The 144,179-nt window shown below is 40.7% G+C and overlaps 2 protein-coding genes across 11 annotated transcripts; one reads left to right on the top strand and one right to left on the bottom strand.

Annotated features, from left to right (window-relative positions):
* Positions 1–35,821: 35,821 nt before the first annotated feature.
* GALC (galactosylceramidase) lies at positions 35,822–101,906 on the bottom strand. 3 transcript variants are annotated; one of them, XM_059182605.1, is made up of 17 exons: positions 101,684–101,905; positions 94,806–94,874; positions 94,507–94,570; positions 92,427–92,540; positions 90,330–90,469; positions 88,107–88,145; positions 85,496–85,626; positions 67,271–67,426; positions 63,763–63,887; positions 61,764–61,891; positions 51,419–51,508; positions 50,595–50,681; positions 47,833–47,983; positions 45,654–45,834; positions 43,256–43,419; positions 41,820–41,896; positions 35,822–37,771 (listed from the first exon to the last, which is right to left on the bottom strand). In XM_059182605.1, exons 1-17 carry the CDS (start codon positions 101,876–101,878, stop codon positions 37,625–37,627), a joined length of 2,058 nt encoding a protein of 685 aa, XP_059038588.1. In that variant the 5' UTR covers positions 101,879–101,905; the 3' UTR covers positions 35,822–37,624. The 3 variants fall into 3 exon arrangements, with proteins under 3 accessions (XP_059038588.1, XP_059038589.1, XP_059038590.1); XM_059182606.1 differs by lacking the exon at positions 101,684–101,905 and adding an exon at positions 101,458–101,662; XM_059182607.1 differs by lacking the exons at positions 35,822–37,771; positions 41,820–41,896 and having other exon boundaries at positions 43,265–43,384; positions 101,684–101,906.
* Positions 101,907–117,832: 15,926 nt separating this feature from the next.
* GPR65 (G protein-coupled receptor 65) lies at positions 117,833–129,768 on the top strand. 8 transcript variants are annotated; one of them, XM_059182611.1, is made up of 5 exons: positions 117,833–117,977; positions 120,019–120,094; positions 120,372–120,461; positions 126,339–126,481; positions 128,086–129,768. In XM_059182611.1, exon 5 carries the CDS (start codon positions 128,541–128,543, stop codon positions 129,561–129,563), a length of 1,023 nt encoding a protein of 340 aa, XP_059038594.1. In that variant the 5' UTR covers positions 117,833–117,977; positions 120,019–120,094; positions 120,372–120,461; positions 126,339–126,481; positions 128,086–128,540; the 3' UTR covers positions 129,564–129,768. The 8 variants fall into 8 exon arrangements, with proteins under 8 accessions (XP_059038594.1, XP_059038592.1, XP_059038591.1 ...); XM_059182609.1 differs by having other exon boundaries at positions 120,372–120,541; XM_059182608.1 differs by lacking the exon at positions 120,372–120,461.
* Positions 129,769–144,179: the final 14,411 nt, after the last annotated feature.

Genomic DNA, 144,179 nt, shown 5'->3' with positions numbered 1-144,179 from the left:
TACTGATAACATAAACACTCGATTAACATATATTTTGTATGCTATATATAGTACATATCCTGTATTTTTACAATAAAGTAAGCTAAAGAAAAAATGTGATTAAGAAAATCATAAGGCAAATGTACTTACTATACTGTAAAAAATTCCTGTATAAGTGGACTCACAGGTTCAAACCTGTGTCATTGAAGGGTCAACTGTAATCAAAGCAGTCTTGGTTGGGTAATTCATACCTTTGGGTCCAAAGGAATAAATAAAACTTTCCACTTTTATGTTTGCACTCACAACCTTTCTGTGTTCACAGCTGGCTGAGCCGGCTGGCCACCTGCCTGGGAAAAGAGGATGTTTGACTTCTCCTTCCCCATGTTGTGCATTCATTCATCCCTTCTCCTCAAATGTGTCATGGTTTCTGACCCTTTCTGGATCCGAGTGTAAGGGAAGGAGAGAAGAAAAGGTGTCTCATCTTGGGATGACCTAGCATGAGGCCCTCAGCTTCTCTCCAGGGGCTCTATCCTGAGTCTCACCCCATAGGTGAGCATTTCTCTCCTGTAACTCTATTGACTTGGGCAAATGTTTCCCTTCCAGCAACACTTAGAGATTCAGACCTCTGCTTCCTCGTGGCGGGGGTTGGGGGGTGGGGGGGTGGATATGGACTGCACCTTGGTCTGGACTGGATATGGACTGGCAGCCATCTTGGTCATATCTAAGAGAGCCCCACTGCTCACAAGTAAGCCCTCACCTGCTCCATAAGACACCCTTCCTTTGCCTAGAAAAATGCACAGAGTGCAGTGGGCTCCAGGGAAGCACAATTGCTTCTTCACTCCTTTCTGTCAGCAACTAGCCAGTCAGTCTCTCACAGTCTGAGTTCTAGAGTCACACACCAGTCATTGATGTCCAACAAACTGCCTGAGACATATTACAGTCTCTGAGTGAATTCCTCGCAGCTCCTTTCTCTGGACTTGAGGAGAATCACCCCACCCTTCTCTCTCTGGCAGTGACTCACCGCACCAACAACTCTGTGCACCATGCCCCTTCTCATCTCCTCACCCGTACATCCAGCCTCTTCCAGGCTGGTGGTCAAGAGGGAGTCAGAACCTAGGTCTTGTTCCCCTCCATGCCTAAGTCTTGCTTGTGGTTTTGTGTCTCACTTTGGACCATAGCCTCTATTAACTGGAATGCCCACCTACAATTGGGACTGGTAGAGCTTGGTGTTAATACCTTATTACAACAAGAGTTACAATGGCAGGCAATGCTGATCGTCACTGAAATGCACCGAGCGTTTCACAGGCATGTTCCTGTTGACTCCTCACCGTCCCCTATGAGGGAACTGCGGTGTTTGTTTGACAATAGCTGAGGTCCAGAGAGGGTCTGTGACTTGCCCAGGATTGCAGAGGGGTGATGGTGAGAATGAAAAGCGGGTCGGTCTGATGCTGACGCCGGGGCTCCAACCTCTGTTCTCGCACTGGAACGCCAGTGGAGCCATCAAATCAGTCATTTATTTGATAGTCTACGAGAAAGCCTTTTGTAAAACCATAAAGTATTCCTCAATTATTTATATTGTTATTGTAGTTATAAAAAAACAATAATTTTTATTATTCCATTCTATTGGTATGGCTTTAGGCTGCTTATATAAGATACATTAAACACTCCAGGATGATTTAAATGGGGACTGGGGATTGGGAGGTGATGGAATAAGTGTTGCAGTAGCCATTAAAATGTCTTAGACACTAAGGTGCCTAAAAATGGAATATTTAACTGCATTAAGATCACCAAATTAAATTGGCTGTCTTCCAAAGCATGATCTATACCAATTGCCACTTGACTGAAAAGTGAACCAACAGAATGAAATGTAGGCAACACCAATGACGTTCAAGCCACCCTCTGTGCGACACACGTAGCTTTACTGATTGCTCAGAACACAGAATATATATGCTTTGCAATCACACAAACTTCAGAAATATTTGCACAAGTTTCCCAAATCAAGAGGATTTAAGAAGATAGTTTTCCATTAAAACGTGATGTGCAGGGGCACCTGGGTGACTCCGTCGTTGGGCGTCTGCCTTTGGCTCAAGTCATCATCTCAGGGTCCTGGGATTGAGCCCCGCATCAGACTCCCCACTCAGCAGAGGGCCCGCTTCTCCTTCTACCCCACCTCTGCTTGCACACACTCTCTCACTCTAATAGATAAATAAAATCTTTAAAAAATTAAAATAAAAAATAAAATGTGACGTGCATACTATATCTGCAGTTAGCAGGTAATGAGTTGCTGTTGTTGGCGGGGGCAGGGAGTGGACACTGGCCTGAGCTATTCCTGAGAATGACTGCCTTCAACCTTCTCAACAACCTATGTAAAACCATGAGGATTCATTCTCAAATTATGGAGGGAGCTTAGGACAAGCACCATGGGAGGCATAATGATCCCTGAGAACAATTCTTGCTCTGGGGAGAGGATACTAGATGATGCAGGTGGTAATCACAAGGCTCCTTAGAATCACAGTAGGATGGAAGGACAGAAGAGAGAGGCAGAGGGTCAAGGTCAAATTCAAAGACAGATTTGAAGATAGCATGCTCCGGCCATCGAAGGTAGAAAAAGGTGCCCTGAGCTAAGGCGTATGAGCAGCATCTAGAGGCTGGAAAAGGTAGAAAAAGGGTTCTCCCCTGGCACCTCCACTAGGCTCACAGGACGGCTAACACCTCGATTTCAGCTCAGAACACCACTCATTTGGACATCAGACCTCTAGACCTCGAAGAGAGTAAATACATATCGTTCTAGGCCATTAAATGTAGTTTGTCTCAGCCACAAGAGAAGACTAGCACAGTCACCTGCATTAATCAACCAATTCTTCAAGCCTGGATTTGGACTCTGGTGTGCCTATCTCCAAATTCCATCCCTGGGCTTTCTCACTGTTATGGAATAAAAAGCGTCCCCACCACCACTCTCAAAAGATAATAATAATAATAGTAATAACAACAACAACAACAACAACAAAAATAATATGAAAGCCCTAATCCCCAGTATCTGTAAATGTGACCTGAATTGGAAATAAGGTCTTTACCCATGATCAAGATCAGATCATTGGGGGGCCCTCATCAGTACGACTTGTGTCCTTATAAAGGGTGAAATTTGGTCACAGACAAGCACAGTGAGAAGACAGTGATGTGAAGACACAGGGAGAAGACGGTCGCCTACAAGCCAAGGAATGTCTGAGGCTTCCAGAAGCTGGGAGTGGAAAATCCTCAGGCCTTGGGAGGGAGCATGGCCCTGCCAAAACCTTGATTTTGAACCCCTGGCCCCCAGAACTACAGGACAATAAAAGTAGATTGCTCCAAGCCACCTGGTATCTGGAACTGCGTCTTGGAAGCCCTAGGAAATCAGTGAGCCCAGGGCGGGAAGCAGCCTCGAGGTACCTGAGTGTGGTCTCACTCACACACATGCTCCCACCATCTAACGCTGGGGAGCCTACTGATCACAAAGTGAAAACAGTGCCACCTGACACTGGTATGAGTTTTTATCTTCTAGAACACTTAGGCCGAGTACTGACTTACCGAAACTCAACTCAATCCTGTAAGAGAAGCCAGGACTTCTCCAGGGCAGCTCCATGGGGGCCGCACCTTCCAGACACTGACCTTCAAGAGTCTGGATGCAAATCTGGCCTCTGTCACAGACTCAGGAAATGTCCCACTGCCCAGGTGCCTCTGTTTTCTTCTCTGTGTATTAGAATCAACATCGTTCCAGGCTCGGAGGCTTTTGCGAGAGTTAAATTACGTAACACACGTGATGTTCTTCACCAAGCCCCTAATAAGCGCCCCCCAAAACCCCACCTCACAGACAGGAAAACTGAAGCTCAGAGAATTTAAGTAATTCACTCAAGGACATACGGCTTCTAAGTCACAAAACCAGGACGAAAATCCAAGTCTCCTACATACCAGGGCAGAACTATTTGTACTATAATATGCTGCCTCTTACTTTTTATTTTCATTATTCTTCGGGTTTAAATCAATCTGAACTTTTTTGTCCTTTGAGCAATTCTAATTTTAATTCTGCTTTCCATGCCCACCCCAGTCAGTCAATAAAGATTATAGTTTCCCCCAACCACTAATTCTTCTTGTCCAAATGCTTTTATGAGACCCTTTATCCCAAGGAGAAAGTCACCTTATTGCCCCGCAGCAAAGCCGTTTCTCAAGATAACGCTTTCACTGGATAAGAGACCAAAGACATAGAAAGGTGGAAGTCACAGCACCCCCCACCACCTCCCACCAAGCCACTCAACCCCCCAAATCCACTGTGTTCTCTTCCTGGGTCCGCTTTGCTAAGTGAGGTGGCCCCTGATAATTTATGAGCTCTTTCGGTGTTTGTAAATAAATTCAGTGTCCCACGAATTCAAAACCTGCCTTGGGACCTCCCTTCCACCTTATTATATTTTCTGCATTTATCCAGCCATTTCAGAAACTGGTTCTCCTTAAAATTATGGGATGCAGAATGAAAAACCCATCAGGATTTAACGACCACATTTCAGCATCTTACCGCTTAAAGGAACTTGGCTTTTTCAGCATTTTTGCAATCTTGCAGCCTGGAAGCAGATCAAAAAGGTAGAGCGAGAGTTTGATTTTTTTTTTTTTTTTAACTGTCACAAACCATCCATCAAAGTGAAACTATTGATAGGGAGCAGGGAGAAGGCATGAAAAGTCATGAGTGAGGACGATGGGCCAATATTAAAAAAGACAATCTCTCAGTCTAATAAAATACAATTAACTGAATTTCATCAAGGCTCCTATAAAAAATACACAAAGAATCAATATTAGGCATAAAACCCAAAAGTGGGTTGTTATCTCTAAACCAGAGAAAACATTTCATTAGGCTGAAGGATTTTATACTCCCATTGGGAAAATTGCTTTTCCCTGGTACCTCTCCTTCGCTTACTTACAGAAACCCAATTGAAAAGTCAATCATCAAAATCACTTAGCAAATGTCAAAAGGTGCTGCCACTTTCTAAATATATTTGTTCCTTTATGGGAAATGCAGGCCCCAGAAACCCTGGCACCTTGCCCCACCCCGACCCACACTTTTCCAGCATTTTGCTGTTCTGCCATTTTCACAGTTTTCTTTTTCTGTTTGTCTGCTTGTTTTTGTTGTTGTTGGAAACAGAAAGCCCGTTTTATAAGGTTATGGGCAACAGCTTTTCCTTTTAACAGGTCAGTGTTCTTTCGTGGCCACGCACTGTGAGACCTCCTGTTGCCTGGGTTATAAATGAGCGTCACTCCCAGGCCCGGCTCACTGAAAGCCTTTTCCAAGCTCATTGGACGACGTACGGTCATTTCACATCTCCTCTTAGGAAGAGCCATTTGGTTACTTTACAGTCCGCCCAGTAACAAAGCTGGTTCTGCATAGGGTCCCGAGACCACAGACCAGATCTCCCACCATTTACTAAAACACAGGTGGAGCAGATACACGAAGACCCCAGGAGCAGAATTCGAAGATCAGGTGCACGGACACGCATACACAGTCAAACTTGGAACTTAGAAAATCATCCAAAGATCTCAAGTCATAAATTACCGAACCAGAAACAGCATGATCTAAGACCGCCAGGCTTGGGTACCAAGGGCCAGGCTTCTAGTAAACAGTAGCCATAGTATATTAACCTTCTGGGTATCCCCAACGTGCACCCAACACGCTTTACCATTCTGCTTCCGAATTCTCTCTTCACTGGCTTGCTGCGGCAGCTGGGGCAGATGGCTGCATTCTGCAGGCCCAGAGTTGTTAAACTCCTATGTGATATATCTATCTGAACGCTCTCTGTCAACCATCGAGTGCTTTAAAAAGCCGCCCACAGTGACTAGTTCTGTTTGTGGACCAGTCTCTGTGTGTACTCACTTATTTAGCTAACGAAATGAACCAGACCGTCTGCATATTTCTAACCTATTTTGTCTAGGCCGTGTGGATGTGTCCTAAAGATGACAGATGGTGACAATAGGAGGACAGCTGCAGCCCGGCCCTGGTCCCTAACGAGCACGCCTGGCATCGGTCTCCTAATAATCCTTAAATTTGTAAAGCTGCCTCTGATATTCTCAGATCCAAATCCTCTTCCGGATCACCCAGCTATTTCCGAAAGAACTTTCCACGATCCACAGAATAAGGGCCTCAATCTTAAAAGGACTTGTAAAAGAAAGAAAGAAAGAAAGTTAGTTTACTAACTAATACTAAAGTAGGTACCTTAGATACGTGTCGTGGTATCCTCCCGCAGCACATAACCTCCATGAAAGCCTCACTTGACATCACCAACAGCTCACACATGGCCTGGCTCTCAGTAAAAACATAAGGCCTTAACATATTGCATCCACAAAATATCAGAGATCAAGCTGCAGTTGATATGAAATCATGGGAGAAAAAGAAGAATCGGGCTCTATCATACGACTGAGGGAAACTCATGACAGAGCCATAAAAAGTAGGATCACAGCTGTGTGGCTCACGCTACAGACTAAAGCCATTTCGTAAATAAACATTTGTTGCCCTTTGAAGAATGTAGTTTTACCAAGCCAAAGTTGGGATTCAATGAGCAAAGGTGGTGATAGCCAAAGGACGATTAGCCATAACATGAAAACTGCTTGAACAACACATGAAATAATTCATGATCATAAGAATTATACCAAGAACGCCAATATACTTTGCACAATAATAGGAAGAATTATATATTAAATATAGTATGATTTAGAATACTTTAATAACATATTCCTATCCATAAAACCATCAGAGTTCCAGCCTCTGTGTAGTATAAAAAGATCCTTTTTTTAATGTCAAAGTAAGCCCGTGTGATCGTTTACCATGGTCCTGCTGCCATCTAGTGGACAGACCTTAGAATGGAGATTCTTCTGTTGCCTGGATATGTCAAGGGAAGGATACCCAGGTCTTGAGGTTCGTGTCAGACATGCATTTTTCTTTAGGGGACCAATTTTTGGAATTCCTCCATAGATTTTCCTGTGTATTCATCTGTGTCATCTTACATTATCCCTTTCCCGTATCTTCATAGAAAGATATTTTCAAATGTGTCAGTCATATTCAGCGGGCTGGAATAGAACTTGTTTATCTGCTTTGGTTTACAAATGAGAAGCTTCCCACAAGAGGAAGCGTGTTCCCTGGAAAGAAGCACCATCAGTCTGACAACAGCCTCCCATGGTGTGTCCTTGAGAAACTAGACTCAAACTAGTGACAACTTCCCTGTTTTGTTTTTCTTTTTTTATATATAAATTTTAAATTTTTTTATTTTTTTATTTTTGTTATTGTCTCCGGACATTTATGAACACTGTTGTGTGCCCACCAAGGAGGGCAGAGGAAGTGGAAGGGAAAGCAGAGACAGGACTCCTTTCTCAGCCTCGGGGCTTGAATGAGTCATTCCACATGCCTGAGTCTGTTTCTCCCCCTGGCAAATGAGCAATGGCATTAGAGGATGAGAAAAAGTACCTCTTCCCTCAGGGGTCCTGGGTGGCTCAGTCCAGTAGGTGTCTGCCTTTGACTCCAGTCGTGGTCCCTGGGGCCCTAAGATGGAGCCCAGCATTGGGCTGTCAGCTCAGATGGAGTCTGCTTTTCCCTCTCTGCCCCTCCATCCTCCACCTCCATGGCCCCTTCAACCCCACCCCAAGCTCTCTCTCTCTCGTTCACTCTCTCTGTCTCAAATAAATAAAATTTTAAAAAAGAATAAAATAAAGTACTTCTTCCCTCAAAGGCTTGTTCAGGTTGTTGGGTCCATGGTCAAAGGAACAAGACTGATAAAAAGCAAAGGTCAAGCAAAGCTTTATTTCGTGCCAAGGATCAAGAATCAAACCGACTGCTGGGAAAACTGGACAGCTATATGTAGAAGAATGAAACTCGACCATTCTCTTACACCATACACAAAGATAAACTCAAAATGGATAAAAGACCTCAACGTGACACAGGAATCCATCAGAATCCTAGAGGAGAACATAGGCAGTAATCTCTTCGATATCAGCCACAGCAACTTCTTTCAAGATATGTCTCCAAAGGCAAAGGAAACAAAAGCGAAAATAAACTTTTGGGACTTCATCAAAATCAAAAGCTTCTGCACAGCAAAGGAAACAGTCAAAAAAACAAAGAGGCAACCCACGGAATAGGAGAAGATATTTGCAAATGACAGTACAGACAAAAGGTTGATATCCAGGATCTATAATGAACATCTCAAACTCAACACACACAAAACAGGCAATCATATCAAAAAATGGGCAGAAGATATGAACAGACACTTCTCCAATCAAGACATACAAATGGCTATCAGACACATGAAAAAATGTTCATCATCACTAGCCCTCAGGGAGATTCAAATTAAAACCACATTGAGATATCACCTTACACCAGTTAGAATGGCCAAAATTGACAAGACAGGAAACAACATGTGTTGGAGGGGACGTGGAGAAAGAGGAACCCTCTTACACTGTTGGTGGGAATGCAAATTAGTGCAGCCTCTGTGGAGAACAGTGTGGAGATTCCTCAAGAAATTAAAAATAGAACTTCCCTATGACCCTGCAATTGCACTCCTGAGCATTTACCCCAAAGATACAGATGTAGTGAAAAGAAGGGCCATCTGTACCCCAATGTTTATAGCAGTAATGGCCATAGTCGCCAAACTATGGAAAGAACCAAGATGCCCTTCAACGGATGAATGGATAAGGAAGATGTGGTCCATATACACTATGGAGTATTATGCCTCCATTAGAAAGGATGAATACTCAACTTTTGTAGCAACATGGACGGGACTGGAAGAGATTATGCTGAGTGAAATAAGTCAAGCAGAGAGAGTCAATTATCATATGGTTTCACTTATTTGTGGAGCATAACAAATAGCATGGAGGACATGGGGAGTTAGAGAGAAGAAGGGAGTTGGGGGAAATTGGAAGGGGAGGTGAATCATGAAAGACTATGGACTCTGAAAAACAATCTGAGGGGTTTGAAGTGACAGGGGGGTGGGAGGCTGGGGTACCAGGTGATGGGTATTATAGAGGGCACGGATTGCATGGAGCACTGGGTGTAGAGAAAAAATAATGAATACTGTTATGCTGAAAATAAATAAATTTAATTTAAAAAAAAAAAAGGATCAAACCGACTGGTCGGGGCCATCTCTTGCAAAGAGGCGACCCCCCCCCCCCACCTCACAGACTAACTTTAATAGAGCAAAGGCCATGTGGTTGGGCCTGGCCACACGCAGGTGGCCGATGAGATTGTAACACACAGAGAAAGCTACACAGTCATGCTAGGTCACACACGGGTGGCCAATTGAATTACAATTCACCCCATAGTAGCTATTTGAACTAGCCTATCACCTTGGTCAGAATTGGCACCCAAAAGGCAGGGCCCACACTCCTTGGTAGCTAGGGAGACAGTATGTGTGCCCCACTGATCGGATGTCTCCACCTGGCCTGTATTTGGGCTTTGTTACCTGGGACTGGTTTCCCGAGCTTGCTTTTAAGTAAGTCCCCTGTGGGCAGAGGACAGGGTCAGTTTACTGCATAAACAACAAAATGACTGTTTAATCCAAGATGGAATCGCTTTGGCTAAATAGGCCCTTAAAAGATCTATCTTTATATGTGAGTTTACCCACCCTAGGAGCAGGGCCAAGACTTTGCCTAGACTGCAGACATAGAAGAAAATGGCAGGATCTCTCTAGATTCCCCCTCCTGAGTGGCTGTCAGGCCCTCACTGGCATCGAGAAAGTCTTGGAGAGAAGCGTTGCTTTTATCCACTCAGTGGATAGAATTGACATATGCGATTCACACTTGTTTCTGGGCGCTCCATTCACTAGGCTCATGGGTCTTCATTTTGGGTGCCCATTGGAACCATCTGGGGAGATTTTGCGATACTGATGCCTGGGTTCTCTCCAGATTTAATTGGTGTGAGGGGCTCCTGGGGCCACAAGATGACCTTACAGCTCTCCAGGTGACTGTCATGTGCAATAAAGCTTGGGAACCACTGCTCCAGAGAAAACAAAACACAGAGCCCTTTGATATGCATCTTTGCGAGAAAGGGCAGGAGACTTATATCTGTACCCGTCACCCCATCCCTTGTCATCCATTACCTTAAAAAAACTATAGCCCACTCTGGCTTCCTTGAAACCCCCCTCTCACACTGCCGAATTCCATACCCTGCTGGTTGGCTCCTTGATGTATATGCACGCATTGCCGTAACTCTCTTCACCAAAGGAGGATAAAATAAAAGTTAAGGGAATATTCAATTCTCTTTGCCTAAGGCTTTTTAAGCACCATAGACATTTTAAAGAGAAAGGGTAATTTAGAGATGATCTATTCTAATTCCTTGATGTGGCAGGCAAAGGTGCAGACCAGGGGAGATCATGAGCCAGGCATCGCTTATATGCCCTTGGAACAGGTAGACTCCTCGCTCCTGCTGCTATGTAGGCTTTACCATTAATGCTTCACTACAGATCAATACGGTGGTCATGTTACAATTATGTTGAGATTTCATGAGATTAAGTCACATAGGTAACTTTGGACATGGACTTGAACCTGGACCCCCCCAGCTCCCATACCAGGCAAAATCCTGGTCCCAGAGCTCCAAGTAGCCAGGTCAGACCTGAAGCCTCAGGGCCATCCCACCACCACACCTCGACTGCTCTCCATTTGTCCACCTGCTGGACCTGAATTCTTAATTCTATACACCAGCTCATCCTCCCAGTCTTGTTAGAAACCTAAGTTACAAAAACCTTGACTTTTCTCGTCCCCAAATCCCTACAGCATCTTATTTCCCAGACAGAGTGAAATTTCATAATCTGACAACAGGGCAAAATTTGGAAATTGTGATAAACTGGGAAAACATGGTGTTGTTTATCTCCAGTGGCTTCATACACACAAATGTCTTGTGTGTGTGTTTGTTATGTTCATTGAAGAGACTGTGTAAACTTTACAACAAAATACAAAAAAAGAAAATAAGAGCCCCCCTATTTGGACCTCTGAGAAATAATCACCATTTTCACTTTGATATTTTTATGCATTTATTTATAGCTGGTTTTTTATAAATTTTTTATTGTCTTTGCAAAACTGGAAATATAATGTGTAAATTATACTTCATATACTGTCTCCAAAAACTTAATGTTATATCATAAGCAGTGTCCCCTGTCACTAAACATCTTTCTGCAAGCGTGTTTTTTTTAAGGCTTTGACCCCATTGTACAAGTATACCTAACTTCTTTACCCATGCTTCTATCACTAGACATTTAAGTCAATTCTCATGGACTTAAAGAATGCTGTAACAAATACCCTTACACACACATTTTTGTACCTAAAGCTATATTTTAAACATATATAAACATACAATAATATTTATAAATACATAAGACACAATATGTTGTTTTACACATTACCTATTATATATAAAACAGCATTTATAATAAATATTTAGATATGTATTTGCCAATATAAGAGGTTAAAAAAAGACTGTTTTATTTAATTAAACTACCCATTTTCATAAAACCTCCTATGAACTACAGTGATGCAAGTCCCACATAGTCATCATCAAAACAATTGATTTGGTCATTGAAAATGGCGGCTAAGATGGGTTCCTGATCATAAACCACCACAAAGTGCAGGGTCCAGAATCCTCCCCAGGTAGAAATGTTTCACAGGCACTCACAGCATTGTTATGTTCTTAGAATTTCCACACTCGGGGCACCTGGGCAGCTCAGTGGGTTAAAGCCTTTGCCTTCAGGTCAGGTCATGATCCTAGGACCCTGGGATGGAGCCCTGCTTCGGGCTCTCTGCTCAGCAAGGAGCCTGCTTCCCCTTCTCTCTCTGTCTGCCTCTCTGCCTACTTGTGATCTCTCTCTGTCAAAAATAAATAAATAAAATCTTTTAAAAAAAAATTAAAAAAAAAAAAAGATGCTCCACACTCAAGGGAAACACTCCTGAGAATACCATCAGCCCCCATGGAGCCGGTGGCAGCCATTTTCTCTCTGTTTGCTCTGTAGTACCCCAATTTACCCAGCAGGAAAGACAAGCTTTTTGTTTTAGCTGTAGAGCAGAACTGGTCCTTCACTGGTCTAACAGGAGTCCCAGAGAAACACCAGGGAGGGTTCAGCTGCTCTCAGCTCAAGGAAGTCCTGCTGAGCAGGGCATGCCAATGAGCAGCCAGCTGTGGCCTTGGGCGACTTACACCCCACCTCCCTAGGCCTCAGTTTCCCCATCTGTTGAACTGGGATATTAAGTGATCTTATAGGGTCCATAGTGCTTTATAAGATTAAATGAGCTCATGGAAAACAGCAAAAGCAGAGTACAATTCTGGTGCCAATATCAATGTGGTGGGGGAGGGGTGTTCCCTCTACCCCCAGGCAATTCTCAGACCCCAGCCGGGTGTCCTACAAATCAGTTCTGACACTCGCTACCTGAGATGGCGTCAGATCCCATAAGGGCTCAGTCCATAAGGCTGTTCTCCACTTTAGATGCCAACTGGAAGGTTTTCACCTGTGCTGACCACCTGACTGTAGATCAGCGTTCCCATGACCCCTTCCTTGGGTTCAATTAACTTGCTAAAGCAGCTCACAGAACTCAGGAAACCAGTTCACTCACAAGATTATCCGCTATTGCAGAAGCTTTACAGGATGTGCATCAGCAGCCAGATGTAAAGATGGGCACAGGGGAAAGGACTCGGAGTTTCCATGCTCTCCTGGGGCACATCTTCCCCCTATTTCTATGTGTCCATCAACCCAGAAGCTCTCCCAATCCTACCCTGTTGGGATTCTAGGGAGGCTTTATTATATATGCATGATAGATTAGATCTTTGGCCATTGACAATCTGTCCAGTCTCCAGCCTCTCTCCCATTCCTGGAGGCCAGGGGTGTGGGACTGAAAGTTCCAATCCTTGGTTCTTCTGGTAACCAACCACTTTCTTGGGTGACTGAGGGGCTTTCCAAAAGTTGTCTCATTAACATAGCAAAAGAGACCCTGATCACTCTCATTCCTTCAAAAATTCCAAGGCTTTAGGAGCTCTGTGCCAGAAACGGACCAGACACCAAATACGTATTTCTTATTATAAATCACATCAACGCAGACATAGCCTTCAACACACTGACCCCCTCTTCTGCCTGCTCGAAGGAACTCCTGATCTTGCCTCATCCTTCCCTTGGCTGCCGAACTGAGCCGACCAATCCCTCTGGATTAGCCTCAAGGTCCCCTCTACCTCTCTCCATACAGACCCAGCCAGCCTTCGACTGCAGCCAGCTGGGCCATGTTTTGTCCTGAGAACCCCACCCACTTGACCCCCACCACTGCTGGTTCTCTGGTTCTCCAGAACCATGGGAACCAATCATCCGTCCCAACGCACCTCAGCTATGAAACACCTCCCCAAGCAAAAGGGCTCACCTCTTCTCAGTCTCCACCTCTAGAATCCGTTGGCTCCTTTTACAAAGCATACTGATCTACCAAAGTGATTTTAAAAAGGGACTATGAAATTAGGGTCCACAAACCCAACCGAATGCTATCTGGCCACCAAAAATTACAATTATAGAGAACATAAAAAAATGATGCAGCACCTTTTATGAAAATGCAAACTGTGGAATAGGGCTATGAACACTGATTATAATAACGTTAAAATGTGCCTATACACAGCCAAGGAGATCCAAAAAATAGGAAAAGCCATGTTTTGTTAAAATATGACGTCAATGAATAAATTACTTCATGTTTTAAGTTTTCATTGTTGTAATGTATTCTTTTCCATTGTTATAATGTGTTCTTACAACAATAAAAACCAGTCTAACAGGCAGGAAGCTCAAAATTTAATTAAAATCTCTATCTTAAATGGTTAAAATTAATAGAACTTTGGACTCCAAAAATAACAGCACTGAGTTAAATACTATAAATTTATAATAAAAATAACAATCATTTATGAAGTACTGGGTATATGCATTCTGGAGCTAAGTTCTTTGTTTGTATTATCTTATTTAACCAGAACAACAATACTCAGAGGATTAATTAACCTACTTTGTTTACACCCAAGGAACCTACAGCCCAGAATAGGGAAATGGTTGCCCAGGAACAGAGAACTAACAGGAGACAGAGGTAAGGGAGGTCTGTTTGGCCTCCAAACTCTGTGGGAGGATTTCCACTTACGCTGTGTGATTCATTCCTGACAGAGCGGAACACGTAAGAGGTCTTAATAACATCAAGTTTGGTAAAGTCTTCAGCCTCGTTTAGCAGGGCAAGCACGCCCAGATCCTTTATTTGGTTAATTTATATTAGTGAAAAATGCTTAAAAGCAGATTACACTTTTTACTTTGCCTGCCTCTGAAATACACTTAAACTGTGATACTTATTAAAATGGACTTTCACAGCATCTTAAACAGCTGTGACAGCTTCGTGGTGAATTTAAAATTTGCACTGTCTTTTTTTCTTTTCCTACTCTGAAAATATGATTTCTATGATTCCTCACTAATACATTTCTTATCTGATTAGTGTTTGATGACTCCAGCTTAGCGGCTGACACGTAGTAAGGATGCTGTCCACCAGGGAACACGAGGGAAGGGCTTAGGGCCAACCCACACCAAAGACAGTACTTTGTGATCCGACCGATCAATTCACATCTGCAAAGCCATTTAAGGCTTCCGGAAAACACTTAGCCATTCAGAAACGTGCATGAAAATATCATTCGTCTTATGCAGCCAGTGTCCTAGAAATGCTAGGCAAACCACGTAGCCTTTACTGAATTATTCCTTTAACCCCCTGAATAAAAATCCTGTTGGAAGGGCCCTCTATCCCAAACCACTGAAAAAAATTATACCTTCACCTTTGCAATTTTGTCTGCTGAAAAAGCGACAGAAGCGCCTTGGATGAAGGAGATAGAAAGCTATCAATAGACTGTCACCAGCTAGACCCCAGGACCTGATCTTTATTGCTCACCTGCTTATACCCACTGACCTATTGTCCCACATTTTTTCCTAAGCTCTTCTTTTCCACTTATCTCTTAACTCAGGCAAAAGACCCATGGGGCATATCACCCCAGGCTGGAAACCCGAAATACCTTTCAAACAATAATGACTGTCCTACCCAGATAGAGAGTTCTCATTGGCCTAGACCACCCAGCCCAGCTTGAACATAACTGCCAACACACGCCTACGCTGGTGGACCCTGGAGTGACCAACGGTGACCCTTTTCTCATTATAATACCAAAATCCTGCCTAAGCAGGAGCACAAACCTCATTTACATAACATTCAATGTATGTATACGCATGTGTCCGTAAGGCTCATGTGTACCCTTATGCCCGCCTCTACACACCATGACAATGTTTCCCTACCTAAATATTCATCCTAACCCTAAACAAAAGGAACCCACTCATGGAATATTCCTCATCATCTCTTTTTGCTGCAAATAAAGTTTCTTTTGTGGGACAGCTCACCTGGTGTGGTTTCTACCTGTGACTCACGGAGAAGCAAACTCACCTTGATTCTCTTACAGGATGACCAGTAAAGGGAAGAATTAGGTAGAAGCACAATCCAGATTTTCTGCTCTGTTGAGAGTAGAGGGTGGCGACGGTGAGACTTTGAATCTCTTGGCCTCAGGCTTTGCTCTTTTAGCAAGAGTTCATGGAACCCCCAGAACATATCCGGAGCATACCCCTCGACGCCACCATGCTCCCTATGATCTAGACTAGGGTGGCCCTGGCTCCCATTTCATTTCAATCATCCAGAAGTTTCCTGGCTGTTCATGCCTTTCTACTGTCTCTGACTTAAGGTCCTGCTTCTGCTGAATTCACTAATCTCTGGATTCTCTTCTCACCCAACCCTGCTCTGCACAGCAGCCACTGTCCCTGGAGCTTCAGGTCCTTCTACCTACACAAATGCCCTGTCTCTGTCTCCCCCTCTCACATATGCACACACAAGCTCTCATACATATTACACACACAAGCACCCCACTAAGAAAAGACATGCACTCGTGTGCACAACACACTTGAGTAAGGATTTCAGCAAACCGGGAGGTCAGCATGACCAAAGTGCAGCCCCTTCCAAGTGAGTGTTTGCCATCCCTGTGCAGAAAATTCCTTGAGCTTCTTCCCAACAGGGGGACTGGGATGATCAGTGTTATCTGTCCACCTGATTGGGCCAGGAGATGTTCAGATTTCTAGTTACACATTACTCTTGGCTGTGTCTGTGAGGGGGCTTTGAATCGGTGAACTGAGTGCAGGGATTGGCCTCCCCATCGGGAGGGCCTCAGTCCAACAAAGAGTGGAAGAAGGTTGAATTCATTCAGCTTGACTGTTTGAGCTGAGATTTTGGTCTTCCCCTGCATTTGGTGCTCCTGGTTTTTAACTTTCAGACTTGGAATCTGTACCATCAGCTCTCTGGCTCTCAGACCTTTGAACTCTATCAATATCTGCTTTTTTGGGTCTCCAGCCAGCAGACAGCAGATGATGGGGCTGCTCACCTCCATAATTAGAAGAGCCTGTTCCTTGTAATAAATCTCTTCGTGGAGGTACATAGGTAAGTAAGTCAATAGATAGGTAGATAGATAAATAAGGAGAGAGAGATGCATACACATACATTTATGTATATGTCCATATCCTCTTGGTTCTGAGTCTCTGGAGAACCCTGATGATACAAGAAAGGCGTTCACACTCCACAGGCCTCTGGCCCCCTCTCCCACTGCTTCCTCTCCTCTCCTTCTCCCCACATCTTAATATCATGTGCAAAGCACTTTCAAAATTCCTTTGGTTGTCTGGACTCCTCAAAGCCCTCAGGGTTCCCTTTCCACCCACAAATGACTTGTCAAGATCCTTCCTTAAAGGAACTCCCTTCCTGGGAGTGTTTCTGGTAGCAGATGTTAAAATAGTGCACTCTTCTACCACCTACATATGTACTTCTGTCTCCTCTGCCTGCTTTTTTCGTGACTTGCTGCCTGGTAGCAAGGACAATATTCAAACGTGGTGTTCTGGATTTGATAAAGTCTGCTTAGAAAAAGAACCATTAAATAACTTAAAAATACCCTCATTGTTACAGACATCCCACTAATCGGAAGGACCTTCCTGGCCAGAGAGCAGACCTGTATATTTCTTGACTTGGGATCCTAACCAGGCAGAGGCCCCATCAGTTCCGTGGCTCTCAGCTCTATTCAGGGACAGCTGGTCATCCGTCAACCACAAGAGTTGAAGCCTAGAAGACAGATGTTCAATAATCCAACAAGATGGTTGGGGGGAGGCGCCAAGTGCATGATTCCATGTCAAAACAGAGGCTTGCCCAAGACTCTGCTTAACGGGAACTAAAGAAAGCTGTGCCAAGCAGAAGGGATTTCAAGATAATTCAGTAGGAGTGGGCATGGAGAGGACAGCTGGAGTGTTGCTTTCAAACCTCCGACCATCATGCCAAACGCCCAAATTGAACAGAGTAGGAAAAAATAGAACAAAGGCATGAGCAGATGCGAACCCAGAGTGTCAGGTGTCATCTTGGCCATGACAAAAAAAAAAAAAAAAAAAATGGAGAGAGGAAGGAAGGGACCAATTTCTTGGATCCATGACTTTACACGTGGGGCCAGTTCTCGGTCAAAGACCCTCAAGAAGCCCACCCCTCCTTTCCCACCAGTTCTGCACTGGACGTGCCCCTTCCACCAGCCTTTTCAGACCCGCAGAAGAGTCTTTAACCTCCCTGCCCATCCTCTTTCTCCCCTGTATTTGCCCTGAAACCCACGCCCTGGCCCACACATGAAAGAGGATTCCTGGGGCTTTTGCCTTCATGGGAAAAGCAGAACATTGTCCATACCCCTCTGGGGCAGCTGCATTTTCACCTTGTTGAAAGGATAACGCTATCTTGGCATGAAGGTTCCATCCTACCCCAGGACAGGAGGACAGGAGGTGGGGGGGGGGGCAGTATGATGTGCTTATATTTTGGTCAAAATTTTTTTCCTCTTCATTCCCGAAATCACTCTCTGCCTCCACTGGCTTCTTTTTTCAGTACAAAGAGAGCAGCTTAGCCAAGGATTATGGGCAATTTGGGAGGTGCAATTTGCCTGCCAAGTTGCCAAGTCACTAAGAAAATGCAACTTGTCTGGCAATAAAGGGACCAGGAAAGAGTGATGGTCTAGGAGTTCTCCCCCAGCTGCAGCAGGGATCCACCGAGGGAGATGCAAGGCATGGTAGGGATCAGCTCTCCTGCGGAGCCCCAGCATCTAATCAAGGGCAGCTCTCAGCCCATACCCCTGTGGCCCCAGCAGTAGCATCCCGCTGGCCCATCACACTCTCCACCTGAGCCCATTCTCGCTGCCTCTCTCCAGCCACGCTGCCCACTCCTGCTGTCTCCTGGGCTGCTCTCTCCTCCTCCTGACCTCCAAGCATGAACAAGCTAGGGCTCAATCTGTGGACCTGTCTTTTACATCAATTCTCATGCTCTCACTGACCCTGTAAAGACCACTCACATGCTGCTGACTCTCAAATTTGTAATCCCAGGTCCTTCCCCTCGCCTCAGATATGGATATCCAACAACCTACCCAAGTTCACTTGGGTGTTAGACAGGTACCTCAAATAAAACACGTCCCAAACAGGATTCTCTGTCTTCTGCCCTAAATCTGTCCCTCCTTCTCTCTTATTCAGCTCAGTCAATCAATGGAAAGGCCATTCTTCCAACTACTCGGACTAAAGTCTTAGCCTTGTCCTTGACATTCTTTTTTCTCAGACCTTCTACATCTATCTAGAATGCAACCAACTCTGACCCCCTCGTCACTCCCATCCTGGTACCAACCGCCATCTCTTTGAGTCTGGACCGTTGCAGTAACCTCCAGCCAGTCCTTATGTTTCTATCCTTTCCTCAATGTGCTCCCCCAGAGCTGGGAGTCAGATCAGACCATTTCTCTGCTCAAATCTTCCAAGGATTCCCAATCTTACTCAGCATAAATTCCTACATGATCTGTCCCCTGCTATTCACCAAATGTCTTATTTTTGGCACTTAGTCATACTTGCCATGGTATGTATCTGTTTTATTGCTTAGAATAGGAGTCAGCAAACTATGGTACCCAGGCCAGCCACCTGTTTTGTAAATAAACTTCTATCAGCGAAAGCCATGTCTATTCACTTATTATCTTGTCTACAGCACCTTAGTGCTAAAAGGGCTCACATGCCCTACAAAATTTGCTATCTGACCATCTACAGAAAAAATATGCTGATCCCTGCTCTAAGAACATACAACCCACAGGAGCAGGGATTTTGTAAATGTTCCATCAATATTTGGTAGATAAATAATAAACCAATAGAAGGGCATGGTAGTGCCCAGAGTTCCAACAAAGGATCAGAATGTGATATCCAAATGAGTGTCATCTTGCAAAAATAATAATAATAATAATAATAATTGTAATAATAAGGTCATGGGTGTAGAACTCACTGAAAATAAATAAAAAATTTTTGGATGCTGCAAATGGAGTTTTGAATTTACTTTCAAGAAAGATGATGTTTGATTTAGAAAAATACAGATTAGCGGGTTCCCGCCTGTTGCCCCTGAGAGAGATGTTTGTACATTGGGGTAAAGCAAACAATGTTCAGGATCGCTGTATTTAATAACGCAAATAAGGTGTGTCTTTCAGCAGGGGTATTAGATGAGAGGAAGGCAAATAACCAAATGATTCCTTTTCTCTCTAGATGCCAAGGAAGCTTGTCCTTAACCCTGAGGAGGGGAGATGCCTGCGGCCTTCCCAGTGCAGCGCTGGGTGCCGCCCCTGCTGTGCAGAGACTGGTGGGGAGGGAGGCAGGAAAGTCTCCCTGAGAGGAACAATCTGAGGGCAGGTCTGGGCCAGACTGTGCGCACCAACACCAGTGGTGGCTTTAAGTTGGTCTCTGCGGTTGCTGGGTCTCTCATGTGCTCCTGGGAATTACAAGAAGAGCTTGGCCCAAACATGGAAAAGCAAAGGGGAGAGGGCAGTCCATGCTCTCCTGAAGCCAGAATGGGGATGCTGCAGAGGGACACCAACCCAGGGCGCTGTGCCCACTGGAAAGGGTCACCAGGAACTGGGACAGTCATCACAGGGGAGAATGCTGGGGCCAGTTGTCCTGAGCACCGGTGATAGACAGTCCCTCTGAAAATTCCCAAAATTCCACTGAGGAGGGGACTCCCGTGGTCAAGACAGTGCAGAACATGACAACGTGGATACTTCCAAAGGAATCGTGATCTTACTCTGGATCGCAGCCTAGGAAGACCGGGACATTTAGCTTACAATAAAATCAGCAATTTAAAGAACATTATTTTAATGACCACCAATGAGTGTTCATATACTCCTTCATTTGGTAAATATTGATTGAGTGCCTGCCATGTGCCCGTCATTGGGCTGGTAATGGAGACAGAATGCTGAGCATAACCGATGTAGCTGCATTCTCAGAATCCCAGGGACAAGTGGAAGAGGCAGACAATAACCAGAAAAGAAACAAGCATGCACTTGTTATCAACCCCACAAAGGAGAAGCACGGGGAGGGAAACAGAGAGAGAGGAAGAGAGAAAGAAAATAAAAGGAGGGAGCGAGGAAGAACGGGTTTTCCAACTTCCCACCCTCCCCAAATCATCCGATCCGTTGTGATTTGCTGGCCTAAGAGACACGTGTCATTCCCAGCGGGCTGGTGGGGTGACTCGAGCTGACATTCCTAAGAATATCCTTCCTTGGGTCAGGAAATGGACCCCACTCGTTGCAAGCCCTCAGGCCTGTCCCACACACTCGCTGTACCACACGCCCCCAGCACGGAGACACCTGTCTCTTCCCGCCCTCATGCCCCAGGCCAGGGGACTTCTGGGTGACTTTCTGAAAATGGAAAGGTGACCCAACCCCCCCCCCCAGCAGCCTCATGGTGGTATAGTAAACACCAGCTGTCTATAAGGACACCCGAAGGAGCCGAGCCATTCCCTGGCGGTGTCACTCAGGGAGGTATAAACGCAGGATATACTCCTTCTGGCCGGTAACTGCCCTGCCCAAAGGATCCACTCTGTGGCCTCCTTCCGCTGAAGAGAAGAGGATTTTAGTAATATCTCAGCCCAGTTCTCTCCCTTTCTGATCACTAGCAATGATTAGAACAGCAGAGTTCCAGTGCTTGAAGACACGACACGTCCAACTCCGACAGGCTCCCTCCAGCCTCTTGCCGTCCGCCCCCTTCAGCCGTGGGGTCAGGGCAGGAAGCTGGCCAGGAGCCCCAGGTGACCACCAGCCACCTGGGACCCTGCACCAGCTCCTTTCTCTTGGTGGCCTCTGCTCCTCCGTGTGACCTTGTTGGACATCTGTCCCCTTCACCGGATGAGGCTTCAGAATGGACTCTCAGGAGCACGTTCATGGAGTCTCATGAGGGACAGCGGTCCTTACGGTCCCTGTCCATGAAGAGGTCCTGCTGGGCGTATCCTGCACCCACCTCCTTAAGCACCCCCAGAGGAGACTGCAGGGGCCCCTCTCCCAGAAGGCAACTCTTCCAGAAGGAAGACGCAGGAGGCAGCCAGCCACCTGTCCTGGGCAGGCTCTAGATCCACGGTGTATGCGTCTGTTCCTCCCACGCCCACAAGGGATGTATGGGCAGCATCACTGGGCTGTGCAGGGTCCCTGCCTCTACACTCCAACAGCCCTGGGGCTTGGACAGACCAGACCCAGGGACCACCAGCTCCTACACTGGAGGGAAGAGGGATGGTGCAGACTCTCCATGGCTGTGGGAGTCTCCCATCCCTTATTTTGAAGAGGAGAGGTAAAGGAAACCTCTCTTTATCAACAGTCTCTCTCTCTAAACACACACACACACACACACACACACACAAACACGCACAGACACACGAACACACCAAGAGGCTAATAATACCTGTGGCCCTCGCCCCAGCCCTCCTCCAGCAGGATCAGGCCCGTTCTCCGGCTGGTATCTTTCAGGAAGCCCTGCAGAGTGGAGCTGGGCTGCATCTGCTGGCAGTTCTCTGAGCTCAGGACATGGGGTCTTAGCATCTCTGGGTCTCAGCTGTGGGGCTTTGCAGGCAATTCTAGGGAAAGATGATCTGGGGCACACCTGACCGCAACCTGTTACTTCAGTTTAACTGCTCAAGACCAAACTGGGTGAGAGCCATGAGAATTCAACACTGTCTCACTGAGAGGATGGGTGAGGCCCAAGGGAGGGCTCTCGTCTCGCCCAGCTGGAGCTCTCAGGACTCCAGGACACCTCGATGGTGGAAGAGGACAAATCGTCTGCCAGCCACTGAACCACACGCTCACTAACCACGAGCAGAGCGGGAGCCGAGTGCCGTCTTCGGCTGCACGGGCAGGAGCACCCGGTGCGCGGGGCTTGGTCTCCGTGTCCTCAGCACCAGCCACACCGTGAGTTCATTCCAGACAAGGACGAGTACTTGGGAACCAGAGATGGTCTCTGGGGCTGTCAGTCTAACGGAGGAGACAGATCTGAATGCCAACCTGCTCCCTGTGGGGCAAGGAGCAGCAGCAGAGAGAGGCAACTCCCCCAGAGAATGGGGAAAGGTCTAACAAAGGTCTAACATGGGTCCTGGGTTTTGAAGCAAAGCTTGATAAAAAGGAACATGTTAGGGGCGACAAGGAGAAACCACATCAGCTTTTCAAATACAATGGTGAAGGGATGTGTGGCTGCTTTATCGTCACACCCCTAAAACCGACAAACTTCTGAAGTACCCTACCCGAGAAAATAAACACCAGTTTCCAGAGCAGTACATGACAGTGACCTCTATCTACCTGAAGAGTTTTGAAGTGGGACAAGTAGTGGGCTTTCGGGGAGTTCATTCTGACCTAGAATTAGAATCAATAGGCAGAAGTTCAAAAGAGGCATGCCTGGGGCTCAAAACAACTCATTTCTGGTGATTATAACTCTCCTGCAATAAAGACATCTCTCTAGACACGTAGGGACACCTGCCAGCAGAGGGGCCATCATGGGTCAGAGTTGCAGAAGCAGGGGTGCCCTCCCCGCCAGACTCCAAAGCACCTTCCAAATGTCGCGAACATTTGCTAATTCTATCTTAAAGAGAGTCCCATCCATTCAGATCCTCATTTCCAACATGTTTATTAAACAATAATCTCCAGAGTTCACAGGTCATCAGAACAGGCAAAGTCTGCCAAAGAAGACCGCTAGTGAGAAGAGCTCACGGGCCGGATCATTCACCAGTTGTCTGAGCCTACGTCAGAGGACTAGACTTTTTGTTCTGGGCCTTTATTGATGGAGGAAAGAAGGTTTCTGCTAAAAAATATAAAAATTATAAGCTTCTTATTTTTATGACCCTAATAATAAAGAAAGGTGCTTTCTTCCCTCCAAAGTACTGTTTCAACTTTCCATTGTGGTTGCCATGGTGATGGGAGCCTCCTGCTAGGAGCCCCCAGCTCCCTGCTGTGGTCCAATATGTCTCCAAGCATGTGATACCCCCATCTTCTCTTGGGGACCCTGGCACCCTGTCTGCCAGGAATGGGCTTGTTGTGTCTTATTTTAGGCAAGATAATAAAAGGAGGGAATTTAGACCCTGGCCTTCTAGGTTTTTTAAATAAGTTTCGGAAAACTGCTCTGTGGTACATTAGAAACATGCATACACACACACACACAGACACACACACACACACACAAATAAGACCGTGCACATAAAGTCAAATCACTGAGATCTCATTCAAAGAGGACTTCTGTTAGTATCTTCAACACGCTGGAAAATTCTGTGGTTGCTTCTCTCCTTTATGTGTGTGTGCTCACACGTAGGCTGCTTTTTATATAAAATGGATCGTAATACTTGATCTTTCCAAACCTTAATTTATCACTTAAAATGCCATGCCATGGTCATTGATCTTGAGCAACAAATATAACATCGAACATTCACTGAGAGCGGAAAAGAAGCCGTCATATTAACTCATTTAATTCTCATAAAACCGCAGCCACCAAGGTTATTATGTGCTATGTCTGCTTGACTGTTATTAGCTGTTTCACAAATGGCAAACTGCGCTCCAGGATCACACAGCCTGCTAAGCGTCAGGGTTCGGACCCACGCACTCTAGCTTCAAAGCCTGTGGACTTACTCGGCACATGACGCTGTCCCTGAGCAAGGCTCCTCTTCCTCAGAGGTGGTGTGTATTTCATGGTGAAACTGTACCATCACTTACATCCTTACTCCCCGTCTGCTGGGCACTGAGATTTGCAATGTTTTGCAATTAGGAGCCACACCTTGAAAGCAACACTCTGATGCTTGGAAATGTCTCTTGCTAACTTCATGAGATCATCGTCTCTTTCCTTGGCTGACATATCTATTTTTTAAGATTTTAATTATTTATCTGACAGAGAAAGAGAGAGAGTACAACCAGGGGGAGTTGCAGGCAGAGAGAAGGAGAAGCAGACTCCCGCTGAGCAGGGAGCCCCTTGCGGGACTCCATCCCAGGACCCCGGGATGAGCTGAAGGGAGATGCTTAACCGACTGAGCCACCCAGGCACTCCCTGGCTGATACGTCTTGAAGTGAGATTGCTGAGACAGGGGGCTGAGTCAGGGGGCTGAGTCAGGGGGCTGACCCCGCCCTTTATAAAGGTTGTCTGACTTTCTGGTGGCATGAGGCCTCTTCCCACTTCAAGAAAAGAAAAAGGATCTTTTCTTTCATTCATCCAATTACTACTTCGTCCTTACAATGTGTATGGGGGGAGGGAGAGATACTAGAAATAAGACAATGGCCATAATCAAACAGTCCCATAGATTTTTAAAAGCCTTTCATAAACACTTGAATGTGCACTTTATTCCATGCCAATGGGTGGAAAGCTTTCTCTGGAAAGGACAGACAGTAAGTATTTGGGGCTCCCCTGGCCCTAAGGTCTCTGTGCCAACTGGTCAGCTCTGCCCTTGAACCATGAAAGCAACTGTAGATAAGATGTACGGGCATGGGCATGGCATAGCCTCGGTGCCCCGGCCTCCTGTCCCATATCCTCCATTCATCCGTTCCCGGGCCATTACTGTGCTCACTGTCTTAGTACAATTTAAACTCCTTTCTCATTATACTTCTTTACAGACTGGCTTTTTTTCTGGCTATGCTGGAGTACCTATGCCTCCAGAGTGTTCTAGAGCAAAGAAAACAGAAGTAAAGCTTCTGAATTATCTTTAGGAAGCAAGAACAACATTGGTATAAAAGAATGGGCTGGGGGATGGTACTCCACTTTAGAATTGCTTCCTCAAGTTAAGAAAAGCATATTGGAATTATAATTGGAGTATAGCTTTATTCACTAATGAATGTAAAGGGAATGCCGTCTTTACAAAACTATCTTCCAATCTCCATGTAGGCAAGTCTCCTGTTGTCAAGAACTTTGGCACAGATTTGAATCTCAGCTCTGTCACCTCCAGGCACGGTGACTTTGGGCAAGTTACTTCTCTGCACTTCTATATTCTCATCAGGAAAATGGGAAGAACAGGATCTTTCCTGCAGGGTTTGGGGAGGACGGGATGACTTCCCTGGAACACAGAGGAAACGCTGCTCACTCGGTGCTCTAAACTTCCTGCTACATCTGTTAAATCAGACCGGTTGTTGCTGCGGGCATCCCGTGCACTGCTAACTTCAGAAACTGGTTCTGAACTATTTTACCACTAAGCGTCATGGAAATAACTCATGGAAATTTCCCTAATATGATCTATTACCACTTTACTGTTTTGTGTATCTGGAACATTATGAACTTACATCAAATGTCCTCACCACGTCTACTGAAATCAACATCCTTTTCCTGTCCTTTACCCATCAAAAGAGACATTAGCAGATTTCCACTACTGATCCATCTTTGATTTTTGAGGTTTAAGTGAACCTCACTCGGCCATGGGCCTCTCCTTTTCCGCCTTGCTGGATTCTATGTGCTTAAACTTTAGCTGGAATTTTCTTATCAATGTTCTTGGGGAATGTTAGATTCTTGGCTGTTTTTAAGTACCATCCTGTCCCATTCTTTTATACCAATGTTGTTCTTGCTTCCTAAAGATAATTCAGAAGATTTACTTCTGTTTTCTTTGCTCTAGAACACTCTTTTTTTTTTTTTAAGATTTTTTATTTATTTATTTGAGAGAGAGAGCATGAGAGGGGAGAAGGTCAAAGGGAGAAGCAGACTCCCCATGGAGCTGGGAGTCCAATGTGGGACTCGATCCCGGGACTCCGAGATCATGACCTGAGCCGGAGGCAGTCGCTTAACCAAATGAGCCACCCAGGTGCCCCGCTCTAGAACACTCTTAAATGAGCCTAAGAACCTTCAGATCCTCAAGAATTTAAAATTATCAACTGGAAACTGTTTGTACCTGACATTTCATGGCAAATAGCTCAATTTCCATCACGATCATTGGTCATTCTCCTGTTTTCAGTTCCTCTTGAGTCCGCTTTATGAAAGTCTTTTCTTAGAAAAGCATTCATTGGGCCTAATTTTTCCATTTGTTAGGAGATAAACTGCCCTCAGATTTACTGGTTAGAGAAAAACTATAAAACCCTCCTAGTTCACACTTGTTTGAGTTTTGTTTTGTTTTGTTTTGTTTTCCTCCCTGAGATTCATTCATTCATTTCTAATTAAAAAGAAAAACAGTCTCTTATAACATACACCTCACTCCGGGCTTTTTGTAGAAGGCGCCCTGCCCGCCCTCCCTCAACCCCAATCAAACACACTCTTTTGACCGTCTTGGAAACGCCACCCAGTATAACCAGCAGCCCGCATGCTAGAAGAGTCAGAACACAGGAAGGGGGACAAGGCAAAGAAGACAATGGTTGCCAGGGCAGGAGCCTCAGGAGGCCACAGGAAGGACTCAGCCTGGACCACGCACGGCGAGTGCACACTTCTAAAGTAAGTACCAGTGTCGGACTCTTCCCCCAAAACTTTGGGGTGGAACCTTGGCATCAGTAGCTTCCGTCTCTTCAGACGATTCCACCATGTCCCCACGGATGAGAACTAGGCTCCAGAAAATGGGAGGGAGAGAGACACAAAACCTTTGAAGGTGTTCAGCCACTTGGCCTCTAACCCACACCCACCCCTCGAAGACCCGACCCCTAGACCACGTCAGTCCCATGGGTCTCCATCAAGGATTCTCTGTTCCAAACACAACAGCTTAAGTCTTTCCGGACGGGTCTGAGAAACAGGATGCTGTATTCACCCAACACAGGTTTCTGGCATTAAAATGCCTCAAGCCAAACAGAAAGGAAAACAAACAAACAAACAACAACAAAAAAAAAACCTCATACACAAAAACAGAAAAATTCTTTCCCCATGAGGTGGAGAAGCAAGGCCTAAGACATAGATACGTCGGAGAGATGGCTCCTAGAGCTCCTGGCTCTCCTCCCCACAGACGTCCCACGGCCTTTGAAAGAGTGTCCCGGAAATGAATCCTGGGAGTAAGATCTCTGAGCCTTTCATCTCTGCTCTAGATGTGATTACACCACAGGGTGGCATTTTCAAACAGAATGTATGGCTCAGGAGAAAGTCTCTTGACATCTCTTGACATCTCCGACACGACAGAAGCTTAGTCGATAACCATCCTCCACTCCACCTCACTGTTCCCCAGAAATATGCCCAATTATCTTTCGCTGTCCCATTGGTTGGCCTTTTCCTATTTTATTCTGCTATTTTTTAAATAAGGTTAAAATAACTTCTCTTTAGTACTGGATAACATGTCAACTAAGCGGGCTTTCAAATTCCTCGTAGTTAATCTGACAGTTTGATACATCTCTGTGATAATCAGTGGCAACCCCAAAATCTCCAACTTCCCTAGCAATTCTGCATGGAGTCAGACGGACCAGCCAGGACCCTGCCGCGTTCTATGTTTGTATCCTAAGGCACATTTTCAAGTTTTAGTTTCAAGTATTGCCTACCTCATGGGATTGCAACAGGGATGCAAGGAGATACCCGGTGCAAAGCGCTTAACGCAGTGTCTGCTGCTGCGTAAACACGACCTCTACCCACGCGGCTGCTGTTGATTTCTTGTATTATATTCCGCATCGAGGTCCTCGCGAGGCACTGTGGATACAGCAGTGCATGAAATCAAAACTGATCCCCGCTTCCATGGGGCTTACAAACTAATTCTCAGTAGATGCCAGCTGTTATTTCAAGATGCTGAGAATGGGAATGATCCTTGCACTGCTGAAAAATGAATAGTGTGAGTGGTAGAACACAGGCCTGCAGCCTTTTCCCGGGGCGATTCCCAAAGGGCGGGTATGTGCAGTTAGGTTCGCTGCAATCCAGGCAGCACCGAAGAAGGGCCAGAAGACTTTCTGACTTCAATTAAACTTGCAACGACGGGGATCGAGGTGCAGAGACACAGCCTGAGATGGCCCACTGCCTCCTCCAGGAAGCCTTCCCAGGGCGGTGTTGCTTCAGGCAGGTCAAACTCACCTCCCTGGGCTCTGCTGTCTTCCTCTGCAAAAGGACAAAGCTGTGGCAGGTGATGTCTCTGCCGGCCAGTGCTTTTTCCCGTAGAAACAAATGTGGGAGTTGGGGGAGGTCCCTCCTAAAATGATGAATCTGGTCCACCGGCTTTAAGATAGTAGCCTTGAAAATAACTAGGCAAAATGTTCTTCCACAGATTGAGCTTTTAAACTCTCTCTTTTTTTTTTTTTTTTTTTTTTTTTTTTTTTTTTTTTTTTGAAAGAGAGAGAAAGAGCAGGCGTAGGGGCAGGGGAAGAGGGAGAGAGAATCCCAAGCAGACTCCCCACTGAGCCCGGAGCCCACCTTGAGCCCAAGGCCAGCCCAACTCGGAGCCCACCTCAAGTCCAACTCAACCCAACATGGGACTCCATCTCACAACCCTGAGATCACGACCTGAGCAGAACCAAGAGTCTGGAGCTTAACAGGCTGAGCTACCCAGGCTCCACCAGATAACATTAATAAAACTAGGCCCCTGTGGCAAAGGCTGTTTTTTACCTGCCTGGACATTCATGTTCCCTTTTATTCTTAGTAACTAAACCCCAATTTCATTTGAAGTCTCAAGGTGCCCAGCAAGAAGACCTGCTTCCTAGCCTGTCTTGTGACTCCAGATAGAATTTTACTGAATTCCGGTCAATAGCATGTAAACTGGTCTTTCCAGCACATCTTCTGGAAAGGAAAGTGTCAGGTGCTTTTTTTCCTCTCCTGAACAGCAATAAGCAAAAGGAATAGGTGGGAGTAAAATGCTACTGAAACATGCAAAAGAGGAATTTTCAAAAGTCAATGTTTCAACAAACTTTTTACTTAAATATCACCATAATCCAGCAAGCAAGCCATATGCCTTCTTTTTAGAGGATTCAGTTAATGGCTCTTACATCCTTTACACCTGCCAGAAGGAAAAATGTCATCACAGTTAGACTAATTGTAAGTTTTCAATTCAACATTCATTCACAAATGTTCGTGATTATTGAAGGTTTCTCATATTCTCTTCAATCCCCTATGAAAAACAGACCAAAATCCTCGTGTTCTAGGTGACATTTTTATTAGAAAATGTAATGCAGTATCCCGAATAGAAAATTTTATCTACTTTCAGTTAAGATTTCCAAGATGAACTTCCAAAATAAGACCATCTGTATTAGTCAGGGCTCTCCAGAGATGCAGAACCAGTAGGCGATATACATATAGAGAGATTTATTTTAAGGAATTGGCTCACAGCATGATAGAGGTTTGGCAAGTCCAAAATCTGCTGAGTAGGCTGGCAGGACAGAGACCCAGGAAAGAGTTGCATTTTGAGTCCAAAGGCAGTCTGCTAGCAGAATTCCCTCTTCCAGTGAGGTTGGTCATTTTTTAAATGGAAGCCTTCAACTGATTGGATACGGCCCACCCACATTATGGAGGGTGATCCTCTTTGCTCCATTTACTGACATAAATGTCTATCTCATTTACAAAAATAGTTTCATGAAAACATTTAGAATAGTGTTTGACCAAATATCTGAGTACACGGCCCATCCAAGTTGACACATAAAATTAAGTTTCATAGCATCTTAAGTAGTTTTATTTGCAAAAATAATAAGTCTACATAAATCTATCACAGTGCGTATGTGGAAAGAGACCTCTGGAGGTTCTGTGACCTGGACAGACAGGAGGAGTCCATACCGAAGGAACTGGCCTTCTACTCATCTAGTTCTGCAGTAGTAAATTCTCAGATTGTTCTGAGATTGTTACCAGTTATACCTGGGGAGTAGCCTCGCACATATCTAGCAAACAATTGGGAGGAGACAGGTGCGTAGAGACATCCTGAATCTTCCCATTTGCAAACAACCTGACCAAGTCCCACCCCTGTCAGAAGCCAGTGAGAAATCTTGTGAGCCTTCAGGACAGAAATTATACACCCCACCTGGCAGGATGGCCCCATGTGCCCCACGCTGAGTTACCCGTACACAGCTAAGATTTAGTGCCATTTGCCTCATTGAAGGAACTTGTATCCTCTGCCTGTGTCTAGTGGGGTCTTCCAATTGTGAGGCTGACAGCCTGTTTGTTATCAAACAGATCAGTAAATCCACGGCAGCAACACCACAGCTCCCAAAGTCCATGATGATTCCCAAAGCACACGGTGCCACCTTGCACATAAAATCTTTAATGCGGGCTTAAAAACACTTCCCACGTTGTGTTAAATACATACCACACAATTCAAAAACATTAATCAGTGCAATCTGTTAAACAGATGCAGAGAGCAATAAACTGCCTTTTCAGTATAATCTTCCAACCACTTATTTCTATAATGTTTTCCACCCCCAGGAATGTGAAAGCTATAAATATCTTGTCGGAGCAAAATCATTTCAAATTCCTTGTCCAACAACCCCCTACAATCCCTCAAAGTGTTTGCATTTTTTCCTGGTTCAGTAACAATTATCGGTTCTCCGGAGCATCCAGTTCTCCTTTATTGGTGAAGGAGGGGGGAGTGGAGGAGAGAAGATGGGGGAGGAGGGGCTGGGGAGGAGGGAAGAAAGAGGGAGGAAGAATAAGGGAGGGGAGAAGGAGAACACATTTTAGAACTGTTTCAAATCAGTCACAGGCTTGAATAAAGCCAAAAGGCTATTTTTAGAATAATATGATCAAATTGTAATACTTCTGACATACAAAGAAAAGCAAGCTTTCTTTCAAGTAAAATTAAATATTAACAAGAGAAAAATCAAGTGTTAGGAAAAATCTACGTATAAGCAAAAACCAGGACACTGTGGTTTCTAAATCACGCCTCTTGATTATCTCTTGTTTGGACACTGTGACGGCTTAAGTATATTATGAACAGTTCTGTGAGAGTGATAAAGATGGTCCTTTTTATGCAGATCACATACCTTTGGAATGGAACCTGCAATATGGTTTATCTGTATTAGTTTAAAATGAGGTAAAATGCCGTTTGCACCATGATTTCACTTGATGAAGCCATTTTGCCAGAATGAAAATGTACAGGGCATTGTATGATCATCTTCAAGTCTGGGAAACAATGAGTGGCAAACATTACGGATTTAGAGGGGGAAAAGTTACCTCTTCAGGTAAACAAGATTAGACGGAAATGAAGAAATGCAGCTTTACAAGTTAAAGAATTGGAGAGTAAGGACTGGAAGGGGTCTCAGTGACCAGCCTGGGGTCTTTGCTTTGCACACAGCAGCTTCCAACTGGAGGGCTTAAGTGATGAAGCCCAAGTTAAATTAATGGCAGAGTTGGCATTGAACTCAAACCTTAGGACTCAAATTCCATACTCTCACCATGGCACTCCCCACACTTTGTGGTGTGTGCTGTGTTCTGAATGTTTGTGTCCAGATTCTGGGTTGAAATCCTAATGCTCGTTGGGATGGGAAGGGGATGGATATGGGGCCTTTGGAGGGGCTTCGGCTATGAGGGTTGAGTCTGCATGACTAGGACAAGTGCTCTTGGAGGAGTCAGACATCTCCCTAGCCCCCTCCACTGTGTGAGGACACATTGAGAAGTTTCTGTTGTTGATGAGTTACGCGGTCTGTGGTAGTTCATTACAACAGCCTAAAAGGACCAAGACAGTGTTCAGAGTCGTCAAGACAAATTGCCGAGACAGTCTGGCAATTTACAAAGCGCTTTCACCTAGAGGCTCTGCTGGATCCGCTTCGGTAGGTACAATTCATGGTTATCTGTCACCACATATAAATCCAGTGTTTCAAATCAACCTGAGCAGAAGTCAGGTCCCCACTGAGCCCCGAAACACGGTATGTAGAGGCATGAGATACATTCTTTATACCCAAAGAGCTACACGCTACTTCAGAAGAGTAAGATTCCACATGAAACATCATCAAAGTCATAATGGCATAGGGCTCAATGTGTTAGCATTAAAGGATTTTGGAAAAGGTCCACGAAGACTAAATATTAAACTGGATGGGTTGAGAGCTCCACCTCAAGCGATGATAGAATAACAATGGGAACTGTTTCAGGTTGTTAGACAGCAGGCACCCCAGGGCTGTGAGGCCTCAAAGAAGGGAAACAAAAGAGGTGATCCCTGAGACCCCCAATTTCTGTCTGGAGGCATTTACTAGATTCCAGTACACACGGGTAAACACAGAGCTGTGAAGATAAAATCCGCGTTCGAGGAGGCTGACACATGCAATGCAGAGCACCGGAGAGAATGGAGCTCTGCAGGAAAGGAGGTCCGGACATGTGCCGAGGGCTCCCTTCGTGTCTGGCTCTAGACTAAGCTATGTATTCACAGCGTGAAACTCTGTGAGCTAGGCAAAGGATCCACAAAGAAAAGAACGGTTACCAGGGTCCCGTTAGCTGTACAATGATCAGGATTCTCACAGGGCTTGGGGATGGTCAAGATCAGAACAGCTCCAGTGCAGAATGCTCGTTCCACCCCGAGAGAATTCCTCGCCTTGGGAATAAGGCCATACATTCCCTGGAGGAAAGGCTACAAGGCTACTGCTCCTGCCCTAGCAAAGCTCTAAAGTATTTTTATTTCTTTTTTTGAGAAAGAGAGAAAACAAGTGGCGGGGGGTGTGGGTAGGGGGTGGGGTGTGCAGAGAGAAAAGCAGGCTTCCCACTGAGCAGGGGAGCCCGATCTGGGACCCCGGGATCATGGCCTGAGCTAAAGGCAGACACCCAACCGACTGAGCCACCCAGGCAGCCTCTAGCAAAGCTCGCAAAGCCCCGGAAGAGTCCAGCTGTCAAAACTGAAGAAGAAAGAGAAAACATAAAATTTTATCTGGAAACTTCAATACTTCTCTCTTGGTAATTGATAGAACAAGTAGACGGAAAATCAGTAAACACATAGAACTCTTACACAACATAATCAGCCAACATGACTTAATTAGTATTTGTAAAACATTATAGCCAATCAGTGCAGAATGTGTACTCTTTTGAAGGGTACACTGACTAAGATAGATTGGGTCATAAAACAAGCCTAGATACATTTAAAATAATCCTAGAAAGCATACTCTCTGACCACAACGGAAGTATTGATTAAAAAAAAAAAAAAAAACTGGGAAATCCTTAAGTATTTGGAAATTAAACACTTCTAATTAGCACAAAAGTCAAAAAATAAAAATAAAAAGGATATTAAAGAACATTTTCAAATGAATAAAAATGAGACAAGTAACATATCAAAATATGTGAGATGCTGCTTGGTGTTCTACACATTTTACAGTGTTAAATGTCTATATTAAAAAAAAAAATCACAACCTAATCATCTAAGATTACATCTTAAGCTAGAAAATGAGCAAATTAAACCCAAAGTCAGTACAAGAAAATAAAGGTACAAGCAGCAATGGATGAAACCAAAAAAATGAAGAAACAATAGGGGAAAAAATATAAGAAACCAAAAGCAGATTCTCTGAAAGATAAATAAAACTGACAAAACTCTTACTAATAAAGATCAAAAGAAACAAAGAAAGCACAAGTTGGCCATATTAGGAACATCTTACAGATAATAACAAAGAAATATTACAAACAAGCTTATGCCCATAAATTAGACAATTTATGTGAAGTGGACAAATTCCTTGTAAGACACAAATGGCCAGAACTAACACAAGAAATGTAGAAATTGGAATAGTGCTGCTTCTATTAGGGTTCCCCAGGCCCTAAGCCCATTTTGATCTGCTCTGTGATAGTGGAGCTGGGATCCGCAGACCTCTTTCTTTTGCCAGGCAGCACAGAGATACTGCAAGGGCGTTGCAGGGCAGAGGCGCTTACCGTCCTCGGGCCAGGGTGCTCTTCCTGCCTGCTCCAGTGGTGGGTGGCCACTGGAGGCATTTGGTACACTCCATGTTGCACCCCTACCAGGAAGGCTGGGACAAGCAGTGGTATTTACAGGTCAAACAAGAAAAGCAACTGTATTTCAAGGTATGTGCAACAAATAATTGAAAAAGGAAATTAAAAAAATCATTTACAACAGCATCGAAAAACCATAAAATATTTAATGATAAATTTAAAATACATACAAAACTTGGTCTCTACAGAAAACTACAGAAATGGCTAAAAGTATGGAAAGCCTAAACATGTGGAAGGTGAAACATGTTCATGGATTGAAGGGTCGATAGAAGTAAGAAATCCATTCTCTCCAAATTGAACTGTAATTTTATTGTAACCCTAAATAATAACTCCCCAAGCTCTTTGCAGAAATATATAAGGTGAGTCTATAATTTATATAGAAACTTTACATTTACCTCTAGTAGCAAAAAATATTCTGAAGAACAAGTTGAGAGGACTTAAACTGAGTTTGACATTGACTATAAAGCTACAGAAATAAAGACAGTGTGGTATTTGCCTAAGGACAGACATACAAGTCAACAGAACAGAATACAGTGATTACTTCTGGATGTATACATAGATAGTCAATTGATTTTTCACAAAGGATGGTCTCTTCAACAAATGATACTCAAAAAAAACTTGACTATCCATAAAGGAAAAAAAATGAACCTCAAATCTCACCTCCCAGCATATACAAAAAGTAATGCAAAATAGTTCACAGACCTGAATTTAAAAGCTAAAAATATAACACTTCTGGAAGAAAACAAAGAAAAAGATCTTTGTGAATTTAGGATAGACAAAGATTTCTTAGGACACCAAAAAAACACCTACCCTAAAAGGAAAAAAAAAATTATAAAACTGTACTTCCAAGTCAAAATTTTGTATTCTTAAAAAGATATGGGTTAGGAGAAAACTATTTATAAAATATCTGATTTAAAATTCCATCTGGGTAAACCCAGGGGTCTCAGTCATTTAAGCCTCCAACTCCTGGTTTCAGTTCAGGTCATGGTCTCAGGGTCATGACACTGAACCCCGCATCAGGCTCCATGCTTAGCAGGGAGTATGCTTGGGAGTCCCTACCTCTTCCTCTCTGCGGCCCCCACTCATGCATTTTTTTTCAAATAAATAAAACCTTTTAAAAAATTGCATCTGAAATTATATAAAGAACTCTTACAACTCAATAAGAGAGAAAACCCTATTTTTTAGCAAAAGATCTGAACAGACATTTCACAAAAGAAAATATATGAATAATGACTAAGTCCACGAAAAGATGCTCAACATGTCATGTACCTACTACACACCCACGCACCTGAAATTAGAAAGACTAACAACATGAAGCATTGCGGAGAATGTGGAGCAACCAGAACTCTCCAACACTGCTGATGGGAGTGTAAAATCATACAAGCATTTTGGAGAACAGTTTGGCAGTTTCTTATAAAGCTATACATACATTTCCCTAAAGATACAGCAGTTTCACTCTGGTATTGATTAAGAAAAGAAAATAGGGGCACTTGGGTGGTGCAGTTGCTTAAGTGTCCGACTCAGGTCGTATCTGGAGGTCAGGAGATTGAGCCCCGAGGCAGGGTCTGTGCTCAGTGGGGAGTCTGCTTCATACTCTTTCTCTCTCTCTCCCTCTGCTCCTCTGCCTGCTCTCTCTAAAATAAATACTTAAAAAAAAGAAATGGTAACAGATGTCCACACAAAGACTTGTAAGCGAATGTTTAGAACAGGTTTATTTGTAATTCCAAAAAGTGAGGGAGGAGAAATTGACAAACTGCGGTTTAACCATACAATGGAATCTTCTTCGAAATAAGGAGCAAACCATTGATATACATAGCAGCATGAACAAACCTCAGCAGCATTATGCTGAATGAAAGAAACCCTTCGCAAAAAGGTACATAGTGTCTATCACTTCTATAACGTTTTGGAACAAGGAAAACTTATCAGTATCAACAGAAATCTGATCGACAGTTGCCTGAGATGGGGGCAGGTGAGAAGGTATTACTGTATAGGTGCGCACGAGAACTTTCTAGGGTAATGGGTCATGGGTAATGGGTAATGGTAATATTCCTTATTGGCTGGGGTGTTAGCTTTGTGGGTGTATCCACTTGTCTAGGCTCACTGAGCAGTATACTTAAAACGGGGACACTTTATTGTATGTAAATTATACCACAATAAAGTTAACTTAAAAAAATATGTAGTCGTGAAGTGGAAATCACTTAGAGTTCGTTTTAATTAAAACTTTTTCTCTATAAGAGAATATATCTCTATTAGATATATTCTAATATTTAGCTTCTTGTCTTTAACAGAAATATGAAACTTCATGTCAGTTTAGCCTATGTTAATCCGTTACAAATTCCAAAATCATAGAATTAGTCCAGTGAAGTTTTGAACTTTCACTTTAGAGAATTCTAGAATTTACTTTATTGACACGAACAACGGACATATTTCTAGGAGGTTCATTAATGCTTACATATAAATCATACTGCATGAGAAATTTGCTCCCCACACTTCAATACGAACACGTTTGTACTTTCGTGAAATGAATGCATCTAATCACACAACTATTAGAGGATGATCCAATTCTATGAACTGGCAGAAGCTCAGTGTTCCCCTTCTTCCACACACGGGGAGAAGTCATGAGCTGTGCTAGTCCTTCACCCGTGGCACACAAGACGACAGGCCGCGAAAGGCCCCATGAAATGACACAGCAGAGAACTGCTACAGCTTCGCCCGTGGACTCGCGGACAGCACGGCCCACGTGTCCGCGTGGGCTTTCTGTCCTCCTCCCGGCCGCCTGGGAAAATGTTCACGGAGAGCTTTACGGGTTACAAGACTAAAGGCTGGATTTAAAAGAATTAAAAACTGCGGACAGCCCAGTTAATCTGCTCACATTGATTACTGCAGGACTAGCTTTAGAGGTAGTTTATTAGTGAGGCGTTTTTCAAATGATCCACTCATCATATCTATGATTCAAAAGCATCATCGTAAAAAGGAAAAGAAAAAAAAAAAATACTCTTTAGAGTGTTAAGATTAATGGGTTGAAGTAGTTTCCAAAAAGCAGCACTTGCAGTGTTCTTCAGTTCCCTGCGGTGGGGTGTGACCTCTGGACGAAGCCATCCGCTCACTCAGACACATGGTCCGTTTCTGTGATGATCGAGTTACCGCCATCCACGTCATCCCTTGCTCATTCAGTGAAGACGGCCACCTCAGCGTCAATGCCAAGGCTTTGAGGTGTGAACCACCCAAACCACTCCTCACAACAGGACCGCTGCACAGCTTGGATTTTAGGGGACGTATCAGGTCATGTTCAAGATTCATCGGTTTCCCCTGGGCACTGGTTCTAAAAATATCTTCCAGAAGATCAAGTAAACATGTATTTCTCTCCCCGTTTACTCTTCACTATTGTTAGCCTCCAAGAGGCTCAATATTGATCCATCAAAAGAATTGGCTCTCGACCAAAACCAAAAACAAAAGAAAGAAAATCCAAAGAGTGGTTCTATGGTGCTCCATGAATATCAGCTTGAGGCTTCCACATGAAAGTTGTCAAACTGTGCAAATTCAAAGGAGTAAGTTCCAATGGCAGCCCAGCCGTTCTTCGGGAAACTCACAGGGATGCCCGTCCAGACATACTGGCCGTTCAGCATGCCAGAGGAGAACCGGCCCTGGAGGAAAAACAAATGCACCCCTTGAAGACATATGCAAACGATTCTCTGAGGTCTGTTTCATAATGTGTACAGCCAATCTAGTCAGTGGAGCTAACATCCTTCTCACTTCAGACCATGGCAAAACCCAATTCCACAGTCTGAGCAAAAGTTGGAAACACAGGAAAAACTCTCTCAGAGGAAATTCTTATCTACGTATGTAAAGAGTTTCCAAGGCACGAGGAGGATTTCCTTGTACCCCACCAAGATGCTGTAAAACCTACAGAAATGTACCACTTTCCATAGCATCATAAAATTTTGGACAAAAGCCCACTAAAATAAACAAATATTTGTAATGTACCAGTACTTGCACACACACACATTGTCCAACAGGCACCAGCTCTTTCGACACGGCTACTGGAGCCAAACCATCCATCCAGTTAAGTCCTTTTGACCCCATGTACAGAATACCACTTCAAAGTCACATGAAGAGCCCACCCTTAGGTTAGAAAAACAGTAACCATCAGTTAAACTGATGACTGCAGTCGGGGAGATCAGAGGGTAAGAAGGGACATATCCATAGAAATGACTCACTGGTCACTGACGGAGAAAGATAAAATAATTTCCTCAGACAGCTGCCATTCCTACAGAGCCAAGTGCCCGGCAGACAGCGGATAGTAAACACTAGCGCTCATTATCATTATTACAGCACATTTAGGAGCATATAGTCCCAGAATATCAATTGCAGCTAAACATGTAAAAGTGGCTAATTTCAAAGGGCGAAGAGCTAAATAAAGATCCAAAGCACGAGACTGAGGACCAAAATAGTCAGTGGAGATCTGTTTTTATGTCAGAGAATTACAATGCGCTGGGCCTTCATTTTCTTCTTTCATCTTATGGCGAAAGATAGGGAGACATGAGACTCTAAGTCAAAAAATCACAGCTCACCAGCAGAGCTGCAACCCGAATCTCAGTTGTCCAACTCTACGCTCAGGGAACCCACACTCCTGCTGTCACACACGTGCACAGCTCTCCGCAGCCCTCAAAGTGGCCACCAGGGACTACTAACCCAGAGCCAACACACAGTCATATGGCCCAGGTGCCCTGCACCCCCTCCCCATGCCCGCCGCTGGCCTCCAGGCTGCTCCTCACACCAGCCCAGTCACAAGCAGCATCCTCTGCCCAGAACACTCTTCCCACCAGGCATGCCTCAGCTCAAAGAGCACCAACTCTCAGAGTCCTTCCCTGGTCTCTGGACCTGGAGAATCCTGACAGGGGAGCTACCTTATCTCATTGTCCCGTTTCATTTTTGTTTTTTTTTTTTCTTCACAAATTAACTGACTGATTGATTCGTTTGATTTTCTTACTGTTTTAGAGCAAGACAGCCATTCTGGCCCACAGGCCAGCCACCTATTTTTATCAATAAAACGTTATTGGAATCACAGTCACATGCATTCCTTTACCTACTGTCCGTGGCTGCTTTCTCACGATACAAGCAAAGTTGAGCAAAGCTGCACAAACCAGATGGCTCACAAAGCCTAAAATATTTACTGTGTGGCCCTTTACAGAAAGACTTTGCCAACGCGTGTCCTAGAAGAATACAGGCTCTCGAGAGCAGGAACCTTGTGTGTCTTATTCAATACTGCTGCATCCCTAGCATCTAGGAAAGTACATATAAAAGGTGCCTAACAGGCATGTATTAAAGGAAAGAAGAAAACACGATCTAACCCTAAGACAACCTACAGAAGCTATCCTCCTTCTACAGATAAGGAAACAGAAGCTCAAAGAGGTGAAGAACTTGCAGGGAGTCAGCAGGTGTCAGCAAGGCAGTCGGCACATGGATCTGCCTGGTCCAAACATGCCTACGGCTACCAACACTCACTTAAGGGCCACCCGGGTGGCTCCATGGGTTAAGCATCTGCCTTCGGCTCAGGTCATGATCTCAGGGTCCTGGGATCGAGCCCCACATTGGGCTCTCTGCTCAGTGGGTAATCTGCTTCTCCATGGCCCTCTGCCTCTCCCCTCTGCTCATTCTCTCTCTCTCTCTCTCAAATAAGTAATAAAAAAAATAAAATAAATAAAGGATGCTCACTTCATTCCCTAAGGGAGGAGGGACAGAAATGAAGATGTGTGCTGTTTTATACGAGGTGGTCAGGAAAGAACCTGAAGGGAACAAGGGAGGAAGCTATGTAATCCAAGATTTTGGAAAGTCAACACACTTTAAAGTGTGATACTGGATAATAAAAGACAAACCAATATAAAGAACAAAGTTCAGAAATAACCTATCCACATGTGATGATTTGTTACATCAAAAAGGTGGCCTTCAAATCATAGGCAAAAGGACAGTCTATGTAATGAATGATGATGGCCATCCATTTGTTATGAAAAAAATTATATTGGGCTCATCCGGATCCCTTATGATTACAAGTAAATTCCAGATGTATTAAAGACTTCAACACGGCGGGGAGGTGCCTGTGTGGCTCAGTCAGTTAAGCATCCGACTCTTGATTTCAGCTCAGGTCATGATCTCAGCTGGGATCCAGGCCCATGCAGGGCTCCTTGCTCAGCAGGAGTCTGCTTGGGAGTCTCTCTTTCCCTCCGCCTCTGCCCCTTCCCCCCTGAAATAAATAAAATCTTAAAAAAAAAAAAAAAAAAAAAGACTTCAACATAAAAAAATCCTAAACTTTGTTTATTTTAGGAAAAAAAAAGGTTCCTCACCTTGAGAAAGATGAAGGTCTTCTTAAATAAAACACAAAATCCATGAACAAAAGTGAAATATTTGGCAGAATCAAAATTTAAAACTTCTATTCATGAAACATACCGTAAGCAAAAAATACACACAACAGGACGGAAGAAAACTATCTGTGACACACATAACAGACAACAGGTGATCACTCAGAATATATAATAAATTCATATGAATCCATCAGAAAAAGAAAATACAGTAAGAAAATGAGGAAAGAATGCAAACGGGTAACTTCAGAGAAGAGAGAAAAATACAAATAGCCAATAAACATAGTAAGGGGTAAAGTTCCCTAATTACCATGGAAATATAAATCATATCAATTAGTTTGAAAAATAATCCTTAAAAATAGGTAATATCAAATATTATTATAACTGCTATAAAACTGAATACAGCTTGGCTAGCAATAGGGCAATACCTGTCAAAATTCAAAACACAATTACATTTCTAAATATCTGCCTAATCAAACAGCAGTATACACGGCCCCGGAGGCAGCTAGCAGACCCTCCCCTCCACGTGCATATCAAGCCAGCCCAGATGCCTCCGTTCACCACGAGAGGGAAGAACTGGGAACAAAGCTGTGCCCATCGAGGGTGGCAGAGTTCAACACACAATGCTGTTCCCAAACCAGGTGCTCAAAACGTATTGTTACCACCTGAAAAACGTGTAGTCATTTTGGGTGGTTAAAGAAGAGACACGAACAACCTGAAAACAGTATCTGATTTCCATAATTTAGCTGCTGCTCTAACCTAAACCAACTTAGGGCAGAACCCAATAGCCAGAGAGCAGCCCTGTGTGACACAGAAGTTTCCACACAGCACGTCCAGCAATAACTCATGATCACCCAGGGATCTGGACAAGTATGTTTTGATGCTGTGATCCTACAATTAATCTGGTATCTCCTTTGACAAGGGTCTTCATGGAAACCAACTTCTAAAAAATTGTACTTACCACTGAAAACCAAATTATTCTCAACTACCAAAAATAAATTTATAGGCTCCAATTTATAATCCTGGTTCAGCCAACTTGGAAAAAAATTGATTCAATTATTGACTATCTACCAATTACCCCTGAGTTTAAAAAACAGAACCAAAATTTTAAAAAACTGCAGAGTGATAAATTCAACAGCTGGCGGTTCTCCTGCGGGCTTACCCTGACACACACTATCACCCTAGGGTCTGCTGGTTTGCTGGCTTCCTAGCAGATTCCCTGCCTGTTTCCATTACTACATTTATCACAGTTTTCCCCTCTTACCTGGTAACAAAAAATGCCAGAAAGGCACAAGAAAATATTTTACCTCCAGGCATGCTGGTCAGCATTACTTACGTTAATAATTAGCGTGAGTGTATACCATTTTTTTGCTGTAACGTCAACATGTCCTAAAGCATATAAGATCCATCCAGCTGCAACACAGAAAGATTATCCTGATATATTTTTAAAATCAAAAGCACAGAATCACAGAGCTCAGTTAGGGTTCTCAGGCAGCATTTATACGTAACAAAGTAAGTCTTAATAAAGATCTACATTTCCAGATCTACCACTGATTTAAAACAAAAAATCCTTCCTTCAGGCATGCAATCCACAAGCATTCCTGGGATCCTCCTCTGGGCCACATATTCTATGTGAGTTCACAGGAGAACCAGTGAACTAAACTCACAAACCAACCACAGTATAATGTGTCAGCTTCTACAGTTCAGGCACAGATTTATACTCAACTGGACTGGATAAAAATAAGGAGCAGTGGTCAAAGATCACCACAAGATTTCTAGCTGGCCTAACTGGTTACATGAGAATAGCATGAACTAAGAATTAGAAAACAATGAGTTAATTTGGGGATAGGTTATACTTGAATGCCTGAGAGAAACCAGAATAAGATGTTGAGTGGGCAGTTTAAAACATAAGAACAGTGGGGACTAAAGACCTGGATGTAAATTGCTAGTTCCAGCTCTGCTACGAGCTCATTTTGAGACTTCGGGCAAATCAATTAACCTCTCTGGTTTGGACTGGACAGTCAGCAAGGAACGTTCCAGATGGGTCATGCTATGACTCTGCAGTCCTACTCTACTGTCCTTATAACCCACTTTCTTTTTCACTTGTGGAGCCCTTTCCACCTTAGGCAGAGGCAAAGAGTGGCATAGGAGAGAAGGCTTTTCACAAATGCAGGGGAAGTCAAGAGGCAAGCAATCAGGAAGACACAGCACCAATACGGTCTTTTTCAACAGAGTGGATGTACCAACACCAAAGTGAATTAGAATTCAACACGGACATATTTTAAGCACCTATCCTGGATAAAATACTATTCTATAAAAATAAGGGCTGTTCAAGATGAATGTAAAAAAGTCAAGCTGTTTTCAAATTATTCAATAATTTGGGAAACAGGATTTCTCCATTTTAAGCAGACCAACCCCTCTCCTTGTATTTCCGTAAGCACACCAGCACGCTCTTGTAGTCTTGCTTTTTATTTATGGGGTTTCCCGGTCATTCTCTCCCTACTACGTCCACCTCACCCCAGTCTATGCGAATCCTACCCTGACAGCCTCACTCAGCTCTACCTGAAAAAGCTGGGCACTGTTTCCTTTTACATTGCTGCCTCTCTAATTAACTCTCCAATTTTGAATCATTTGGTTTTTGCTTCCATGTGCTGAATCTCTTCCCAGTTAGACGTCCAAGCCCCTTGAGGTAAAGCTCTCTCATTACACAGTAAGTGACAAGCTCACCGTGGCATATGTCATAGCGAGTCATGTGCTACAGAAGTCACTTACCTAGATCACCTGTAACTCTGTAGGTTCCATTTGCAAAAATCCAGAAGAAAACTCCTCTGGCGCCTCTAATCAAGATACCACCTTTGTTTACTCTTCCGGCAATGAACACGCCTCCCTTCTCAGGAGTCTCTATGTAAACATCACACGTTACAGTCAGATTGGACCTGCAGAATGAAACTGTTAGTTAGCGCTCTTAATTATGCCTCTCCGAATGCCGCACAAACGTGTCCCTTCACAGCCACATGCTGCCAGACTTCTAATTGAGGTGAGTATGTGCTTTGCTTAGTCTGTGCGTGTAGCAGGGATGGGCTTCAAGAATCTTGATTCAGGAAAAAAAAAAAAATCTCATCGATGACAGTTTTAAGTTTTATGTGACTGAAGTTAAGTCATTTCATTGCCTCTTTTAATGTAACTGGAAAAAATAGTACTTATTGCTTTCAAGTCTCTTAATGCATCTCTTATCTCTCTATAATAAAACAACTTCTCCTCCTAAGACGATAACATTAGAAGAAGGCTACCTCGAATCCAGGAGGAAATATTGGGAAACGGCACATAATAAATAGGAAGAGCCTAAATCTGAAAGGGTCTCGGAAGTCAGGCCCAGATGTGTAGATCTGCCTGGGCTGCTGGCGAGAGTCACTGCATATTCCTGAGCAGAGGGCTGCATCACGAAAGCAGCGCTAAGAAGGATGAGAACAGTCCCTTCTCGAAGGGCGTCACTGCCCTTTCCTCATTCTTTCTCGTTCAAACTCTGTCACTCTCCCCCTCCCCGGCCGCTTCCCTCTCTTCCCGCCTCCTTGCCCACTGCAGCGGTGAAGATGACCACTGCTATTTCAATGCTGCAAAATCTTCAAAGTTATGAAGATGTTTGGTTTACTCTCTAGATGGTGCGCTATCCCATCTCTACGACAGTTGAAGAGCCTTGGTTTTTCTAGAGTCCCTGCCAGACAGAAGTCTGGGTTCGGGGAGAGCCACTCTTCTGTAGCACTCACAGCAAGGAGGATAACAGTTGTTGCAGAAAGTTAAAGGTTTTCGATGGTGGCTGACTTCCAAACTGGCAATCAAAATAATGGGGCCCATCCCTCAGAAAAGGAAACCCAGCTACCTGCTTCATAATAAGACCACGGGTAGCAAATGAAAAAAGTCACACGTGCTAGTGAGCTAGCATGTTCAGAAAATCGGGATACAGTGTCTACTACAGAGATGTGGGATAAATGGCATTTTTGTTGTATAAAAAGACAGGCCTTGCAGGGTTATCCTAAGTTAGGCAAGCATTCTTCATTGTACCCCAATAACTCTGGGTTCTAGAAACCAGGTAACTAAAAATTTCTCAAGACTTACAGCAGTTTGGAACTAGAATTGGGATTTTTTTTTTTTTTAAGATTTTATTTATTTGACAGACAGAGATCACAAGTAGGCAGAGAGAGAGGGGAGGAAGCAGGCTCACTGCTGAGCAGAGAACCCTATGCGGGGCTCGATCCCAGGACCCTGGGATCATGACCTGAGCTGAAGGCAGAGGCTTTAACCCACTGAGCCACCCAGGCGCCCCTAGAATTGGGATTTCTAATAGAGAGTAAGGCAACAGAGAAGGGATAAGGACTTTCAGCAGCATGCCACAGATAAACAAGTCAAGGCTCTTTTCAGATTTATCATCCCTGCCTGCTCCAACTTCCAAGTAATAGATACGGCTGCTTGGTGACTTTGCATTAACAGCTACTATCACAAAACCTGGAATGTGTGAGTTTTGTTTCACGGAATTATACTAGTTAAAAGAAAAAGCAGAAAAGAAACACCTAAAACAGGTATAAATCAGTACATTAGAATCCCACAAATGACTTTAATAATGAAGGTGAAGTTTTGGTTCGGTCACTACGTTTGAAGTGTAGAATAAATATAAATTGTGTCTTTAACAAATACCTAAAGAAAAGAGTTGAACTCACCCACCAAGTAAAAGCTGATTTGCTTTTCACTATTGCCATCTACCGTCAGCCGGTGAACAGATTTTCCACGAAGGCTAAAACAGTGTAAGTCTACAATGGATCCAGCAGGTGGCAACACCAGATCAACAAATCAACTCCCCAGCAAAACCAAAAATGCATAAATCACTAGATCTGTTTATAAATAAATAAACTACAAGTGGATCCAAAAGTCCTTAATTTTTACATTAAAAGCAATCTGTTCCTGCAACAATCACTATTAAACTGGCAAATATGAGGGAAGGACACTGAGGCGGCAAAACCACATGCTGGCTTGTGGCTTTCATATTCAACAATTACCACACACCCATTAGGTTCTTGTACAAGGAAGACCACTGAACAGTCTTTGCTTCAGAATGTACCTGACAACATCACAAGGTTATTTCGGCTAGATCTACATTAAGGACACCAGTTTTATATACCATTTGTAATCTCCTATAATACTGATGGTGTTGTACGCATCAGCAGCCCAAGTAATGGGCCGCTGATTGAGAACTTGGCGTAGTGTGAAGCGATGCTCCCCAGGGTCTTCAATGTTTGTAAAGTATTCAAAGACGCCAGTCTGATCAGCGAAATTCGGAGCTTCGCTAAAAAACGGGTAATCTGTTCAGAACACAATTAAATTCTCTGGTTAGTATAAAATTCTTACAGAATCTCTCTTCTCTGATATTTTATGGCACATTTTTTAAACACTCTTGAGAAGTCCTAAATGAGTAAATGATACTTAGAACAAGCGGAAGTTTAAGGGTTAAGTTAATAAAGTATATCATCATTATTACTCAATACCAATACGATCAGTTTGATAGACAGACTTTACATATTTAATCCATGCAACTGCATAAGAGGAAAGATCATAAGTTTTAGAGAAAGGCAGACCCAAGATTTAAATTCTTACTCAGTCTGTCCCCCCGGCCAACTTGTTTAACTGTCCTGTGTCTCAAGCACCCCCCTCTCTACGTGGGCGTGAGGATAAGAGAATTAAATGAAAGAAAGCATGTCAAGCGTGTACATAAAGCAGCACCTAGCAAGGGCTCAATAAGAGCTAGTTTTGTTATTTCTAGTGTCTGCCACACAAGGTTCTAAGTCCCTGGTCACAGTCATCAGCTGACAGAAGATTAGGAATGGCTCACTATGTCAATCACAGAATTTAAATATTCCAAATTTTCTTTTCTATTTCTAAAATGGAGCAGAAGCAGTTGGGCCTCAGCTATCTTTCAATTTTTTTGTTGTTGTTGTTTAATTAAATTACACTTTTACAATGACAAAGGCTAGAGAAGAGCAAATTTAGTCATAATCTTACAGCTAATTTCACACGTCATGCTTTTCTAAATGTTTTCCTATTCATCATTTGAGAAATTAAGAAACACATAAAGGAGCGCTACAGCCTGACTTATAGTTTTTAGTTTATTTTGCAGTCAATAAAGCATTACATTTTAGATTTGAAGGTTTAGAATTGCTTTTCGGTTTTCAGGTCATAGAATAAGTAATTCTGGTGTTGGGGGAACTTCTCTCTTATTCATGAGGCCGTATCCCACACAGACTCCTTTACTGAAGACCAGAGGAATTACTCTGGCCACGACACAAGTGAGCAACAGACTGCAAAGCCATTTCTGGTGGCCTATTCATGCATTCTCTAAGAGGCCACTTCAGAGAACTGGCAGGAAACGAAGCACAGAGCCTCCAAGGGTCCCTGTTGTCTCCATTCTGCGAATAACTGAGAGGACTCCAATACACAGTCCAAGGGGCCTCGTACTGCAATTAACCCACATATCTCTTCCTGGGAAAGGCTGCTGAGACCTGCGGCCAGTGACTGACCAGGAGCGGGTAGCAGAAGTCTCCAACCAGCCGTGCTGCAAAGAGCAGCCCTGCAGACAGGAGGTTCAAGATGCTCTCTCAATGGCAGTCCCCTTCCCTGTTTCTCTCCTACAGCTATGGATTTTAGGAGCAAAGAAGAGAGCTACCTGACCCTGTCTTTGAGATCCAGAAGCTGTACATTTCTTGCTCACTAAGTTCTGTCACTTACTGAGTGATCTGGGACTATACCCACAATGACTGTGCCTTCCAACTTTTCAAGCAGCTTTCTTATGTTACCTAAAATCAAAAGCTTTTCTAACAGCTTTAGGACAGATCTTCCTAGAAAACCTGGAGGGTGTAAACATAAAATTCCCAGGTAGATAATAAGATGAAGCCCCCACGGGGAGCCTAACTCCCCTCAGCATTCAGTCCACTAGCCCTGCAGAAAGTGAAGGACCTTGACCTCCACACTCATTGAGGAAACTCATTGAATGGCTTTCATGAGGTGTGAATAACAGGACATTGGCAGGGTCACAAACCTTAAGCTTCCCCAAAACCAAGTTAGGATTATAGCTTTCATTCTCACAATGACCTCTCCGTTTTTTCTGGCACTGAAAAATGCAGGGCTCACAAGCTGAGTCACCTTGAGGTAACACAGAAACAAGGTCTCAGTTACTGCGTGGACACTGAGAGCTACACTTTACAGGAGTTCTATCACGCAGCCGTCTGACAGGTAGAAATCTATCCACTAGTGCTAAAAAGGGAAAACATGTTAAGTTTTAATAAAAACAAACAAAAAAAACTTACCAACATCAAAATCATCTTTATAAACCTGTGGGAAGGGCATGGACTTTGGAGGCAGTGGGTAGCTGCCCTTGGTCCCTGTGGTGAGAGTGGTGAGCGTGAAGAGTTCGTCCTCCTGCAGCTCCAGGGTGAAAGTGCCGCCGCTGTCGAGAAGCTGGAAAATGAAAATGCAGAGGTCAAGGCCAGGTGCTTTGGCTCATCTCATTTGGGCAAAATCAACTTTTTGAAAAGTCAACTTAAAGGAAAGCCAGACTCACTTCTGCTAAAACTTCATAACCACTCAGGAAGGCCACACCCAAAATCAAGGCCTTGAGATATTTTTCTTTATTTAGAAGACCTTATAAAATTATACTTTGTAGATAGGATTTTAAAAGAATTTCTCTTGAAAGTGACATTAAAGATGTGGAGAAAAAAAAAACCAAAACAAAAGAATTTCCCTCCATGGAGGAAGCAAGACTAGATGACACCAAAATTTCTATTTGTCTATTCTTTGCTACTACACTATAAGCTCCTCAGAACCCGTGTATATTCAAATCACATAAATAAGAGATCTGCTGGGCGCCTGGGTGGCTCAGTGGGTTGAGCTGCTGCCTTCGGCTCGGGTCATGATCTCAGGGTCCTGGGATCGAGTCCCGCATCGGGCTCTCTGCTCAGCGGGGGGCCTGCTTCCCTTCCTCTCTCTCTGTGATCTCTTTCCTTCCTCTCTCCTACTGTGATCTCTCTCTGTCAAGTAAATAAATAAAATCTTAAAAAAAAAAAAACCTTTAAAAAAAATAAGAGATCTGCTTACTTACTTTTTAGGACTTTACTAAGGGAGAAAAATGCAAAAAAAAAAAAAAACACAAACAAAAAAACCCTTCACTGATGACTCATCTGTTAACCAGAGAAAACCTTTAATTATTAAGAAAAAAAGGATCTGGGGCGCCTGGGTGGCTCAGTGGTTTAAGCCTCTGCCTTCAGCTCAGGTCATGATCTCAGGGTCCAGGGATCGAGCCCGCATTTGGCTCTCTGCTCAGTGGAAAGCCTGCTTCCCCCCCTTCTCTCTGCCTGCCTCTCTGCCTACTTGTGATCTCTGCCTGTCAAATAAATAAATAAACTCTTAAAAAAAAAAAAAAAAAAAGGTCCTACTTTTGACATGTTCAATATACATTTCAATTAGCAAGTTAGGTTTATGTTACATTTATGCTTTTGGCAACTTAATCTTTTTAAGCCACTTCGCCACAAAATGAGGGGGGGAAATACACACCTCCTAAGGTTGCTGCAGGATTTAACAACAAACTGTTTACAAACTGCTTCACTCAGTGCATGACCTTCCCTAGAGAAACACTCCCTATATGGAGGTGTCCTGTGCTGCATGCGGACCTCTGAAGACACCAGAATGCTTTGCATAATTAACGTAGGCATTACATGTATGCCCATTTCAGGAAATATGAGGGGATTTTTTTTCTACTTTGGCTTCAAAGGGCTTATACCATATCTTTGCTTTAATAATAACTTATTGGTCAGATCCATGAAATACCTAACACCACATTCTGGTTCAGGTAATAACCCAAATGATATTATTTTTCCTGTGAGGAAAATTGATTTTAATATGCTATATCTATCAATTTGTTGTGCAAAAAGCAAACTGCTCTTTTTTTTAGAATTTAATGCAGAAATGGTGTTCAATCATTGATAGTGACTAGTTAATTCAGAAAACATTAATAATTTCCAGGAAAAGTAGATTTGTGTCAATTAGGTGAAGTAATGTGTTCACTTGGACCAATTCACATTCTTTGAAATGTTTCCTGAGGAACTACCATGTGCTAATAAGTATGATGGTAGGGACCCAGAGTAAAAAGCTAAATGAAGCAGGGCCCCAGTCCTCAAAGGGCCCAATGTAGTGGCAAAAGTGTTTAACTAGGTAAGCACCTGCTCCTATGGTGCTATGCTGGTGGCTGTGAGCTGGGACTGGTGGGGAAAGCTTCAGCGGAAGCAGCACCTGAGCTGAGTCTTGAAGGACAACAAAGACATGAGGAGAAGGCATTCTAGGAGGAGGAAGAAGCAAATACAAAGTCACAGAGGGGAGTAAAGTGGCACACCGTGCTCTGAAAAGGGCAAGAAGTTTGGTCTGTGGGTACAGGCCATGTTAGTAGAACAGGCATCAAGAAAGGAAAGCCATCTTTTATCTTATGAGGTGGTCACAAGAGTCGTGTGCAATGCTCAGGGATGTGAACTCACAAGAAAAATCACTGAGAGACTTTGAGCAATGGAGTGACAAAACTTGGATCTGCATTTTAGACACATCATTGTGGCAGCAGTGTGATGGGTGGCTGGAGGCTGGAAAAACAGGAAAGAGTTTCCAAAATCCAGGAACGGAAATAAGCAGTAGCAGTGGGAATGGAGAATGAGGACTGCGCAAGAAGAACATGTCAGTGATAGAATGCTCTGGACTTGACCGATGGTGGTATACAAAGATAGGGTGGATGGGAAAGATGGTCTCAGATAAGACTCAATTTTCTGATTTGGGCAGCCAAGGGATGGCGGTACCATTTACCACAACAAACTAAATGCTAAGACCAAACACACCTATATTCCATTATGCCTTGGGGAGAACTTCTATTTAAAAAAACAAAAACAAAAACAGCTGGGGACACCTTTAGCTCTATTATACTTCAGTTATAAAATCTATTATAAAATTGAAATTTCTTAATTCATTGATTAAATATCTGTCCTCTTTTACTAGTTGCAAAGCTCAAAATACAGGAATTTATTTTATAAACTACCCATAGAGAATCCAGTTGTTTAAAAAGAAATCTCGTAGATGGTCTTCCAAGCTTTGTATACCACACCTGTAGCTCTGGTATTTCACTCTGAGGAAAAAACACACACAAAAAGGCATGGTTGAGTGGTTCATCATATCTTCTGAGGCTTTCCAAAATTAATACCAGCAAGAATGAACCCCTGATAATGTGCAGTCTATTCCTATTTGCCAAAAAGGAAATCTTTGGCAAATCTTAAATAGTTCATGTTCTGAAAGTAGGAAGATATTGTTCAAGCAAATACTTTATTTCTTATAAATAGCACAGACTTTTGGGAAATGTTTAAATAAAAATATTTTAGTGCCTTTTATACCTGTGTAAAACACTTTTTAGGAATTTTCTAGTATTAAAAACAATTTTTATGCAATTAGTAGTCAGAAAAAGCACAGTATTTTCTGTGTTCAAAATTAACAACAGGTAGAAACAGCAAGAATCTGGTGTCTTTTTATGTTGTTGGGTTTTTTGTACAGAGTAATAAAAAGATGAATGCTTGAAAGTTCCTTAGACTACTGATGCTTCTACCAACAAGAACAATTTTGTTACAAACTGACTTTTGTTAAGTGTTCTTCAAAGTGACAGAGAGTTTTAGCCACAGGGAGTTTTGCCTCTTCGGCTTCTGTACTGTTTGACTAAGACCATTCAGCAGATAGAAGACACCAGTGCCTATATCCATTCATATGCAAACACTTAATAGCTCCTAATAGAAGACTTCACTTATAAACTGCTAGCCTGTGATAAAATATATAACTTCTCAAATCAAAACCAAAATAAAAGTCCCACATACTTACAAAGGACCCTTTAAGAACAAAGGTAGCAAACTGATGTGACACATTGAAGTAAGGCAGAAAGGGCCGTATACACTTAGAATGTCTATGGCTCTAGGAGGAAAAAAAAAATCATGTAAGTTATCCAAATGATATACGAGCCACCTTAGGAAAAGAAAATTTAACATTCATTGCCCTAAGATTAACAAAAATGGCACATAATGGGTGATAAATATGAGTTTATTTCAAATTTCTAAAGACTTTTTTTCTAATATAACCTACACTGAAAGTCTACTGTGGATGCCTCGTCAAAGTAAAGCTCGATGGCATTTCGACTGAATTAAACTGAATCCACGGCTAAACTACAGAGTTATTTTGTGGCACACAGATTAATATTTACATTATAATTCTTTTCCAAGTAACATACATCAAATAAAACACAAATACTTGTATGTTTTCACTGAAAAGGCATCTCATCTAAATAGAACCTTCCTATACAACTAAAGTCAGTATGTACGTATAACAAATAGTTCTCACACTGACATCATTTTTTACTAAACAGTCACTACTACAGATTGGGATCAAAAGAATTATGAGACATAATCCCTACTTCAGGGAATTCAACGATCCCAGAGCACTTAAGCAAAAGGTTCTGGGCCAGGCTTCATGGACAGTAAAAAAATTATAATTGTAGTTAGAGATTGTGACACCTCATCTTCAGTAAATGATGTACAACTAGAGAAAAAATCAAAAGGATAGAGGTAATTTGCACAATGCTATCACATAGCTTGCCTGGATCGATATCTATAGATCACCTCACCCAGCAACAGAGATGCACAAGCAACATTCACCAAGGAACACTATATTCTTAGCCATAAAAGAACTTTTAATACATTCCAAAAGATTCAAATCACACAATGTATGTTGTCTGTCCACAAGATAAATTAAATCAGAGATAAATAATAGAAAAACCTCTAGAAAAACTCCAAAATGTTTAGAAACTAATTAACAAATTTCTAAATAATCCATGTCTCAAAGAATAAGTAGAAATAAAAAGGGAAATGAAGAATTTTGAGTTTATCAAAATAAAAATACAATGTACGATTTGTGGGATGCCACAAAAGCAGTACTGAGAAGCAAATTTATAGCACTGAACACTGATAAGAGAAGAAGGATGTGAGACTTCAGCTTCCACCCGGAGATCCTAGGACAAGAAGAGCAAATTTAAAAACCAAAGTAAGCAGAAGGAAAACATTAAAGATCAAAGGAGAAATCAATTAAACAAAACCCAGAAAAATGAGAGAATAATTAAGAAACCACAAGCTGATTCTTTGAGATCAATAAAACTGAGTAATTTCTAGCTGGACTAGTCAGGAAATCAAGACAGAAAGAAAGAAAACACAATTTGCCTTTGTCAACAGTAAGAAAGGTGACATCAGTAGAAATTCTATAGATATATGCAGAATAATAGGGACTAACACCAATAACTTTATGTCCAAAAATTGAATGAAACTGAAAAAATTTGTGAAAGACACAAAAACCAGGGGCACCTAGGTGGTTCAGTTATGCACCGAATTCTTGATTTCAGCTCAGATCATGATCTCAGGGTTGTGAGACTGAGCCCCATATCAGGCTCCACACTGGGTATGGCACCTGCCCTCTCCCTCTGTCCCATTCCTACCTCCCTCCCACTCAAGAAAGAAAGAAAGAAAGAAAGAAAGAAAGAAAGAAAGAAAGAAAGAAAGAAAGAAAGAAAAAGAAAGAGAAAGATACAAAAACCCAAAGCTTACTGAAAAAGATACAGATAACCCAAATAGCCCTGATGGCTGTACTGGGAAATTATGGTCAACCCTGAAGCTTTGCTCAAACATGAAGTAAAGCTACTACAAAGTTGTACACTGCCTGCTTGAGCACTGACATATACCGCATGCACACAGAGCCTACCAGCCAAGGCCAGGAGACTTGCTAGCTCCAAACATAAGGAAACCTCTGTACAGTCATGTGCTGACTACTAAGGTAACTAAGCAGAGGCATCGGGGCCACATATAATAAAGCTGACAAAGTACAGAATTTGTTCAAGAAAGTCACTAAGCAAATAAAAAGCAACAACAATAAAGAATAACAACCACAATTGCTAGACAGGGGAGATATCTGACCTCCAGAGTTGCCACAATATATTATGTAATATGTCTAATATTCAACAAATAATTATGAGATCTGAAAACAAAACAAACAAACAAACAACAACAACAAAAAGGAAAGCGGCCCATACACAGAATAAAAGCAGTCAACAGAAACCATGTCTGATAAAGCCCAGGCATTGCTTGCCACATATTAGACTTACTAGACAAAGACATTAAACTGGGTATTTAAATACATTCAAAGGAAACCACATCTAAAAAACTGAAATAGAGTTGTACTTCCAGAATGACAGTTTAGGAGCTCCATGAAGCTGTGTCCCTTAAAACTGGTGAAAAATATTTTTTTAAATGGAAATGATTCAGAGTTCCTTGGTGGCTCAGTCAGTTAAGCAACCAACTCTTGATTTTGGTTCAGGTCACGATCTCAGGGTCCTGAGAGCAAGTTCCACATTGGGCTCCATGCTCAACACAGAGTCTGCTTGAGATTCTTTCTCCCTATTCCTACCACTCTGTTCCTCCCCCAACATCTTCTCTCTCTGTCTCAAATAAATAAATAAACATAATCTTTAAAAGAAAATGGAAATGATCCTATGGGCATGCAACAAATAAACATTTATTCAAGAAAATCTACAAAAACTCAGTAAAAAGAATAAGAACCTGTGACATTTAAACCACGATCTATTCTGTCCCTGTCCCTCTCTTACCCAAGCGGAAGAAAAATGCATGCTGAGTAGGTGCAGCCAAAAACAGAGGGCTCCCTCCTCCCAAATCGCAGCTGAAGGCTACAGTAGCTTACTGGGGGAAGCAGGAGGTCAGCGTTTCTCACCACCCACCCCGGGTCAGATATCTGAGGTCAAGGTTAAGTAGCAGCAAGTATGGCTAGGAAGCTGAGGGCTCCCTTCCTCTGCCCAGCTCCCATTGACTGGTTCACCTTGGAATACTGAGATTAATGGGGTCCCAAACCTCCATCTATCAACCTGTGCTCCTAAATCAGAGGTGTTATTAAGAGAGAAACAAGAGATCTTCAGTAAGATTAAAAGTGGATTCTTCATCAGAAATAACAAAAAGTAACACATTCAAAATGCTCCAAAAAAAAAAAAAAAAAATCCAATGTCAATCAAGAATCCTATATCCAGCAAAATTCTTCAAAAAATGAAGGCAAAATGTACTTCCACATTTAAAAAAACTGAGAGAATGTGTTGATACCAGACACAACTGTCATAAAATATCAAAATGAGAATTTCAAGCTGAAAGTCAATGATCACACACAGTAATTCAAATCCACAAACAAAAGTATAGGCAAATATAATTAGTAATTATAAAAGATAGTAAAAATGCCTATTCCTTCTTTCTTCCCATAACTGATTTTAAAAGCAACGACATAAAATAATATATAAATAATCATATTGTTGGCCTTATAAAATATAGAAATGTGATACAACTGCCAATAATAGCATAAAATAGCCAGGTGAGGAAAAAACTGTATTAGAATAAGGAAATGTTACCAAATAATAACTCAAATCCACAGGAATAAATAAAAACAACCAAAAATAGTAAGTAAAAATAACATAAATATTATAAATACATAATTTCTCTCCTTTATTCTCTCAGATTTTTTAGAAGACTTAAAATTATATATTAAGTTGTAATTATAACAGGTCTTGTTAGGTTTATAACAGATAGAGGTTTAACATATATAATAACAACAAAAAGTGGGAGAGAGAATAAAGCTATATAGGAATAATGTTTCTTTTTTTCTTTTTTTTAAAGATTTTATTTATTTATTTGACAAAAAGCATAAGCAGGGGGAGCAGCAGTCAGAAGGAGAAGAAGAAGCAGGCTCTCTGTCAAGCAGGAAGCCCACTGCAGGGCTCAATTCCAGGACCCTGGACTCACGACCCAAGTTGAAGGCAGATGCTTAACCGACTGAGCCACCCAGGTAACCCAGGAATAATGTTTTTATATCTCACTAGAATTCAGGTAATATGAATCTGGAGTAGATTCAATTAAGTCAAGATATACAACCCTAGAACCACCACAAAATAAATAACTCACTAAAATACAGTGGAAAAAATTAAAGGAATTAAAATGTTCTATCAGAGAATATTCACTTAATGCAGAAGACAGTAAAGAAAGAATAGATAAAGAACAAAATGAGACATACAGAAAAAAAGTTGACATATAAATCCAACTATATCAATATTAACATTAAATATGTATGGAATAAACAACTCAATCAACTAATTACATAACAACCAATTACATTTTTAAAAGCAAGATCTAACTATATGCTGTCAAAAGAAGACATATTTTAGATTCAAAGATATAAACAGAAAGTAAACGGAGGGAAAAACATATATTAACAGAAACCACAAGAATAACTAAAGTAACAATAAACAGACTTTAAAACAAACAAAAAATTAATAATACACTACATGTTAACTAAACTGAATTTAAATAAAAAATTTAAAGAAAGAAGTATCTCAAAAAATAACCTAATCTTCTACCTACAATCTTTAAAGAGCAAACTAAACTCAAAGTTAACAGAAGGGAATAAAGATTAGAGTGGAAATTACTGAAATAAAGAAGAAAACAGAAAAATCAACAAAAGTTGTTTATTTGAGATGAACAAAACTGACAAACCTTTAGGTTTTCTAACCAAGAAAAAAAGGGAAGACAAATTACTAAAATCAGGAATGAAAGAGGAACATTCTACTAAACTTACAGAAGTTAAAACGTAATACGTAAGAGAATACTATACATAAACATATGCAAACAAATTAGGTAACACAGATAAAAGAGACAAGTACCCTGAAAAACACAAACTACCAAAGCTGACTCAAAAAGTAACATAAAATCTGAATATACCTATAAGAAGAGGTTGAGTCCATAAACCAAAACTTTCTGGTAGGAAAATCACAAAATCAGATAGCTTCACTGATTAATTCTACCACACATATGAAGAATTAATTCCAATCCTTCGCTAATTATCTTAAACAGAAGAGGAAGGAACATTTCTCAACTCAGTTTATGAGGTCAGTATTGGGTGAAATACATCAATCAGAGAAAGACAATTATCATAGGGTTTCACTCATATGTGGAATATAAATAATAGTGCAGAGAACAATGCGGGAAGGGAGGGAAAACGGAATGGGAAGAAATCAGAGAGGGAGACAAACCATGAGAGACTCTTGATTACAGGGAACAAACTGAGGGTTGCTGAAGGGGAGGTGGGTAGGGGGATGGCATTAATGGGTGATGGGCATTTAGGAGGGCACAGGATGTGATGAGCACTGGGTATTACATGCAACTAATAATCATTGAACATCATATCAAAACTAATGATATACTATATATTGGCTAACTGAATTTCAGTAAAAAAATAAAATAAAATATAAAAAACAAAGATGTTACAAGAAAAGAAAACTATGCACCAGTATTTCTTACAAATCTGGACACAAAAATCCTCAACAAAATACTAGCAAATCAAATCCAGCAACAAATAAGAAGGATTATACATGATGATGAAATGGAATTTATCCCAGAAATGCAAAGCTAGCTTAGCAGACAAAAATCAATCAATGTAATACACCATATAAATAAAATAAAAAACAAAACTACATGATCATGTCAATAGATCCAGAAAGTATTGGATAAAATCTAGTACCCTTTCATAATTAAAGCACGCCAAAAACTAGGAATAGAAGGGAAGTTCTTCAGTCATAAAAACTATTTACCAAAAAACCACAGCTAACATTACACTTAAGATTGAAATTGTTTCCCCTGAGATCAGGTACAGGATAAGAATGTACATTCTCACCATTTCTATTCCATATTTACTGAAGCACAATTAACCAAGGAAAAAAAGGAAAGGTATCTACATTGAAAAGAAAGAAGCAAAACTATCTCTATTTGCAGATGACATAATCTTGTATATAGAAAATCCTCTAAGAATCAACTAAAAAACTACTAGAACTAAGAAATAAGTACAGAAAGCTTGTGGGATACAAGATCAGTATGTAAAAATTAATTTTATTTCTATATATTAGCAATGAAAAATCTAAAAATGCTATTAAAAACACAATTCATTGAGAGTTATGCTGAAATAATATTCAGAAATAGCAACTGTAACAAAAAGAAGGGCAAGACTTATACCCTGCAAACTATAAATATCTTTAAAAGAAGCAAAAATAGGGGTGCCTGGGTGGCTCAGTGGATTAAAGCCTCTGCTTTCAGCTCAGGTCATGATCTCAGGGTCCTGGGATCAAGCCCCGCATCGGGCACTCTGCTCAGCAGGGAGCCTGTTTTCCCTTCTCTCTCTCTGCCTGCCTCTCTGCATGTGATCTCTGTCAAATAAATAAATAAAATCTTTAAAAAAAAAAAAAGGCAAAAATATAAATATATGAAAAGGCATCCATCTTCACACACTAGAAGATTTACTATTGTTATAATGGCAATACTCCCAAATGATCTACAAATTAAACATAATCTCTATCAAAACCCAAACTGGCCTCACTGCAGAAATTGACAAACCGATCCTAAAATATCTATGAAAATGCAAGGGAATAATAGCCACACAGCATTGAAAAAAAAAAAAAAAAAAAACAAAGTTGGAGGATCCATGCTTCCTAACTTCAAAATAAAGAGCTCTAGTAATTAGGGCACCATAACGCTCCCATAAGGATAGATACAGAGGTCAATGCAATAGAATTGAGAGTCCAGGAAAAAATAAAAATAAAAAACCTCATATTTATTGCCAACTGATTTTCAACAAGGAAGCCAAGACAATTCAATAAGGAATGAACAGTCAACATATGGTGTAGGAACAATGAGATGATACCCACCTGCAAATGATAAAGTTGGACACATATCTAACCCTCTATTAAAAAAATTAAATGGATCAAAGAACTAAATGTGAGAGCTAAAACTATAAAACTCTTAGAAGAAAGTATAGGTATAAATTTCATGACCTTGGATTAAGCAATAATTTCTTAAATATGACACAAAAACATACCAAAAAAAGAAAAATATATATATATTTGATTTCATCCAAATTTAAAACTTTTATACTTGAAATGACATCATTAAAAAGGGAAAAACAACTAATATAATATTGTATGTCAACTATACTGTAATTTTAAAATAAAGTTTAAGTTTTAAAAAGGAAGTGAAAAACCACCTACAGAATGGGAGAAAATGCCTGCAAGTCATACATCTGATAAGGGACTTTTACCTAGAATATGTGAAGAACTCTTACATTCCAATAATAAAAAAATAATAAAACTCTTACATTTCAATTTCAAACATCCCAATTTAAAAATGGGCAAAGGGTCTGTCTATATGGGCATTTCTCCAAAGAAGAAATACAGATGGCCAATACACACATGAAAGGATGCCCAACATCATTAGTCACTAGCAAAACATAAAACAAAACTAAAACTAAAATAAGATACCACTTCACATCTCCAGAATGGCTATAACCAAGAGACAGGCAATAACAACTGATAACCAACTACCGTTGGTCAGGAAGATGAAAAGTTATTTCTATTTGCCAATCATTTACAAAGAAAATGCAATGGAATCCACAAAAAACTATACTAGAACTATAGGTGAGTTCAGTGCTGTTGCAGAAAACAAGATCTTCATACAAAAATCTACTACATTACTATATACTAGTTACTACTTGAATGCAAAATTTAAAAACTACTATTTACAATAAAATTGAAAATGTGAAATACTTAGCCAAAATTTGATAAATGATATGAAATACCTGTACATTGAAAACTATAAATACTATTCAGAGAAATTAAAGAAAACCTAAATAAACTTGAGGCTATGTCTTGCTAAAGGGCTGCAAGGCTTGATATTGTTCAAATATTAATTCTCCTTTACTTTACTTTATCTATAGCTATCTGAGCAGGCTTTTTTTTTTTTTTTTTTTTTTTGGTTGAAACTGACAAGCTGGTTCTAAAATTCACATGGGAGGGGGCACCTGGGTGGCTCAGTGGGTTAAGCCTCTGCCTTCAGCTCAGGTCATGATCCCAGGGTCCTGGGATGGAGCCCCGCATCGGGCTCTCTGCTCAGCGGGAAACCTGCTTCCCTTCCTCTCTCTCTGCCTGCCTCTCTGCCTACTTGTGATCTCCATCTGTCTAATAAATAAATAAAGATCTTTTAAAAATGAAAAAATAAAAAAGTAATAAAATAAAATTCACATGGAAGTACAAGCAACCTAGAAGAGCCACAACAACTTTGGAAAAGAACAAATCTGAAGAGCAAACACTACCTATTTCTAGGAACTGTTTTATACACACACATACACACACACAGAGAGTAATCATAGTAGTGGTGTAAAGATATGTAAATATGTCAAAGAAATAGAACAGAGTCCAGAAATAATCCTACATATACTAACTGATTTTCTACAAAGGTGCAAAGGCAATGCAATAGGAAATATAGACTTTCCAGCAAATGGTGCTAGAAGAGACAGAGACCCATATGCAAAAACTTCTCGGATACCACAGCAAAAGCATGTTCCATGAAAGTACAAATGAATAAACTGGACTTCATAAAAATTAAAAACTCCTGCTCCTCCACAGACACTGTTAACAAAATGAAAAGAAAAGCTACAGACTGGGAAATTATCTTTACAAACCATGTATCTGTGACTGACCCAGAATATGTAACACATTAAGAACTCTCAAAATCCAACGATAAGAAAAAGTCAATAAAAAATAGGCAAAATAACACACACTTCACCAAAGAAGACACATGAAGCCCAAGCACATGAAAAGCTCAACATCATCAGTCATTAGGGATACGCAAGCTGAAGCCAAAAATAAAGTGCTATATCATATATACTACGAGCTGCAATTTTTATAACTGATCACAGCAAGTGTTCACAATGATAAAGAAAAACTAGAACTCCAATCATGCTGCTGATGGAGATTTAAAACAGGAAAACTGTTTTGGAGAAGAGTTTGGCAGCTTCCTAAAAAGCTAAACAGAAGCATATCATTTATTATCCAGCCAATCCATTCCTATGTCTTTACCCAAAAGAAAAGACATAGATTCCCATGGAAAGCCTGTGCACAAATGTTCCTAGCTTTCTGTGTAGTAGCCAGAAAGTAGAAACAAGCCAAACATCTACCCACACGTGCATATATAAACAAAAAATCTATGGTGTGTCCTTACAATGGAATACTACTTAGCAACAGGTGTATCACAATGTGGATGAATCTTAAAATAATTACCCTGAGTGAAAGCAGCAAGACAAAAAACTACATACTGAATTGGTTCCATGGCGACAAAACTCTAGAAAATGTGAACTAATCTATAGTGCCAAAAAATAATAATCAGGGAAGTCACAGGGTGTGAGGAAAAGCGGGACGGAGGGAATATTTAACAAGGGACATGAGTACTCTCTGGGGGGTTTATCTAGATTGTGACGATGGTTTATTGAGCATTTACCTATTGTAAGTCATAAAATTGTGCACGTTAATTATGTGTTTGAAGTGAACCAGAATATGCCACCAAAGAATAGGCCACGTTGGTATAAATATTATTTAAAGTTAAAGGTATTTGAGATTCAAAATATGCCACGACAAAGTCTTCTCTGAGCTTCCCTTAGTTTACTCAGAGCAGCAACTTCTGGGAAGTAAGACTGCCACAAATGGATCTACTCTGTAGGATGGATTTACTCCCAGGAAGGAAAATGGGAATAAAACCTACCCCCAAATCCCTTCTACAGAGGGTTTTTTCCAGCCCTGAAGAGGGAAGACTACTCTCCAGTATAGACATACAGTGTCCCAATCATTCTTGTTTGTTCTCCTGAAAACCCACTTATCTTCCCAAAAAGTCATTTATTTTCCCTTAAGTGCCCTTTCTCCCTTTTTCCCTTATTTCTCTAGGTATATAAACCCAAATTCTAACCACCCCTCAGGGTTACTCATCACTAAGCATCTCCCATGTGTATGCATGTTGCTTGCACAAATAAACTTTTCTCCTGTGAATCTGGCATTTTTTTTGACAGTTTAATAGGTGGGGCCTCAGTTTCTGAAACTAAAAGGGTATAGGAAGTAGCTTCTTCCTCCCTACATGTTATTTGTCATATGTCAATTACACTTTGGTAGAGCTGGGGTTTTTTAAAAAGGAAGTGTTTCATTGTGTTTTCTACTGTTTTTCTAATTCTAAGAGAGTCAGTTAATTCCATAAAAACAACAAAGAATTACCATAGTTTCAACGATGATGGTGAGGTTACCTTGACCATCAGTTAGGGCCACGTAGCTTCCTCCTTTCTCTAAGTGACCAACTGTCTTCAGGTAATACCAACCTGGTCGAGTAAACTGAGTGGTATGAGCTATAGAAAAGCAGAGAAAGACCCAATAAAATAGTGATGGAAGAGTTTCTTTAAAAAATAAAACTGATTGAGTCTAACAAGCTCTTTTTTATTTTAGAAGAAAATACATGCCAATGTCATGTTTCAACTTTTGAAGAATTAATCCAGTTAAATGGTACAATTGTAGTAAGAATAACTATAGTTAGAATTACTGCTAAACATAAATGAACTACACCATTATTAATTCAAGAGTATTGTCTTTTTTTCCCAAGAATAAAATAATCTCTTCTGAACTATTGTGCCTCTCTATTTAACTCATCCTAATATAACTACAAAAAAAAGACTAAAAATAGTTAATATTACACTTCAAAAACTAAGCTTTAAGATTTCAAACAAGTTTTATTTGCAGAATATATATTTACTGGGTACCTCCAAAGCTGGCTCTGAAAATGTACTGAGCAATATTTCATGTCGCCTTCCTACCCCCAAGACAGTGACAATATTAGCAGAGTACATTAGTTCACCTAGATAATGTGGGACAAACAATTACAAATTTAAGGGGTTAAGCAATGAGGACATACATACAAGCATATTTTTTAAAATGTAATTTAGAGTTTAGAATAATGTTACGATTTCATGACTAATATCATGACTACAAACCCTTCTGAGGAAAATACATCAAATAAAAAATAAAATCCCCAAAATAAAGGTTTAAAAGAAAACAACTTCACTCCAAACTCAGATTTTTCCTATGAAAGCATCCTGCCTTTGAAGAAATGGATTTTTTTAAAGACTGCAGTTATGATGTTAAAGCAAAAGGTCATAAATGCTTTAATTTTTTACTAAAAAAAATTATAGAAAGAACCTGAATATTATTCAACAACAGGATTTTTATTCTGTTTAAATTATATTCATTTTTAGCATGGTTATATCATTCATGAAAAAGTGGTAATTGTCAACCACTGTCTGCGTGATCTCAACGTCCCTTGTGACTAATAACTGATACTGCAACAAAAATTTTGTTGCTACAGCCCTGCTGATTGTCTTTAAACTATTTTGAAACTTACGTAAGTGTAGATAACTGATGGATGTGTAAAGTCTCTCCTATCTGGCAAGGACTTAATTGATTTCCTCCCCTCCCTGCTATGGGAAATCCAACCTGTCTCCTTTTGCGATTTATCTCAAATTCTTTTACTCTAAATAAATGTGTACTGTTTTTGACTTCTCCTTTGAATTGATTGATTCATCTGCCTGGTTTCTACATAGCATGAAAAAAGTCTTTAACATGTGTTCATTTTTATGAGCATGTGAGTCATGATTTTACATTTTTCTTAAATTATCTATAACAATACTCATCAGTATAAAGCCACAATATCTCATAGAACATTTACATCTACTTATTCCTTTAGTAATTCATTTGATTTTGTTAGCACACTATTCTCACCAACTAACTATATTAATACAAAGCAACAAAATGTCTCCAAGACTAATTTTAAGACTTCTAGATACTTCTGAGTTGCAATGAATCTTTACAAATACATCATTTCATTAGAAATTATCATAATTTATAATTATACATTTATCAGCTATTTCATGTATTTGTCTCCATCACCAGATGATAAGCCTTTTCCCTCCTCTCTTTCCCCTTTCTTTCTCTTTTCTAAGAGCCTGGTCTTAGGATAGCCAAGACTGGAATACAAAAAGTAATTATCCAAAAGGCTCTTAGAGAATACTATGGCAAATCTTACAACAGAGACGAAAACTTAGAACTTACACATCACACACACACACACACACACACGCACACATATAATTAGTGTAATCCCTTCTGTTTTCTGCTTTTTCTCCTTAGAGAGAAATCTGAGGCATGAGAGATGGAATCTGAACCATACCTGATACCCAGATAGGAGACTCTACTACATAGTGCCCACTCCATGGCTCCTGAGCGGTCATCAACCCACATCGTCCATAAGGCAACTGTTCATAGTAACTAGCCACCAAATTCCAAGCAATTGTGCTAAAAGGTTTATTTGATAAAAGAGAAAGGCCAAAATAGCTTGTGATCAAAAGGTAAATGTCAAGAAAACTGTATTTTTAAAAAAAAACCTTATTAGAATTTATATAAATATATGAAAAGGAGCAAAAATGACCACCCAAAACAAGAAAATAGAAGTCACCTAAATTCATTCACATTTTGAAAACTTCAGCGCTGGATCCATCTAGGTATTTTTAATGGTGAAATGCATAATTTAAAAACACAAATGTATATGGGATATATAATTTTTGCTGAACAGTGGTATAGCCAGAAGATGAATATGCTCTACCAGTACCAGACATGTCACAGATTTGATTCAAATACAAATAAAGGCTTATCCATACCTGCTTTCCCTTCGACAGTCAGCCTTCTTAATGCCCCAGTTTCATGACATAATTTTATGAACTTGACTCTGAGCTGCTGCAAAGTTTTACAACTGAGAACTCTTAGAGTCAGACTGCCTGGGTTCAAATCATGGTTCCACCACTAACCTCTCTGGACCTCAGTTTCATCGTCTGTAAAATGAGGATAATAACCATATCTAGCTCACGTGATCATTGCAAGGAGTCACTGTATTAATGCCTGTAAAGTGTCTAGAACAAAGTCTGATGTCTAATACTACGATGAGTTTGTCTCATCTACAAGATGGGTCAGCTTGGTGGTCTGCATTTTGGCCCATTTCGGAATTCTATAGCTGGTACTGAACCCTGAAATAGTGACTCCGTAGTTTTCAGGAAAATCCAAGGGGAAAAGGGAAGCTCTGGCTCCTGGTACTGCTGGGTTTCTCACAGCTCAAAAACTAAATAAATAAATAAAATTTTAAAAATAACAAAATGAAACAACAACAACAAAAAAACAGTAACAATAATAAGAAACCCAGAGCTTACCCTCAGAATTTCCCTTTTTTCTTACCAAGTCCTCACCCATCATAAAATGACTTTTTTAGGAAATCAAAGCCTTCTAATTCTGTCAACACAAAGTAGAAATAATAGCCCCAATTTTCAAAAATCCTTACTACCAGCAAAAACTAAGAGTTCTCATGATTTTACCCCTGGATTACAAGATGCATAGTATCTTCTCTGACTAGTGATAGATACATAAACCAAAAACTACCTGACTAGCATTTTATTATATACACAAGTCTTTAAAATCTATATACCTCCCCTTTCTAAAAATATACCCTAAGGAAATAATTATAGATGTGTACAAAGATATCTGTATACAATTGATCATTTCAATGAGCACAAAGCTGTCAACTTAAAATAAAAACAACTTCCGTTTCTGGAAGAGAAGACCCTTCAGTGACATATAAGACACTGTCTACATCAGTGCTTCCCAAACTTGTGGGGCATCAGAATTGGCTGGGGCACTGATGACACAAGCAGAGTCTCCAACGCCTTCTGGGGAGATTATGAGTCAGCACACCTAGGCAGCTGCCAAGACATCTTGGCATCAGGTGCTTCTCGAGACAAGGCAAGTTTGGGGAACCATGTTCTATGTAACAGAATGTACATAAGCATTAAAAATGACGAAACAGAAGTACACTCAAATACGGAAAAAAAGGTCATAATGCCTTTTTAAATGAGCAGCTTAATACTAAACATACAGTATGGTCTTAATTCTATATTAAAATTTCATACATATAAATATAAATGGGAGGACATACACCAACTTTTTTAAGGATGGTTCCCTCTAGATGGCAAAAATAGGGGTGATTTTGTTTCCTTCTTTGTACTTATATGCAGTTACTAAATTCTCTGTCATGAGTGTGCGTTACTCTTAATACCAAATTATGTTATTAGAACCAAACTCTTCATGATAAGCATCTTTTCTTTTAGAAAGGGAAGAAAAAGAACAAAGGCTGTAAAAAGAACATATCAGCTCACATTAACATCACAAAAATATGTACTGGCTTACTTCTGTTCTATTTATTATTGTTTTAGAAAGCAAATTTGAATCAGTTAATGCTTCTTAAAGCATTTAAGAAATGTTACCCTGAGAAATAAAAAGAGCTGTATTCTGGGATACTGGGGTGGCTCAGTGGGTTAAGCATCAGACTCTTCATTTTGACTCAGGTCATGATTTCAGGGTTGTGACAGCAAGCCCTACGATCTCAGGGTTATGAGCATGGAGCCTGCTTAACATTCTCTCTTTACCCTCTCTCTCTGCACCATCCTGCCCCGTAAGCATGCATGTGCGATGCTTCCTCTCTGCCCCCGCACCAAAAAGAACATTGTGTTCTCTCTTAAGAGACAGCTATACAAATTAAGTGATTCTATGAGGAATCAGTCAGGCAGATTGGGAAGTGGATAGTCCATAAGACCACTTGCCTGGTCTTCTCAAAAGGTTGCAGACATAAAAAATAGGGAAGGAAAGAGGGACACCTGGGTGGCTCAATCAGTTAAACTTCTGCCTTTGGCTCAGGTCAAGACCCCAGGGACCTGGGATCGAGCACCATGTCAGTCAAGCTCCCTGCTCAGTGTGGAGTCTGCTTCTCCATCTTCCTATGTGTACTCCCCTACTCATGTTCTCTCGCTCCCTCTCAAATAAATAAATTCTTAAAAATAAAATTAGGGATGGGCGCCTGGGTGGCTCAGTGGGTTAAGCCGCTGCCTTCGGCTCAGGTCATGATCTCAGGGTCCTGGGATCAAGTCCCACATCGGGCTCTCTGCTCAGCAGGGAGCCTGCTTCCTCCTCTCTCTCTGCCTGCCTCTCTGCCTACTTGTGATCTCTGTCTGTCAAATAAATAAATAAAATCTTTTAAAAAAATTAAAAATAAAATAAAATTAGGGAAGGAAGGAAACCATTCTAGATTAAAAGAGATTGTAGGGCAGGACATCTAAATGCAATGCAAGCTTGATTGGCTCTTAGTTTTTTTTTAAAAAGGCTATAGGTGATACCTTGAGGAATAATTGGGAAAATTTTAACATACACTAAGTAGCAGATATTTTTTTAAAGGGCTCTTATGCTCTTATGTATCAAAATGATATACTGATCATGTAGGAGAATATCCTTTATGTTTTGGGACCACATGCTAAAATCTTTTGGGGCGAAGTGTTATGACATCTGTAATTTATAACTGTTCATTAAAAGATATACATAACATCAAAAATCATAGAACTGCATAAATTTTACTATAAATTATATCTCAATAAGCCTGACTATTCAATACAGACAATATTCAAATATAAAAAAATACATAACCTTAGGTATATATAGATGTACAGATAAAGCTAATAAACCAAAATGTTTACAATCATTGAATCTAGGTTGTGAGAATATGGAAGCCTATTGTACCTTTTTCTACTTATTGTGTTTTTGAAATTTTTCATAATAAAAACCTTTAAAAGTTTTCAATAACTTACGCAGTCATGTAGCCATTGATATAATTCTGATTCAATATGCGGCCCAAGCAGCCTGCACCCACATCATTATTTAAGGTGCTAAAATCTTCAGAAGACCAAAGCTTCTTCTTAGTCAACTTCGCATCCTTTACTGTGTGGGTCCCAGGATAATGAGCTCTAGAAAAGAAAGCATGGAAATGGGAAAAGGCAGAACATGCCACTTATATCTATTTGTTGAAAGAATAAAAACACGTCCTCACCACTGTTTTCTATTTTAAAACAATGGGCAGCTTGTGAGTAGAGGTCACACCAACTAGAAGCTTCTGCTTCCCATTCTTTTGTCTCCGGATGCCCTGAAAATGTGATAAGCCTATACTCACACACAGAATAGGAAGGAAGATCACCAGTGGATGAGAGATTTCTGTTTCTAGAAACCATAAAATGGATGGAAACCCACTGACAGACAGAGACAGCAGAGGAGGTCACAGCCTAGAACACTCCAAGAGATTAATCAGATGGAGAGAGTATTCAGACTTCCCAGGGGAAGCAGAGAGCTCAGAACAGAAGAAAGGAATATGAAGGAAACCAAAAATAAGACTAATGACTACTGTATACCTACCCCTGAGTAGAGAGAGAAAAAAAGAGCTTGGTATTTTCCCAGGCAAAAACAAGAAGTCAAAAACAACCAAAGCCCAGAGAGTTATTTCTTGAATAAAAAGAAGACACTACCTTGGATAAGCTAGAAACTATCACCCCAAAGCAGTGGTGGTTCTTAACCCCGGTGCTTCTGCTGGTGGAGAAGGGAGGGCCAAGCAGGATTTGCTACTCCCATCCTAAGGTGCACAGGGCAGGTCCTCACAACAAAGAACTACCCAGGGAACATATCAAAAGTACAGAGGATGAGAACCCCTCCCTTATTCCACCATTTAAGAAAAGTCAGTCAAAGTATAAATGTGTATTTATTATTCTGAGTAAAAACTGACTTAATGATGATTTTGGAAGTTACTGATTACTGAATAAAAACAGTTAAGGAATTTCAAATAGAAATAGAAATAGAAAATGACAGAAGAACAAGAGCACATCAGCTAAGTGACTTTAGGCACATGAGTGTACACTTTCTAGGACAACAATTATTTACAGAAAACTAAATAATATGAGCAGAATAATGGGGACAGAATTAAAGCATAATTCTAAACTTTGTAGTTTGGTGTTGCAGTATTCTTTACATTAAAGAAATGAAGACCTGTTTTGATTTGTAGTTATTTAATTCCATTTAGGTCATGAATCTTTCAAGAAAAATTCCCATTTGGGAATTCATTCTACCTCATGAAGATGAATTAGGGCACAGCATCAGTTTGGCACTTCAGGATTTCATGAGGAAGAAAAGAACATGAAACAAACAAGAGAGGACTAAGAAGAAGGATTCGAGAAAAATTAGGTAACAGCAAGATGTTGCCGCATCAGCGAACTCCACTGAAAACAGGCATTTGATTCAGCAGTGTAAATACACACTACCTACAGAGACCTCAAGGGTAGGCTAGCACCTAACAGGGTTAAGAAATTATTATTCTGACACTGCAATGCCCAAAACATGAAGTCTGTTACCAATCTTTGGAACAATTTTAACAAATGTTTACATTTAGTTTCATAAGAATGAAGCTGAAGTATCTCAGAACCAAATATCCTAGAACTTCATTCTATGATCATGATATTCAGCCACATACTAGTATTAAGATTCATCCCAATGTTACTCAGCCAAATGTATGCTTGGTTTATCTCTGGTCAAATATACTTGCAGAAAAAAGGAAAAGCCTGGGGGCACCTGGGCGGCACAGTCAGTTAAGCATCAACTCTTGGTTTCACCTCAGGTTATGATCTCTATCTCAGGGTTGTGGGATTGAGCCCCACAAAGGGCTCTGCATTGAGTTCAGAGTTGGCTTGAGACTCTCTCCCTCTCCCTCTGCCCCGCCTTGCCATGCTCGCTCTCACTCTCTCTCAAATTAATAAATCTTAAAAAGAAAAAAAAAAGAGGAAATAAAGTGAAAGCCTGGAAAGTGATATGCTATTGTGTTACTAATGATCTCCAGATTTTAGGATTCTGAGTAAGTTCTATCTTTACAAGGTTTCTACCTTTTCCAAATTTTCATTTTCTTTCATGAATTATTTTTATAATCTAAAAAAGTATCTCTCTTAAAGTTCCAGATAACTAAGAGATCCAAGTACAATAGACTGTTGACAGTTTAAACCAACAGAAATATGAGGTGAGCAACACGTGTATAATTTTAAATTTTGTAGCAGCTGCATTTAAACAAAGGAAAAGGGAAATTCTCCTGATATATTTTGCTTAACTCAATGTATCCAAAATATTATCATTCAACATGTAGTCAACATAAAAAACTAATAACATTTAACATTTTTAAAATATCAAATCTTTAAAAGCCAGTGTCTACTTTACAATTACAACACACCTAAATTCAGACTAGTCACGTTTCAAGTGCCCCTTAGCTAACTGTGGCTAGTGGCTACCGAATTAGACCATACAGGTGTAAACTCTTCACGGTTTCAGAAAAACATAGCCAACAATCCTATCGGGAATGGTAGAGCCTCGTGGGTAGGAGAAGCTGCCTGACCAAAGTCCACATTGATGAAGACGGGCATACTCAGGGTTAGGGAGAACAACAGTTAGGTAATAAGGAGCATCAGGCCCAGAAGGAGCAGACCCCAGAAGGCACTGTGACTACAAAACAGGAGCTTCCGCAGTTAGGCCAAGTACAACGTGAAGATGGCAAGGAGACCTATCCTTCCTAGGGAGGGGGCAGCAGGAGAATGAAGAACTCCTGAACAAAATCTTATTATTCCACAATAACCTGAATTTGGAAATGATCCAAATGACCACTAACAAAGAAGAGAGGGATAAATTGTGACTTATTCCTACAACTGAAGGCAAAACAGGAATTAAAAGGTATCATGTCTATACTTGGCAATAAGAGTTAATCTCAAGACTACAATGTTGACCAAAATAAGAGATACTCAATGATGCCATTTTCTTTTAAGATTTTATTTATTTATTTGAAAGAGAATGAGTGAGAGAGAGCACAAGCCAGCAGGGAGAGGCAGAGCAGACCCCCCACTGAGCAGGGAGCGTGATGCGGGGCTCCATCCCAGGACCCTGAGTCGAAGGCAGATGCTCAACTGACTGAGCCACCCAGGTGTCCCTCTATGATGCCACGTAAATAAAGTTTTTTTTATTTCAAATCAATTAGCCAGGGGTGCCTGCGTGGCTCAGTCATTAAGCGCCTGCCTTTGCTCAGGTCATGATCCCAGGACCCTGGGATAGAGCCCATACTGGGCTCCCTGCCCAGCGGGAAGCCCACTCTTCCCTCTCACGCTCTCCCTGCTTGTGTTCCCTCTCTCTTGTCACTCTCTCTGTCAAATATATACATAAAATCTTTTTTAAAATTTTAAATTAAAAAATAAAATCAATTAGCTAAACAGACACATGAAAAACGGCTCATCACCATTAACCATCAGAGAAATTCAAATCAAAACCATATTGAGGGCGCCTGGGTGGCTCAGTGGGTTAAGCCGCTGCCTTCAGCTCAGGTCATGATCTCAGAGTCCTGGGATCGAGTCCCGCATCGGGCTCTCTGCTCAGCAGAGAGCCTGCTTCCCTCTCTCTCTCTCTGCCTGCCTCTCCATCTACTTGTGATTTCTCTCTGTCAAATAAATAAATAAAATCTTTAAAAAAAAAAAAAAACCATATTGAGATACCACCTTACACCAGCAGAATGGCAAAAATTGACAAGACAAGAAACAACAAATGTTGGAGAGGTTGTGGAGAAAGGGGAAGTCTCTTACACTGCTGGTGGGGATGCAAGTTGGCACAGTTTTTCCACTTTGGAAAACAGTTCCAAAGGGGGTTGAGGGGGGTTCCTCAAAAAGTTAAAAATAGAGCTACTCTATGACCCAGCAATTGCACCAATAGGTATTTACCCCAAAGATACAGATGCAGTGAAAAGAAGGGCCACATGCACCCCAACATTCATAGCAGCAATGTCCACAAAAGCCAAAGTGTGAAAGGAGCCAAGATGTCTTTCAACAGATGAATGGATAAAGATGTGGTCCATACATACAATGGAATATTACTCAGCCATCAGAAAGGATGAATACCTAACTTTTGCATCAACATAGTCGAGACTGGAGAAAAATATGCTAAGTGAAATAAGGCAAGCCGAGAAAGTTAATTATCATATGGTTTCACTTCTTTGTGGAACATAGGAATAGCACGAAGGGCATTAGGAGAAGGAAGGGAAAAATGAAGGGGGTGGGGGTGGAATCAGAGGGAAAGACCATGAGAGGCTATGGACTCCAAGAAACAAACTGAGGGTTTTAGAGGGGAGGAGAGTGGGGGGAAGAGGTACGCCAGTGACAGGTGTTAAGGAGGACACATATTGCGTGGAGCACTGGGTGTATAGAAAAACAATGAGTCATGGAACACTATGTCAAAAACTAATGACGTACTGTATGGTGACTAATGTAACATAATAAAAAAATAAAAATAAAATAAAATCAATTAGTCAACATATAGTAAGTACATCATTACTTTCAGATGTAGAGCTCAGTAGTTCATCAGTTGCATATAACACCCAGTTCTCATCACATCACATGCCCTCTAAATAAAGTTTTAAACAAGGAAAATTAGTCTACAGTTTTAGGGCTAACATTAGTAGTCGCCTTTGGGACCAGAGGAGAGGCCAATGATTAGAAAGCTTTCCAAGGGAAGAGTTGCTCAGATACTGATAATTTTCTATTTCTTGACCTGGGTGGTGGTGATGCAGTTATGTTCACTTTGTGACAATTCATTATTCCATATTCTTATGACTTATATACTTTTATATATGCATGTTGGTATGTGTATATATGCATGTTATCCTTTGTTAAGGAGATGATTGTTAGACAACAGAAGTATAGGAAACTAAAATGAGAGAATTCTAGAATTATTATAAAAAAACACATTTTAGAAATGAAGAAAGGAAAAAGAAACACAAGACAGAATAGACCTTGTGGAAAACACAATAAGAAAAATAGAGGGTAGCAAGGATAAAATTATAGAGAATCAAACAGAAATAAAGAGATAACAATGGTTTGAGAGAAATAGAGAATAAAGGTAATATGCAAACAAGATCCAAAATGCATTACTGGGTATTCTAAAAGGAAAACCAAAGCAATGGAGCAGGATAATTACTTAAATTAAGATTTAAGTAAATCTTGGGGCACCTGGGTGGCTCAGTGGGTTAAAGCCTCTACCTTCGGCTCAGGTCACTATCCCGGGGTCCGGGATCGAGCCCTGCATCAGGCTCTCTGCTCAGCAGGGAGCCTGCCTTCCCCTCTCTCTCTGCCTGCCTCTCTGCCTACTTGTGATCTCTATCTGTCAAATAAATAAAAAATTTTTTTAAATATTTAAGTAAATTTTATTGAAATAAGAAAACACTTAAATACAGACAGTGAAAAGGCATATAATATGGTACTGGAAATGTTAAAGAGCATATAACTACTAGATTTGAAAGTTAAGGAAAAATATTCTTTGAATATACAGGAATTGTGTCAAGTCATTTATAAGGAAGAAAAAAATAAGTTTCATCAATGATAACACACTTGAAAATGGCAGAACCTAAGATCAAAGGGCACCTTATAGAACAAAGTTGCTCAATCTTCCTATATACTGTTTTGTACTTTTACTTAAGAAATAAACAACTATCTTGCTTAAACCACGTTCTGTTTTGGTCTATGAAAACAATTTAAAACAATTTAAATAATACCCTAATACATGGAAGCTAGAGATGTAGATGTCTGACATAGTTCAGTAATCCAAGAAGCCAGGATATAGTTTCAATTATCCCCCCATGGAAATAGAACTAAGTCCTTTTACTGGAATATAAGATAAGCATACCTACAAAAGGATATTTGCTATTGTTGGAGACAGTTTCATTAACTAATATGAGGCTTTTTCTATTATTTCGACTCAACAAAGATAAGGAATTCCAGGAGCAAAATAGAATGCTCACACAAAAAAATAGGAAATACTGTTTAGAGGCCTCAAACTACAAAGAATGTAGTGGCATAAAGAAAAAAGTATATTTTACTTCCATATAATCATTCCAAGTTGAGAATCAAGGTTGGTGGAAGCAGCACTTCTATCTTCTTCTTGGTCAAATGGTTGCCTCAGATTCCAGCCAGTAGGAAGGAAAAGAGGTAGAAGAAGAGTGTACCCAATATCCTACAGTATAAACCCTCAGGTGTTACTTATCAATTGTGCTCTCATTTCATCACCAGAAACTTAATCCTATTGTCCTATCTTAACTGCAAAGAATGCTGAGAGTCTTGCCTTGGGCCCAGGAAGAACAGGATAGGTTTTGGCAAACCACTAGCAGCTGCTTCTGCTTTAGGGTAAATGAGAGGTCCAAGAGAGGGGGGAAACAACAACCAAAAAAGAAAGAAAGAAAGAAAGAAGTCTAGCATCAGAATTCTGAACAGCAACATTTTATGTGAGTAACCAACAGCGTAAATTTTATGGCATTCAAGGATTAAGAAAATGTGAGTCAGGGAGTTTATATCTAGCCAAACTGTCCTTCAAGTATAAAGACCACAAACGATGAGTTAAAAAACACGTAAGAGATCAAGAAATATTGTTTCCAGGGCGCCTGGGTGGCTCAGTGGGTTAAGCCACTGCCTTCGGCTCAGGTCATGATCTCAGGGTCCTGGGATCGAGGCCCGCATCGGGCTCTCTGCTCAGCAGGGAGCCTGCTTCCCTCTCTCTCTCTCTGCCTGCCTCTCTGTCTACTTGTGATCTCTCTGTGTCAAATAAATAAATAAAATCTTTAAAAAAAAAAAAAAAAAAAAAATATTGTTTCCATTAGCACTTCCTGAAAAATATGACAAATAGTAAGCTTCTGACACCTAAGAATCTAAGGAAAAAACTTCAGCAAAAGACCTGAAGGTGAACACTGCATATGCTTAATGGTAGAACTAGACTAAAAGAAAGAGTAATTTAGTACATAAATATTAGATGTTCTTTTTTTTTTTAATTTATCTGAGAGAGAGAGGGAATGCATGAGCCAAGGGAGGCGCAGAGAAGCAGACTCCCCACTGAGCAGCGAGCCTGGCATGGGACTCCAACCCAGAGTCCTGAGATCACAACCCGAGCTGAAGGCTACGCTTAACCTACTGAGCCACCAGGTGCCCAAATGTTACATGTTCTGATAATGTGTAACTAATACAGCAGATGCAAAATAGGAGGAGGAGGAAAGAAAATGAAATGTAAATGAAGTCTGCCAACTGGCTGAGAATTGAAGGCTACAGCTTGCAGCTGAAAAATCAAGACAGTAAAGCTTAAGGCCATGTAAGAGTACAAAGATTAAGAAATTCTGGTAATTAAAATTCCACTGTAGGAGTGAGAAGGCATGAAAGAGGAAGTTATGAAATAAGTTTCGCACTGCTTATAGTAAACCAACACATAATAACCACATAGAAAAGGAACTAAGAGTATTAGTGTGAACATTTTCTCAACTGCAGCACTATTGATACTTTGGCAGGATAATTCTTTGTTGTGGGGAATTTATCCTGTGCTTGGGAGGATACTTCAAAACGTCTCTGACCTCCACCCATCACGCCAGTACAATCACAGATATTTCCAGGCATTACCAAATGTTCCCTGGGAGGCACATTATCCCCAGCTAAGAACCACTGGCATAAAGGTATCAGTATAAATGCAATCCATAGAATCAAAAAAATCAAACCTTTCTAAGTAACAAAAAAGATACTTTCTTCAAAAAGAGAAAAAAGAAGGGGCGCCTGGGTGGCTCAGTGAGTTAAAGCCTCTGCCTTTGGCTCAGGTCATGGTCTCAGAGTCCTGGGATCGAGCCCTACATCGGGCTCTCTGCCTGCTTCCCCCTCTCTCTCTCTCTGCCTGACTCTCTCCCTGCTTGTGATCTCTGTCTGTCAAATAAATAAATAAAATCTTTAAAAAAAAAAAAAAAGAAAACAAATCACATAGCAAGATTTTGTTTTAGTATATACACAGTGTAAATAATTAATAAGACAATATAGAGTATATCATTATATCATTAATTATATATAGTTTCAATTATATCTTTAAGTACAAACGAGTATAAACCAAGCATTAATATCAGAAGATTTTTAGGGCAGCAAAAAAAACAAAATTTAAATCTATGCTTTATGCAAGCCACACACATAAAAAGAAATAACGTCAAGAGGTGAAGGATGAAAGTATGGGCAAAGATATTTCAGGCAAATATAAATGAAAAGAAAGCAGAGGTCTCCTTCTTAGTCAGAGGCAAAGCAAAATTCATACCAAGAAACATAATGAGGCAAAAAATGACATTTTCTTTCCTTTTCGGGTTTTTTTTTTTTTTTTTTTTTTTTTTTGTCACCACCTCTCCCAATGTAGGGCTCAAACTCATGATCCCAAAATCAAAAGTCGCATGTTCTTCCTCCTGAGCCAGCAAGGTACCCCAAAGAATGTCATTTTCTAATGTCAACAGTTCAAAGATAAGATGATAAGGTAAGACATTAATACCTGTAACATAACACAGAGCAACTTTCAGAAGCATAAACTGCAAGAAACTGAAACCCACAAGTGAGAGGAAACTAACACTCTGGGTAACCCTGGATAGTTAAAGTGAACAAAATAATTAGGATACAGAATACCTAAACAATGCAATCACCAAGGTAGATAATATACACTCAACCTTTATATCCTGATTAAAAAAAAAAATAAATCTTAATATAATAAGATAAAAAGAAGCTTCTGGGAAAGTTTTTGAAAAAAAGTTTTTAAATGCATTCAGCATTAAATGACAGTGCAATGAAATGAGAAAATAAAACAGAGCTAAAGCAGTCCTCAAAGGAATATTTGCTTTGTCAGTTGGCCATATCAATAAAGATACAATGAATTAAACAACTAACATTTTCCTGAGACATAGCAAAACCCATAGCTTCATTCAAGTATTTCTTCCTAGACAAATATATTCAAAAATCAACACAACTTTGTTTTCCCCCTCAAGACTTGAGCTGCTTATGAAAGTTTTAACAATAAAGGCAAAAAACTATATTCTAATTTCAATGAATGCAATGTTCAAATACATCTTCCTTTTCTTGCCCAAAATAAATAAATAAATAAATAATCCTAAATCTGACCTAATAATGCTTCAGTCAATTTCCAATTAGAAACAGAACAGATGGGCAGGTTAAACTAAACTGTAAGGATGAAACTATTAAATCCCAGACTGTGAGATACTTTATAGGACAAACAATCCAGTTTGACAAATGAAAGGGAATAAAAAGATGGGGCAGCGGGGCACCTGGGTGGCTCAGTTGGTTAAGTCTCTGCCTTCAGCTCAGGTCATGATCCCAGGATCCTGGGATTGAGCCCGATGCTGGGCTCTCTGCTCAGCAGGGAGCCTGCTTCTCCCTCTCCCTGTCACTCCCCCTGCTTGTACTTTCTTTGTCAAATAAATAAATAAAATCTTAAAAAAAAAAAAAAAAAGAAGAAGAAGATGGGGCAGGAACCGAAAAAATCAGAAGAGACTTAAACATCAACCAGTCACAATGTATGAAACTAAACTGGATCCAGATTCAATTAAAGCTATAAAATAACAGGAACAAATACTTGATAATATCAAGAGACTGTTACATTTTTGGATGTAATATTGTTATCGTTTATGGTAAAAAAAAAAAAAAGAAATCTTTAAAGATGCATGGTAGAATTTTTGCGAAAGAAATAATGTAATGTGTGGGATTTGCTTCAGAATAATGTGGGAGGAAGAAGAGAAACTATAAGCAGAAAGAGCTAGGCGCCCCCAGAAACAGAAAGACAAGCTTTCTTGACATGAGAAATGTCATCTTGGGCCCCCAGCCATCTTGCCATCTATGCCTAACTGGCACCTCTTACCCAAAGCATATTTCTTGCAGAACTTCCTGAGATATGTTGAAATTGCAGAACAACAGATCCCGGTAGATAACAATTTCAAGGAAACCATAAAATGTAAGCACAAACAGCGACTATCAGGCAAGGAGATAAACTAATCATATCAGGAACAATAAATCAGTGGTAAATCTTCCAGTGCTGGTTTAAAAATAAAGACGGACCTGATACACATTCTTGAGCTATCTTTGCAGGATCTGGACCGTTTTGAGTGCTCAGATACCAGGAACTGGTGATGCTGACCCTCATGACTTGGGCTCTGTCACTTTAAGATGACTTCTGCCCCCATTACATCCTGAATGCCCCACTGAGTAAGCCACATCACCTAAAACTTCCTCAGTTTTGTGGTTCAAGGAGACCCTGCTTTGGAAACATTCCTGGTGCTCTCCTTTACTTGTTACAAGTAAAACCCTTCTTTTTTTATCCTTTGGTGTCTTTTTGGCTCCACACACATCAAAAGATGCAAACCTAGTTTCAGGTAACAGAATGGACAGGATATGGGTAGAGAACTAGCCATGGGGTCACAGTTATGGAGGCTGAGTTACAGGAACCAGGAGATTCATTATCTTATTCTGCCTATGTCATATACATACATTCAAAGTACTTCATTTAAAAAAAATAGGGACATGTAGATCAAGCAGTCTTCAGAGTGAATAAAGACTAAATTCCATACATATGTGTATTCTATTTTTCAAATGTTTATATACATCACAACAGACAAAATTCAAATTCACTTAAAAAAATACTGGTAGGTGAAGGGTAGAAGAAGAGGGAATTGGAGGAAGATGGTCAAAAGGCACAAATAAATAAGTACTAGGGATGTGCTATATGGCATGAGGCCTATAATGAACAATGCTGTGGGACAAATAGTAAAGTTGTTAAAAAGTAGATACTGGGAGCTCTCATCATAAAGAGAAATCATCTTTCCTTTTCTTTTGACTGTATCTGTATGAGATGATGGATGTTAACTAAACCTATCATGGTAATTATCTCATATATATGTAAATCAAATCATTATGCCCTATACCTTAAAGTTATACAGTGATGTATGTCAATTATTTGTCAATAAAACTGGAAAAAAAAAGACAGAAAAAAATTACTAGCACTCAGGAAGGCCAAGACCCAAAGGACTGACTGGCAAACTAGACTAAAGAGCAGGGTCAAAGCCAGCCTGCTAAGGAAACATGACAAGAGCCATGGCCGGTGATTAGCCGTGCCATTTACATGAAGTCTTCATTCATGGAAGAACGCCCAACACAGGAAGTCTGTCTTTTGTAATTTCTAAAATTTAAATACTACTCTGTCCCTTAATTGAAACAAAGCCATGTTTCATTACTCCAAACGTTAACACATTTCTTCGAAGTACCAATACATTCCATTGTCATAGAAAGATCTCAAACTACAGGTGACCCTCGAATAATGTGCATGATTTTCATGTGCATCTGAAAATCCAAATATAATCTTGGACTCCCCAAAAACGTAATTGCCAATAGCCTGTTGACCAGAAGACCAATAATATATATAGTTGATTAACACATATTTTGTATGCTCTATGTGTTACATACTGTATCCTTACAGTAAAGGAAGCTAGAGAAAAGAAAATGTTATTAAGAAAATCACAAGGAGGAGTCAAGATGGCGGAGAAGTAGCAGGCTGAGACTATTTCAGCTAGCAGGAGATCAGCTAGATAGCTTATCTAAAGATTGCAAACACCTGCAAATCCATCAGCAGATCGAAGAGAAGAAGAACAGCAATTCTGGAAACAGAAAAACAACCACTTTCTGAAAGGTAGGACTGGCCCAAAGCAACGGGAAGATAGACCCCGGGGGGAGGGGCCGGCTCCCGGCAAGCAGCGGAGCAACGGAGCACAAAATCAGGACTCTTAAAAGTCTGTTCCACTGAGGGACATCGCTCCAGAGGCTAAACCGGCGCGAAGCCCACAAGGGGTCAGCATGGCCTCAGGTCCCGCAGGGTCACAGAAGGATCGGGGGTGTCTGAGTGTCGCAGAGCTTGCGGGTATTGGAACAGGAAAACCGGCTACAGAGACAGAGCCGACAGTAAGCTCACAGCTCGGTGTTACCTTGAACCAGTCGCAGGCTCAGTGAGCTCGGAGCGCGGCCGGAGGTCAGGCAGACGGGAGTAACTGGGCGCTGTTCTCTGAGGGCGCACTGAGGAGTGGGGCCCCGGGCTCTCAGCTCCTCTGGGCTGGAGACCAGGAGGCCGCCATTTGTATTCCCGTCCTCCAGATCTCTACGGAAAGCACTCAGGGAACAAAAGCTCCTGAAAGCAAACCTGAGCGGATTACTCAGCCCGGCCCCTGGTAAGGGCGGTGCAATTCCACCTGGGGCAAAGACACTTGAGAATCACTACACCAGGCCCCTCCCCCAGAAGATCAACAAGAAATCCAGCCAAGACCAAGTTCACCTACCAAGGAGTGCGGTTTCAATACCAAGGAGAGCAGCAGAATTCCAGAAGAGGAGAAAGCAAAGCACGGATCTCATGGCTTTCTCCCTGTGATTTTTTTTAGTCTTGCAGTTAATTTAGTTTTTTTCTTTTTCATTTCTTTTTCTTTTTTTTTTTCTTGCCTTCTGGTAAAATTTTTTTTTTAACTTTTACCGTTCTCTTTTTTAACGTTTTTAAACTAGTTTATCTAATATATATATATTTTTTCTTTTTTATTTTTTTCTTTATTCGTTTTCTTTTTATTAATTCTTTTCTTTTTTTTTTTCCTTTTTTTTTCTTTCTTCCTTTTTGAATCTCTTTTTATCCCGTTTCTCCCCCCTCACGATTTGGGATCTCTTCTGATTTGGTGAAAGCATATTTTCCTGGGGTTGTTGCCACCCTTTTAGGATTTTACTTACTCCTTCATATACTCTTATCTGGACAAAATGACAAGACGGAAAAATTCACCACCAAAAAAAGAACAAGAGGCAGTACCGAAGGCTAGGGACCTAATCAATACAGACATTGGTAATATGTCAGATCTAGAGTTCAGAATGACAATTCTCAAGGTTCTAGCCGGGCTCGAAATAGGCATGGAAGATATTAGAGAAACCCTCTCGAGAGATATAAAAGCCCTTTCTGGAGAAATAAAAGAACTAAAATCTAACCAAGTTGAAATCAAAAAAGCTATTAATGAGGTGCAATCAAAAATGGAGGCTCTCACTGCTAAGATAAATGAGGCAGAAGAAAGAATTAGTGATATAGAAAACCAAATGACAGAGAATAAAGAAGCTGAGCAAAAGAGGGACAAACAGCTACTGGACCATAAGGGGAGAATTTGAGAGATAAGTGACACCATAAGACGAAACAACATTAGAATAATTGGGATTCCAGAAGAAGAAGAAAGAGAGAGGGGAGCAGAAGGTATACTGGAGAGAATTATTGGGGAGAATGTCCCCAATATGGCAAAGGGAACGAGCATCAAAATTCAGGAGGTTCAGAGAATGCCCCTCAAAATCAATAAGAATAGGCCCACACCCCGTCACCTAATAGTAAAATTTACAAGTCTCAGTGACAAAGAGAAAATCTTGAAAGCAGCCCGGGAAAAGAAGTCTGTAACATACAATGGTAAAAATATTATATTGGCAGCTGACTTATCCACAGAGAACTGGCAGGCCAGAAAGAGCTGGCATGATATTTTCAGAGCACTAAATGAGAAAAACATGCAGCCAAGAATACTATATCCAGCTAGGCTATCATTGAAAATAGAAGGAGAGATTAAAAGCTTCCAGGACAAACAAAAACTGAAAGAATTTGCAAACACCAAACCAGCTCTACAGGAAATATTGAAAGGGGTCCTCTAAGCAAAGAGAGAGCCTACAAGTGGTAGATCAGAAAGGAACAGAGATCATATACAGTAACAGTCACCTTACAGGCAATACAATGGCACTAAATTCATATCTCTCAATAGTTACCCTGAATGTTAATGGGCTAAATGCCCCTGTCAAAAGACACAGGGTATCAGAATGGATAAAAAAACAAAACCCACCTATATGTTGCCTCCAAGAAACTCATTTTAAGCCCGAAGACACCTCCAGATTTAAAGTGAGGGGGTGGAAAAGAATTTACCATGCTAATGGACATCAGAAGAAAGCAGGAGTAGCAATCCTTATATCAGATCAATTATATTTTAAGCCAAAGACTATAATAAGAGATGAGGAAGGACACTATATCATACTCAAAGGGTCTGTCCAACAAGAAGATCTAACAATTTTAAATATCTATGCCCCCAACATGGGAGCAGCTAACTATATAAACCAATTAATAACAAAATCAAAGAAACACATCAACAATAATACAATAATAGTAGGGGACTTTAACACTCCCCTCACTGAAATGGACAGATCATCCAAGCAAAAGATCAGCAAGGAAATAAAGGCCTTAAACGACACACTGGACCAGATGGACATCACAGATATATTCAGAATATTTCATCCCCAAGCAACAGAATACACATTCTTCTCTAGTGCACATGGAACATTCTCCAGAATAGATCACATCCTCGGTCCTAAATCAGGACTCAACCGGTATCAAAAGATTGGGATCATTCCCTGCATATTTTCAGACCACAATGCTCTAAAGCTAGAACTCAACCACAAAAGGAAGTTTGAAAAGAACCCAAATACATGGAGACTAAACAGCATCCTTCTAAAGAATGAATGGGTCAACCGGGAAATTAAAGAAGAATTGAAAAAAATCATGGAAACAAATGATAATGAAAATACAATGGTTCAAAATCTGTGGGACACAACAAAGGCAGTCCTGAGAGGAAAATATATAGCAGTACAAGCCTTTCTCAAGAAACAAGAAAGGTCTCAGGTACACAACCTAACCCTACACTTAAAGGAGCTGGAGAAAGAACAAGAAAGAAACCCTAAGCCCAGCAGGAGAAGAGAAATCATAAAGATCAGAGCAGAAATCAATGAAATAGAAACCTAAAAAACAATAGAACAAATAAACGAAAGTAGGAGCTGGTTCTTTGAAAGAATTAATAAAATTGATAAACCCCTGGCCCGACTTATCAAAAAGAAAAGAGAAAGGACTCAAATAAATAAAATCATGAATGAAAGAGGAGAGATCACAACTAACACCAAAGAAATACAAACTATTATAAGAACATACTATGAGCAACTCTTCGCCAACAAATTTGAAAATCTGGAAGAAACTGATGCATTCCTAGAAACATATAAACTACCACAACTGAACCAGGAAGAAATAGAAAGCCTGAACAAACCCATAACCAGTAAGGAGATTGAAACAGTCATTAAAAATCTCCAAACAAACAAAAGCCCAGGGCCAGACGGCTTCCCGGGGGAATTCTACCAAACATTTAAAGAAGAACTAATTCCTATTCTCCTGAAACTGTTCCAAAAAATAGAAATGGAAGGAAAACTTCCAAACTCATTTTATGAGGCCAGCATCACCTTGATCCCAAAACCAGACAAGGATCCCATCAAAAAAGAGAGCTATAGACCAATATCCTTGATGAACACAGATGCGAAAATTCTCACCAAAATACTAGCCAATAGAATTCAACAATACATTAAAAGGATTATTCACCACGACCAAGTGGGATTTATTCCAGGGCTGCAAGGTTGGTTCAACATCCGCAAATCAGTCAATGTGATACAACACATCAATAAAAGAAAGAACAAGAACCATATGATACTCTCAATAGATGCTGAAAAAGCATTTGACGAAGTACAGCACCCCTTCCTGATCAAAACTCTTCAAAGTGTAGGGATAGAGGGCACATACCTCAATACCATCAAAGCCATCTATGAAAAACCCACCGCAAATATCATTCTCAATGGAGAAAAACTGAAAGCTTTTCCGCTAAGGTCAGGAACACGGCAGGGATGTCCATTATCACCACTGCTATTCAACATAGTACTAGAGGTCCTAGCCTCAGCAATCAGACAACAAAAGGAAATTAAAGGCATCCAAAACGGCAAAGAGGAAGTCAAATTATCACTCTTCACAGATGATATGATACTGTATGTGGAAAACCCAAAAGACTCCACTCCAAAACTGCTAGAACTTATACAGGAATTCAGTAAAGTGTCAGGATATAAAATCAATGCACAGAAATCAGTTGCATTTCTCTACACCAACAACAAGACAGAAGAAAGAGAAATTAAGGAGTCAATCTCATTTACAATTGTACCCAAAACCATAAGATACCTAGGAATAAACCTAACCAAAGAGGCACAGAATCTATACTCAGAAAACTATAAAGTACTCATGAAAGAAATTGAGGAAGACACAAAGAAATGGAAAAATGTTCCATGCTCCTGGATTGGAAGAATAAATATTGTGAAAATGTCTATGCTAACTAAAGCAATCTACACATTTAATGCAATTCCTATCAAAGTACCATCCATCTTTTTCAAAGAAATGGAACAAATAATTCTAAAATTTACATGGAACCAGAAAAGACCTCGAATAGCCAAAGGGATATTGAAAAAGAAAGCCAACGTTGGTGGCATCACAATTCCGGACTTCAAGCTCCATTACAAAGCTGTCATCATCAAGACAGCATGGTACTGGCACAAAAACAGACACATAGATCAATGGAACAGAATAGAGAGCCCAGAAATAGACCCTCAACTCTACAGTCAACTAATCTTCGACAAAGCAGGAAAGAATGTCCAATGGAAAAAAGACAGCCTCTTCAATAAATGGTGCTGGGAAAATTGGACAGCCACATGCAGAAAAATGAAATTGGACCATTTCCTTACACCACACACAAAAATAGACTCAAAATGGATGAAGGACCTCAATGTGCGAAAGGAATCCATCAAAATCCTTGAGGAGAACACAGGCAGCAACCTCTTCGACCTCAGCCACAGCAACATATTCCTAGGAACATCGCCAAAGGCAAGGGAAGCAAGGGCAAAAATGAACTACTGGGATTTCATCAAGATCAAAAGCTTTTGCACAGCAAAGGAAACAGTTAACAAAATCAAAAGACAACTGACAGAATGGGAGAAGATATTTGCAAACGACATATCAGATAAAGGACTAGTGTCCAAAATCTATAAAGAACTTAGCAAACTCAACACCCAAAGAACAAATAATCCAATCAAGAAATGGGCAGAGGACATGAACACACATTTCTGCAAAGAAGACATCCAGATGGCCAACAGACACATGAAAAAGTGCTCCATATCACTCGGCATCAGGGAAATACAAATCAAAACCACAATGAGATATCACCTCACACCAGTCAGAATGGCTAAAATCAACAAGTCAGGAAATGACAGATGCTGGCGAGGATGCGGAGAAAGGGGAAACCCTCCTACACTGTTGGTGGGAATGCAAGCTGGTGCAAAATGTTGAAAATAGAACTGCCCTATGACCCAGCAATTGCACTACTGGGTATTTACCCTAAAGATACAAACGTAGTGATCCAAAGGGGCACGTGCACCCGAATGTTTATAGCAGCAATGTCCACAATAGCCAAACTATGGAAAGAACCTAGATGTCCATCAACAGATGAATGGATCAAGAAGATGTGGTATATATATACAATGGAATACTATGCAGCCATCAAAAGAAATGAAATCTTGCCATTTGCGACAACATGGATGGAACTAGAGCGTATCATGCTTAGCGAAATAAGTCAAGCAGAGAAAGACAACTATCATATGATCTCCCTGATATGAGGAAGTGGTGATGCAACATGGGGGCTTAAGTGGGTAGGAGAAGAATCAATGAAACAAGATGGAATTGGGAGGGAGACAAACCATAAGTGACTCTTAATCTCACGAAACAAACTGAGGGTTGCTGGGGGGAGGGGGTTTGGGAGAAGGGGGTGGGGTTATGGACATTGGGGAAGGTATGTGCTTTGGTGAGTGCTGTGAAGTGTGTAAACTTGGTGATTCACAGACCTGTACCCCTGGGGATAAAAATATATGTTTATAAAAAAATAAAAAATTAAAAAAAAAAAAAAAAAGAAAATCACAAGGAAGAGAAAATACATTTATAGTAATGTAAAAATTCCACACATCAGTGGACTGGCTCAGTTCATACCTGAGCTGTTCAAGGGCCAACCGTGCATACATTTCAAAGGGAAAGGAATAAAACACCAGTCACAGGTGTTTTAGTTAAGTAAATACAAGAAAGCTCCCTCCAAACATGTAGTCAAGGGGGAAGGAAAAGCAAAAACAAAGGTACAGTCAAGTATGGAAAGCAAGCAATCAGAAACTGATAAGCTTTCAAAGCAAAACCTTCCTTACCCTATAACATCAATCACCTCCAGGAGCTCAGGGTCGAGCAACATAGAAGCAGAAATGGGCTCCCAGAGATTGTCACTCGCTATGATTTTCACTCGATGGAGACCTTGATAGTTGAGCATTCTTCTTAACACCTTTCGGAGAGAGAAAGAGAACGCAGGAAAGTTTACAAATGAGTTTTCAGCTGTTGAATTACAACCACAATAGCTGAAGTACCTTGGAAAATCAGCATCCTGGATAATAGTATCAATATTATTTCTCAATAGAAACGTGGCTCCTACGGAAAATATAAAGCATTATCATTAAGATAACCTACTTCATGGGACTGTAAAAAAAAAAAAACGAAACAAAAAACAAGAGGTAAAAATGCTTTAGAGGAATTCTCCCTCTGACTTTAATGGAATCAACAACAAACTCATAATAGCAAAAAAAAAAAAAAAAAAAAAAAATTAAGTAAACCACCACCATATATGCAGATCATTAGTTTAAAAAAAAAAAAGGAAACCAGATTCTACTGTTTCCAATGCTTCCTTCAAATGAAATGAACTAGAGAAGCACATGTATAATCACGAGGAAAAACACAGGCTGTGAAATGTCAAACCTGGGTAGATAAAAAAGTTCCCCACCTTCACTATTGGGACCCTGTCATGACGCCGCCCTCAACTGCAGGGTCAAACAGCACACACACAGGAATATGGCTTCCACCCTGGGCTCTTGATTCTCTCATTAGCCCTGCGCTCACAGAAGCCATGACTTTGCAGGAACAATCCTGTGCTTCCATCTTATCCCCGCTCCACTGCCCCACCTCCCACAGCCCCACAATGCCCCCTCCACCACATCTCACTTCACTGATCATGCCTGCAGCCTGGAGGTGACCCTGACTTACACGGACCTGGCTGCAAGCCACCCCATCGAACTCCACAGCCCCAGATTAAAGCGTGCCAGTCCCCTGGTGATCACCGAAGCCTACGGGAGCCTCAGAGTTCCCGCGTGTCTACTCTTTCACCCTGGCTCTTCCCCCAAATCCCTTTACTCTCAATCATCATTTCTTGGCGGCATCCTGCCCCCACCCTAGCAACCAGGGGAGTTCCTATGCATCCCACCTTGAAGATTCCAACCACACATCACCTTCTCTAACAGCATTCCCTAATCTGCCTAGGCAGAAGCATCAATGACCACCCTGTACCTTCTGACAACCCTGCTCAGGCATTATTCTGCTAGAGAAATTATGGCTGAATTTTCATTGCCCATCCAGGACTATAGCCCTCAAATGTGAACTCCTTTTGGGCAGCAACAGTTATTTTGTGTCCTTGTCTTGTAAGCATGTGCGGAATGCCTGACGCCCCCCAGTGCTGAGTCAATGCTTGCTGATGGAATAAATGAATAAATAAATTGAAAGGAATTTAGTGGGTATTACCTACTTAAACACACAACACACTTAAAGAAAAAAAATTTTTTTTAAACCCAAACAAAATGTAACCACAAAACCATATTTTTTTGAGCAAACACAAGACAAAAAGAACTGGAAAGCAAACCAGAGACTACTTCCACCTGAAAAAGTTAAACTGGCATTAGTTTCCCAGTGACAGAGGAATTATTATTCTCAGTTTTTCCTTTCCTGAAAAACAGCAAATAATTACCTAATAAAGAAGCTAGTAAGAATGAAATGGAGATAAATAACTAGGAAAAGCGACCCTAAAAAACACACTTGGCAAATGTTACCGATTTGCTACCTATTTGCTAATCATAGAGAGAAACATATGGAACATTCCAATGTAACAAGCATTCCAAAGAAAATAACCATGAGACTATATATGAGAAATTTTGATGTACAATGTGGAACTGTATAAAATTTCTGGCCAGAAGAGACTTCCTTTCGGAGAAATGAACTCTTGACCTAGGCCAGAAGTGGCAAGAGTGTTACAGGCAATTGCTCATAACATTTCAACAGAACAACTAGCATTCGGAACATATGAGGACAATAAAGTTAATTAATACATTCCAGTGACAGTTTTGTTTGTGATAGCACCAATAAAATAACTGATGAGAGAGTTACCAGAAATGGCTCAACCAGTCAGCCCCGAATTAGCAGTGTTTTCTCTTCTTTATCTACATCATGGAATTACCTCTTCCTTCTTAGTCATAAAAACCCCTTACCTGCCCCACCAGGGCAGGACACTCTTCTGGTTACTCCAGAATCTGTGCTCCCAAGTTGCAATTCCCACCCCAAATAAAGGTCTTTGTTCTTTTTCAGGTTTGCCTCCTTTTCTCAGTTGATAATGAAAAAAAAAAAAAGCTACATTTCTTTAAGTCCTCAAAGTCTACCATGATGCATTGTTTTTATAATGATTATCATAATTCCACAAATAATAAACTTTAAAATAGGAAAATTCAACACAAGTCTTCAGACAAAGGAAATTTGGGGTTCACAAGGAGTTATCTATGCTTTAATCAGGAATTTAAAGATGATTAAGCTTTTGCATGAATTTTATATCACAATTAGCAAAACAAATATCTATGCTGTAAAAAACAGTGTTTCTACTAATTTCCATGGAACCATAGAGAATTATTTACCAATAACTTTAAGATAAAAAGATTTTATAGTTGTACAGACCTTGATATAATTGATGTCAAATGACCTCTCATTCCAGATCTGCAAAACAGAAAGTCAAACAGCCCGAATTGAAAGTTAAAGGTCAGAAAGTTAAAATTAAAATATTACCTTTTAAAACCTTGAATATTTGGTGTGTATTTTTAAATAGTCACTTATTTCAGTGATTTCTTTTTTTTTTTTTTTTAATCTTTATTTCTTTGAGAGAGAGAGAGGGCAAGCAGAGGAAGAGGGGAGAGAGAGAAATCCTCAGGCAGACTTCCTGCTAAGCATGGAGACTGACATGGAGCTCAATCCCAGGGCCCTGAGATCATGTGAGCTGAAACCAAGAGCTGGAGGCTTAAATGACTGAGTTGTCCACGTGGCCCATTCTAAGGATTTCTAAAATGGGAATACCCATTCAATCATTCAACAAACATTGCCAGTGTAATGTGTGCAGGGACTCTTATTAGGCACTGGACACCTACCAGACACAAGGAATGTTGTAATAATTCTTACAAGATCTTACCAGCACACCTAAACCCAAGTATTAATAAGTACACAGTAGAAGTGATTTTTTTTTTAGCCCATATGATGTGCTACATCACAAAGGCAAATTCTTAACAAGAATAGATAAAAGGAAGATGCACAGCTTTCGTTGGTTTAGAATCAGGAAGAATGAAGTTTTAGAGCTGAGAAAGAATTTCCATGACATTTGTTTTGGGGCTAAGAAAACTGTTAACAGAGATGGCCTTGCGTCTAGGCACTATATATAACTCATTTTACTCTTGCGATACAGTAAAGTACTTCTTATGAAGGAAGCTCCTCACCACAGCCTGTGAGTCTAAAAGACATGTGAATTACCCATTCTTTACCAGAAACATTTTCTAAGTGTGACTTCACCATAAAATAAAATGTTATTTAGATCTAAACCTACATTGAGTTTCACTACAGATTAAAAATACCCTACCATTTGAAAGTTCTCAAACTAATTTTCAATTATAATTTGGAGAAAGACAACCAAAAAACAAGTATATTCTTGCTTCTGGCTCCCTACAGCCCTTAGCCCACCCTCATGTTCTCTCTCCTCCTGTGATATTACAGTTTATCTGTCCCAGTTTCTACCTCTCTCACTAACCTCCTTAAAGGCTTACTCATCTTAGTACCCCTAGAACGTAACAGTCACAGTGCCTGAAACATAGCAGGAGCTCAATAATTGCTTGCCAAATTGCATGAATGCTTTTAAAATCAGTTTTAACAGATGATGTATTGATACCAAACAAGTATGGAGACCACTGTGTGTACATGTGAGGCTCTGTGAGGTACGATGCCTTCAGCCTGCCAAGAGACCAGTTGGAAAGACGTTATTTCTACATTTTTTTCAATCATTAAAAGGTGTTAAATAACAGTTTAAGATTAGGGTAGGCAGATTTTAGCCAGCCTGCCAAATCCAGCCCACCCACCATTTGTATTTTTTACAACCTGAGAGCTAAAAGTGGTTTTTACAGTTTTAAATGGCTATATTTTAAATGGCTGTATAATTACCTACATAATAGCCTTAATACTGCCTTTGGCCCACAAAACATAAAATATTTACTCTTTGATACACTAAGAAAAAGTTTGCCACCCCCTGGTTTAGGACAATAAAAGATTCAGCAAAATGAGATTAATCATTAAACTGTATGGTAAATATAGTATTTTTATATGACTAAAGAAACTAGGGAAAGCGTTTTAAGAAGGAGAACGTGAGCTGGGGTGATACCAAAATCAAAATTAAAAATAAAAAAGAAAGGTAGTTCAGAGAAGGCATTATATACTTAGTAGTTTTCAAAAGGGGTCAAAATTTAGATGGGCAAAGAGGAGAAATAAAAGGTCAAACGTAGTTAATTCATTATCAGATGCCAATAAAACAAATTAGTCTCGTGACACAAAATGGTCAGTCAACAAAATGCCACAGAATCAAATTACTTTAAAAAATTACAAATAGGGCGCCTGGGTGGCTTAGTGGGTTAAGGCCTCTGCCTTCGGCTCGGGTCATGATCCCAGGGTCTTGGGATTTAGCCCTGCATCAGGATCTCTGCTCAACAGGGAGCCTGCTTCCTCCCCTCTCTCTCTCTCTGCCTGCCTGCCTCTCTGCCTACTTGTGATCTCTATATGTCAAATAAACAAATAAATAAAATCTTTAAAGAAAAAAAAAATTACAAATAAATGTTCAAAAGTTAATCGACTTTTAAAAACATTACTAACCCCAATGTAATCAATATCTAAGTCATGATAATGCTTGGCACCCACAATCCAGGTCATGACATAGTAGGCAGTCAGCTGAAGATTTACATAAGGCCAGTTGTAATGTTTTCCCAGCCATCCGGGGAACGACCACGGCAACCCTGCAGACAGGAAAAGGTAAAGGTAGAGTGGGCATACCCGTGCTGGCCCCACTAGAAACAAAGCAAAAGAAACCTAGATGAACACAGGATAAGCAAAAAGCCAATACTGAGCTTTTTTTTTTTTTTAATACAGATCTTCTTAAAGATTACATACTGTGCAAAAATTCTCAAAATCCCTTCCAGTTTATGAACTCAGCAACTCCTTACTGATCCCTAGAATTGCTTCCATAACTCCAAATGCTCTTTCAAGAAAAAGAAATAAAAACACTTTCTCAAAGACACTTATCAATAGAAAGAAATGTAACATACAATTTAATTTAACATGCCCACCACCTGCTATAGGGATATTTAATATTCCATTTCTTTCCTCTGAAGTCAAATCAGAGGTTAGGCTTATGCCTAACCATTCCTACAGGTTAAGTATAATACAAATTCCTCATTCGTTAGTACAACTTCTAAAAATTTAAGCATCCTTAAATTAATTAATTAGTCAGATAATCAAATTCAGCAAAACTAGTTTGTCATCATATCTGTATAAATGCCAATGACTCAATAGGAAAGTATGCCTTTGTGGTATGATTTAGATGAGATAACCCACATTCTTCCAATGCCTTAATTATTATTTTTAAGAAAATGAGAATAGTCAAGAAGCACTAATTACAATTCTAAATCCTAATTCTGTTACAACATATCAAAATAAGCTCAACAGTTAAGTTCCTCAACTATTTATATCACCAATTCAGTACACCACTGAAAAAAATCAAAATGAACAAAAGAACAAAATGCTTATTTTTCTAAACTCAGGAGGAATGCCTCTGTGTATGTAGATTCCATAAGAAATGTGACACTAAAATACTGGAACATTTTAGAACAATGAAATGCCAAATACATTCAAAAGGCCCAGCATGTGTAAGTCTTTGTTAGAACATGGTTCAGCATGCCAGATTTTCTACATTTAAATGAGAACTGACTTTGAAAGCAGCCCAATGGTGCTGAAGTCAATAATGCTTCTTTTTTTTTTTTTAACTGCTCCAAACATTTCTGGAATCTCTTACAAAAGACCATTTTGAAAGAATACACCAACTCCTCATTTTTTTAACTTTGAAAAACTTATGCTTGCCCTTTAATTCGATTGTTGAAATGATTTTTAAAGTAACCTGAAATTAAACCCTAAAAAATGTATCTCACTGGTCTGACACAGACTGGATATGGAAGCCTGTTTCAAAAAATCAAATTCATTTCAAATGATGACTGTATGCCATCACTGGGTATGTTTACAACATCTTACAGGTCTGTGCATTAATATATGAGAACTGTAAAATAAATACAAAAGTCCTATTTGAGAAATCCAATGATCCTGCTACTAGAACTTAAGCTCCACAGGGCGGGAATTAGGGGCTGGATTGCTTGGTACCCGCAATGCCTTGAACAGTGACCATCACGTTGCTGAGGTTCAGAACAAACTTTTATGTGTACCTCTTCTAGAAATGGGGTCTACTACTGTATGTAATGCATAATTTTACAAATAGTTGGTATATACTACTGTACCTAATACATAATTTTCTAGATAGTATTGCCCTTTTACAAATTTTTGTAAGAAATTTTGTTGAGGATAAGAGTTGAGCATTGCAAAAACAACCAGAATGGAATTAGCTTCTATATCTGATTTTGCCATTTACTAATTACCTGACCTTAAGTCAGTGGCATAACCTAAGCCTCCACTGCTTTTGTAGATGGGAAGAGTAATGCCTCACTGCTGAGGTATTACACATACAGAGCAGACACAGCATCTAAGGGCAAAGAAAGGATCAAGTCTGACTCATGTTTTGCTGCTAGTACGATAATGGTAGTATTGACAACATTATTAGTACTTCAGTATTAACAGTGACTCCACACACAGAATTCAGAATCTGAAAGTCAAAGAGGCTGCAAAAGCATGGCAAACTTCACTTCTTACCCATGAGTATAATATCAGGGTTCCGCTTCTTAGCTTCCTTCATTAACCACCACTCATATCCTCGGAAATAATTCTCATCTAACGCGTAGTGCATATGGGAGGGTTCAGTACCATCTGCAGGGGAGAAGCAAAAGAGAAAGGAAACCAGAAGCACTGTTTTCAGAGGGTCCCTCTCCCCTATACATACACACATTTCAGAGAAGACATATTCTGGTTCCAATCCTGACATGGGGCAAGTAAGAATGATCTTAGACAACTTGAGGATGAATGATCAAAGCATATTATTTCATATTTTTTCATTACTCTTAGTATCATAAAAGTCTTGAAAAACAAAGCCACAACTTTCTATTATATAAGCAGCTTTGAGAGAAGTGTTGTCAATTCACGTAATTGAGAAGTCCTAGGACTACATTCTCCCAGGCTTTGGTCTGGTCTTTCTGGGGTTTTCAAATCCCCATGTTTGACACTGAGTTAGATCAGCTCAACTTCTGGTTTCTCAGTCCTTGATGTAAATCTCCAGGCTCCTAAGCCCCATTCTCATACCCCAGGACTTGAGCCTATAGCATGCCGTGTGACACCAAGACAACAGAGCTTTGACAGAAAAAAGAGTATACATCTGTATTTCCCCTCTATAAGAAAATTCTACCTAACTTCTGTGGTTTGACAAGGTAAGTAGCTGATGTCAGTCCTCATAACGTTACATTTCACAAACATCTGCCCATGTTAGGAAGGGTCTCACGAGGAGAATGGCCTTGCCCTTTTCTTCTCAAAGATAAACATCAGATTCACAAGAGCTACCCACTTCTCTATCTCTACCTCTAATTTCACTTCAGCAAATGTAGAAGGCCAGCCATTACCAATTCTGCATAAAAGGAGTGGACAAGGAAATACACCTCCTCTTACGGCAGCTTGAGGAAGTTTGTGTTACAGAGGTTTCTTTTATCTTTTTTTTCTTCTTTCAATATTAATTAAACACTAATACCACCACACAGACATATCTCTTTAACAAAAATTATTCCCAAGTCACCAGTAGGAACACGTGTATACAGACGATACTGTAAAGTTTACTCTAATGGAATCTGGCCTATAAATAATAAGCTACATTATCACAAAGAGAATTTTCTTCTTCCTGTACATTATACATGGACTACACAAAGCCAATCAAAAGGGTAACAATGAAGATTAAAAATTTAATGGTTAAAAAATAATTTTGTTTTTGGGCCCCTAGGTGGCTCAATGGGTTAAGCCTCTACCTTCGGATCAGGTCATGATCCCAGGGGATCCTGAGATTGAGCCCTGCATCAGGCTCTCTGCCCAGCAGGGAGCCTGCTTCCCCCTTTCTCTCTGCCTGCCTCTTGCCTACTTGTGGATCTCTGTCTCTCTCTGTCAAATAAATAAATTTTAAAAATCTTTTAAAAAATATAATTTTGTTTTTAAAAGAGAAAAAAGCTGTATCTCTGAAATACTGATGACTTTTATGTTTGCCACATTATTTTATTTAAAGCTAATAACATAATAACATTCTACATGTTTTCCACATTAAGAGTTTTCTTTTTGGGGGCACCTGGGTGGCTCAGTGGGTTAAGCCGCTACCTTCGGCTCAGGTCATGATCTCAGGGTCCTGGGATCAAGTCCCATATCAGGCTCTCTGCTCAGCAGGGAGCCTGCTTCCTCCTCTCTCTCTGCCTGCCTCTCCATCTACTTGTGATTTCTCTCTGTCAAATAAATAAATAAAATCTTAAAAAAAAAAAAGTTTTCTTTTTTGAACTTCTCAATAAAAACTTTAAATTGTCTCTATGCTCTGTCTAGTGATATAGTTTTTTGAAAAAATTGTGGGTTTGTTTACTACCGATTAACCAACTAAATAAGCAATCTAAAGTCCAAATGCTATTTTTTATGAGAAAAAAATGAGTATTATCATGTATTTTAACAGGATAAAAAAGGACCAATAAAAAACAATCTATAAGCAATAATCAACATCAATAACATTGGTATCATTTATATTCGAATTCACAGTTCCTAAGTTTAAGTATAGATTAAAATGTTGAAGGAAATCAATCCCATCTCCCAAATCTCCTACCTGTTGTCTGCCCATCACCACCTATTTCGACTTTTAGAATATGCAAAGAGGCACCGAAGTTTGGCTGGGGAAAGAAGTAGGAGTATTAATACTATGATTCACTGCAAGAAGGACAAAGTACATTAAGACAATTACTGATGCGAAAACCCATTTCAAATAAATAGCAACTTATTCCAAAAAGTAATTTTCTGTTTTTTTTTTAAAAGTTAGAATTGTGAAGGCGATCAATTCTACCATTAAAATTCACCATCGTTTCAAAAAATACCACAGATGCCATTAAATAATTATTTTCTCATTACCTTAAAGAGATAATCCAGTATTTGAGAACGATAGGGCTCTGGATAATTTACTAGAAGTCGGGAGGTTGCCTAAAAAAAAAATTTCAAAAGTATAAATTAAACAAATCCAATCAGGAACATATTTCATAGTGCTGACGCATGCCACCCGGCAGCCCATGTTTAGCCAGTTCTTGGGGAAAGTTGAGTGGTGGAAAGTCATTTCCCAGGGCCTCCATCAGCCTCCCTGTATTCTATTCTCCACACTACTTGCCACATTAATCTTCCCAAAACACAAACCCAACCATGAAAATATTCTGTTTAAACCTTCCAAGACCTCCCCTCTGCCCAGAGCTTTCAGGATAAAGTTCAAATTGGTCAGTTTTATACCCAAATCTCTTAACTATTTGACTGTGACACTTCAGCTGGTATCACTCTTGTGCTTTCTATCTAGTCTTATCAAACTACTTTTTCTCTTTCTTCTGTCTGGAATGAATTTCACACCCGCATTTGGCCACCTCCAATGCATCCTCTTCAGGGAAGGTCCCCTTCTGCTCCCCCCTACTAGTTTGATGTAGGTAGTAGTAATCTGATGTAGCTCTGTGGGCTCCTCTGGCCTCAGATCCACATTTCTACTCTAACTGGTCTAACCCTGCACCCTCATCGCCGTACTTCTGTCTCACCTCTGAGCTCCTTGAGGACAGGGACTGTGTCTTACTCAAGTTCATATCCCCATTTATTCTCTTACTCAGTAAACATTTAATATCTTTTATGGTATTGTTGGTTGTGCTGGCACAGGCAACATCATACAGGAGGCTCTGAGTCAGGAGTCTGCACCCTGGTTACAAGCTATGAGACCGAGGGCACTCTGTTGTAAAGTAGGCTATCTTACTCCTTAGAACTCCTTCAGCTGTACTAAGGTGAAAACAAGATGTATGTAAAGGACATAGCCCAGCAGCTGGCACACAGTTAGCACTCAATAAATGGCAAGCATTGTACAAAGCGTTCTTAAAAACACACCCTTCTCAAAGAGCTTACAGACTGGTGGAGGCTCCCGTATTGAAATAGGCACTCTTTAAGTGAATGAACACTGTATATGCCTGAAAACCCAGCCCTGATCAAAGGGAAAACAATGCTTCCAACCCTAAATTATGCCATTAGAACAGTGTGTTTGGCTGTTTGGGCATTATTTTGCCTCTATGCAATCCTATCCGTAACACAGAAAATGCCAACTTTAAGCAAACACACATCATTACGCTATCTCAAAGCCGAGGTCATTCTCAATGCAAAAGCATTAGTCAATGGCAAAAGCCAGTTCAGTGCACAATAGCCAAATGTTGAAATGCACAATCAAAGAATAACAAATTACCAGTCACACTCCCTGAGAAAGGCCTGGAGCTGTTTCCAATCAGCTGGGGAAGAAGCCTTCTCACAAGAGAGAAGCATTTATTGCTCTCAATAAATGGCAGACATTTTATACCCAAATAAGTTTTTCATGTAACTTCCTCCTTCCCAATCCCTGAAACAGGATGATATTAACCAGAATAATCATGTGCCAGTTGCCATCCTAAGCACTTCACATCTGTCCTCACGATGCGCCCACCAGGTTTCAAAGTCTCCGCAGAAAAGAAACTGAGACACTGGGAGGTTACGTAACCTGCCCATGGCAGAACAGTGAATGGCAGGGCCCAGAATGGACCCCTGACAATCTGCTCTTAAACCCATGTTCTTAACTACTGCCCCGCACTGCCTTCCCCACCGGACTGGGAGAGCAAGTGAGAACATTCCAAACACTACTGCTGAGGCAGACAGAGACCCCCGGACCCTAGCCCCTTCCTGTCCGCTGCTCTCCATTGCTCCTGCTGAAGCAGAAGAAAAGACCAATGGCTGTCCTGTTTGGTTAAGAAAAGAAACAAGTCCAGCAGGATGATTTAGCACTCTCCTGAGATGCCTCTGTATAGATTATGAAGAAGGCCAATGGGCCCTGAGACCATGGAAACATGCCATTACAATCCCCCATCACCCGTAACCATAAAAACTCACCCCTAAACCTGTCAGGTGCTCAGCCTTTGGGAAAGGATCCTGCTGAACCCGCCAGCGATAATAAATCTGAGTTCTCCCTGATTTCCGTGTGCCGCTGGAGTTTCCTAAGTAGCTTCAGATTTGCCACAACCCTGCCACAAACTTTGCTACGTACCAGGGACTCCACATAGAAATCTAAAGTAGCGTTGCAACCATTTTCCTTCAATCAGTATCTATTAAACTTCTTAGATGAGAAATGCACTATACACAGGGACATTATCAAATAGATAAAGAGTATCCTACTCTGAGTTATGCAACATTCTTCCCATTTTAATAATCTTAAACTGAGTTAATAAATATAAAATAATGAAGGCATCCATTTTTCCGCAAGTTCAAATACTGGATTTAATGCCACAAGTGAAGACGTGAGAACAGATGGGTCATCATTTAATGAAATACTGGCTGTTGTAGGTTTAAACCACAAAAATCAAAAGAAGAATGACTGTAGTAAAAAACACACAATGACCCGTTAGTCTGTGTTACCCTGAAATACGCTCCAGCACCTAGGAGTAAGGTTGCAACATCAGGAAACAAAAACATAAAAATCAAGAAGAGTAAGTTGGGTTAAGGCAAAGGTTTGTCTCTCCCCATTCCAACAACTCCCACATCCCCACCCCCACACACAAAGCAGGTCAGATCAGCTAAAAACCAGGTCATTCATTCTAGTGTAAGCCACAAAGGTTGGCTTTTTTCTTTTCGTATTGCAAATGTTTAACTTAAGCTTCAATGGTCAAGGCATCCACTTTTCAACAATAATTGTGTTTTACAATATGTGTACTTAAAACATTACCCAGAGCTTTTTGGTAACACAAAACCTTAGTGTTTTGTAAAGTTCAATGATGAAAATTCATTAAATATATAGCACATTGCCAAATATGAAATATTGCAACACTAATTACTGAACACAAGTTTATCTACTTTTGGTTTCTTGTAATAGAGAAGCTAAAGATATCTAGATCTCTTAGTAAACATTTCCTGTGCTATAGTGAAAAATTACTATTTTTTTCTAAAAAGAGGCATATGCCTCTAGAAATTATGAAATGTATTCATAAATTTTTCAGTATACAGAATGCTAGTAAACAGCTCACAACTAATTACTCACTGGTTTCACTAGAAATGAAGGTTTCTAAGAGTTAAAAATTCTAACAATAATGTAATTAGAAGTGCAATAAATAAGAGAATTCTAGGCAAGGAAAGTAGATGTATTTTAGTTAAGGTATGAGGCATGGAGATGCATTTTTGTTAAGGCAATTGAAAGCAATTTTGTCCTAAAGTATACAAACTAAATGGATGTAGAAAGTAGGAGAAAGAAAGAAAAAAAAGAGAAGTGAGAATTTTATCTTGTATAGACAAGCTGGCAAAAATAAAATAATTTATTATAAAGATTTTTTAATAAGCTTTAATAAATAGTGTACTTCTGAAAACAAGCTTAATTTTTCTTTCACCTGCTAAAAGGACAGTTTTCTTGGACTATTGGTTAGTTCTTGATAAGACTGCGCAAGGTCTTTCTTTACCTTTTAAGTAATCTGCTTAGGAAATAAAGATTCTGTATTTTATCAAAATAACTTCCTGTGTTTCAAGTTGTCTTTATCATGTCTTTGATTACTTAAGAAAACAAGTCTCTACTTAAAGAGCTAAGGTTCTTTTTTTTTTTTTAATAAACTATGTAGCTTTCTGTATTTGCCTATAAAGTCTTTAATTGTAACTTTAGTTAAAGTTTAAATGGATTACTAATATTTCACAGCAGTCTATGATCCATTGTAATCAAGTGTTTTAAAACCTTTTGCTATTTCTCACAAATTTCCCAGAATCAAATTCTAAATGAAGTCTTTTTAAACCTTGAACTAATTTTGAGATTTTTCCCAACGGTCCTGGAACATCTCAAATGTTCTGTTCTTTTTCCTTATAAAAAGAAAGATGTTGAACTACATGGAAAGCATTGTCAAAAAGTAATGAGACATCTTCTTTATGTTAAATTTATATGGAATATGTGATTGATTTAAGTGTTCCAGAAATCATGAAATTCCTAGACATCTGCTATGTCCTGGTATGATTCTCTCACTTATAATTCTAGTTATCATCTTGGAATTTTATACGTCACAGAAATAACCAAAGTTCTTTGCCAAATGCACTGTAATGAACTCCCATCAGGTATTTAACATGGCTATTTTTTTAAGCCTTTAAGTGTTCCTGCAGCCTCACCAAGAAGGCCACTTGGGAAGCCCAAAAACATCAGGATATTTGGGGGTATTGAGAGGAGAGGAATTCACCCAAATCTACAGGTATTTTAGATGAAGTCTAAAGGCAAGTCCTTGGCTTGATTGCCCTGTCCTGAGTCCAAGCTGAGATTCCTTGTGGAAAAAAAAAAAAAAAAAAAAATTCAGGAAAGCACACTTAAAAAGACCTATTTGATTGCTACTTACATGAGATGGCCAAAGATGTTTAAATATTTCACAATATTACCCAAATTTGTGAACACATTCCTGAGCCCCAGGATCACTGACCTGGTTTCATGGCAGGAAATTTAAAACTTGTAACAATGGCTACAGCCTGGATTTCAGACTACTATCTGTATAATTATTATAGAAGTGCTATATAAACCTACTTAGATGTGTACTTTCTAGGTTACAACATGCTCTACCCCTGGCTTTTAACCTATCAGCTATCCAGGGTCACCTGAGGGATGCCTCAGCATCAAGGTAGACTGTAGCGTGAATCCAGACAGTTTTTTTCTTTTCTGTTAAGGCAAGTGCCTGAGGGCAGCCTCCTCAAAGAGGCATCTACCTCAAATATGGCCTTTTCAAAGAAACACATTGTCAGCCACACACCTGGATAAGGAGACAGGCTGCCCAGAGGGGCGACCCTAGCCTTCTTTGTTTTAAAGATCTTGATTGATTTCCATAACTGACCATTTAGGCAGCTTGGTTAGTCTCTTACTGCACTTTAAATTCCCCCTCTTAACTTTTAAATCCAAACAATGAGTGAGCCTGCAATAAAACAGGACCCCAGGGGCTCCCGCACCCACTCTCTCATGCTCTCACCCCCAACCCACACCCTTGCTCTGTGGCCCCAGGTGTGCTATGTGTCTGCCAGGATCTGTGAATAAGAAGCCTTTTTTTTTTCCAACATTTACTGATGGTTATTACTGAGGACATCTTACAATCATAATAAGAACCATAAGGGCCAGTCTAGCCACAACACTGGCTATCAGTAGGCGGAGATCAACACAAAACATCCATTCAGCAAGCAAGCAGTCCAGCTAGTTCTGAAATGCATCTGAATATACAAGCTCCATCTGACTCAACCCAACCAACCACCCATTCAAGAGTTAGGCCTTAACATCAAATAAAATTAGCTCTAGTTGTGATTTAGGGTACAATGGAAGGGGATAAAACAAAGACAGGAAGATAGTTAGAGAGCTTATGATAGAAGCAAGTAAATTTCTTTAGAACCACGAAGAATCATGCTATTAAAGCAAGCTCCCAGGCCTAGAGGTCACCTGTCAATATGACCAGGAAACTAAGACAATTACCAGCTATGCCCACACAATTTTACACAAGGCTGGAATGGCGCTCCTGTCTGCCAACACATAAATGTTATGAAATATCAGGGTAACAGGAACTCATTCATCCCAACTGTCACAGCCAAGAAAGGACTAACACATGCCAATTAAATGCAATTGGTATTCTGGATGGGATCCTAGAACAGAAAATAGGAATTAGGTAAGTACTAAAGAAATAGGAAGTGTGGATTTTCATATGCTATCAATACTGGTTGTGACGAATGTACCATACCAAAGTTTGGATGCTAATAACAGAATAATGGCTGCAGGGTGTATGAAACTCTGTCCTGTCTTGGAAACTTTTCTGTAAATTTATACTATTCTAAAATTAAGTTTACTTAAAAGAAAAGGTCTCTCACTACTTAGTATGAGAATCAACTTACGTACGTGTTAAAATGCAGATTCTCAGGCCCCCATCCAGAACTATAGTCAGAATGGGGAGTGCATTCTAACAAGCATGCCGGGTGATTCCTATACACCATAAAGGTGGCGAGCCACCTTGGCTGTTGACCCCCAATGTTTTCCCCTTTCTGCACACAAAAATTGCCACCAATGAGACACAGAGGCACTGACCTTTCCAGTGGGCAACCCACCCCACTTTGGACCTTGAGGACTCCCAAAAAACAAAGCCTCGCAACTGTAAACAATCCTTGACTACCAGTTGATGCTAGCATAGCCTGCCATTAAAAACAAAACACGGGGGGGGGGGGGGGGGGGGGACGTGGAGGAGTCCCAGATTGGCCTCTAACCTTCCTAAAGAGACCCTGAAGCACTTGTCGCACCTCCAAACAAAAACGTATTGTGCACTGGCCCCACTGAAGTTAACCAACCGTACCCTGCCCTAGTGGTCCAGGGCTTCCGACTCCCCGACTGGCAGTGGGCATCCTTTTGGGAAAAATGCTCCCCGGCTCCCTGGCCATTTCTGGAGAGACCCTCAGGAATGCCCTCTCTACAGCAAAGAGAGCCCAGGCTCCATCACCCGGGATAAGAGTACGAACCCCAGACTTGTCCCTGCCTACACCTGTCACTTACTCGGTGGACCTCCGCATCCTCCTCTATTAAAACTAAGCGCCTCTATAGGGTCATCTAAAACGAACAAGCGCCGCTTCCAACACTGTAGCCGCCCGGATCTCTGGCCGAGGGGCACCGACCAACAGTGGGGCCGCGACTGGAGTGCGTCGAAACGCCGGGCTGCGCCGCGGGGGCTTGTGGGGCGCCCCCCTGGGAACGCCCGCGCATCCCACCGCCCGCCGCTCACCCCACCGCCGCTGACCGCGCCGATGCCGTCGAACTCCCGGCCCAGCCCGTCGGAGTCGTCCAGCACGTACGCGCCGCCCGGCACCAGCAGCGCGCACAACAGTAGGGGTAGCGCTGCGAGGCCCGCCGAACCCGCGGCGGCCGTCATGGCTTTCACTCGGCGTTGCCGGGAAGCCTGGAGTCGGCGTTCAGCCATTGTGTGGGTCACATGACTCCGGCGCCCAGGGAGGCGGGTCCGGTTGCCGCCATGATGGAGAAGGGCAGGAGGTTGCTGACGCCAAAGTCGCCATCTTGCGTGCGGGCACAGGTCGCCCACGGGGCCACAATAGTGTTGTGGTTCTCCGGAGCTCGAGCCCTTTCCGGTCCTGACCTTGTCGAGATAGGGCCTTCAAGTGTACTCAGTTCTCTGCTTCTCTTCCGGCTTCATCTACTGGAGTGCGTTATCGCAGGGGAGGTGGATGTCCAAGGCCACCTAGGGAACTGGATTTCCCTTATCATCTTAGGGCCACACCCAACCTACATCCCTTAAGGAGGTCCCAGTTCAGGTGTGGCCCTGGTTGAGTCACTTAGCTTTCTGAGCCTAAGTTTCTTTTTGTGTCAGATAAAACAAGAGCAGCCACAAGGGGACACGTGATTACATGAAATACAGGGTAACAGGCCCTCAATAAATCAGCTGAATGCATTACACACTAGGCAAACAAATTTCTCGGACAAATTTCTCGATTCTGGTAACCACTGCGTTTATTTAGCTTTCAACTTCATCAGCTACCCTGCATTGCCCGTTGACATGGTTTCAGGAAGATAACCCTAAACTGGTAGGGAAATTGTGTCATGGGATTTTGCCACATTAAGCGCCAGTCTGAGATTTCTAATCTTCTTGTATCAGAGCAAACTAAAGAGGGTGGCTACAGAGAAAGCATTTCTGATCCCAAAATCTCCCTTTGTAGACCGTCTGTCTGCAGAGACCTTCAGTATCTGCACAGCCCTGGAGACCCCAAAATGGCAAAGAGGAGACTCAAAGGCTATAGGACACAGGAGACCTTATCTTCAGGGTTCTGTTTGGATTTAGATTGCTTTGCCCCTTAACTAGAAACCTAAATTTAAGTTTCAGGACAACAATTATAAGGAAGAAAAGTACCCATGCAGTCCCAAAAATGAAGTTGTCAGGCCTTTCAGCTATCCCTGCATTCTTTTTTTTTTTTAAGATTTTATTTATTTGATGGTGACACAGCAAGGAAGGGAATACAAGCAGGGGAAGTGGGAGAGGGAGAAACGGGCTCCCTACTGAGCAGGGAGCCCAATGGGGGACTCGATCCCAGGACCCTGGGATCATGACCTGAGCCAAAGCCAGACTCTTAAGGACTGAGTCACCCAGGCACCCCTATCCCTGCATTCTTATTGGACAATAGCTATGCATGCTTTTTCTCTGAAATTACTCTAGATTTATTTGGTTTACCAAGACCAGTCCCAGCTTATGTCTATTGTTCTGGTATAATTATTAATAGCGCCCCTTTTGCCCTCAAAAGTGCTCTGGCTTGGATGTTAAGTTACATAGCTCCCTACATATGGGCCATTTTTTCTTCTGTTTCTTCTTTTCCCAGTACAGCACATGTCTGGACTCTACCTTCTCGACCACCACCATTCTATGATACAAGTCAGGATCTATGCAGGTTCCATAGATATGATGAAGTTCTAGAACATAGGTGAGGTTTGATGGGGTGAGGTCTGGAGCCGATGACCAAGAAAGAATTCTTGAGACATCGTTGGTGCAAAATTGTGGTTTATTAAACCACGGGGACAGGATGCGTGGGCAGGAAGAGCTGCTGCCCCAGGGATGTGAGGAGTGGTCTATTATATACTTGTAAGTTGGGGAGGGAATCAGGGATGGCGTAAGTCTCTAAGGAATTTTGGAAGCAAGGTTTCTAGGATCTTGTGGGGTGAGTTATTGTCTGGGGAAAAGGTTATTCATTATCAGTAATAAAACCTTCTCATGGGGTGCCTGGGTGGCTCAGCAGCTTAAAGCCTCTGCCTTCAGCTCAGGTCATGGTCCAAGGGTCCTGGGATCAAGCCCTGCATCAGGCTCTCTGTTCAGCAGGGAGCCTGCTTCCTCCTCTCTTTCACCTGCCTCTCTGCCTACTTGTGATCTCTCTCTGTCAAATAAATAAATGAAATCTTTAAAAAAAAAAAAAACTTCTCATGAGACCCTTTAGATGTGTATCAGTGTACCATACACTTGGTAATGATTGTCAACACTATCTTGGAGGTTTAGAGATAAAGATTCCAAAAGGAATTGTTAGAGTAGGCTTCTAGGATCCTGGTTGGGGATAGAGGGTTGGTCAGGCTAGGATTGTCCTTTGCCCATAGCAAAGCCTTAAGGTGGGGGTCACTCTGCCTGTTTCAAGGGCTTGTCAGTAGGTAAGGAAATTTAATGATTTTCTTCTGCCTCCTTTTCCCATATCAGATATACCTTCCCTGAACTCACTCTGGTCCATCCCTTCTAATACAATATTTTAAACCAGAATTTGAGCACCAGTGGATGCAAGCCACAGATGATAAGTCAAATGAATGCTAAGCTCCCTACCAATTCTGAGACTTTGTATCTGTGATGTATATATAACATATGCATAATAATGCAACTAGAGGGGAAGTACCAGGGTGAAAATAGAAGAAAATACCATACACATGAAATGAGAAGTTGAAACCAGTACCCAGTATACATCATCCTGTAACACACCATTGCACCTATATTTGAAAGGCATACCACAAATATTTGTATACTTTGTGATCTGTATAGAAGATGAAACACGGAATATTTAACAGAAAAAAGTGTTCTCAGGGTGCCTGGGTGGCTCAGTCCTTATGCATCTGCCTTTGGCTGGAGTCATAATCCCAGAGTCAGATGGAGCCTGCATCAGCTCCCTGCTTAGTGGGGGCCTTCTTCTCCTCCTCCCGCTCCCCGAACTCGTGTTCCTGCTCTTGCTGTCTCTCTTTCTCTGTCAAATAAATACATAAAATCTTTAAAAATTAAGAAAAAATTATAAATAAAGTATTCTCATTCCTAGGATATATCACTAGTTCTTACTACTTCGTACACCAAAGTAATTCCTTAACACAGAAAATATTTCTTATTTAAAATATCTAACCTATGTTTGGGAAACCATTAGAAAAGAAAGTGTCTAATAAAAAGACAATTAAATATAAGAAAGAGAAACCCATGGACAGCTGGACACAGGAGTCAGATTTGCTCAAGAAGTGAGATAAAAGAAAACAGCAGTTATCGGACAAGTAATCATGTGTTCAGCTTCCCTTGGTCCTGTGGTTTGGGGCTTGAGATAAATAAGAGAAGGAGTGCCTCTCAGTTCTCAAATTTCAGATGCCTTTTGAAAGTTAAGACTGCCTTTGTCTTAAAGGAACTGCGCTTCACCTACAGCAAATTTCTCATTTTTCCAAAGTGCAAAGTGTGATTAAAATCAGATGGTCTCTTGAGAAAGATGAGAGATCTCGTCTTTTAAGGAAAAGTTACTGATAAAGTCTGATAGTAGTCTGTTGTCTCTAGAAAATGGCTCTACTTTTAGAAATCTAAATCTAACCCTCAAATTCAAGAGCAGACACCAAGACATTTTCCTCTTTGTACTTCCTAAGTGCAGGTTCCAAACGGCAGTAGGTTCTCAATACATATTAGTGGAATTGAACTCTTAACAACAACAACAAAAAAATCGCTGCGAAAATTGTGCGTCAAATTACTGGGGTAAGTACGGAACTTTTAAAACATACAGAGACATCTGGATAACTATTTGGAAAAAGATCAAATTTTAGATCTATGCTTCACACCACAGATAAACTGCAAATGGATAGAGCTCTAAATGTAAAATATGAAAACTTTCATTTTCTAATACAAAACATGGGTAAATTTCTGGTATGACTTGAGGGTCTAAATATGATTTAATATCTCAATAGGAAAAAATGAAAGTTTGATTTTTTAAAAATCACTGAATATGGGGCACCTGGGTGGCTCGTCGGTTAAGCATCTGCCTCTGGCTCAGGTCATGGACTCAGGGTGCTAGGATCTATGAAGACCCTGTGAGGTCAGGCTCGCTGCTCAGTGGGGATTCTCCTTCTCCCTCTCCTTCTGCCCCCGCCTCCCCTTGTGCACTGGAGCACACACATGCACTCTCTGTCAAATACAATAAAATATTTTTAAAATGTTTAAAAATAATAACAAGTCATAGAATAATCATATAAGGGGATGAGGGAAAAGGTTTGTCTACCAAAAAAAGTGGAAACATTTCTTAAAGTAGAATTTCCTGGGGCATAAAAGAGTATAAAGTATATTCTCTTCATGAACAAATCTTACAAATCTTACTTTTTTTGAGTTTGGTGTACATTGTTAGATTACAGTTATTAATAGTGTCACTCTGATGAGGGAGCAGGACAAAGCAAAAGCTGGTACCTTGCACCCCCTCTCCATCCGCTCCCCCTCAGTAATATGTGTAGCATATTACTCAGGCACCCCAGACCTTATCAATAGCACAAATTTCCAGAGGCAAATAACTCAGTTCCTCAGCCCTACATAAAGTTAAATCTCTTCTAAACCTAAATCTCACTAACAAAGAGGATTGATAACAGGATTGTGACATCCCACCAAGAACAACCCCACTATCTTGATGTTAATGGCTGGCCTAAAGACAACATTGATCAAGCCACACCGCAAGGCCTCCGATATCTTGGCACCTCTTAGGCCCTCTTTAACATATGAAAACTCCGTTGAAACCTCCCTTCTCCTCACCTTCCCCAACTGCAGGGTACAGAACCTCACAACCCAGGGGAGCAACTCTTCCTGCCCATGGGTCCATGGGTGCACCATTTTGCACCAAAGATGTCTCAAGAATTCTTTCTTGGTCATCGGCTCTGGATCTCAGCCCACTGAACCTCACCTAGGTTCTAGAACTTCGTCAACTCTATTCAATGACTTCTAAAATATGTGTCGGAATTCTCTAAATTCAGGACCTTATATAAAGACAGTAACAACAGGTCAGAGGACAGAGCCCACATAATGGAATAAATTATATATTGCTTACTAAACATTTTCTTAAGTAGAACTCAGATAAAAATGGCTGTAGCACAGAGCAGTGCGGTATAGTGGTGAGAATGAGCCCTGTAGTCCCAGCCTGCTTTACTGCTCTCCTAAAAACCAAGACAATTCTGGGGGGTAAGAAGATTTCTGTCTTCACACTAATTGGAAATTTTTTTCCCATTTTGTTATCTACAGTCATTCAAACCCAGTATGTCTGATTCCCCAGGGTGCAAGTCTTGGTGAGAGGCAGATTCCACTCCTTCAGGAGGGAAGGAGAGAGATCTTCCCTCTTCCTTCCTCCGGCAGCAAGTGCTCTGGCAGCCATCAGACTCCCTCAGCCAGTTCCTTGAACCTTTGACTTTGATCATGTAGGAGTAACTAGACAGATGTATGACATCCAAGAAAGCACCTTGGAGCCATGTCAGAGTCCAGAGGAAGTGCAGACACAGAAGGGTCCATCAAAGGAGCCCCAAGTGCCTGGAACAGCAGGGTCAGAAGTGCCATCCTAACCTACGGCTCAGGTAGGGTGACCTGGAGTGTCCTTCTGGTCCTCTGACTCTCGTCTGTTTCACAAGCCTGGTTCAGCAGCTTCAGCAACAATTCTGTGCCCTATCCTGATTTATTTTTTTCCCTATCCTAATTTCTTTTTTTTTTTTTTTTAAGATTTATTTATTTATTTGAGAGGCAGAGCAAGAATGGGAGAGAGGGACCATGAAAGGGGTGTGGTCAGAGGGAGAAGCAGGCTCCCTGCCAAGCAGGGAGCCCAATATAGGACTAGATCCCCAGACTCCAGGATCATGACCTGAGCTGAAGGCAGTTGCTCAACCAACTGAGCCACCCAGGCGCCACCTATCCAAATTTCTAAGTCATTCGTTTTCTGTCCAAGCTAGCCACAGGCGGTGCTATTGTTCTTAGCAAAGAACAGTGACCAGTACGCCAAATGGCGATCCAGAGAGGAGGCAATCATCCAAAAGAATTCTCAAAATCAACACTCAAAAAGAGATAATCGTGTCAAAAAATGAGCAGAAGACATGGACACACACTTCTCCAAAGAAGACATATAAGTGGCTAACAGACACATGAAAAAAATGTTTATCATCATTAGCCATCAGGGAGATTCAAATCAAAACCACATTGAGATACTACCTTACACCACTTAGAATGACCAAAATCAACAAGACAGTAAACAACAAGTGCTGGAGAGGATGTGGAGAAAGGGGAACTCTCTTACACTGTTGGTGGGAATGCAAGTTGATGTAGCCACTTTGGAAAAGAGTGTGGAGATTCCTTAAGAAATTAAAAATAGAGCTACATTAGGACCCTGCAATTGCACTACTGGATATTTACCCCAAAGATACAGATGTAGTAAAAAGAAGGGCCATCTGTACCCTGGTGTTCATAGCAGCAGTGTCCACAATAGCCAAAGTGTGGATGGAGCCAAGATGCCCTTCAACAGACAAATGGATAAAGAAGATATGGTCCATATACAGAATGGAATATTACTCAGCCATCAGGAAGGATGAATACCCAAATTTTGTATCAACATGGACAGGGCTGGAAGAGATTACGCTGAGTGAAATAAGTCAAGCAGAGAGAGTCAATTTTCATATGGTTTCACTTACTCATGAAGCATAGGGAATAACACAGAGGATGTTGAGAGAAGAAGAGAAGGGAGTTGGGGGAAATCAGAGGGGGAAGACAAAATGTGAGAGACTGTGGACTCTGAGAAACAAACTGAGGGTTTTGGAGGGGAGGAGGGTGGTGTTTCGGTTAGCCTGGTAGTGAGTATTATGGAGGGCACGTATTGCATGGAGCACTGAGTGTACTGCATAAACAATGAATCTTGGAACACTAAAAATTAAAAAAAAAAAAAAAAAGTGCAGCTTCTGGGCCTGCATTCTCCACCCCAACCCTGCACTCGGCCTCCACTCCCTGGCTTTAAAACATGCTTTACCACCTCTTGTTCTTCCCTTGGTCATTGTGACTATGTGGATTTGATCAGAGCACTCCAGGAAGCTGTGCTCTCCTCATATGTTTTACCCTTGATGTGTCTGTTCTTTGGACTGTCAGCACCTTTTTCTGCATTGCTGCCAGGGGACGAATTTTAGAGTTTACCTAATCCCAAATGCTAAGCATGAAGAAAATGACAGTGCAAGAGGTTTCTACCACTCAAAAGACTTTTTTTTTAAATATCTAGTGTAATGCTGTCCAACAAATACAAGGCAAAGCACATATGTAATTTGTAATTTTCTAGTACACATTTTTTTAAAAAGCAGATGAGATCAATTTTAATGGTCTATTTTATTGAATCCCAAATACCCATGTATGACCAAATATGTAATCCATATAAAATATATTAATACAATATTTTGTGTTCTTTTTTTCATACTAAATCTTCAAAAACCTCAAGTGTATTTGCCATATACAGCACATCAATTTGTACTGGCTACATTTCAAGTGCACAATAGCCATATGGGGTCAGCAGCTCCTGTATTGGACACACTAGATCTCATGGATGTTGGTCCCTGAGCTAGGCACACTCAGTAAATAGCTATCTCTATGGCTAAAGATGAGGCTGAAAAATACCCACTCTTTGCTAGAACTGCCATAACAAAATACAACAAAACAGTGGTTTAAACAACAGAAATTTACTTTCTCACAGTTCTCAAGTTCAAGATCAAGGTGACCAGAGATTTGGTTTCTTCTGAGACTTCCGTCCTTGAGTTGCAGGTGCCTACATCTCTCTGTGTCCTCACATGATGTTTTTTCTCTGTGCTTACAAGGCAATAGCGTCTCTTTGTGGGTCCAAATCTCTTCTTAAAAGGACATCAGTCAGATTGGACGAGTGCCCATGCTAACAGTCTCCTGGTAACTCAATCGCCTCTTAAGGGCCCTGTCTGCAAATATGTCACATTCTGAGGCACTGGGTGTTGGAGCTTCAATACGCAGATTTGAGGGGGACACAATTCAGCCTGTACAGTCTCTAACCATGCATAAGTATCACCTCATTGTTCAACGATTACACACTATTGAGTATATAGTTGATCTCTGATCAGTAAACTTAACAACAAATGTTATCAGGAGAATTTAGAACTCTCTTCAGAAAACTTAAATGTATAGTTTGGTGTCCAGGGGAAAATCTGTTGCAAAGACAACATACCACTGTATGTTTTGGGAATTCACAACTGTGCACACATAAGTCACATAAGACTGGAAGGAGGAAAAAATGGTTCCCCATTTCTTCTTAGAGCCTGTGTGAAAGGTAATCACTTGCTCTTCCCAGGACATACCTGACAGGTGCTCTTTTGTATGACTTACCTCATGTTGTTGTGAGTTGGAAATACCCTTTCTTCCATATCTAAATGTCTAAAGTCTTCTCATGTTTAAAGATACATCTGGGGCACCTGGGTGGCTCAGTGGGTTAAGCCGCTGCCTTCGGCTCAGGTCATGATCTCAGGGTCCTGGGATCGAGTCCTGCGTCGGGCTCTTTGCTCAGCAGGGAGCCTGCTTCCTCTCTCTGCCTGCCTCTCTGCCTACTTGTGATCTCTCTCTGTCAAATAAATAAATAAAATCTTAAAAAAAAAAAGAGATACATCTGAATGCTACCTTCTTCTTACGTTTCCCTTGATTTATCTGTTTAAAGCAACCTCCCCTCCCTCTAATCTCTTATGTGTCTTCTTTACATGACTCTAAAGTTGGACAAAGGTTATGATTATATGGACAAAGTTTATGTATGATTCATTATAATTTCTGTTGGAGCAACACCGTGTTACGCTATGGCATAGACAGTGTTTGTTCATGATAGACTCCTCATTAGTCTTGGTAAAGGTTTGCTGGTTTGAAGGTTCCAAATAATACCAATACTTCTTTAACCTGCTGCCAAAACTCCACCCCGGGGGGTTCAACCCATGTGTTTCAGATGTTGTTAAAATGCATTAGCCGCAGAATCTTTCAAGATATCACATTTGGATAGCAGGAGGAAGGAATAAAACAAGCAGGCCCAGGACATCTGAGAGAGGCGGGGAAGGAGTAGAAAACAGAAAAGAACTAAGAGGTTTAACCAATTTTATCACTGTACTCAGAGTGGACCCTGGTCAGAACAAAGACCCTGTGAAAAAATGAACTATTGGAAATGACTCTGGTCTAATACTACTGGGTTGACCTTGGCTTGGGCTTCTGGCTCTGTTTTCTATTTGTAGTTCTGGGGGCCAGGATTAGAGCTTAGCCCAACCTCAGGGCATGTTCCCTACCTGTTGCTTACTCCCCAGGAACTAGGCCAGATCCTTCTTTCTCTGCTTGCCACCTTAAATCCTGCTTTCAATGGTTTGAATGCTTGGAACTCACAACTGTCCACCCCATCTCTGTCCCACTTAATGCGGTGGGGTATTGTGATATAGTAAGAAATATATATTTGATCCCCAGTTCTTGACAAAGAGTTTCTAAAACCCTCAACACTTCATGAGAGCTCAAGGTGATAGAAGCATCTTTGGTTACAATATTTGGCCTTAGTCCCTGGTTCTGAGAGAGCTTAAAGAACCACTGGACCCTGTAGAGTGATGAGTATCCCTTTTTATCCTAATGAGATGACTGGTGGCTATGGCCCCCAGGGTGATTCAGGATGAGGGGTGATCACTAGAAAGATCAAGACATCCCTAGAGGATTAGAACTTTTAGTCCAACTTCCTAAGCTCTTGGAAGGAGAGTGGGGATGGGGATAGAGTTAGTTACCAATTGGCCAATGATTTATGTAATCATTATACCTATGTAATGAAATCTCCATTAAAAAAAAAAAACCCATAAACTATGGGGTTTGGAGAACTTCTGGGTTAGTAAATACAATCACATACTGGGAAGATAAGAGTGCCCCAATTCCACAGGACAAAATCTCCTGAGCTCAGGACACTTCTAGACTTCCCCTATGTACCTTTTCATCTAGCCATTCATCCGCACCCATTGAAAGTATCCTTGTATAGTCTTTTCTATAAATATTCCCCATAAGAAATCAATAGACGTGAGTAAAATGCTTTCCTGAGTTTGGGGAGCCATTCCAGGCAATTATCAAATCTGAGAAAGGGGTTGTAGGAACCTCCATTCATTACTGGTTGGTCAAAAGTAGTGGAGGCCCAGGACTTTTGACTGACATCTGAAGTGGGAGTAGTCTTGTGGGACTGAACCCTTAGCTTGTGGGATCTAATTCTAGCTCCAGGTAATTAGTAACAAAATCGAATTATACTGTAGGACATGTAGCTGGTGTCTGGAGTGTTGGACAATTGTTTGCTGCTGTAAGGGGAAATCCCACATATTTGGTATCAGAAGTGTTCGATGTGGGTAGAAACAGACCATAGTAGTAGCCAGTCCTCCCATGTACCAGCCTGTAGCAAACATAAACCCATCATTTGTACTCATGACAACTTGCAAGAACTACCTGCAGCATTCATTCTGTCTTCCTGCTCTCTGATCTCACTCCCTAGATTTTAGATCCCTGGCTCCATACTCCAGCTGTCAATACTGTTTTTTGGCCTTCCACCTCAACTTAGAGGTCACTTCAGCGGCCCTGGACCCCCATTTTGCTTAGTTGATTTTGACACCAATAGTTTGCAAAAATGGAAGCCCCACAGAAGTCTTAAACACTTCTATGGAAGTGTTGGATTGCTACATAGGATTCCTGTGGATTCCTACTACCCCTTACTGCTCCCCTCCCCAACATCAGGAAAGATTTTGGACAACAGCATGCTTTCCCATTCCCATCTCAGACTTTATTGCCTAATACTATGGACTGAATTGTTGTCCCTAAAATTCATATGTCAAAGCCCTAGCCTCCTGTGGTGACTGTACTTAGAGATAGGGTCTATAAGGTAATATGTGATCAAAAGAGTAGGGCCCTGTTACAGTAAGATTAGTGTCCTAGTAAGAAGAGACACCAGAGTGCTCACACCAGCACACCCTCATGCACACAAGCCACCCCCTCTTCTATTTCCCACGCCACCAGGTAAAGACAGAGCAAGGAGGCAGCTGTCTACAAGACAGAAAAAGAGCCCCTACCAGAAACTGAAGAGCAGACACCTTGCTCTTGGACTCTCAGCCTCCTGAGCTTTGAGAAAATCAGTTTAAGCCTCCTAATCTATGGTACTTTGTCGCGGCAGCCTGAGCTGACTAAAACACCTACCATCTACACTTCTTGCGTGTTCAAACCATGGACTCAAAATTTCTTTTTTCTCAACATATGATACTTTTTTAAAATCAGCAATAACTGGGTGCCTGGGTGGCTCAGTGGGTTAAAGCCTCTGCCTTCAGCTCAGGTCATGATCCCAGGGTCCTGGGATTGAGCCCCATATTGGGCTCTCTGCTTAGTGGGGAGCCTGCTTCCCTTCCTCTCTCTCTGCCTACTTGTGATCTCTGTCTGTCAAATAAATAAATAAATAAATAAAAATCTTTAAAATCAGCAATAAGTAACCATGATTATTAGAAACTTCAGTTTCAAATGACTTAAAACATGCCATAAATCTGGAGATTTAACAGCGTACTTAGGCTATAATAAAAAGAGAAAGTTTTTTGAATATTGACACTTGCCTGAATTAATCCTGATTTCATAATTTCCTCCTACATCAGACTACTGGCACCCATTTTCCATGTCACAACATTCAGATGGACTCAACAATATATATACTGAATCAGTTACTTGTTGCTTTGTAACAAATGGCCTGAAAAATCAGCTTAAAACAACAAATACTTAGTGTGTCTCAGGTTCTTTGAGTCCGGAATTCAGGAACACCTTAGCTGGGTGGTTCTAGCTCAGGATTTGTCATAGGGTCACAATAATGATGTGAGAAGGAACTGTGATCATCTGAAGGTTTGACAATCCACTTCCAAGATGGCACACTCAGAGGCTCACCATAGAGACCTTTTCTCATGGCACGGCAGCTGGCTTCCCTCAGACCAAAGAGAGAGAGTGAGGAGGAAGTCACGGGATCTTTCTGACCTTGTCTCCAAAATAGCACACCATGACTTCTGCTTTATTCTCTTCACTAGGAGGGAGTTGCCAAGTCTAGCCCACACTCAAGGGATGGGAAAGTAGGCTTTACCTCTTAAAAGGAAGAGTGTCAGGACTGTGTGAATATATTTTAAAATCATTACACATACTCATAACACATTTCAGCAAACCACTCATATGATACAGTATTAAATATTGCAGTAACTAATATGTGGTGAATTAATTTAAAGAAGTCAGTATTATAAAACACCTTAAGTAATGTGCTCAGTTACTACACATTTGCAAAAATATTTTAGAAACCTCGAAAAAAGTGCCAAGGAGAATAGAGACTAGCATTATTTTCTATTAAATTGCAGACATTTCTTTTTATTTAAAGATTTTTTAAAATTTATTTTAGACACTTGAACCTTCTTAGATATCATAACATATTTGCTTTAGTTAAACCTGGATTCATGAAATAATTTTTGGATCTTAAATCTTAAATTGTTTGTTGGCCATCCCTACCATAAGCAGACTCAACAGAAGAGATGCTTCCACAAAGGATGACAAGGATGTACCCTTATTAGCCTGACTTCAAAAGTTAAGTGAATCAGCAGTCTTTATAGGTACAATACATCAGAGGAAACGGTTTGGAATTAATACCCTTCTTAACATTAGTGGACATAATACAGGCCATTAAAATTATTTATGTAATTTATAGACATCAAGAAATACATATTAGATGAATGGATCAAGAAGATGTGGTATATATACAAAATGGAATACTATGCAGCCATCAAAAGAAATGAAATCTTGCCATTTGCGACAACATGGATGGAACTAGAGCATATCATGCTTAGCGAAATAAGTCAAGCAGAGAAAGACAACTATCATATGATCTCCCTGATATGAGGAAGTGGTGATGCAACATGGGGGCTTAAGTGGGTAGAAGAAGAATCAATGAAACAAGATGGAATTGGGAGGGAGACAAACCATAAGTGACTCTTAATCTCACAAACAAACTGAGGGTTGCTGGGGGGAGGGAGGTTGGGAGAAGGGAGTGGGATTATGGACATTGGGGAGGGTATGTGCTTTGGTGAGTGCTGTAAAGTGTGTAAATCTAGTGATTCACAGACCTGTACCCCTGGGGATAAAAATATATGTTTATAAAAAATAAAAAATTTTTAAAAAAAGAAATACATATTAGTTCTCCTAAAAAGGTATTTAACATATTAAAGCTTCTAATGTCTAGTTTGATAACATATCTTCCTTTGAACTGTTACAATACTTAAAGTGATCTGACTTGACGTTGAGGTCAAAAGCATTTACAAGTCTGAAATGACAGGCTCTATCAGCTCTAGTTTTTGGAAAATGCAGGGCCACATAAACTAAAGGTATAATGGTGCGAAATGGAATCGAATCACTGATGAAGGGACAGTGGGAAAAGCAACCAAAGGCAAGAGTTCTAAAAGAGGGTGTTTCCTCACTCTTCTGTTTTCAGAGGTTCCATTCTCTCCCTCACAGTCTCTTACCCAGGCACCCATCCTAGACACGAGCTGTTCTCAAACTTGGGAGCATCAGAGTTACTCAGAGGGCTCGTTAGAACACACACATCACTGGACTCCCACCTGAGCTTCCGACACCCTATGCCTGGGGAGGGATGGGTAACTGTAGCCCTCAAACATGACAGGAGTCACGGGACATTAACGCTGTTAATCCGAGACGACACCTGGAGAACCACGGATGTAAATGATTCCAATCTTGGGCCAGAACCCCAGATGCAAGAATAAGAACATTCTTTATCTTTCTGTAACTCAGCTAAAATGGTGTTTCAATCTCTTTCCACCTGCCAAGGTGGTGGAAACGTAATCGCAGTTCATTTGGGGTCCAACCTCACCTTATTCTGGGCCCCACCTGTCTTAGCCTGCTAGGGCTACCACAACAAAGTACCCCAGACTGGTGGGTTGAACAAAAGAAATTAATTTTCTCACAGTTCTGGAGGCTATGTAGTCTACCATCAAAGTGTTGGAAGGGTGAGCTTCTTCTGAGGCTTCTCTCCACGGGTCACAGGTGGCCAGCTTCTCCCTGGGTCCTCACATGGTCTTTCCTGGGTACACATGCAACCCAGTGTCACTATGTGTCCAAATCTCCTCTTCTGATAAGTCATGTTGGATTAGGGCCCTTCATTTTCACTTAATAGCCTCTTTAAAGGCTCCATCTCCAAATGCAGTCACATTCTGAGGTACTGGGGGTTAGGACTTCAGCCTATGAGTTTTGGAAGAGGGATGGAAGGACATAATTCAGCCCACAATACCAGCTAAGATCCAGGGAGTTGTCAAAGATACAAATGTAGTGATCCCAAGGGGCACATGCACCCCAGTATTTATAGCAGCAATGTCCACAATAACCAAACTCTGGAAGGAGTCGAGATGTCCATCGACAGATGAGTGGATAAGGAGCATGTGGTTTATATATACAATGGAATATTACTCAGCCATCAGAAAGGATGAATACTTACTATTTACATTGATGTGGATGGGACTGGAGGGTATTATGCTGAGCGAAACAAGTCACTCGGAGAAAGACAATTATCATATTGTCTCACTCATATGGGAAATTGAAGAAACAGTGCAGAGGATCATAAGGTAATAAAGGGAAAACTGAATGGGAAGTCATCAGAGAGGGAGACAAACCATGGGACACTCTTAACCATAGGAAACAAACTGAGGGCTGCTGGAGGGGAGAGGGGTAGGGGATGGGATAACTGGGTGAAGGACATTAAGGAGGGCATGTGATGTGATGAGCACTGGGTGTTATACTCAACTGATGTACTATTGAACTCTACTTCTGAAACTAATGTACTATATGTTGGTGAATTGAATTTAAGTTTAAAAAAGAAAGGAAAGAAAAATAAATAAAAGAAAATGAAAATAGCCAGGTAGCTGGCTGGCTCAGTTGGAAGAACATGTGACTCTTCATCTCAGGGTTGTGATTCAAGATGCGTGTTGGGTGTAGAGATTACCAAAAAATAAAATAAACTTGAAAAAAAATGTAAATGTCTAATCTAGGGGCAAAAGGTAAAAATATTTTTAAAATAAATAAATAAAATGGAAAAAGAAAGATCTGGGACGTTTTCATGTCTTCAATGCTGGAGGGTAGTAGCTCAATCCTTGGATCTCAAGCTGACCCTCTATCAAAGCTGGCCTCTCCTGAGATGCCCTCCCTCGTTCCCTCTGGTCTTCAGTCGTTAGCCTCTACAGGACTCACCCAACCTGTTTCTCATCAATGGTTGCGAGGCAGCTCATGGGACACACCAGGACACTGGCAGCACCGTGACATGGGCTGAGGCCCTCTGTCACTTCTGTGTGCCCTCTGTGGCCTTCCAGAAATGATTCTACTCCCCCTGTGCTGTGCTAGGCATGGGGGATCTTGCTGAGGCTGTCCCACGCCTCTCCCCCACACCCTTGAGTCTGACCCTGGACCTGAGCCACAGGTTTCCCCTCCTCCCCAGATCTGACATCTCATCTGGAGTAACTGCCACCTCACCTCCCCACAGGGCTTGCTGGGAAGGGGAGGTGCAAGCAGTCAGGATGCCAAGCCCTGTCTCAGATGTGGCATCTGAGCTCTCACAACTTCCTCTCTCACCACCCTGAGAGGAAAACCCTTTTTCTGCTCCTGGGGGCGGGAAGCTCTGCCCTGTCTCCACAGGTACACTCCCCAGCAGATTCTGTGCTTCAGTAATTTCCACTCTCCTACACCCCACAGAAATTTTTTGAATCTCAAACCCAAGGATTGTTTTCTCCCTCCCATCTACCCATCTACTTTTCTGCCAAGAATTCCTCTTCTGACGCAAGATATGCAAAACAGCTAATTGCATTGGGTCGGGCTAGGACAAGGACATCGGTCAGTATTTCAGAACACACCCTGCCGTGTCTGCTAGCTGCTTTCACTAGTGAAATTGCACTGAACAGGCCACATGGCCTCGCAGAGGCCCCTCCATCAGCAGGTTGCACTGCCTGCCCCATGGAGAAGTTGGAACTGGGCAGAACCACATGCTCTTCCCTTTTCCCTGTGGGTGGACCAAGTGCCCTGCCACTGGCTAGTGCTGGCCTCAGAAGAGCAAACAGCTGGCACATCAGCAACCTCAGCTCCTTCAGGCAGTGCTCTGAATAGCTACGAAGTGGCTTTTTCTCACCATGGAGCTGTTAAAAATATCACAGAGGCTCAATGCCCTGAAATGTCCAGCTGTTTGGTAGGTAGCCCTATGGTGGAAAACACGGTATTGACGTCTATTCTAGACCACATGAGAAGGAAATTTACTGGGGCGCCTGGGTAGCTCAGTCAGTTAAACGTCTGCCTTGGGCTTGGGTCATGATCTTCTGGTCCTGGGATCTCAGGCGGTCCCTGCTCAGCAGGGAGTCTGCGTCTCCCTTCTCCTGTGTACAACCCCACAGGAGTTCTCTCTGTTGCTCAAATAAATAAATAAAATCTTTTAAAAAATTTACTATAGAATGTTAAATGTCTTATGGTGTAGAATTGGCCAAGTTTTAGCATAGGTAAGTGCAGAGGTTTTTCTCCTTTTTAATCAAAATTGAAAGTTTGATTGTGCTTCTTGTGCCTTGTAACTATGTCCTTTTTTTCTTCCTGAAGAGTAAAATACACAAGTATTTTGATTATGGATATGAATATACCTTTCCCCTAGCAGAAGTATAGCATTTAGGCAAAATAAGAGATTGTGAGAGTCATGAAATAGCAAAGCACAGATACATGGATATACAAAACCAAGCAAAAGTGAGAATTTTGGATTAGAATCACAAGGAAAATGGTATCAGTTTTTCAATTTTATATAGTCTTAAGGATTTTATTATCAGTTTTCCTTATTATACTTAAATTTTTCATTATTCAAGAAAAATATAAAGTATTCTAAATTTTTAAGTTACTATAAGCTAAATTATTTTGCAAGCTCTCATGTACTTTATAAATATGCATTCTTACTTATCGTATTCTCAATGAGAAACCCCCAAAGGAAGTAGAGAAAATCTGTTACATTTGTGTTACATCCTGAATAACTCCAAGATTAAAAGTCTTGGTTCTATCACTAGATCATCTTTGCTACTTTTGTATTGAAATTTAAAAAACAAACAAACAAACAAAAACCCTACCAATAGCATCCTCTGATTTCTTTTTACAAAAACAGATTCAGATTGTCCTGATTACAGCTTTTCAATTTAAATCAAATGTATCCAACCTACATTAATTCTGTCCTTATAATGTTTCCCCTTCCTTTGTAATAAAAGTTTACGAGGGTCAGGTTCAAATGTGACGTCTCTTGACTATTTTATGTCTCAGAAGTTCTGGGAGTTAATTCCACCTCATATTAAACCATTTATGGATTTGCCAGCAAAGGTCATCATGTTAAAGTACTACACAAGTTTTTATTAAAACAATTCTGTCTTTCTCAAATAAATTTTCAAGCTTTAAAGAATTATTGATTTGTCTAAGCCAGTTAGGTCAGCTGGTTGTAGCTTGGTTTTAAACAATCTCTGATCTCTATTCTGAGAGTGCAATGAAAGGAGAAAATGGTCTACAAAAAAATACTATGTAGCTAATCCTTCTGGTCAAGAGAGAAGAAAGAAAGGGAGAAAGGAAGAAAGAAAGAGGAAGGAAGGAGGGAAAGAAGAGAAAAAGTCTTCACAAAGTTGCCACCATTAAGCAAGGAAACGTGTTAATTACAGAACCAACGTCCATTTTTTCCCAGCTCCTTTTCTCCCAGGAAGTTCATGCCGCTGAATCCAAGTAGACCTACTCCTCTCCTACGTCACACATTCAGTGATTCATCCTTTCTTTCTTTCTTCTTTCTTTTTTTGGACATCTCTTAGAGTACTTATCCTTTTTTGCCTTGTATTATGGTTATTACTGAACATGCCTTTCTCTCACTGGGTGATGAGGTCCTCGCGCCCCACAGCCAGATCCTCCATCACCCTCAGCACAACGCCCTACGAGTATAACAGATACACGTGCAGACAGAATATATGAATGAGTGAGCGAGGGATTATGTGAAATTCTAGCATGTTTTCTATTACCTAAACACCTATATCAGGATACATTGTGATTGAGATGCAAAGAGGAAAGTGAATCATAAAAATTATTCCACCATAACTAATAAACAAAAACATCTTTTAAAATATTTAAGAGACTTCTTTTGTTCAAACTTGGGTAATGTAAATCTTCATTAAGAGGCTGCTTCCTCTTTAGTGATGAAATATGAATGCAATTTCCTGTCCCCTCGCTAGGGTTAGTTTCTCATCTCGGTGCAAGCAGATCTATCCCGCTCCTCGGTAGACAAGATCGTCACCCCAAGAAACATGGGTAAGTGTAAGATTAAAGAATAAAAAAAGATTTTTATTAGATAACATACTTTGACATGATTATCAGTAATGTTCACAACCCTTTAATCGAATTTAGGCTAATGAAGCAGAACTTTATGCAATGAAGCAGAACTTTATGAGAGAGAGAAATGAGATTGACACGTGGTTTCCCTTTCTCTGGGCAGTGGTAAAAGGATGTCAAAATTGCTGTTTAGAAATAGTTAGGTAAATCTACCGATATACAAGAGTGGAATATTTATGCTCCATTCTCTTTTCAGGAAGCATCATATTTGCAAACTGAATTAAGGGTTTGTGAAGCAGTCTACCAGCTTCCAGCTGTAGAGGCATCCCGCACCATTTCCTAGTTGGTAGGATGGGCTCGTGATACTTTCTATGTCATCAGAAATAATGTGAAATTTGGAAATAGGATTTCCAGTGTTAATAAGTAGTAAGTTATAATTCTTACTTAACAAGTGGCTATCAGTATCTTGCACAAAGTAGTCTTAATAAGCAGCTATTAAACCAATCAAAGAAGGTCAGGAAGTATTTCCTATAATGTATAGAAAAACATTGTCATCAATGATTTGTACTATTTGAGTAGCTGGTTAAAAATAGATATATTTTAATACACTGGGGATTATCTCCTTCTGGCATTTGGTAAAAATTGAAGTCAAAATTAGAAACTTATGCAAATTTCTCAGCCCTGGTTCTAAAAACAATTTTGTCAAAATTGTATTAAAGTAGTAAAATGTATCTGAAAAGAGGTATAAATAATAAGAACCATGTATTCCATTAAAATCTCAGAAGCAGGGCACCGGGGTGGCTCAGTGTATTAATCCTCTGCCTTCTGCTCAGGTCATGATCCCAGGGTCTTGGGATCAAGCCCCAGATAGGGCTCTCTGCTCAGCGAGGTGCCTTCTTCCCCACTCTCTCTGCCTGCCTCTCTGCCTACTTGTGACCTCTCCCTCTCTGTGTCAAATAAATAAATAAAATCTTTTTAAAAAATAAAATAAAATCTCAGAAGCAAAAAATAAAAAATCTCAGTTCACCCACGTTAATTCAACAACTATTAGCTGCAGAGCTTGGTATCATATTTGAAACGTTGCTATACAAATTATACTCTGAGTGCTCCTGGTGTCTCTGCTATGCTCTAGGTAGATGACAAAAGATGATCGCCACTCAGGACATATCGGGGACAGCACAAGGACACCCACAGACTAGCAGTGGGTCATTCATTCAAACAGTACTATCATCTAATACAAAATGAAGGTCTCCCATGTTCCAGGAATGTTATGTGTGTTCTTATTTTATTGTCACGATACTCTCCAAAGTGGGTGTTAATTTTACCTATGAAGATTGAAACTTAAAGAAGAAGCACCAGGGTCATAAATCCCCCAAGAGCTATGAGAACCTTTCAAAAAGTCTCCGGAGCCACACGCCTAGCGAAAGCCTCACAACCACTGCTCTGTTATCCCACAGAGAAGACACTCTGATTCTGCTTCATCAAACTATTTGATCTTGTGGTGGTTTTAGTCAAAGCGGAAACATTTTTACAGAGGAAGAAACTCAGTCCATTGAGAACTTTACAAATCCTCCTAAAATCACGTTTGCCATTTATCCATCTTTTTTCTTCCTTAAGAGAAAACATGAATACTTCTTAAGATGAATAGAGGAAAAGGGGGCACCCACTGCCAGTCCTCGCCCATCCCTGCCCTGACCTCTCAATCCTGGTCCCAAGGAGGGATGTTCTTCCCAGACAAATGAGCCTAGTGATAGGTGGGACCCTGTGCAACCATCAGAGCAGAGTGCCATCCTCCTTCACTCAGACTTTTTTCTAGTGTCATTTTCCTTCTGCACTTTTATCCTTTAGAGGTCTCTTTCATGAGGATTTTGGGGGTCACTTTTCTCAGGGGTGGTTTATCTTAAATTGTCCTTAATTTTGCTCTGGATTTGATATTTGGTTCTGTCGTGTATATAACTATAGGATGACATAAATTGTCATGGCCATTTGGAAATATCAACCCACTGTCTCCTGGTCTCGGTTATTACTACTGTGAAGTCCTTTGTCACTTTACAGTCCGTCCTTTGTAGGTACTCCATTTTTTCTCTTTGGTCATTTTTTCTTTGTTTTGAATCAGCAGCTTCATTGCAGTGTGTCTAAGCAGATGTCGATTTCCATCTTTGTTTTTAATCCTTGTTGGGATTTGCTGGATTTCATAAATCTGAGGACTCCATGTCCTTCATCAGTCCTAGACAGCTGTCAGTCATTATCTTTGCAAACATTCCCTATTTTCTCTCTTCTTTCCCTTATGGAATTCCAATTAAATATATGCAGACATGTTTGCTTTATTCTCCATGGCTTTTTGTTTTTTCCCATCTCTTTAACACTCTGATAATTTATTATTTCCTTAGATCTACCTTGCAGTATATTAATTTCCTCTTCAGCTAAAGCTCATCAGTGGGTTAGTCCTTGTGTTGATTTTTTTAAATTTAAATTATTACATATTTTATTTTTGGAAAATTTATTTCGATCTTATTAAAAATATGCCAATCCGTCTTTTGTAGTCTCTTGTTCCTTGATCATGAGTTTAAATCCCTTCCTTTATTTCTTATTTTTTCAAAAGTTTTTTTTGTATTTATTTGAGAGGGAGAGGGAAGGGTCAGAAGCAGAGGGAGAAGCAGGCTCCCTGCTGAGCAGGGCTCGATCCCAGTACCCTGGAGCTACCTGAGCTACAGCAGATGCTTGACCGACTGAGCCACCCAGGCACCCTTCCTTTATTTCTTATTAACATAATTATTTTGTGCTGTAAATCTATTAAGTTTATTCTAAAGCTTTTGTGGATCTGCTACTCACTTTCCTCATTTTTGATGACTCTGAGGCATAGTGGTTAATGTATGTGTGTGTGTGTATGCGTGTGCGTGTTTTCATGAGCTCATATTTGTTAAAACTCTTATCTGAGAGGATTCTTTTTTATTTCATATTCTCTACTGAAATAGAGTTGACACACAATATTACATTATTTTCAGGTGGACAACATAGCGATTCGATAACTCTAAACCTGACTCTATGCTCACCACAAGCTCAGCTGCCCTCTGTCACCACCACACAACTCTCTCACAATAACACTAGCTCTGGTCTCTATTCTGTACCGTTCATCCCTGTGACTTATTCATTCCACAACTGGAAGCCTGAGTCTCTCACTCCCCTTCACCCAGCTTGCTCACCCTTGCGCCCCCTCCCTACTGGCAACCACCCATTCCTTCTGAGAGAGTTCTTCGAAGCCTAGATGGAGAGAAGGTCCCTCAAGGGATGATTTCTATTTACTTTTTCCAGGTGCCTAGGATATTTGTTTTTTCATATAGCAAACTCTCATTTTTGGTGAATTCACTTTCATCTTGCTTAAATGATTTATGGTTTGCTTTGGTTTCCATGAATTATGTTTATATATGAGAAAAGAAGTAAAATGGTATCAGTTCTTAAGAAGGGCTGTGTGCTCTGCTGCAGGTAATATAGATGCTGTTTGACTCTCAAGATTCTTTCAAGCTCATCGCACAGAGCCTTTGATTCCACTTTCTAACTTTTTTAATGCAAGATAACAATACATGCAGAAACATGCACGTGTCCTAAGGGTACAGTTTGATGAATGTCTACAAACTGAACATGTTCATGGAGTCATCACTCAGAACAAAACCAGAACATGGCAAATTCTCAGAAGTCTCCCTCATGCCCTCTTCCAGTCATTACCCGGCCCCTTCCCCAAGGCAACCACTACCTGACTTCTTTTTTTTTTTTTTTTCCTGACATTTAAATGTTTACTGTGATACTCCACAACCAAATCAAACAAGGCTTTGTCCACCTAATGTGCAGCAAGCCAATTAAAACTGTCATGGAGCTTCTGCAGTGAAGAAAGGTAGGCTAGGTATTGGTGTGGTACCACCCAGGAGAATGGGAAGCTCATTCTCTAGAGTCCTGAACTGCCCGATGGCTTGCAAGTGAGGGCTCTGAAGGGCAAAATTTGGGACAAGGTCTTTGAGGAAGCGGACATCACTGAGTGGAGGCCATGAGATCATGCTACCAAAGGTCTCCTGAGAAGGCAGTTGCTGTTTTTGTTTTTGTTTTTTATAAGAATTTATTAATTAATTTAGAAGAGAGAGTGTGTGAGGAGTGTGGGGCAGGGGAAGGAAAGAGAGAGGGAGAAGCAGCCTCCCTGCTGAGCAGGACCCCAGTGTGGGGCTCCATCCCAGGACCTGAGCTGAAGGCAGATGCTTAACCACTGAGCCACCCAGGCATCCCAGAGGTGGACACTATTGAGAGGAGGCCCATGAGCTCATGTTAATAGGTACTCTGATCCTGCTTCAGCTGGCCTCTTGAAGCTGTTTTCCATCTCATGAGACTTAGATTCTGAAAAATATCTTCAATCCTTCTGTTACAGATTTCATTAGGTACATATAGTACTTATATATTTAAGGTAGTGCCGATTAACTACGTGTAAGCCAGGGGGATTGCATTCCTACAGGTTCTCTGGCCAGTCCAGTCATGCCTGCAGGTGGTATAACCTCCAGGGTTCATTTTTTTTCTTTTTCTTTAAAGATTTTATGTATTTACTTCAGAGAGAGAATGAGCGAGAGAGAGAGAGACGAAGTGCTTGAGCGAGGGAGGGGTAAGGGAGAGGGAGAAGCAAACTCCCCACTGAGCAGCAAAAACAGACTCCCAGCTGAGCAGTGAGCCTGATGGGGGTTCAATCCCAGGGCCCTGAGCCACCGGGGCACCCTTCTAGGGTTCGCTCTTGCATCTGAACTGACAAGACAGATGCAGACTTCAACTCCACATGATTTTTGCAACCATGCAAACATACCACGTTACATATACATCAATCTCACAATCGGTCTTCTCTACGTTTTCTTCCTTACCACATTATGAGTGCTGAAAGATACTTAATTTCAGCTTTGAGATAATTCACAGAGGATTCCCAAACTCAACAAAATAGACCCTTCGAAGCTCAGCTTCAAGAACTGGGAGATTGTTTTGAGTGTGGTAGCAGGATAAATGTTCCTTTTAGCCATCCAGTTCTCACATCAAGTACAGGAAAAATTAGAATCTGTCTAAGTAAATCCAATACATGATCCATTATAGAAAAGGAATCCGTGGGCACATAACAACACATTGTTACTAAGTGGGAGGACACGATGTGAGATGATGATTTTTACAAGTGTATTTGACGCCTGTAGAGTCTAACAGACAGCATGAAAGTGATGTGTTCTAGAAAAGCTGCAGTCATCTTCCATCTGATTTACAGAAATGATTACTCACAAATTATTTTCTTTTCTTTCTTTCTTTTTTTTTTTTTAAGATATTATTTATTTATTTGACAGAGAGAGATCACAAGTAGGCAGAGAGGCAGGCAGAGAGAGAGGAGGAAGGAAGCAGGCTCCCCCCCCAGAGCAGAGAGCCCCATGCGGGACTCGATCCCAGGACCCTGAGATCATGACCTGAGCCAAAGGCAGCGGCTTAACCCACTGAGCCACCCAGGCGCCCCACAAATTATTTTCTTTAATTAGATCTGTTATTATGGTGAGAAGACTTGTATTAATCTATTGGTGGAAAATAGAAAATAATTATTTTCTTTCTCAACAAAGCTGGTCTACTTTGCTGCAAAAACACCTCAGCTTTCTAAGGCATTTTTATGTAAAAAGCAGAAAGCAAAATCCTTAACAGCCAAGAAGCTTTATTTAGCATTCCTACCTAGGATCGTGGCCAAGTTCCACCCATGATTAAATAGGTGTTTCTGGGCTAATGGCTTAATATGTGGCTCAATTCTTTATTTGTAATATAAGTTTATAATAAATGGCACAGAACTGTAGTAACACCTAAGTTATAACAAATGTGCATGCCATTTTAAAGGGTGCTAGCACATAGAAAGCCTTTAATAAATGGACCACTGCTCTGATTTCTGACAGAGTAGATTAACTTTTTAATCCCCTAGTAGATATTCTTTTGTGTCTGCTTTTTTCCATCACTCTGCATTATGTTTCTGAGCTTCAACTGTGTTATTGTCCGCAGCAATAATTTGTTCGTTTTCAGTGACGTATAGATTTCAATTGTGTTAATATATACTTATCTATTTACTTCTCTATTCTGCAAGTGCTCATCCCACTTGGGGGATGCTACAAACAAGGCTACTGGGAACATTCTTATTCTACCCCACATTTTTTAGTAAACACATGTATGTATTCCTGTTGACCAGATACCTGGAAATGGAATTGCTGAACCACACGGTATAAGTAAATGTCAAAACCATTTTCCAACCACCGGTAAATAAGAGTCCCGGGCACGTTACAGCCTCACCACAACTTGGTAACTTCTGCCTTTTTCATTTTATTCACTCAGGTGGGTGTCATTGTGGTTTTCATTTGTATTTCCTTGATGACTGACAAAGTTGAGCACATAGATCCAGCACGAGTTCCTGGCTGGTGTGCAGATCACAGGACCAAACTAAGAGTGTAGAATCAGGCCCCATTCCCAAGAAAGGACCAACCAGAGGCCATGAATCCTCAGGGATTTTTCATCTTGGCTCCTCACAGAAACACAGCAGAGACAGGGAACTTGCCAGCTCTCCCCACCGTCTGCAAGAAGCTATCCAGTTTGTTGTTTCCTATGTTTAATTTCTAGTTCACCTTTTGCGTGAGGATAGAGGCTCCAGCACCCCCACACATGTGCTATGGTGAGAACCACTTCCTGCCTACACACGTCTGCATTCTGCCTCTAGCTCTCTGCATTAGAGGCTCTAGTCACATCTTCCAACTCACAGAGGCCTCCAGGACGTCCAGAGCTTTCTGCTCACGTACCTTCCTGATCTTAGCTGCCACTTCTTTTTTCTCCATCTCAATTTTTTTTTTCCTTTCTGGAAGTTCACCTATTGATTCAAAAGTTGTTTTTTCACATTTTGTTCATATTTCTAAGTGTAGTAAAACAAGATTTGGAGGAATTTAAGTCTTTACTTTAAAACTGACATAAAAATAGGTACTCTGAATATGGTTTTTTCTGCTACCAGAATCCTGTGGCTTGTGGTGGCAAGGCCTCTGTTGTGCTCAGGGCTCATTCATACTTGGAAAGGGGTGGTTTTGGTGTCCTCAGGCACATAACAAGAAGGCAAATCTTTCTTTCCCTGCACAGTGACTCTGCAGAGTGTAAGCTCCCCACCACATAAGTCATCCAAGGAAGGAATAGGCCTCTCTGGCAAAGAAATAGAGACTAAAATAGTTCTCTACTCCACTATGAAAAGAGGGATGGGGTCTCTGTTCCCATGTGAATCTATAATAGCAGACCTTTAAAAAATTAAGCTAATAAATAATCAGTGACAAAGGTAGACACTGATGGTGGAAAGATTTTGCCCAGAATTAAGAACATTCTGCCCTCTCTTTCACAAAAGTACAGGAAAGATAAAATACCCATGAAGGAAGCAATGGGAATGCAAAAGAGGCAGTGTTGTCTAATTATTTATGAACTTTCATCAAGCCGCTATATTTTACAATATTTCAGTTTATTAAATTTCTTGTGACTCTATTTTCTTGACTAATGAGCAGATAGTGAAAGCACCTCATACCTAGATTGCATACAAAATGAAACATTTGAAATCGTATAACTATACAGTTCATATAACTCAAAAGCATTTACTGATTACAAACAAGTCATTATATCTGCCATTTTTATTAGCTCTGAAAATGTAACTTCAGTTTTGTGATGGTGTCCAATGAGAAATAGAATTCCCTCTCATCTATCACCTTGTGGATAATTCTTATTTGAAATAGAGAAAAATGTCTCAGCTTGATTTTATTCACTGAAGTCAATTAAATAATTTACCTTTTTAAACACCTTCATTGTCATTTAATACATTTTTTATATCTCCAAGAAATGAAATAAAAGAAGATTGTTTCAAAAGCATGAGGCACCTGCTAAAGACCTAAGCTATTCAAGTTCATCTTTTGTTACAGAAACAAAGGCATGTTAAAAACAGATGTCAATCTCCGTGAAAACAAAGCCTTCTATATTCACGTATGCACCAATCTCCCAAGTTTTGTGAAGGAAAACAAAATGACGATGACACTCTGCCGATGCTGAGGGATGGCCCGGTCGGTCGCTGGGGTTCTTCATCAGCGACCTATGATAATAAGAACATGGACTTCTGCTCGTTAAAATTTACTGACCATTGTGGCTAATCACCAGGAGGCTGGATTCTGGCCTCCAACTATTGATATCTTTGTGAAAATTGATCTATATCCGCCTCTTAAAAGCACCAATGATTGAATCAGAACTTTTGAAAGCAAAGAAAAATGGACACACATTCTTAAAAAAGAAGGAGATGTTGAAAGTGAACTGGAAGGAGGCAAGACTTACCTTGCTGTGTACCTTCTAAGAACAAATGCAATTGCCACCTTGATACGAGAAAATGAACAGCACGTGTATTGAAGAGCAGCACGACCTCGATCACTATCTGTTTCCGATTGTTTACATCTTTGTGGTCATAGTCAGCATCCCAGCCAACATCGGATCTCTATGTGTGTCTTTTCTACAAGCAAAGAAGGAGAATGAGCTAGGAATTTACCTCTTCAGTTTATCACTCTCAGATCTGCTCTACACATTAACTCTCCCTCTATGGATTAATTACACTTGGAATAATGACAACTGGACCTTCTCTCCTGCCGTGTGCAAGGGGAGCGCTTTCTTCATGTACATGAACTTCTACAGCAGCACGGCCTTCCTCACCTGCATCGCCGTTGATCGGTACTTAGCAGTGGTCTACCCTTTGAGGTTTTCTTTTCTAAGGACAAGAAGATTTGCCTTCATGGTCAGCCTATCCATCTGGGTATTGGAAACCTTGTTCAATGGTATCATTCTGTGGGAAGATGAAACCACTATAGAATATTGTGATGCCAAAAAGTCGAATTTTACTTTGTGCTACGACAAGTACCCCCTGGAGAAATGGCAAATCTGCTTCAACTTCTTTAGGACGTGTACAGGCTATGCAATACCCTTGGTCATTATCATGATTTGCAACCAGAAGGTCTACCAAGCCGTGCAGCATAACCAAGCCACTGAAAACAATGAAAAGAAGAGAATCATAAAACTTCTTGTTAGCATAACACTGACTTTTGTCTTGTGTTTTACTCCCTTTCACGTGATGCTGCTGATTCGCAGCATCTTAGAGCGCGATGGGAACTTCGGTAAACTTACCTTTAACCACAAGTCTGGGAAGCAGACTTACAAAATATACAGAATCACGGTTGCATTAACAAGTTTAAACTGTGTTGCAGATCCCATTCTGTACTGTTTTGTCACTGAAACGGGAAGATCTGATATGTGGAGTATATTAAAATTCTGTACTGGGAAGCTTAATAACCCAAAAGTACAAAGAAAAAGCATACTTTCTATGTCTACAAGAGACACCATGGAATTAGAAATCCTGGAATAGAAGCAAAGACTTTTTTTTAAGGTACACAGTATCATAACATCAAGGTTACATTCTGAAGAGGAAATTAAGCATAGGAGGGGACAAAGTGTTCCAATTGAATATTTTAATTCTATTCAATGGAAATCTTTTGGAAGTGTACTGTATGGCTCCCTTTTATTAAATTGAATATTGAATAAAATTCAAAGTATTAAAAAATTCAATAGTATTTTAGTGACTCAAGCTCATTATTATCAATAAAAATTGGTTTGTTTTGTTTTGTTTTATCTATGCTGTAACCTTTCAGAGGTTATTAGATATATGGAAATCTGTGCCCTAATTCAGTGAGCTTTGTGTCCAGTTTTCATGACTTTTGTAACTCTTTCATAGATTTCAGACCACCAACTATCACTTTTCCCAATTGTATGTAACTGTCTTCAGCAACCCCAACTACTAAATACTGCTTCTAATCTTCTCATTAGGTAACAAATACTTATTGAGTTCCTCTATGTACTAGGCTTTGTGTTAAGTACTGGGGTTACAAAAGAAATGGTCTCATGAGGGGTGCCTGGGTGGCTCAGTGTGTTAAGCCTCTGTCTGCGGCTCAGGTCATGATCCCAGGGTCCTGGGATCGAGCCCTGCATCGGGCTCTCTGCTCAGCAGGGAGCCCGATTCCCTTCCTCTCTCTCTCTGCCTGCCTCTCTGCCTACTGTGATCTCTCTCTGTCAAATACATAAAGAAAATCTTTAAAAAAAAAAAAGAAAGAAAGAAAGAAAGAAATGGTCTCACGAAGCCTTATGAAAGCTTATGTCAGTTTGGAAACCTAGTCATTGAGCTTGTAAGACTTTTTACTAAAGAAAAGCAAATAGGAGTCTGAAGGCCTCTTCCAGAATATAAAGCTATGGGCTATGTGTACACTCTTTCGGCTGCTCAGAGTTCTTCTTCATTTCTCTGAAATCATAATTTTAAAAAAATTTACATTTGAGTACAACATAGCTGAAATTACCAGAAAGTTAATGTCTACACAAAAAGACATAGACACCAAAGGCACTTATTCCTTTAAATCTTACAGTCATGCACTCTTTTTGGACTTAGAATATTTAAAGAATCTTGATAAAATATATTCTTTTATGTTTATGTTTTCTCGTTGTGGAAATTACCCTGCCTAGTTTTAGGTAGGCATTCCTTAAGCAAACTTTTTATGAACCAAAGTATTTTTCCAGATTTTTAAAGATTTTTTTTTTAATCCTACACTACTCCTTCTCTCTTTCTTTCTCTTTCTTGTTTCCTCTCTGGTCCTTCTCCCCCCGCTTACAAAGTGATCTGATAACAAATGTCTTGGTCCCATTTAGTGCCCTCACCTTAGAAAACAAACATCCTGGGAACAAGAAAGACTATCTTTTCAATAGTAAAATTACTGAGTTCACAAATGGACTACATTTTCTATTAAGGTTTTCTGTGATGGTTCAGGTACACAAAAGAAAACCACCTCGCTTTGAAGTCACTTGTGTATTCTCTGTTCTTTGTATTTTTCGGATCATAAAGTTTCTGGAGAATTAATAGATTCTGTCTGGTCACACAGAGACATCTACATATGCTTAAAACCTAAATATACACCATTAAAATGAAGAGTAATTAAAATAGTTTAGCTGTTTGATTAATTATTGACAAATTATTGGCAGTCTATAAGCTGAATGCTTATAAAACTAAGAGTTCTAAAAACAATTTTGCCCATATCTAGAAACTCTGATGTTGATTGAGTGTCTTGTCCAAGATCACAGAGTTAGTTGGAAACAAAGCCAGGCTTGAACTCCTAAATCACTTCCCTCCAGAGCTGCTTTTCCTCCTTTATATTTATTTGTTTTAACATTTCTACCATTTCTTTCTTAAGAGATGCAAAAGGTCTATACGCATGAAGAATTGTTCAGGAGAGTCATTGGACTTAGATCAGGATAAGGAGGATTATTTTATTAATGAATGCTTTATTTAATTTTATTTTATTAAAGGGGTTATTTTATTAATGAACACTTCTGGAAATATAATAAATCATATGGATAGTAACTAAGCTCATCTGTTACGGAGAGCTGGTTAGGACTTTACCTCAGCTGGTTATATAAAGAGATGTGGCAAATACAAATTCATGGCACTCTTAGTAAGAACGTCCTACCTAATGATTAACAAAGAATCAATGATTTGGAATGCTGTAGGATAAGTTAAAAAGGAACCAGGCTGCCAAAATCTTTGAGCAGTGTATCCATCCTGTCCGAGCAGAGCCAGTCTTGGAGGACCCACAGTGGCAGGATGCTGTCCAGATATTAAGGCAAAGCATGCTAGATATGATCTAAAATTTTCTACAGTTCTGACAGTGGGAAGTTAGGCTTCAGTTTTGAGAAGCTTTTTTAGTTCCTAATTACTATCCTCCACTAAACTGTATGATGGGGGTGCCTGGGTGGCTCAGTGGGTTAAGCCTCTGCCTTCAGCTCAGGTCATGGTCTCAGGGTCCTGGGATCGATCCCCACATAGGGCTCTCTGCTCAGTAGGAAGCCTGCTTGCCGCACCCCACCCCCATCTGCCTGCCTCTCTGCCTACTTGTGATCACTATCTGTCAAATAAATAAATAAAATCTTGTAAAAAAATAAAAAATAAATAAACTGTAAGTATGTCTGGAAGGAGAAAGACCCTACATCTAATATCACCTGGGACTTTGTTGGCAGAAGACCCAGACAGGAGCACCACTGACCACCCACCATTTGACCTTAAAGAATTTTTGTGTTCTCCCTAAGGCTCAGCTTCTGTCCACTGCAGGGGCAAGAATAACACTTGCTTTTAACAAGTAGATGTGAAAATGACTTTGCAGAAGGTGATGAGATGTCTAGATGTTCATTATTACTTATTCTCATCTTTATCAGGATTAGTGGACAGCTATCCAAGAGATAGAGATGTCCCCAGGACCCTGGAGTAGGAATGTAGCCATGTGAGCTGACCAGGGCCAGCTCCAGTACACCTCTGCTCTGGTTACTTCTTCCAGGGAGCTGAACACACCCGTCAAGGTAACTGAAGGCCTTCGTTGTTCCTGGCTCTGTGGCATCTTCTCCGTAGTGCCTGCTCCTGGGAGTTAATAGTGCTAAGGAGACACACTGAGGACGTCACCATGAACAGAGGGTTGGACATCCATTTTTAATTTGTTTAAATTCCAGACTTTTTATTTCCTTATTCAGAATGTTATTTTTTTAAGATTTACTTATTTATTTTAGAGAGAGAGAAAAAGAGCACATGTCTAGGGTGAGGACCAGAGGGAGAGAGAGAAGCTCAAGCAGACACCTTGCTGAATGGGGAGCCCAACATGGGGCTCGATCTCACAACCCCAAAATCATGACCTGAGCCAAAGTCAAGAGTCAGACGCTTAACTGACTGCATCACCCAGGCACTCCTATTTTTTTAATCTAATGGACTCAGACATCTTAGATAAGCCACTGAGGAAACTGAGCACAAGATTTTAAAACATCTATTTTTCCCACCTCGTCTGAAGAAGTTTCATGAATGAAGGAGATGTGAAAACACATCAAAAATAACCATCTCACTTGGACCAAATGATACAGCATTCTCTCCATAGGGGCAATCTGAGCAAATCTGCTTCCCCAACATCATTTATTTCATTTTCTCTTTGCAGTTTAAGCCATAAATTCTCCCCAAGACATGTTTTCATTCCTAAATGTTAGGATCAGATAAACAATTATTTGCCAATTGCCTCTGTTGACCTTGTGAACTTGACTTACTTATTTAGAAATACGCAGTACCAATTTTAAGATAGAATCTGTGGTGCATGGCATATAAGCATTTCTTTTTCCAACACTTTTATCTCACCCTGGGCTTCCTTTAGTCTAGACACTACTGTCATCGTTCTGTCATTTATGCATGGGGCCTCTGTTCCTTCCTGGCTGAGCCCATCCACAGGTTGCTATGGAAACACAACGGCTACTGTAACTCCTTGACCCAAGAAGGCCTTTGTGATAATAGACTTCTTTGTCCAGGTCCATCTGGTGACCCTGCAGTGAATCGGTAGGCTGTTCCTCCAACAGACACACCCACACACGAATAACACTTATTCGTAGATACAAACAACCTGTCCCTTGTCACAAAAACAAACCAACGAAAATTCCCGGGATCTTTGAACATGTGTTTGTGCTATTGCGTAAGATGCCTAGTACCAATGAGGAGAACACATACTACCTCCTTAATTTCTGAAATAATTCTCCTTGTGGGTGTTTTCATTTTGTTGTTTACTAGATCAGAAGTCGGGGGTGGGGAGAGACATTGTCAAGATCCTCCCTGCCAATCTCTACTCCTGTGTCTTTCCTCAGGCAGAAGTGGCTACCAAGGACTATTCTGGAAAATGGTATTCTGGAAAAATCCAGTTCTGACTGGGATTTTTTTTTTTTTTTTTACATCTTCTGGGCAGACACCTATGGGGGAGAATAATAGGTTAATTTAAAAGAAAGCAGGAATGTCCTGTGTTGTTCTTTGTTCATAATATAAACACTTGATTGGATTCAACTTTATTTTTTTTAATGACCATTCATTTCTTTTATTCTTTGGCATTTCGTAAAGCTTAAAGATAGAGCACAACGTGATTAAGTTCATGTTATTTAGTTGCATTTGCTGAATGCCCCTTGTTTGCAGGAATAAGCAGACCGTGGCAAAATTGGGTCAAACTTGGGTGAGGGAGAAGAAAGCCATGCAGGAGCTGAGAGTTTTTCTCCTCCAAAGATCCTTTTTTTGCTACATCATTTGTCGGGGGCCAAGAAAAATCACACAGACGCCTTGCCTGTGGCCACTAGATGTCGACCATGTTCTATTTAGAACATTGTATTTCCACTCCCTCCACCCCTCCCACGGTCACTCCCAAAGGGCAGAGTAGTGTAATGGTGATGTTCTACCCAAGAAACAAGAAATATCCCCTATACATTAGAAACGAAGGAGAGGAAATGGTGAAATTCAGTTTGTATTCTTTGTCTTCCTGCTTTCCGGCAACCTTAGTATCGGTCAGGTAATTTCACTTGGTTTAAACTCCATGTATCATTTTAGTATCATTTTTTCCAGCTGCTCAGAATTAGTCAGTCCACATGTAAGAGAACATAACTGTGTAATTTCTGCAGGATGTGGATACAACATGGATAATTTGTTTGGTTATCTTACCCATGTTAGAAAATACTCATCCCCTTTCACATAAGTAGAAACAAAATATTTGAGCTATCAGAAGTTTGCAATTTTGTCTACTATAATAAAATTATTATGTATGAAATTCAAGATGTAATTCCATATATGTATGATTTTCCATTTCAAATTTATTATTGATATATCTCAGCACTAAAAATGTACATTATGTTGAATTGTGGAACCTGTTCCTCCCCAAAGAAGAGTAATGCAGTTATCATTTAACAGTATTTGCATATCATTAAATATGTAATGGCCTACAATCTGCTGCTTCTGCCTATAATTTTCTCAAATCCTTTATGAAACATCAGTGAATTTTTACACATTTAAGAAATAGGTTATGATTCCTCAAATGATGTTGCAATTATGTGTTGAAAAAAGCAAGCCAATAAAGAAATGAGCTAAGAAAGTCTCCATATTGTTTGGTGTAAGTATGAGAATAAAAATATAAATTTTGTTATCTAGGGAATGTGTGCGCAATAAATTTTGAATCAAATACAATCCGGAAATCTTGCTCTCCAATGATTTGACTTGCCAGTGCTATGAAAAATATTAACGTGAGCTCTCGTCACTGCATTGATCCTTCTTGGATGTGTAATGGAACTCATAAACATCCTTCTAACAGAAATCTTTTCAAAATTATTATAAAATCTCTGGTCTTGGTCCCAAGACTATTGACACTTACAAATGGATTAACTTGGAAAACCTGATTTCATTTCACAGTTAATTATATCACCTCAAAGGATTAAAATAATGGACTAAAAGTGACTTTGTAGAAATGCCTCAGAGAGGGGTACCATGAGCCTTTGGAAATCTGAGCATGACTGCCAGATCTATTAGGTTCTATTAGTGTTTTTAAAAACATTGATAACTGAACAATATCCTTTCTCATGCCATTCACCCTTTCGTGGAATTGACAGTTGCTGATGCTAAGGAATGCTGCTGTGAATCTTCAGGGAAAGGCCTTCAGTGACATCCCTGGCAGTTCACCCAAGAAGGGAAAGTGTGACTTCTGTGTTCAAAGGGACTACGGGAAAGGAGAACCTGCTGGATTATAGCACTTGCCCCATCTTCCCTGGATTAAACGATTGCCAAAGCAAAGCAGTGTCTGAGATAGGCAGAGACTCTCCTTGCTCTACAGATTTTGTTCTGGCCCCTAAAAGAACTACTGTAAACATTATTCTCACTGGTGATCAAGATTGCCTTTTGGGTGAATAAGTAATAAGTCAATTAGTGGAGTGAACCGAGATGGTACAATTTCACCCTTTGTCCTAACCCTGAAGTTGAGTATCTGAAATCCTTGGAAGAATTTGTATTTGGGGTTGAAAACTTTTTTTAAGATTATACAGGAAAATAAGTTTAAAGAGAAAGAGTTTCCTTTTAAGAAGCCTTAATTAACATGTGTTAAATTTGTTAAAACAGAAATGATAGAGGCTCCTGGGTGGCTAAGTCAGTCAAGCATCTGCTTTCAGCTCAGATCATGATCCCAGGGTCCTGGGATTGAGCCCCAACATTGGGCTCCCTGCTTGGCGAGGAAACTGCTTCTCCCTCTGCCTGCCGCCCCCCACTCCTGTACTCTCTATGTGTCTCAAATAAATACAATCTTTCAATTTAAAAAAAAAAAAAAACAGAAGCACATATTATCAATGACATTTTACTCATCTTAAATGGATAAAAACAGGAAGTGTCATGTTGATTTCCATCTATCATCCCTTACTCAAGAAATTTTAAGATGTTCATTACCTAAAACTTTTAGTAAGATGTTAAAAAATTGACTTGCTCTTATTGCAGACTCTACAATGGCATGAGTTTGTTCACTGATTCAGTGCTACAGAAAAATATTGCTGCCTTTTCTTTAAGTCAACCTCATTGGAACTCCCAGCCCAGATATCACCAAGCTATAGGAAATTCCAACCTCGTCATTCCTGGGATGCCCTCCTCTTTCAGGTTTATATCAGAATCAGAGAGGGATTACAGGAGGCTAAGAAAATAGAGGCTAACAATTACCAGGGACGTTATCTAAGCTGTCATGGTCCTTTACACCTCACTGGTTTTTTGCTGCCTCCCTATCTTGGGGCATAAGGCTCACTGATAAGATTGAGTATATCCTGGCTAATGACCCAGATGCCTGTGCATCAGGTTGACTGAAATGGCACTCCCTTCAGAATCCATGTAGCTCTTGGCCTCCAAACCTCAGTTAAGTCAATCAGAGCAGCCCAATGCCCTGGACCAATGGTGGGCTGAGTGGTGGGCATGTTACCTAACCTGCTTGTAATGCTGGGACAAAGGCTTTTACTTCTGCCCTGGATAATGTGCCCCACGGCTGCAGTGCTGGAATCTAGATGGTCATCTTGCAGTTAGGGATTTACCATCACACGGAAGAAAGAAGAAGTCGGCAGTGGGGACGCACCTAGCCCGTGAAGTTAGCAGCCCTTGTTAGTAAATGGCGAAATAATAATAATAATAATAACGGTTTAAACTGTTTCTTGCTACAAGCTGGGACTCAAAAAATGCCTACCAAGGCTCTTATATCAGGTAATTGCTAAAAAAAATTAAATTAAATTAAAAAATCATGACATTGGAGTTTTTGAGCTTCTTTTTTCAGGCTTTGATAAGGTTCTGCAAAAGAAAGGTAAAATGATTCAATTTTCCTGAGACCTTTCCTGATATGTTTTCTTTTTTTTTTTTTTTTTTAAGATTTTATTTATTTATTTGACAGACACAGATTACAAGTAGGCAGAGAGGCAGGCAGAGAGAGAGGAAGAAGCAGGCCCCCGGCTGAGCAGAGAGCCCAATGTGGGGCTCAATCCCAGGACCCTGGGATCATGACCTGAGCTGAAGGCAGAGGCTTTAACCCACTGAGCCACCCAGGAGCCCCCTCCTGATATGTTTTCAAATCTAGTAAATACCACTGATCTGAGGGGCCCAGGCACTAAACCGATGTGTTTTCATGCTTCAGGAAAAGGGTGAACTTTAGCTAGAAAAAGGAAGTCAATATTATTTGTGAGTCACTAGTGAGCAGAGTCTCGAAAGCTAGACATTATGGAGAAAGAAAAGAATTTTTAAAACTCCTTCAGATCGCATTTCATATAAAGAACTAGATTGGGTGACTTAAAGTTGGAGTCTTCAAAAAGCCAAAGGAAGGGAGGACATAAGATATAAACAAAGCTCTTGTTATGCAAGAAATTTTAAAAAGCCTAACCTCCTGAACCCATGGACTGTGGGGAGGAGACAAAGAAGAGTTAGAATAAATACATCAGAGACAAGTGTTGAACTTCATGACCAGAGGAGCAGTAGGATCTTCCAGTGGGTGGGGGAGAATAGTCAATGCTGGTAACCTGCTTTCCCTACAGACAGTTGCAAGCTTCTCGGAGAAACTCATTCTGAGTATGGGAGAAACCCTATACTCATAATGAGGTATATCAATGTGGTGCAAAAATAGAGATTAGCATAAAGTTGAGCAGGTTGAGCACTGCACAAGAAACCTATGTCTAACGGGCACCATTCATTTCACAGACATTATAGATTTGTACATTTATTATGGCAGCTTTAGAGCATTGGCAGCAAAGTGTTCTAATAAAATCAGTGTGACAGGAAAGAAAATGTCTTAAGGAAGACACTTTTTTTCCCCCTAACTTTCATAGAATGCTGTTTCAGCCACTTAACCTGGCCTCACCCCTGTCACTACAAGGGCCTGTAAGCCTCTTGTACTCCAGAGCCATCATGGGAGCCACTCTAGAAAATTAATGGAACCCAAGAAGAGATTATAGGCACCTCCTTTTTAGCCAAATTGAACAGAAGTTGTGGGTAACCTGGGACCTACTGCCTGCTGTCGGCATCTGAAATGGTTGGGGGCAGTCGTGTGGAGCTGAGTCCTCCGCCAGCGGGGTCTGACCCTACCCCAGGTAGAAAGCATCAGAAAGTGTGAAATTGTGGGATATGGAGCTGGTGTTGCAGAATTGCCTGTTGCCGGTGGGGTTGTGTGGTGGGGGCGTGGGGAGGGCTCACATGCTGAGCAACCAAAGTGTGAGAAGTGGAGTGTTTTGTGTGAGTAGTACAAAAGTCACATAAGACATACACCATAGGGGAAAACTGGGTAAATTTTTCCTTTATATCCCCAATCCCAGAGCTTCTGATCCAGTAGGGGTAGAGTGGGGACCTTTCTAATAAGTTCCCCAGTAACTAATGTGGGTGGGTCTTACTTTGAGAACTCCTGCTCTAATATAATGCAGCCCTATTCCAGGGCTTCTTTATCAATTACCCCTTCTTTATCTTCTTTATCAATTACCCCTACCCAGAATAAAGGGACAGCTTCTCCCACAGTGAGGATACCACGGATAATCAGCCCACAGGTAAGGAGTATAGTTGTGGGTCCCTTCCACTCTCAAGTTCAGTTCTATCCTGTGTTCGCTAAGACAGAAATCATCAAGGCTCAAACACTGTGACCAATCACGTTTCTGGCTGTAGTCCCTAACTTGCAGAATTTATGAGAAGTAATTAGACTAAAAGCTGCCAAATTAAGGGAGCTGGATAACCATTCACCTCTCGGAGCTCATGGCACTGTGGTACAGGCCACATGTGGTTCTTTGCCATGCCTTAAGCCCATGGCTATATCCTCACCAGTAGGTCAAAAGCTATTTGAGAGCAGAAACCGTGTTTTATTCATCTCTGTATGTCCTTCAAGCCCATGTTTGGCTCCCTTCCTGGAAATGAGCATAGAGTTCTATATATTCTAGATGTAAAAGGAATCTTATTTAGAAAATACCAAAATATTTACTTTCCATTCCCATATAAGTGATCTTCTCTCAATGCCCATCCTTCATTAAAGCCTAGTTTATTGCTCAGGAAAAAGGAGGGAGGTATCAAAAAGTTATAATTCATAAATTAATATTTTTTTAAAAGATTTTATTTTAGAGTGCCTGGGTGGCTCAGTTAGTTAACTGTCTACCTTCAGCTCAGGTCATGATCTTGGGGTCATGGGATCAAGCTCCACATAGGGCTCCCGCTCATCAGGAAGTCTGCTTCTCCCTTTCCCTCTGTGCATGTTCTCTCACTCTCTTTCAAATATTTAAAAAAATATATTTTATTTATTTGAGAGAAATCATGTACAAACAGGAGGAAGGGCAGAGGGAGAAGCAGACTTCCCACTGAGCAGGGAGCCCAACATAGGGCTCAATCCCAGGACCCCAAGATCATGACCTGAGCTGAAAGCAGATGCTCATCTGACTGTGACACCCAGGTGCCCCAAGAAGATATTACTTTGTTTCATCCACTGGGGAACAATAGCAGAAAATAGAACTACTGTCAACGAACAGCCCAGAAACAATATCCTGGTCACTGGATGCTAGAAGAATGGGTGGGTGGATAATAGGGAGGATTAAGTACTCTTCAAGATGTTCCTTCCTCTTTACTCCAAAGCTCATCTGTGTCTTTGGCATTCATTTGGTGAAAATGTATCTGGTCCTTTCAAGGAGGAAACACATAAGAACAGACTGCTAATAATCACAGTACCTAACACCACATCTTGCTTAGAGTTAGGCACTGAATAATTACTCAGTCATTTGGTCTGCTGATTAGATTTGAAGAGATATGAAAATCATGTGGTGCACTTGGTTGAGTGAATTGAAGTGGGGAAGATGAGATGACATCTCTTTGGAACATCAGTGTGGCCAACAAGGTCTGGGCAAGGCCTTCCTCTGCAGTAGCCTTTATTGGATGGTGGACAGGTCTGTCCCTCTGCTATCCTGAAAGTGCCAGTAACAGAGAAAGAGCTCACGAAAAGACATAACTTTCTTCCTAGTTCTATCCCAAGGTGGAAGATTGACCACAGTTTCTCCTCTTCCACATTCAACTCTAGAAAGGCATTTAAAGGACATCCAGTACTGATTCCTAATATTATAAATAGAGGGATCTCAGCCCAGCGACACAAAATAATTTACCAAACTTCAATGACAGAGACTGGCCTAGGCTTCACGTCTCCCAGGTCAGGAGTTTTTCCTTTATTGCAGATTCTTCTGGAGGCCCACGACAAATCACACATTCCTAGGGGGAAAAAGGTTATCGGTCCAGAGAGGAAAAGTCCAGGGGCAATTTCAAGTCTGGTTGAAATCAAATGCTCAACTCATGTTGCTAGGAACACATTCTTGCCATCTTCCTGTTCTGCCTTTTGTAGTTAAAGATTTTCTGTCATGTCAGAGAGGGCTCCCGGCACCTCCAGGCTTGGGATCCACAGCTTAAAAAATCCAATGGATGGAGTCTCGTTCCTGGTAGTTTTGGCGAAAGTCATGATTCTGGTTCCCCTGCCCTTGTTCCCCACTTTGAACAGTCGCTATGGTTAGAGGTACACAATGGTCCGTTCTCAGAGACCAGCTTCTAGAGTGTAGGGTGGTCACACCCTCATTTTGGTGACTGAAAGGAGAAGAGAGGGCAGCTTCTCAAAGGAAAATCAGAATGTTGTTATCCAGAGAAGGAGGGAAGAGAGACTGTTTCTGTGACTGTATCCTTCTAGATGGTGTGGTCCAGATACACCTGTGACATCAGGCATTATTCTCAATGAAAAGGGATGTAGGTTTATTTAATTTCTGAAAAGGGAGAAATTGGACTTCTCTGCATCAAGAGAAGACACTTTCCACAATGTCCATCCTGAAAGGTGGTATCAGGAAAGATCAGAGGCAGGCACTCTACTCAAGGTCCAAATCATGGGAATATCCATGAGATGTCTGAACACATGTCCTTGTCTAAATTTCTATACTGCAGCATTGCCTGCCAAACATCTGTAATAAAAATCTTTCGACGCACATGGGATGTGAACATACGTGACAGCAGCATCGGTGATATCCACTGGAGCGTCTTCTTGGTTTGGGGTTACAGTTTTTGTTCCTTCATTTACTAGCTCCCTGAAACCTTGAACAAACCAGATAACCTCTCAGAAGCAGAATTTCCTCATTTTTAATGTGGAGATAGATAGCATCTCCCCTGCCCATCTAATGGTAATTGCTATTTGATACAAATGAAAAATTGGATATAAAAGTGTTTGGGGGGAAAATGAAGTACTAATTTTATATTGATCATTTCAACCTTTATATGTGAGCATAAGAAATATATTAATATGCATTCTTTATGAATATGAATTTTTATAATTCTTACCTCTGGAAAAGTTCCAAAGCCCATTTGACTCTTTTCCATATATGGCAGTATCTTTCACCGTGCAAACATTGAAATGAATTGAGGATAAATTAACCTCCAGTTTTCTCCAGGCTTGCAGCAAGGAGATGATTTACTATAAAAGTTCACGTTTTCTGCTTGACAAATGAGTCACTGTGCTTATTATCTGTTTATGAGTAGGCAAAAGCACAAAACATCCCCATGTGTCCCAGTGAATTATGAAAGTCCTTTAAGAGCAGTGCATTCACCATGGATCTTCCTGCTATCTCTCCTCTGCAGTTTGCTGAGAATGTTTTCCATAATACAGCTGAGCTTATCACAATTCATTTCTGCACTCCTGGCTCCCGGGATGATCACCTAGATTTCTAAACCCCACATTGGAAGCTGCAGTTTGATAAAAACTGGAGAAAATGGCCCCATTTCTCTCACCCCCTCTCAGTTCCTCCTTCTGTTCACCCTCGTCATCCACCCTACCCCATTCATCCCTCTCTAAATATTCTGGTTCCTGAGGCTTTTTTGATCAAATTCTTTATTGTCCCAGGTTTTTGGGAATTCAGCAGTGATAGCCTCCCTGAAGATGATGAGAGTGTACGATGTGTTGAGTCCTCTACATCTGATATTTTACTTAATGCCTCACAGTCTTAGGAACCAGATTGTCTCCATTGTACATAAAAAGACTGAAGTTTGGAGAAGCTAGAGCAGGACAAGATTTGAACTCAAATATCTGAGTCCAAAGTCTATGACTCTAACCACCATACTGGATAAGGTTTGTTTCCATTTTGTTCAAGCAGGCTTTTTTCCCCCTTCTCTCTCTCTTATGTAAACTTGACTGATCTGCATTGAGAAATGGATCTCACTTGGGTCAGGAGACAGAGGAAGTTTTGTTCGTCTAATTTCAGGAGACACGTGTATGCGTTACGATATATTGCAGATAACTTTACTGGGAAAGAAACTATGACTATCTCCTAAGGACCCCGTCTTGACAGTGGAGCAAGGAACAACCATGTTGAATTGCTGTTCTCTGTCAGTCACTATGAAGTCTACATTCTAATTATTATATCATTTAAAGTTCCAGGCCATTGGTGAGATATATGGTCAAGAGGTAGTGTGATCAGCTTTGCAATCACTACTAGACAAAAATATAACACGGGATTTTTTAAATATAAAAATGAGGAAGAATGCTAAACGATTGGGAATCTATATATGAAATTTATTTATTTTCGAGGTATAGTTGGCACAGAATGTAACATTAGTTTCAGGTGCACAGCATAGTGATTCAGTAACTCTGTATGCTATACTATGCTTACTACAAATGTGGCTGCCCTCTGTTACCATGCATTGCTATTACAATGCCATCAACTGTATTCCCTGTGCTGTACCTTTCATGCTTGTGACTTACTCATTCCAAAACTAGAATCTCCCTATATCCCCCACTTCCCTTCACCCATTTTGCCCATCTCCAACCACCTTTCTCCCTCTGGCAACAATCAGTTCATTCTCAATATTTTCACGGCCTGCTTTTAAAAAAATTATTGGTTTGTTTTGTTTTTTGGATTCCACAAGTCATATATTTGTCATTCTTTGCTGACTTATCGCATTTAGTACATATATGAAATTTAGTCTATTTTTCCTGCATAATGACTATAAGAAATTAATCCCAATGATATAAAATTAACCCCTCATAAAGTTCTCAATCAATTTCATGTTGTTCATACTTTCATTAACTTCTTAAGTATTTTGGAGAAGTGTATGAAGAAAAAAGAATACACACTTTTTTCAAAAAAATTTTTATTTTTTATAATTTTTTATAATGTTATGTTAGTAACCGTACAGTACATCACTTGTTTTTAATGTAGTGTTCCATAATTCATTGTTTGCATATAGCCCCCAGGGCTCCATGTGATCTGTGCCTTCTGTAATACCCATCACCAGGCTAACCCACCTACCCCTAAAAGCCCCTCTAAAAGCCACAGTTTGATTCTCAGAGTCCATAGTCCCTCATGGTTTGTCACCCTCTCTGATTCCAACCCCCCTCACTTTTCCCTTCCTTCCCCTAATGTCCTCCATGCTATTCCCTATGTTCCACAAATAAGTGAAACCATAGGATAATTGACTTTCTCTGTTTGACTTATTTCACTTAGCATGATTTCCTCCAGTTTACCCATGTTGACGCAAATTTTGGGTATTCATCTTTCTGATGGCTGAGTAATATTCTATTGTCTATATGGACCATATCTTCTTTATCCATCCATCTACTGAAGG

The sequence above is a fragment of the Mustela lutreola genome, chromosome 7, assembly GCF_030435805.1.
Source record: "Mustela lutreola isolate mMusLut2 chromosome 7, mMusLut2.pri, whole genome shotgun sequence".
NCBI classification, from domain to species: domain Eukaryota; kingdom Metazoa; phylum Chordata; class Mammalia; order Carnivora; family Mustelidae; genus Mustela; species Mustela lutreola.
Note: the sequence above shows the minus strand (reverse complement) of the source record. Positions and strands in the feature narration are given on the sequence as shown.

Bases quoted from the DNA above. Each gene is read 5' to 3' on its own strand.
- GALC (XM_059182605.1), bottom strand. From the start codon at position 101,878: ATGGCTGAACGCCGACTCCAGGCTTCCCGGCAACGCCGAGTGAAAGCC. The intron at 51,509-61,763 runs GTAATTCTTTGT...TTTTCCTCCTAG, and splicing joins CCATCATCGTTGAAACTATG to AGCCATAGACATTCTAAGTG. The intron at 50,682-51,418 runs GTAAGTATGTGG...TTTTTTCCTCAG, and splicing joins TTGTTCTTAAAGGGTCCTTT to AGTGAAATACCAGAGCTACA.
- GPR65 (XM_059182613.1), top strand. From the start codon at position 128,541: ATGAACAGCACGTGTATTGAAGAGCAGCACGACCTCGATCACTATCTG.